This window comes from Gorilla gorilla, chromosome 6 (assembly GCF_029281585.2).
Source record: "Gorilla gorilla gorilla isolate KB3781 chromosome 6, NHGRI_mGorGor1-v2.1_pri, whole genome shotgun sequence".
NCBI classification, from domain to species: domain Eukaryota; kingdom Metazoa; phylum Chordata; class Mammalia; order Primates; family Hominidae; genus Gorilla; species Gorilla gorilla.
The window spans coordinates 127,125,332-127,269,510 of NC_073230.2; the positions used below are offsets into that span (position 1 = coordinate 127,125,332).

The 144,179-nt window shown below is 36.4% G+C and overlaps 2 protein-coding genes and 1 long non-coding RNA gene across 5 annotated transcripts; 2 read left to right on the forward strand and 1 right to left on the reverse strand.

Moving 5' to 3' along the window:
* Positions 1–2,069: 2,069 nt before the first annotated feature.
* LOC129523809 (uncharacterized) lies at positions 2,070–27,594 on the reverse strand. The gene is made up of 3 exons (XR_010134749.1): positions 27,497–27,594; positions 17,960–18,495; positions 2,070–3,500 (listed from the first exon to the last, which is right to left on the reverse strand). It is a non-coding gene; the product is annotated as an uncharacterized lncRNA (long non-coding RNA).
* LSM8 (LSM8 homolog, U6 small nuclear RNA associated) lies at positions 18,014–29,681 on the forward strand. Of its 2 annotated transcripts, none has more exons than XM_004046108.5 (4): positions 18,014–18,292; positions 19,688–19,728; positions 22,313–22,440; positions 25,959–29,681. In XM_004046108.5, exons 1-4 carry the CDS (start codon positions 18,262–18,264, stop codon positions 26,047–26,049), a joined length of 291 nt encoding a protein of 96 aa, XP_004046156.1. In that variant the 5' UTR covers positions 18,014–18,261; the 3' UTR covers positions 26,050–29,681. The 2 variants fall into 2 exon arrangements, with proteins under 2 accessions (XP_004046156.1, XP_018886992.1); XM_019031447.4 differs by having other exon boundaries at positions 18,191–18,318; positions 19,681–19,728.
* Positions 29,682–57,366: 27,685 nt separating this feature from the next.
* ANKRD7 (ankyrin repeat domain 7) lies at positions 57,367–111,641 on the forward strand. 2 transcript variants are annotated; one of them, XR_010134750.1, is made up of 8 exons: positions 58,650–58,976; positions 68,995–69,109; positions 69,265–69,438; positions 70,604–70,710; positions 71,353–71,489; positions 74,491–74,580; positions 92,954–93,006; positions 111,449–111,641. XR_010134750.1 is itself a non-coding variant. In XM_004046106.5 (7 exons), exons 1-6 carry the CDS (start codon positions 58,576–58,578, stop codon positions 74,541–74,543), a joined length of 987 nt encoding a protein of 328 aa, XP_004046154.1. In that variant the 5' UTR covers positions 57,367–58,575; the 3' UTR covers positions 74,544–74,580; positions 76,226–76,457. The 2 variants fall into 2 exon arrangements, 1 of the variants encoding a protein (XP_004046154.1); XM_004046106.5 differs by lacking the exons at positions 92,954–93,006; positions 111,449–111,641 and adding an exon at positions 76,226–76,457 and having other exon boundaries at positions 57,367–58,976.
* The last annotated feature ends 32,538 nt before the right edge of the window (positions 111,642–144,179 follow it).

Below are 144,179 nucleotides of genomic sequence, written 5' to 3' on the forward strand. Positions count from 1 at the left end.
GACTCTTTGTATAGCATTAATATATATAGTAACCAACTCTGGATGCTATCATGGTTTAAATTGCCAATTTTATAAGCAAAGATGTATCATTTTAATTTATATTCATTTATTCATTAATGAAGTTAAACTTTTTTGCAAATACTTCTTGGGCATTTCTCTTTTTTTAGTGTAAAATGCTTATTCATACCCTTTGTCTATTTTGCCAATTAGAGTGTTAAATTTTCTCTTAATGATTTGTAAAAAAAGGTTATATTTATCTTAAGCTTTTGTATCAACTACATGATATGATAATAATAGAGTTATTAGGAACAAGTTAGAATACAGATTAGAATCTCAGAGATTAAGGCACTGACCTTAAGTGGTAAATTAAGGATGATGCCAGATTTTAAAGGATGGTGAACACTGTCTTCTGTAGAAAATAGAAAGGCTTTAATAGGGAGATACATGATCTAATTTACACTGTAGAGCAGAGGTCAGCAAACTATGGCCTTTGGGCCACATCTGGTGCATTGACATTTTTGTAAATAAACTTCTACTGGAATATATCTACAACCATTCATTTACGTATTGCCTATGAAAACTAACATGTGAAGGGGGCACTAGCTTGATCTGCCACATTATATTTCTTTTTTAAAAAGCTGCCAGTAGAAGGCACTGAGAGAAAGGTGTAAATTGTCAGGAGAAAAATTAAGAAAAGACAGGTCCTGGACATCAGGAAAGGGAGAAGGTATGTTCTCAAAAGAAGAGCATAGAACACACTATCCAACTTTGCAGACAAGTCAAGTAAAATAATGATTAAGAAGCTGTCTATTATCAGTCAGAAACCTTTAAGACAGTTTCAGCAGAATAATGGGGGTGGGAGCCAGACGGTGGGGGGTGGAGAGGAGATACTTGGCACTGAAGGAGTGGAGGCAGCAAATGGCTCATTCAAAAAGGGTGGCAATGAAGAAGGAAAGAGAAGAGAAAGATATATAGTAGTTTAAATGAGAAATATTTAATTTATGTGATGCTTCAATTTCAGGCCAGGTAGGTACTCAAATAACTCATTTTTTTTTCCTTTGCAAAACTTCAAGTTCTTATAGCAGCAAAATAAATATATTTTTTCATTAAGGGATTATCTCCCTATCTCATGTTAATATGACACAAAAATAACATTAAGAGCTTGGTTCATATCACATAACATAAACAGTAGTCTTGCAAAAGTTGAGAAAACCCAAGTCATGAGACATAGGGATTTTCTAAGTGTACTGCTCACCCAGATGTAGCCCCACAAAGGGGTATGTATCTTGATGCAGCCAACCAGTCCAGGATCTGTCCTTTTAGCCTTTCAGACTTAGAAACTTAATTTCATCAATGTGAACATATTTAGCATATTCGGGAAGGTGATTCATACTAACAAAGCTCATCAGGGTCTGATATTTAAGCCATTTTATTTATTTACAATAAGGAGTTTGATTGCCAAGCAGTCTAGCCATAGTGAGCCCTGACCAGTGAGCCCAATTATACCTAGGGTATTTGGGAAGCAAGGAAGCAGGATAAGGAGTTATTTATTGGAATGTGTAATGACATCTGGCTTTGATGTGACAGTCTTTGAAATAGTTATATTCCTGTCGAGTGGATTCTTGAATCGGCCTAACAGAGCATTCTCTCTTCAGGTGAAGGCATGCTCTTACAAATTTGCTTCTTCTGTACCTTTATTTCTAAATTTCCTTTTGAAGTACATATCCATTCCTTACCACTGTTAATACCTTTCTGCCTAGGAACAGACACACCTCTTTAAAATGTTCTGCTTTTCTCTGCACTGAATGCATTACGGATGTTATTGCTTAGCTTTCAAGGTTCTTTGAGGACATCTACGATCACTCCATATAGATGACAACATTTCATTTGTAATGATGACTTTTACCATTTCTGAGGACAACTATAATTTCATTGTTTATTCTACTTTTCTTCAGGTAAACTTATTTCTTTACCTATATTTTTTAAAAGACATCTTATATTACTACCATCAATTACCAACCCAGTTTAATTGACAAAAGTAAAAAAACCAAAAAGATAGGCACAATAAGGATGTTATATTCTTTATATTCTTTAATATATTTAAAAATAATATTCTTTAATAATTCATTTGTTTCACTACTACCTCTACACTGATATGCCATCATTTATTATCACAACTGCTCAAACATGATATTATTTTGTATTTTTTCATGCAAAGTCTGTTACAGTTCTGCAGTCCTATCCTGTTGCTGATGATTGCAAAAGTATTACCTTGTAATAATGTCAGCACTGCTCTGACTTATCAAATCCTGATGTGACTGTCAGCTCAACCTTTAAAAGAAACTTAAAGAAAATATGAGTTGTTTATATGAAATGTTCCTTAGGATAGTATCATTTAAATGAGACCAACTTCCATGGAAATTATCTAGTATGTCTTTCACAAAATTCTATAAAAGAGCTCTGATGGTGCACTTAAAAGGCTATCATTAAACCATTTATTGCTGTGTAGGTGCTGATTTTAAAACTTTTTCTCAGACATAAAAGATATAGTTCTTTTGGACCTACAACATATTGTTATTTTGCACAATTCATTCTATTCAATTTGTATAATACTCTTAAGACATCGTAAATGTCTGAAAGTAACTATGAGGAAGAAAAAATAAAGAATTATGGGATTTATTGAAAAAGGGACAAAGGGTATATTTTCAGAGGCTATTTGAGAATATATAGGGGAGCTGATTAAGTACAGACAATCCTGGAGGAAAGCCTAAGAAAAGTTTCTCTATCCTTTTAGTTAGCAGTGATTGTGGATAATGCTCTTTGTCCAGAAAGTTTGTGAGCAGAGCTTCCAGAAAGTAAATATTGTATTCTCAACCATAAGATTTTTAGGACTTTTCACTAAAAGATAGCAATTGTACCTGTCATATAGCATTAAATCTTTATTTCCAAACTTAGGTTTAGGATGATATAGAAAACCTCAACCAAATTTTAAATAAAATAATAAACATTTTAGTAATAGTTTAGGTACCATAAATATTATATATAGGAAATACAACTAAACTGATGAGCTACATACACATCTTAATCTCAGAGCTTTTTTGCATTAGTTTCAAACACATCTTAGAAAATAGTAAATATTTGTTGGCTGTTACCTCAGCATCCATTTCCATTTTTTTTTTTTTCCAACCAAAACAAACCTGATTTCCTTAGGAGTACTTACCCAACCTCAGTATAAAGTGACCATATGGATGGAGTGGACAGACCTCATCCCCAGGTTGAGTCCTGCAGAGCGTCTTGCACTTGACCACAGTGATTGATCCAGAAATGGAGATGTATCACATTTTGGCCAATAAAACTTTACAGATGTGCTAAGGACTCCTACAAGCGAAGTTTCCTTGCTGCTGTGGGAGTTCCAGGAACTTTCCATGAATAGTGTGAGAAGAATGTGAAGTTCCTTAATGCTGCCACGAGGGGATCTAGTATGAAAACTAGTCCAGCATCTGCAGGAAGACAGAGCTACAAGAATCAGAATGGACTCAGTGTCCAGATGGCAACACGAACTGATGAATTAAGTCTCCCTTTTATAATGCCTAAAATTAGAGCAGTGTGTACACAATTCAATTACATGAACTCATACTCTCCAAGTTTTTTCTTTCATAATCCACTTTGGTTCAGGTTTTTTGTCACTTCCAAAAGCCTCCCAGCTAAGGTAGGAAGGTAATTTGGAACACTGGAGGAAGTATTGTGGTCAGGAGGTCTGAGTTCTGGTTTAGTTTTGCCATTATTTGTGTGGTCTTAAGCAAGTTCTTTATAACAAAACCCTTTAACCACTGTATCCTTTTTATAAGAGCATTCATTCTAGATGATTTCTATTAATACAACATAGAACAAATCAGCTAGATGTCTACCAATTCCACACATCTTTCTGAGCGTACAGGTGGACTGTATTTATTGGCCTCTCATTAGTTCAGTTGGGGAATTGTGATTCAGTACTAAAAGATGGGATGTAGACCAAAGTGATGAAAACCATACCAAGGCCTTTTACTTCATATGATTCCAAAATCCTCTCTTCCTTCTCTTCAATGACTATGGAGGCCAAATACTGAGGATCGCAGAATCAGGGATCTCTGATTTTTACTAGGATTCAATACCCTCTTCCTCCAAGTTTTCAACCTAACTTTCACAAAATATTTATAAAACATTCTGAAAACTTTCCAATGTATTTCTGTTCTTCCAGGAAAACTTCTCCTGGATAAAATATTTGTTAATTGCCCTCATGAAACTGCCTCAGAATTACTTCACTAATAAACTTAAACAGAAATTATGTATGATTTACAACCTTCACCCAAATTTAAACCTCATTTACAAAATGAAAAAAAAAATCTTAGTGTAGAGTTAACTGCTGTTTTTTAAAACTCCCAAATTTGTTGTTATACAACATTTATTTCATATTCACCTGAAGCCCAAAGTGGGTAGAGTAGCTCTCCTAGAATTCTGAACAAATGGGGTAGACTATGGAGTTATGATTCAGGATGAAATAATCAAGGCATCCTGTGCATGGACTTGAACCTGCCCCTCAGCAGATGAGAATCCACTGCAGAGCCTTGAGTGGAGGGTATGGCATATTAGGGGAGCCAGTCAAGAAGTGAAATGACCAAGAGACATCAATAAACTCTCTAAATCAATGTTGGCAAGTTATTCCACTATCTCAGGCAGGAGGAGACATTCACTGATTCAACTGATTCTTAAACCAATCTAGAAATTTTGTATCAGCCTTCTAAATTGGATTTGTCTCTCCTAATTAGTCCCAGACAGACCTTTGTCCATCACTCTACTTATTGGATACAAGGAATAATTCACTAATGCTAAAACAGGATCCTTCCAATTCTCATTTTCATCTAAGATTTTGCACCCATTGAACGTTGAGCCAATTGTGCATAACTCCATTTCCTTGCCTGCCAACCCAAACTCAATACAGGGAGAACCACCTCAGCTAATTCTATTTATTTTAGAAAAGATATCATTACAACCTAAACTCCTCAAAAGCAGGAACAGTATCTTATTTAGCTTCAGAGAGCCAATGACTGTCTCAGTATCTGGCCCTTTGCTCCACGGTTTGTAGAACTGACAATGGTCAGGAAATAAGGCTGTCTGTCTAGTAGTGACCTCTGGATACCCAATTATCTTGGGAACTGAAAGGGGCAAGAGACACCACCCACAGAGAAACTGAAAAGTTTCTGTGCAAAGAGAGATACTGTTCCCAGCAGTATCTGTGTGGCAATACACACCACTGCATATTTTCTTTCTGCTTTCCTATGGTGGTTAATGTTATATACATACAAACAGACATGTATACACACACACACACATTCCATGAAAAAGGTAAAAGTCTTAAGAAACTGTGTCTTACTCATTTCTAATATTCTCTATGAAAATAATTGTTCTTTTTTTTAACATGTCAAACTTTCATTAAAGATTTCTGAATGAGTGAGTAGAAAAGGTTAAAGCCCAGTGCAACATCTAACGTTAGTGAGGTTTTCTGTGTAAGTTTCTTTGGAGAGGCATGCTGGGGGAGGAAAATTTAAGGTAAAGTTGTGTCGATTGCTGCAAATAGACTGGTAATGTCTAATGTGTTTATAGTCATCTATTTGTATGGAATGAAAAGAGACTACAAAGAAGATCTTTTTCTTCACTCAGGGTCTTCTGGTCTTCCGTCTAAACTCTGGGGAAGGCAAAGAAGGGCCAGCTACGACAGAAGCAAGAAGAGCTATTTTCACAAAGATTCTCTGAGATAAGAAATGAAAACACACTTTTAATTAATTTATTTACTTTGGAGACAGGGATTCACTCTCGCCCAGGCTAGAGTGCAATAGTGTGATCACAGCTCACTATAGTCTCAAATTTCTGCACTCAAGTGATCTCTCCTCTCAGTCTCCCAAGTAGCTGAGATCACAGGCTCACAGCACGATGCTCTGTGGAAACATACTTTTTAATTTTTTTTTTTTTTACCAAATTGGTGAGAGTGAAATTCCATAAACACCAGGCCCTTGCAAGTTCACCAGCCCATGCCCAATTACTCCGGGGAAAAGGCCTGGGTAGCTTATACCTCCATCTCCATGACTAACTAACATCACCACACTGCGAGTTTGGCTCAGGCTTCTTGAAAGCCACAACTAGGTCACTGTGGTGTTGGGAAGGAAGGTGAGATCAAATTTGTCAAATGTTTGCTTGAAGAGCCCAATATGCTTGCAGGATGTTCAGGTTTATTTGGTGGTGACCACCTATGCCAGTCCACAGAGAGAGGTTGTTATTGCTGGAGGACGGGTGAGAATGGCATCTCACATTCACCTAACAGTGCTCTCACCTTGGCTTGCTTTGAACCAGTAAGCAAGCAAGGCAAATGATATACATGAGATTAGAATATAGATTCGTGGCTGCAACAAGCGGGAGGTTCTCTCAGATTCTGGGGATCTCACCCTCCCAGAGGAATGAATCAGTAGGTCAGAGCAGCTCTGAAATGTGGGCTCGCTCTACTTTTTACATTTCCAGCTTGATGAGGTTAAGTGGCAACCCACAGTCAACAGTCCATCCTAACACCATGAAATAAATGTTAGCTGTGCCACAATCAGATAACTAAGTTACTTCTTTGTATCATTTCTTGCTACATAAGTGGCCCAAGTTGAAGTCTGGTGCAGCAGACAGTCTATGGTCTACTAAAGACAGGAATTTTGCTTTTGAGTAAACAATCCACTTTAGACCAACTTTGATGGTAGCAAAGACTACCCACTCAGGAATATTTAGGGAGGCTTGTGCAGATGTGTGAAGATGGGGAGAAACCCTACCCTGTCCTTTGCTTCACATAAAAGACAATCAGGTGAAGTCAAATGATGACAAGGACTGGGGCTAGACTCCTGCTCCTAACTCAAGATACAGACCTTTTTAAAGGAAGAGTACTTTTGATCTCTATCTTAGTTTGAGTTCTCCCAAAAGCAGATCCTGGGGCAAGAATTTAAGTGCAAGTAGATTATTTAGGGAAAACCAGTAAGGGAGTGGAGAAGGGTTATAAGGAAAGGCAGTGAGTCAATAAAATGTTAAGCCAGCTACTGTTGAATGAGCAGAGATACAGCACCTGGATTATCCCACCTTGTTGATGAAGAGGCTGTTATTTATAAACTCAGTCACTGACTGAAGACTGCTCCCTGAGGGAGTGTTAATTCCCCAGAATTCCTAGCCTGCCACACATGGACAGGGGTGCAGAAAATGCCTTCAAACGCGGAGATGCACATATCAAAAACTGAAAGTACACTGGAGCACAGTGAAGTCATTTTGAGAGAAATGGGAAATGGATATTATTATATACTAATATACCTATAAGAGACATAAAACTTGCCTAGGTAAGGAGTAGTCAGGGCTTTGCACCAGCAGCATCCCCGGAAAGAATGTGCAGTGATTTTTCAGGGCTCATGGTAGACTGACTCTCCAACAGCACTCACAGGATGCAGGGTAACATATTTATTTAAATAGAAAAATAAAGTCAGCTAATAGGTTTGATAAGGATATGGGCTCTACCATAAATATGACTTAAATTTGCAGCTACAACATTTTAATGAAAATATATTTAAAGCACATAAACAAAATACTATGTGCTAGAAGTTCCATTCTTTGCAATTAATAAACTTAGTATATAAAAATTTAGCATTTTAAAGTAAACATGCATAAAAGGGTCTTGGTTTAAATTTTTTTAGTTAAAATTTAGAAGCCATATGAGCAAAAATAGCTCATAATTGTCTTACAATTATGTGAGCTACTCAATATCCTTTTAAAAAGGAGAATAATATTCAGAGGTTAGGTAGCTGGGTGGCAGGTCCCAAATGCACAGCAAAGCTGGGTCAGCCAGGACCCTTTGAACACCACTGTCAAACAATCAAACTGAAGCTTCTGACCCAATACACAGTGGCACTGCTCACTGTGCCCTGGATGTCACCACAGGCATCAATGTCATGCTCCTTTATGAATTTGTTCTTGCTACAACTGGTATGACCATCAGAGTCGTTTCTCTACAGGATTTGCTGCTTTGCAGCACCCGCCCTCAATTCAATATCTGTGGTAGTCATAAGCAGAGCCTAGGCCTCTTTCACTGCAAGAAACATCAGAAAAAAGGTGGCTGATATATTGAGCTCTATCACCAAAACTTGTAAAATAGGGAACTCTCAAGAAATAAAAAGACAGTACTGAGGTTAAGCAGCCAAAAAGCAATGACTAATGTCCCCAACAAACAGCTGTCTTTAATAAGAATTATCTTTTTGTTTTCAAAAAATCTCTCTGCTGAGATTTTGTTTCAATTCAGTGCATTATTTTGACATGTTGGTGATTTTCAATTTAGTTTCTGGTGCATATGTTAAAATGCAGACCATTATTTTTGATCATGCCACATGCATGAAAAATTCCATTATGTGAGTTATTATCACATGGGGTAAAGACTTGGAACAAGTTCCTGCATATTCTTTTTGTTGTTATTTTTCATTTCTTTTCCTGCATATTCTTGACAGAAATTCTAAAAACAATAGGTAGTAGGGTAGGTAGGGAGGAAACAATACAGACTTTCTCTGAAGTCCTCTGAGGTTTTGTTATGTCTGTTTATTCTCAGTGCAAGAGGTCAAGTTCAGAAAAATGGAAGAATCATATCTCAAACCTAGTCAAAAATGGGCATTATGAGAATATATGAGGCCGGTCAGAATGATGAATTGGTAATACAAAAGCTCTGGAAATCTCATTTGTTGACATTAGAAAACAGCGGTCTGCAAACTTTCTGTAAAGAGCCCGATAATAAATATTTTAGGTCTTGTGGGCGTCTGTTGCAATTACTCTACTCTGCTATTGTAGCCTCAAAGCAGCCATAGATGATATACAAATTAATGATTGTGGTTGTGTGCCAATAACATTTACTAACAGAATGATTTCCCCAAGGTTTGTAGTTTGCCAACCCCTGTTAGAGAAAATAGTAATGATACAGATACTTAATATTGAAGAAATGGAAAAAATGCCACAGAGGCAGAAAAGTGTTGAATCTGTCTCTTCCTCTTTGTAAAGAGTTAGGCCCAGGAATCTGAGGAAACAGTCACAACTACTCAAATCTGAATAACCTTAAGTGATCCTTTGTCTATATATGTTGGTTATTTCTTGACACTACTGTGAATTTTTCCTGGGCAACAATCTCAATGGCAGTGCAGCACATTGGAGCTTGGCTGTCTAGGTTTAAAGACTGGCTCTGTTAATTACCAACAAAACGAGTTCGGGCAAGAGACAAAACCTAGAGAAAAAAACAGCAGAAACCACTGGAGTAACAGAGGTGTGGAACACAGTAGGTGCTTGACGAAGATGACTTAAGATTTATGTAAAGACTGAACATGTACCACTACTTGTCATGACAGTGGAGCATCCACTTTATAAGAATGACAGTATAATGAGAAAAACACACAAATATATTAAATAATACTTTGAAGAAACTCACCTTTTACTTAATGTCACCACAGAGGAAATTTTGGGTAGAAGTTTAGAATTTAGAAAGACTTTGTGCCACAGAAAAAGATGGCCATAAGCAATAGTACTTAAGTTGCTTAGAATGAATAAAAAATGTTCAAAACCTCCTATGTACAGTATAGACACTTTACTTTTATCCAGGAAGACAATAAATTAAGAGGTTGCATATCTGTATCACTTTGTATTCCTTCCATAACAAATCGCCACAAACTTAGTGGCTTAAAACAACAAAACTTTATCAACTTACAGTTCTGTAAGTCTGATATGGGTCTGACTGGACTTAAATCAAGGTGTTAGTAGAATGTATGCCTCCAGAAGGAGGCTGTAGGGAAGAATCCATTTTCTGCTCACTTAGATTTTGGCAGAATTCAGTTTCTTGCTGTTGTAGGACCAAGGTCCCTGTTTTCTTGCTGGCTATAAACTAAGAGCTGTTCTCAGCTTCTAAAGATAACCACATTTCTTGGCTCATGGCCCTCTTCCTCCAACTTCAAAGCCCATCAACAGCAGGACAAGTCTTTTCATGTCACATCTCTCAGACCCACTCTTCTGATTCCCTCTTCCGCATTTAATGACTCATGATTAGAGGGGGCCAGCTGAGTAATCCAGAATAACCTCACCATCTCGAGGTCCTTACCTTCCATCACATTTGAAAAGTGCTGTTTGACATGTAAAGTAACAATCACAGTTCCCAGGGATTAGGATGTGGACATCTTGGGGGTTGGGGGGGTAGGAGAGATTATTCTACCTTCCACAATATCTTAGTTGCCTTTCCTATTCTTCCCATTGGTAGTGACATCTGAAAAATGTCAACCTGCCTTTGAGTATTTGGACTCAAAGGTATATATATTCCTTCTGATTTCTGAAAAAGTCTACATACAGTAGCAATGACGTATCCATGGATATGCGCTGATCATATGTACATATAAACTCAAAATTTTGTCCTTCAAGTAGAACAGTTACTTTTATTATTAACTATTATAAGAAGCACTGAACTAGAATCCAGGAGGCCTTGATTGTAGGTTCTACTATGTAACCCTAAAAGAGTCACTGAACTTATTTGGGATTCAGTTTCCTAATCCACATGACACAGAATGTAAATTTGAAAATTCTTAGGTTCCCTTTTAGCTCTAAATATCTGTGATCCATAGTCTGAAAGAAAAAGGGTGTAAGTGGGAGAGTCATTCTGATTTGTTACAAAAATGAAACAAAACTTATATAACAAGAATTTATCAAAAATAAGGGAAAGCCTTGATATTTTTTCTGCCCCATAGGTTTTTAATTTAAAATTTTTTTTTAATATTTAGGGGGTACAAGTGCAGCTTTCTTACATGCATATATGAAATCTGGGCTTTTAGTGCACCCATCAGCTGAGTAGTGAGCGTTGTACCCAATAAGTAATTTTCAACCCTTATTTGCTCCCCATGTGTTTTAATGTAATTTCAGGCATTTGCTTTCTATTGGTCACTCAAGGTTATTTATGTTTAGCTTTTGTCAATGTAATTCTTATACTTCACTCTCACTATTCCATTTACATTTCTATATACCTTCTTACATTATGCATCTCTCATTGCCTAACCTCAGTATTTTCCTCCAAAAAAAAAAAAAATCAATAAATTAGCATTGCTCTATCTTGCCATACAATGTCTGCAACAAGTCCAAATCAATCTATTCCTTCTGTGTGGATTATAACATTAAGGAATGAATTCAGACTGAAGATCCTAGTGACCTAAGTAATTTCTGATAACAATATTATTTTCCAATTTTGGCATGCAAAAATTCAATGGAAATGACAGTATAATTTTACCTGTATTGCAATCCAAGCTGCTAAAGACAATTTTTAAAAGCCAAGCAAAACAATAAAAAAGAAAGCAAATGTACTCAGCTTAAAATAAAGTTCCCTAATCTGGTTCACTATAGTGATAACACATACATGGTACTTTATTTTTTAAAAAAAGATATTGAAAAATGATCAGCTGTGGGCGCTCCATTTGGATTAGTCATATGCTGTATGTGCTATTTAAATAAAGCTGCCCAAGTTATACGAATTCAAGTACCCTTCTAGGGCAAAGTCAGAGGTGGAAGAACTGCCTACCTAAAGAATTACTTGGTGCTAAAGGACAGTATGAACCACAGAAGGAGATAAGTAAAACAGGGGCAGGATGACATTATTTAAACTCCAGATTCTCAGTGGAATACTAACATAGTCTGTTATGTTACAGTATTGTCTTTTTTATTTTTTATTTTTGAGACAGGGTCTAGCTCTATCACCCAGGCTGGAGTGCAGCGAGAAGATCTTGGCTTACTGCAATCTTTGCCTCCTGGTCTCAAGGAATCCTCCCACTTCAGCCTCCTGAGTAGCTGGGACTACAGGTGCGCATCATCATGCCTGGCTAATTTTTTGTAGTGACAGGATTTCACCACATTGCCCAGGCTGGTCTGGAACTCCTGAGCTCAAGTAATCCTCCTGCCTTGGCCTTCCAAAGTGCTGGGGTTAAAGGCATGAGCCACTACACCCAGCCGAGTACTGTTTTTTATAGTACACATGAGGTCACATGAGATTGTTAAACAGGAGAGTAATGTTAGAATAATAGGGAAAGTGGGTTGGTTCATACATAATTTTTCATAGCACTTTAATGCTTGGTAGTACAAAGACACAATAGCTGAAGTACAATTATTGCACTTAGTTTTGTGATTGAACCAGGCCTGGGGGAATATAGCACTCAAATGATGACCTTTCACGGTGTGGGACCCCATTCTTCCCTGGGCTTGGTTCAGCCATATGCTCCATTTTGATAGCGCTTATTTTGCAGCTCCCTCACATCTTTGGGCAAAAGCGACATCAGACAATGAGTCAGAGCCATCCATCTCTGGCAACTCTACATTTCCTGCAAAGTTTGCCACTGCTTCTCCATCTGCTACTTCTGATGATCTCCCGCCCTTGTTTCCATCACTCATCAGTGTCTACCCTTCTGTAAACTGTCATTCTTTAAGCAACCTTCAACTTTTTTAAAAAGGTAAAACTCTTTAAGTTAACACTGCTTTATTTGTTAGGAGTTTTACACGTCCTTCTAAATGAACTACTATTTTCATTTCGGTTGTTATTGTCTGTTAACACTACAGTTCAGTGGTTGCCAGACTTTGTTGTTTATTAGTTAACTACGGATGTTTTAGAATACTGAGGCCCAGCTGAACCTCATTCCATTTAATTCAGAATGTCTTGAGTGTGGGAGCCAGCTATCAATTTTTAAAAATCATATCAGTAAGTAGCAAAGTTTGGGAACCACCGCTCAGTTGTTCAGAGTTTGAGAGGGCTTTCCCAGACTTATTTTTTCCTTAGGCTCTTATTTTAAGTGAGCCATTTTCTTAAAATGTGAAGATTTTCAGGAATGTATTATACACAGCATATTACAGCCAGAATGTTTTGTCATTTTTTGGCTTCTGCTGTGGTCTGGATACTGGTGTCCTCCAAAATTCATATGTTGGAACCTAATATCCAATATGATAGCATTAAGAGATGGGGTCTTTTGGGAAGTAAGTCATAAGGACTCTGCCCTCATGAACAGGATTAGTGCCCTTACTGAAGAGGTTGAACGGAGCAGCCTTGCCCCCTTCTGCCATGGGAGGATGCAGCAAGAAAGTGTCATCTATAAGGAACAGGCCCTCATCAGACAGAGTCTACTGTTGCTTTGATCTTGGATTTCTCAGCCTCCAGAACTGTAAAAAATAAATTTTTGTTGTTTATAAATTACCAAGTCTAATGTATGTTGTTATAGCAGCCCAGTTTCCAAAATAAAAATAATGTAAAGGGAGAGCAGGATTTGGGGAGTAAAAAATGGCTGGTAAAAAAAAAAAAAATTTTTTTTTCTTTTTTTTTTTTTTGAGACCAGTCTCAGTCTGTCGCCCAGACTGGAGTGCAGTAGCATGATCACGGCTCACTGGGCCTAAGTGATCCTCCCACTGCAGACTTCCAAGTAGCTGTGAATACAGGTGTGGGCCACCATGCACAGCTAATTTTTGTATTTTTAGTAGAGATGGGTTTTTCCCCATGTTTCCCAGGTTGGTCTTGACCTCCTGGGCTCAAGCAATCTGCCCACCTTGGCCTCCCAAAGTGCTGGGAATACAGGTGTGAGCCACTGCACCTGGTCTAAAAATTTTAATAAAAAAAATCAATTTTAAAAATACCATAAAGAATGCATAAAAGCATACATAAGTATTTTATTAATATATATTGCCCCTTAGAGGTGAAACAGAGGGCCTCCTGAGATATACCGGTTCTCCAGATCTTTAAGGTAAAGTATATGCCCGTGTAAGTATCACCAGTATGTTCTGTGGCCTTGCCATTGGCTAGTGAGCAAAGTGTATCATGTTTACACAGTTCTACAGATTGGCCCCATCTACTTTGTTAACAAGCAGTCTTGCCTTTTCCTGTGTCTCCCTAATCTTGCTAACCTCTGATTCACCAACCACCATTACTATGCCACCTAGGATTTGCTGTCTGCCTCATTTCTTTTCTTTTTCATTTTTAGATAGGGTTTCACTATATTGCTCAAGCTGGAGGGCAGTAGCTCCAGCATGGCTCTCTGCAGCCTCAACCTCCCTGGCTCAAGCTATCCTCCTGCCTCAGCCTCCCAAGTAGCTGGCACTACATGTGCATGACACCACGCTCAGCTAATTTTTTTTTTTTTTTTTTTTTTTTTGGTGGAGATGGGGTTTTGCCATTTTGCCCAGGCTAGCCTCAAACTCCTGGACTCAAGCAATCTTCCTACCTCAGGCTCCCACAGTGCTGAAATTACACGTGAGCCACTGGGTCTGGCCTCATCACCTTTCTTAAGCTCTGTCTTCAAATCACTTTTTTTCTGCCTCTCCATTCTTTTATGACTTATTAACCTCTGTGAGCACAGAACATGCCTCTCCATTCCCACTGCTACAAATCAGAAACGCATACCTGAACTCCTGCTGGCCTTTTTATCTTCGGTTTTTACCTCCGCTAAATATTAATGTCAGGACCAAGCGTGATGATTCACGCCTGTAATCCCAGCACTTTGCGAGGCCGACGTGGGCGGATCACCTGAGGTTGGGATTTTGAGACCAGGCTGGCCAACATGGTGAAACCCCGTCTCTACTAAAAATACAAAAATTAGCCAAGCGTGGTGGTGCATGTCTGTAATCCCAGCTACTCGGGAGCCTGAGGCAGGAGAATCGCTTGAACCCGGGAGGCAGAGGTTGCAGTGAGCCTAGATCGCACCACTGCACTCCAGCCTGGGTAACAAAACGAGACTCCATCTCAAAAAAAAAAAAAAAAACTAATGTCAGGTCATTTTCCTAAAGTGTATTTGCACTTCTTCTCAAGCACTGATTTAAGTCTTACCTGTTTTGTAAAACCTCCTAAGATTTGAACTCATATCCATCTTTCCCTTCCTTAAGCACTTAAAATGTGCACAGCTGAATCTATCCAATCATAAAAGATGGCCATGAACAAAACACCGTATTGGAATAAGCTTTGGGACTTAAAAAAAAAAACAAAGGTTATTTATGGTATAGTCTATGTCCTTGAATAACAATGAGTACTCATTATATATCAGGCTCTTCAAGCATTACTTTTAGTTCCTCAACAATTAGATGTAGTTTTGTGTAGTTTTCCTCATTTTACAGATGGGGAAACAGGCACAGAAGGTTAAGTATGCTCAAAGTCAAACAAATAAAAATTCAGGCAGTTCATGAGTCAGTGTTCTTAATAATGATCCTAAACTGCTTCTCAATTAACAATCACTTATATTTGATCTTTTCCATCCCTTAAGTAATGGAGTTAAATCTACCTGTCTTTATTACCCTAAATAAAAAAAGTAAGTAAAGCACTTTGTAATTTATAGTGTTAAATGAAGACTATCAATTACCTTTATTTGTAATTTGGAATATTCATTTTTTTCATGCAATAATTATTTCATTTTTATAAGTAAAGGTCTGTAACTATTCAGGAATTTCCTTGTAAGTAGAGACGCATGATTTACTTATGTCCTTTTCTGCCTAGGAGAACTCTAGTTAGATCTATTCAATATATATTACTGATTGGTTAACACCTTTGCAACTTGTAGGGAAGTAAAGGATAAACGCGTAAAAGGAAATAAAAGTTCTCATCACATAAGGTTAAAAATATTATTTTATTTTAAAAAACTGCTATTGTGATAGTTTTCCATAAACTATTCAGAGAAGCGCAAATTCAGTTTCCTAGGATTCTACTAGAAATCTGATCCTTTAGGTTAAGGTTTTCTGCTCAAGATTTAGATTCAGAAGTAATGGAATAAAATACAAGCATACTTTGGTTGATACTTTATCAGTCATTTAAATGAGGATTACTTTGAGAGGTTTCGACTTAAGGGGCAAGTTTCACTGTTAACTCTTAATTTTTTAGTAGTCAGATGTTTATGTGTATCAGTTTTCCCTTATTGGAGCTTTAACGTAATTCTTTATGAGACGCTAAGGTTTCTACATTCATGTACTCCCAAGGGTACATGGCTAATATAGATAAATCACATACGTAATGTTTGCATCCAGATGTAATTCATTTTGTCTTAATAAACCGACTTTTATTTATCCATAGGTTTTCTCGCTACATCTGTGATCCTTACAGACTACAAAAAATATAGCGATTTTAAGACACATGTAAAAGTTTCCAGCCAAAGAGATTTTGTGATGCTCCATAAACACTGTTCATCTGTTATTTATCTGGCGTATTAATTTAATGACAACTACACAGGGCAGCAGACTTACAAAAGCACACTCTAAGGGATGAAAAGCCGTAGGGAGTATTCATTTTTTTTTTTTTTTTGAGATGGAGTATCGCTCTGTCGCCCAGGCTGGAGCGCAGTGGCACAATCTTCGCTCACCGCAAACTTCACCTCCCAGGTTCTAGTGGTTCTCCTGCCTCAGCCTCCCTGGTATATGGGACTACAGGCGCCCGCCACCATGCTGGCTAATTTTTGTATTTTAGTAGAGAGGGGGTTTCACCATGTTGGCCAGGATGGTGTTGATCTCTTGACCTCGTGATCCGCCCGCTTTGGCCTCCCAAAGTGCTGGGATTACAGGTGTTAGCAACTGCACCCGGCCTCATTTTTATAAGATCACACAGAGGTTTTTTTGTTTGTTTTTGAAATGGAGTTTCGCTCTTGTCGCCCAGGCCGGAGTGGAATGGCGTGATCTCAGCTCACTGTAACCTCCGCCTCCCGGGTTGAAGCAATTCTCCTGCCTCAGCCTCCAGAGTAGCTGGGGTTACAGGAACCCACCAACACGCCCAGCAATTTCTTTTTTTTAACAAAACTCCTAACACCTCGTTAATCATTAATTAGTCTTTGGGTTTTGGTTCAACACCTAACATTTGCAAATCACACAATTATCTTTGTTCTTTCATTAGCGGAAGACACTTTCATTTGTTACCCTGAGAATACGAGACATTCACAATCTAATTCCTGACTACATTTGATTTCAAACAGATAGGAATAAGTTCCAGAATATAAAATATTAACTATTTGGGAGTATCTTGTGGGTATGCTCTAATTAAGAAATGCTTCCTTTTCCGAGGAAAACTGCTGACATTGCAAGAGTTATTCCAAGCCACAATTCTTAGGAAAATACATGTTTAACTGAAATTATAAAGATATTTTGCAAAAAAGGGAAATCGCTCCTGCTGGTGTTTTGTGTATAAATCTCTTTCTAACTTCAAGCTCTCTCAAGTTAGGGCAACAGTAAATAAAGTGGGAACAGTATCACACTGGGAAATATCTGAAATGATACCTATGGCACTATCTAAGGAAACTGAGGCCCAGAAGAATTGAAGTGACCTGTGCAATGACACCAATTTCTTAGCAGAGCCAAGATTAGAACCAAGTTTGGTGCCTTCCTGCATCGGTCCTTTCTCGGTGCTGCAGCAGCCTTTTACTTACTAATTTCACCTTGGAGAAAGGTAGAACATCCTGGCGTGGCAGAAGCGTGGACATTCGTTTTCTAAGGGATGGTCACACACCTTTGCCTATTTGCATTTAGTTTCTTTAAAAAGTAAAAACACCTCCATTTTGGAACACTTTTAGAGACAAAAGCAGAACATACGAAAGTGTATTTCACTGCTGAGTTCTTAAGAGGCGTACACCGTGTGGTTATAACGTGCGCAACTCTGTCCCGGGCAATTGAACTTATTTTTAGTGTTATTTTCGGCTTCTGCTGCAGAAAACTAGGGATTCAACTACCCGCACCTACATTTCACACAACAGCACTCGTCTCTCTCCTTCACTCCTAATAAAAACACCTTATTTCGTTTCTTCCTGCCTGCTCTACCTGGTCTCAACACTTTCGCTTGTTAACTTCCACCACACTGCCTTTTACTCGGATTGGAAACCCACTCTCCCCCAACTTCTGTCTCATACCCCACCTTCAGGAAGCGTCTTCCTTTTTTCCGCCTCTCGTTCGCTTTTGTCTTACGCGGCTTCCGGAACACGGCCCAGAATTACAGAGAAAACACACTGCGCACGCGCACTCTCTCGTCACCGCTGTGCGGCTTCTGTTTGGTTGGCCAGTTCGTCCCAATTACGACTCACAGGGCTGCGGAACAGCAACTCTCACGATATTTGCTGCGAGCCAGAGGCGCTAGCCGCTGCCGGGTTCTGGCGCGCCCTTTCAGTTCTGCTTGTTGTCCGCACTGCTGCGTTACCCGGAACTGCCGGGCCGAACAGCATGACGTCCGCTTTGGAGAACTACATCAACCGTATCCTCAAGCTGGCCGCCGCGGGCGTGAGCCGGGGTCGCGGAGAGGCCGCTGGTCGGGGATCGGTGGGAGGTTGGGAGGCCTGGCCTCGGCGGGATCCTGGGGGCGGGCGAGGAGATGAGGGCCCCGGAACGACCCAGAGTTCGCCGGCGGCGCCTCGAGCCTTCCCGCTGCTGCGGGCCCAGGGGTCCTTTCCATTTTGCCTGCAAAAGCCAAATAAAAACCCAGTGTGATTATTCCGAACTTTTCTGTCTTAAAAAAATATACGCTCTTGATTCTTCCTTACTATTTCCCTATGGCATAAGTGTTAAAGTTTGTGAATAAGATGAACAGTCGTCTTGGCGGCGACAACAGTTTTGCAAATCTTTGTACTTGTTTTATTCACATAATTTGCTTGTTCGAGGATAGCAAAAAGTTTAACGATGGTTCACAGACTGTTTCTGTCCCTTTACCACTTGAAGTCCCAACTTGTTGGTAGAATGAAAAAAATGCTTGCTGTTGTAATGGATTATAGTGAGGAGCAAGTAACAACCCCATGGGAAGTGTTAAAATAGACTTTACAAGTGTTACCGTTTTAAAGTCTCAGGACAAAAACACTACGTTAAGCTCAGGTACAAACTGGGTGACAAAAATTAAATACCGAATGCTTTTAATGATGCGTTATTGGTACCCTGTGACACTGCTTATATAGTTTCTTTACTTTTGAATTACAGAAGCCTGTCCTGGAAGACAGTTTTTTAACATGCTGAAAAATCGTCCAACATCGATTAATTTAGTACTTATCCAATTTTCATTTTAGAAATAAACAGGCCTAAGAAACGAGATATCCTGCCTGAAATAATAGATTGGTAACATTCCTAGTAGAAAAGTGTCAAAAATCCAGGATATTTTGAGATAAGATACACCGATCACATACAGAAAGAGGTTTTCTTTTTCTATTTTTTCCCTTTTTTAATCATGTAATTATCACAAAGACAAAAACAGAAGCTTTTTTTAAGTTTTTTTTTCTTTTTCTTTTTTTGAGTCGAGGGTCTCACTCTGTTGCCCAGGCTGGAGTGCAGTGGCTTGATCATGGCTCAATGCAACCTTGAACTCCTGAGCCCAAGCAATCCTCCTGCCTCTGCCTCTGCCTCCTGAGTAGCTGGGACTGTAGGTCACCAGGCCAGCGTAATAGAGATGGGGGTATCGCTGTGTTGCCCAAGCTAGTCTCACCTCAAGTGATCCTGCCTTGGCGTCGAAGAAACTTTTAACGTTTTTATGTAGTGAACTTAGTGGCTGTGTTGAATACTTTTACCTAGTTGTCATATTTCTTCTAAAAATTCAAATCATTACCTTGCCAGAGTCTGTTTTCAATTTGCATTCCCTAAGAAACACTTTCTTTGATTCAGTTATCAGGAACTGTTGCCGTTATTACATCAGATGGGAGAATGATTGTGGTAAGTCTTCGGAATTTTCATTCTCTGCTTTCCTGTAGGTTTATTGGTTGCAAGTTTTATGTGAAACCTCTAATCTCTAATGCCTAGACAGCACATTACACCCGTAGTGCAATTTTATTATAATTCAGCTCTTTATCATTTGCTGTCAATCCACGTTTTCCTCACTAATAAACATTGTGTGTTACCTACAAGGTTTCTCGGAGCTAGAATAATAGATTCTGCCCTCAGAGAGCTCCTAGTCTGTACACCTTTATTAAACTTACTTTTCTTCTTCCATTTTTATTTCCTTCCCCATTCAGCACCACATGAATCAGAATTTTTTTGAAATTTTGCATATGCTTAGTAACTTTTTAATGATTTAGATACTATTAATATCTAGATATCAACATTTAAGGCTTGTATACAATCTTAATATTCTTTGTTTTTAGGTTGTGTGACATGTCTTCTATAGGACACATTACGATGATTGACTCTCTGTATATACACATATATATGTAAAATTGGCTTGTTCCTTGAAGTTGTTTCTCCCTTGCTAATTTATATCATATAACTAAGATAAAACGTTCCTGTGGTGATACCTGTATTTGGAATTTGATCTGAGGAATTCATCTCAAGATTTTTGGGTACTTGGTTATTTCTTCACTTACAGTTCATACTCTGAATGCTTTCAAAAGAATTTTAAGGCTACTAAACTTTCTCTATTTTCTAACCTTACCTAGTTTCTTTAAATAATTTGATCCCTTATTTTTCCATTCTTCAGTTTTGCTTTTGTTCATTTTCTTTTTAAGCCTTGTGATTTTTTTTTCACTGGGTCCTTAGTGACTATTATTAGTCAAAGTTCTAGCTTTGTCCTTTACTAAATTTATATCATGTGCCAGGTGCATATGTGTTACATTATTTAATGTACAGTACAAACTTGTGAAGAATAAGTACCCCTGTATTCTAGATTAGGAAACAAGTTCAGAGAAGGTGACTCACTTTCTCAGAGTCACAAGGGTAGCAAGTGACAGAACCAAACTGGGATTTACATTTGGTTTGACATCAAAGCCAAGGCCAGTTGCCTGGCTTCTTTCTTAAGGAAGCAATGATGTTTGCTTAGGCACCTCACATTGTATTTTTTCAAATATGGACAGTTTGACATATTTTAATTTCAACACTTCAGGAAGCCTATTGCTATTAATAGATATTTGCTTTTTTTTTTTTAATTTGGTGAAAACCTTAAGTTTAAATTTTCTTATTTTTGTTAACAGGGTAGATAATAAACTGAGAAATTATTTTTAATTTTAAAGAAGAAGGAAAGTGATATAAAAAGAGCATCTTAAGTTCTAAAGTTCAGTAGTTCTGTATTTCTTTGACACATAATTTATTTGATGGGATAATGTGTAAAATGAAGTCAAGAAGTTATGAATGGCTGTTTATGATAACAACCATTTGCTAACTAGTTCAATAAATACTCCATATTTTGTTTCTCTTCCAAGTTACAGATTTCATTCTCATTTCATTCTCTTTTTATTTCATTCTCATTTTATATATTTTGACTTTCAGAAGATAAAACAGTTTAAGAACTTGAGAGGTTTAACCATCAAAACCAATGTTAGTTGATATTTCTTCAGAAACTTGAATACCATGTGAGTTACTCTGTTATGCTAGACCTATGTCTTCTTTTATTCAATACTAAGCTTTCATAAAACTCTCCCTGATTATTTCCTTCAAGTTCTGGTTTTAATTAGTATAGTCACATTGGTATCTACCTTACTGGGAGAATTAAACAATAAATCCATATGATACACATTAAACAATACATGTGAGATACACAGAACACTGGTAACTAGTATGTACTCATTAGGTGTTACATGTAACTACTAGTTAAATTTTTAGTATATTTATGGGACTGATTTGAATCTGAAAAATGGCAAATTATATTTACTTGTGTATAATAGTATAGAATGTTATGGTTTAGTGGTCTGGCTCAGGAGCTAGCCTTTTGTGGTTCATCTCCTGGCTCTGCCACTTACTACCCATGTGATCATAAGACACACCATTCTGTGCCTCAGTTTCTTCTTTGAAATGGGGCTAATTATAGTATTAAATCAAAGGGTAGAGGTGAGTTGAGATAATGTGTACAGTGTGTTTAGCACAGTGCCTAGTGCTGGCGTATAGCATATAGTGATACTATTACATTGCTGTAGTTGGTATGTATGGTTCTTCCTTATTTATGTATATTTGGCTATCATTTTCCCTTAAATCTCCTTTGTTTTAGTTTGTACCTTTAGCTGCTGGTCTACATAAGCTTTTATGCTACTTACTTGGAGATAGTCACATTAGTACATAGGTGTCCTTTGCAACTGCTGTCAACTCTGCATATGAGTGAGATGTGTGGTGCAGGTCCCCCCACCCCAGCCAAATAACCAAGAGGTAAATTATGTACCCTCGAATACTGTTGGTTATAAAAAAGGCATTTTATTTGCCATCGTATAGGTACTTGTATTGGAATACCTGGCAACTAAAATGACTGTGAGGTTAAATTTACACTTTCAGGTAAACCAGAATATTTCTCTTTTTCTCCTGAATATTTTCTTTACAGGGAACACTGAAAGGTTTTGACCAGACCATTAATTTGATTTTGGATGAAAGCCATGAACGAGTATTCAGCTCTTCACAGGGGGTAGAACAAGTGGTGCTAGGATTATACATTGTAAGAGGTGACAACGTGTAAGTAAAATGTATCTGTTAAAATTATAAATGATACTGCCTTACTTTATGGAGAAGAGGTTTTCCCCAAAATACCCTACTGTATTGTCCATACGTAGTTAATAGAATCTTGCATTCATTTCTTTCGTAAATATACCTTTTCTTATGTTTGTGTAAAATAAGGCATATGTATACATTTTATGTCAACACTTCTTTAGGTTTCAACCAAAGCTGTCTCTCTACAAATTAAACTTTTACCTGAGATTTGCACATTTTTCTACTAGTTAAGTAGCCTGGGTAGAGTCCAGAAAGGGCTCTGCCTTATATTAAATACTTCATTAGAGAGGCTTCTTAAAACGTTCTTTCAAATACCCAGAATTTTAGAGGAACATATTTCTAGAGTCCAAGGCCAAAGTTTGAAAAATGTTTTGAAATCTCTGATTTGAACAATATTAATTCATGCTCAATAACATAGGTGTATTTATAAATAAGTACTTACTCGTTATTCATTTTCTTTTAATTTTTTAGTATCATCGACACACTTAACATGTCCCTGTGGCCTCAGTTTACTTGGGACAGACAGATATAAAAGTTTAAGAGTAATTGGCCAGGCATGGTGCCTGTAATCCCAGCACTCTGGGAGTCCGGGGCAAGTGGATCAGGTCAGGAGTTTAAGACCGGCCTCGCCAACATGGCAAAACACTGTCTCTACTAAAAATACAAAAATTAGCCAGGCTTGGTGGCGTGCACCTGTAGTTCCAGCTACTTGGGAGGCTGAGGTGGGAGAATCACTTGAACCCAGGAGGTGGAGGTTGCAGTGAGCCGAGATCACGCCACTGCACTCCAGCCTGGGTGACAGATTGAGACACCATCTCAAAAAAAAAAAAGGCCGGGCACAGTGGTTCAAGCATGTAATCCCAACACTTTGGGAGGTGGAGGCGGGTGGATCACTTGAGGTCAGGAGTTCGAGACCAGCTTGGCCAACATAGTGAAACCGCATCTTTACTAAAAATATAAAAATTAGCCAGGCGTGGTGGCGCAAGCCTGTAATCCCAGCTACTTGGGAGGCTGAGTCAGGAGAATTCGCCTGGGAGGCGGAAGTTGCAGTGAGCCGAGATCGCAGCACTGCACTTCAGCCTGGGCAACAAGAGCAAAACTCCGTGTCAAAAAATAAAAAAGAAAAGAAAAGTGGCTGATGTGGTTCACATGCCGTGGCTCATGCCTATAATCTCAGCACTTTGAGAGGCCAAGGTGGGTGGATCACCTGAGCCCAGGAGTTCAAGACCAGCCTGGCCAGCATAGTGAAACCCCGTCTCTCCTAAAAATACAAAAATTAGCCTGGTGTGGTGGTGCATGCCTGTAATCCCAGCTACTTGGGAGGCTGAGGCAGAAGAATGTCTTGAACCTGGTAGATGGAGGTTGCAGTGAGCCAAGGTCGCGCCTTTGCACTCCAGCCTGGGCAAAAAGAGTGAAACTCCATCTTGAAAAAAAAAGAAAACTGGCTAATGTGACAGAGGAACTGAATTTTAAATTTTATTTAATTGTAATTAATTTTAATGGTTACATGTGGCCAGTATTAGTATAGTTATAGAGGCTAGAATAATGCCAAATCAGTTTTCTAGTGAGTACTACACTGAATCAAAATATAGTTGGAAAGAAGTAAAAGATACATTAGCGATTTTAAGCTAGATACATTTAACAAATTCTAGGGGACTAACTGTCCCCTGGAATAACTTAAAAAGTGCAGGAATAATTTACTCATTTAAGTTGTTTATGTTAGCATCACCTTTAGATGAATAAATAATTTGATCTGTAATCAAAAATCAAGAGTTTATAAAATATTTTAGAGATGACTTTTAGGTGGAGTTACAAGGTGAGCTGTAAGTAATGAGAGAGAGACAGAGCAGATAGGGCCCAGGTCTCTGGATCAGAACAACACTTTATATTGGAGCTGTGCATAGTAATTGATTTTAAGGTTTCTCCTACTTAAAACAATTTTTTTTTCTTGAACTTCAGGGAAAAAAGTCGTGTGCTAGAGCCAGCTTCTACTGGCTCATGAAAGCAGATTGTTATATTTTAAGGAATTTTACAAGCTGGTTAATTGATGTCTTGTTAGTAGCTTGAAATTGGCCATGGTGGGAGTGTTTGCACAATGGATATTAGTAAATGCAGCAAATCAGTCTCCTGCTTTTTTTCCAGAGAGCTGGTTTTTAAAAATGTATCAGCATTTCCCTGCTTACCATAGGGATTTTAAATGATACTGAATATTATCATTTAAAATTTAAGAATATTTAAGAGTGGAATTGAGGCCTTTAGTTTGAGAAAACTTAATTCATTCTGCCAGAGTTTTATATTTTTCATTTATTAGATGATTTAAGACTTTATATACTTTAAAGCAAAATTTGGCAAATCCCTTGTTACTAGTATTCGTCTTTAGAATTTGGCCGGGCACAGTGGCTCACACCTGTAGTCCCAGCACTTTGGGAGGCTGAAGCCGGTGAATTACCAGAGGTCAGAGGTTTGAGACCTGCCTAGCCAACGTGGTGAAACCCTGTCTCTACTAAAAATACAAAAATTAGCCGGGTGTGGTGGCATGCGCCTGTAATCCCAGCTACTCGGGAGGCTGAAGCATGAGAATCGCTTGAACCTGGTAAGTGGAGGTTGGAGTGAGTCAAGATCGTGCCACTGCACTCCAGCCTGTGCAACAAGAGCGAAACTCTATCTCAAAAAAAAAAAGAATTTACTCTCATTAAAACCAAACAAATGTAAACCCAACCAATACTTTTTAAAAATAATATTTCATAGACATCTTGTGGTCTGAGTGATAACATTGAATATTTCCAGTTAGAGGGCTATGGATTGGTTATCTAGCGTGGTATTAATAAATTTAAAGTTATAGATACTATGTTAGTGTTGAACAAGAAAAAATTTTCTAGCTTTTAACCTGAGCCAATCACATCAAAAATGATTTGTTAGATACCAAAGTACTTGTTCCTACTATTATTTTTGTATATGAAGAACTGGCTTTGGATTTAACTGAAAACTTAGGAAAACAATCTAATCGCTGTTGTCTATATCATTGATTTAATTCATCAAAGTTACTCAAATGATTGATATTTTTACTTGCTAATTATTTTAGGAGTGATTTTGTGAAATTTATTTTTAATACAGTCGTAGAATTGAATTGAATTATGGTTTGGAAGTTTGAGGGTTTTTTACTGTGTAAAAGGGTTTATCCTTGTGTGTCTGTTTCCTTTAAAGATTCATGATACAATCACTATGTACAATGTGTCCTTTAATATTGGTTCCTGTAATAATGTGCCTTCAAATTATTTCTTGAGTTTTGTGACTTAAATGTGCAGTTCACTGATTCACACCAATGTTGTTTGCTTTTTAACTTAATTAGTTCTTTTTACTGTGCTCTCTCAGTTTTATTTTTTGGAAGAATGGTACTCAGTGCTTTGATTTGATTAGTAAGATTTTTGAAACACATGTAATTTATTTCAGAAATGTGATTGTTTTAACTCTGACTTTTTTAGTGCAGTCATTGGAGAAATCGATGAAGAAACAGATTCTGCGCTTGATTTGGGGAATATTCGAGCAGAACCTTTAAATTCTGTAGCACACTGAGGAAAAACTACATACTTGGACATCTGTAAATCTTTGTACAGAAACTGATTATTCTGAGGATCATATATGGAATATGGAATTTTTATGAATGTGTCACTGGATTTTGACTCCTTATTGATTCATTGTAATATGTAAATTAAAATATTTCTACATTTTATTGAAAAAAAAAAACCTTTTTTTTTTGCCTAAATATAAGTTTGGTAGCTTGGTTTCTTTTTTTTATTAAATAGTGTGAAAATATAATGGGCATTTTTAAAACTTTTAGAAAAAAGTAGTACTTTTTGATACTTTAGTATTTATGGAAACTAGTGGAAAAGAGAAATTAGTGTGCTATATAAATCAGGCATTCAAGTAACAGTAATACAGGATATATGTGTTTTCTTTCCCTGATGTTTAGGAAAATCACAGGAAGGTAAATCTTTGCTGGAGTTATCTGAATCATTGGCATTTATCTGATTCCACTGGTGGTAGTTTGCTAGTGCTTCTAAAAGTTGCTCCCTAGCACTGAGATGTGTGGGTAGGTAAAAATGTGTTTGCTTGAGAAAAGCAAAAATGCTAACAAGGTTTTGATAGATTGGCCCAAAATTCCAACTTGAATATTAAGAATGACTAGGAACGGTAGAATTGACAGAGATGATTGGTAAAGTCTCTTGATGCCCAATTGGTTAGGTATGAAAGTAATATGAACACATTAATGTTGAATTTTACAGACAGTATATTTGAAAAAAATTGATTCCATGTAGTCTTCAATTTTTAATTTTTAAGAATTGGAGAATTTCTAATGTTAAAGTTAGTTTATAAATGTGAGTAAATAAACTCTAAGTTTATATTGAAGTAGTGCTAGCTATTATTGTCAGCAATTTTCCATGATTCATTATCCATAAACCTGATTTCAGAAGACGTCAACTCAGTTTTTTAAATAATTGAAAGAAACAATGTAAGTAGTGTTTAGATATTCAGGCTAGTCCATAAAATTTCTGATCAACTCATGTATAGGCCCAAGTGTGTGTCTTTGTGATGAGAAGAACATAGAAAAATATTTACATCCTTGTAATTGAAACAAATTTAAATAGTTTCTTTGTTTTGTTTTTATGAAAGTGCTTAAAAATAGTAGTTGGCAAACTTTTTCTATGAAGATCCAGATAGTAAGTCTTTTAGGCTTTGAAGTCCATATGGTCTGTCACAGCTACTCACCTCTGCTATTGTGGCATACAAATGACCATAGATAATACATAAATGAATAGTGGCTGTCTTCCAGTAAAACTTCATTTATAAAAATGGAGGTGGGGGTTGGATTGGGCTTGAAGGCATAGTTGCTGACACTTGTCTTAATACAAGTTCAATAAGAAAAAATGAACAATTTGTATAAATTCTGGAATAGATCCTTATAGAGAGTTTAGAGGTGGGTTTCATTCATATTTTAAAATATTTTAAACTTCATACTTACTAAACATAATAGCTTTTGGGGGGAGGAAAATATCTTCACTCAAATCAGCCTTGTAAGGGGAGAAGCACTATTCTCTAGAATTATTTGGTTGATGTTAAGGGCTGTCTGTGGGAGAATTAGAGAAGTTAGCTAGTATTGGCTATTCATAAGTACTTGACTTGTAGTATAATGTTTTATAATCAATTTATTAATAAAATGATGGAAAGTGGGTAAGGCAAACAGGCAAATTTAGGGACTGTGAATGAAATATTTTAGTATATGGCATTTTGAATTGGTAAAGTAATTCCAAAAATTAAATAGGAATACACATCGTTCAGTTGCTAAGAAAAATGCATTCTAAAAGTACAAATGAAGTCCAGAGTCAGATCTTTTCTCAAAATACTTGGCATATCAACACATTACACATAAACAAGTAAATAAAAACCAGTCCTGTCCCTCATGATAATGGGTTTCTAATGTGATGTATTCTTGCAATCTGAAACACCTTATAAAGCTGTATTTTCCTGATTGATGTTGGAAAAAGCATTCCCAAAATGTGAATTATTGTTTTTATGAATAGTTACGGATGATGTGATGATAATATGCCAGATAATCTATGTAATTCTTTATTCCTGGATACAAGCACATGGTGGACTTTTTTCTCACAACCGCTTAAAATTGGATTTATTTCTGCATGAGAATTGTAAGGGAGCCACAACCATGAGTAGTAACATAATTAATATACAGTGTCAATATTTTATATTTAATGAGACATTTATTCTATAATCAGTTCTTATTTATAAAGAGGCGCAAATCAATTTCAACCTGTAATTACCTCTGTGCTTTGTGACTCAGGCACAATCTAAACCCAGCTTAATGAATCAAAGAGATGTTTCTTGGCAAGATATTTTCATTAAAGTTATTTGGAAAGGGCAATTAACTGCAAAAGAGACTTTTTTTTTTTTTTAACTGACAAGATACTATCTAAACTAATAGTTTAAAATAACATTGCTTTTAAGTCAAAGCACTTTGGTAACTTGGCCTCACATGCTGACAGTTTTGGCTTAAATATTACAAATCTTGATCCCAGAAGAGCAAGAGAGAAAGTTTTACTAATATTTGCTTAAACATCCTGTTTAACAACTTTATAACATCCTTCTGAATTTTTAAGGTAATAATGTGAGATATAAGTATGATAAAAACAACTTTTAAATGGTATTTAATGCAAATACAGAATAACGATGTCAACATTTTCCTCAGCCGTGTAACCTGAGATTCATCATGGGAATGAGAAAGTAAAGTCCCTTTATAATGGCATGTGAACCAGACAATTTAGTAGCCAGGGTTGTAAGGCAACTCTTAACTGACAATATAGTTAGTATATGCTGGGCCTTCATCTTCAAAATTAGTAGGTAGTATTTATTGAGTGCATATCATGTGCCAGGCCTGGTGCTGAGTGCTTACAATGATCATTTTATATACGGGAAAATTGAGGCTCAGCAGCGTCAAGTGCCTTGTAAGAGGTAGCACTAGTAAGTAACAGTGCTCAAATTCAACTAGGTCTTTCAGCTCTTTATACAATACTGCCTGTTATCAGAAAGTATAGTCTCAAAATCTGCTATCAAGCATCTGTCAGAAGCCTGATGAGAAATATTCAGATGATCTAACGCAGTTCCCAAACCTGCATTGTGGGCCATTTTCATTACAATTACCTAAGGTGCTTTAAAAATTTTCTTGGGCCCTACTCATTGTTGTGGTTCAGCAGCTGTGTAATGGAGCAAAAAGGAATAGTCACTAAACAGTGAAGGAAAGTGTGGTGGAATTATTAAAAGACCTAGCACTTACGTGCTGGGATGAGTCTCTAACCCCACAGAATTGACTTCAAACACAGGATCTTATTCAAGATGAGGATAATAACAGCTATCTTCTTGGGTTGTAAAAAGTAGCATTAGACTGCATTTTAAACATTTGGTATGATTTTGAGGACATAACTGTAAACAGCTATTTAATACTATTCCAGGTAGTCAAAGGCCAATGTATAAAAGTTACAAATATAGGTCTTGTCAGCTTAGCTTTTTAAGGGTCTGTCCCACTGACTACCGTATCTCTATAAGAGAATAGATGAGTAATTGAGGTTATGTGGGAAGTACGTGTAAGTTTACACTATTAAGAAATGTACAATAAAATTTGTTTCTATGTCAGCGTATACTCTTGACTCGAGTTTGAAAGTGTAAACTCAAAGGTCTTTCACATGTAAAGAGGAACCTCTCCATTCTGTACTTGTATAGTCATTACCTCATATAGATTTAATTTTATTAAATTAAATTTTACTTATTTTGGGTTTAAAAAAACTTGGGCTATGAATCTCAGTTTTAAGTCATGGGCAAATTTGATAAAAATTCCTTTCTGTCTACATGTAATACTGAAAAAAATGTTGATAAGGTAAAGCTATCTCCATTTAGATTGATACCCATTAAATAGCATAGTGCTCCCATTAAACTAGCGAAAAATTCATTTAATTGTGCTTATGCTTATCTAGTACTTATGCTCCATCCTGTTTATAGGGATTATTGATGTGAGATTTGGTCAGATGCTTTGATGTGATCTTCATTCCTTTGTATAGTGGGAAACTATGAGACGTGCTTAGTCTTCATAAATCGATGCTGCCTCCTAGTGGCCATTGCTTTCTTTTCTACCTGTCCACAAACTTCAAAAAAATAGATTTTGGAATTTTGTCAGGGACACTTATCAAGCCATTAATACATGCCAGGCAGTGTGCTCAAAGCTGTAGATAAGCCAGGGAACAGTATTCTTGTGCTTGTGAAGCTTCTATCTGTCTGTATCTACCTCAACCAAATCATCTTGACTCAGATTTACTGTCGAAGGTCGTGTTATTTCATCAGATTCTTTCAGTATTCTGGGATATAATTTATGGGTTCTGGATTCATTCAAAACAACTAGAAGCAGTCTTTTTAAAATAAATATAATTCAAGTCAATGATTTTCCCCATCTATTTTTTTTTCTTTTAAGATTGCTAAGTCTGTAGGTTGCATAATTCTAAGGATAAAGGCGAAATAGGACTTCACCAGAATTTCTTTCATTAGTTAACAGTATGCCATCTCCTACTTACTGGCATCATTTGGGGAATGAAGGAGCTGAGAATTGTTCTTCCAGATACCTTTCCGACCTCTTCTTGGTTTTGGCATTAAGTTTTTTTTAAACTCAATTTTTGTGTTAGTTTTTTGTTATGCCTTTTCATTTCCTTCTTTTTTTAATGTTTCTTTTTTTTTAAAGTCCTTTAATTTTTATTTATTTATTTATTTATTTATTTATTTATTTATTTTTGAGACAAGTCTTGCTCTTTCGCCAGGCTGGAGTGCAGTGGTGCAACCTTGGCTCACTACAACCTCCACATCCTGGGTTCAAGCGATTCCCCTGCCTTAGCCTCCCGAGTAGCTGGGACTACAGGCATGCGCCACCACACCTGGCTAATTTTTTTTAGTAGAGACGGGGTTTCACCATGTTGGCCAGGATGGTCTTGATCTCCTGACCTCGTGATCTGCCCACCTCGGCCTCCCAAAGTGCTGGAATTACAGGCATGAACCACCACGCCCAGCCGAAGTCCTTTTATTTTACAGAGTATTACTTGTCAGAAATGGCACAGATCAAGCATTGCTACAACTGGTATCAAATTCCCATCAATGTCCCTACAAGGATATGATAGGCTTTCTCTCTTCTCTTTAGGGGAATGTTCAATTACACTGCATATATTTTGCTATTATGTAGGTTTTGTTTTTTTTTCACATATACTGGCTTTACAAATGCCATATAATTAGTATGGTACCAAATTGTTATTACATTTGAAATATGTTAAAAAGAATCCAGGAGTCAGGGTGGGTGGGGAGACAAGTCCAGGGACACAATACATTGTGTCTTGTATTAAAAACTAGTGTGTGTTGGGGTGGGGAACAGGCAGGAAACTAATGTGTTTCTGTTTGATATATGAAAATATGCACAAGCTATCTTATGTTTCATCTCATATCAACAAAATGATTATAATAAATCATACTCTAGAAAACTCATTAACTGATACAAGTTGCCAGAAAATGCTGCACTATGGCTTATTTCACATTTTAAAATAAATGCCCTGAAAGTGATCACAGTGATAGTTAAAAGTTAAATTTTTTATTTTAAAATTTAAATTTTTATTTTAAAAAATAGCTCTCTGAATCTGACTTGGATAAGCTTTATTTTAATTGTGATTCTGCTCATTACAGAGACACTTCAATTCACACTTATAGGAGGTATGATTTTTAAAAGGAAATTGTTAATTAGGGTCTTGGGCTAGTCCAGTGTAGCATGGCAGTGAAAGGCACAGACTCTGGAGTCAGACTTAGTTTGCAGAGTTTAGCATATTAATCTTCCCATGTCTTAGTTGCTATGAAAATGAGTACCTGCCTCCTTGTACTGTCAAGATTAAGATAAGCAGTTAGCACTCCCTAGAACGTACTAATTTGTCAATATTAATGATAGCTAACAATTATCCTGATATTGAATGATGGACTCCAAATTATTTATTGTGGCCTAGGAAAAGTACTAAGAAGTAATTGATAGCATTCCCTGATAATTTTGATGAAAAAAAAACTATGAAAATTCTGGACAGGACTGGAAATTTATTGTAAATGAAAGTATGTTTCTCTCATGCAAAGGTAATGTGATGTTTTTAATCACACATTTGAAAATTAAAAATTTGATCAAATTTTTAAAAGTAACACGAGGCAGAGAAAGTACAGAAAGGAGCAACCAAAGTCAAAGTGATTAAGTTATAAAAAGGTTAGATTTCTTTGGTCTGAAAAGATAAATGAGAAATGAGAATATGCCAGAGATCTGAAATGAAGAATGGATAAGAGCTTGCATATTTAATTTTGTATATTAAAACCAAATATTCTATGAAGATTGGAAGGATAATTTTAGGTCAAATGAAATTCTACATTAAAGAAAGAAGAATAAACCTTAACAACTCATTAGTAATCCCTCATTTCCTGAGTATTTACTGCATGACAACAATAACAGAGATGACATGCCCGGTAAAGTGGTGTTTGAAGGCAATATATAAAAGCTTCCCATGCATGGCAAAGATGCATTTTCCTCTACGCATAGCAATATGGGAGAGGTTGGAGGAGAATCTTCATGGAAATGGATGACTTGTGCTGGACCCTAAGGATAGTAAGGATTTCCATAGATGGTTAGGAAAACTTAAAATTGGCAGACAGGAAGGCAGGAAGGAGTAAGATGTGGTTGAGTAATAAGGAGTAGACTGACCTCTCTGTACAGTAAAGGCTCAAATCCTTTTTATTGCAAAGAAAGGACCTGTCCTTCACCAGTTCCTGGAAGAAAATCTCTTGAGTCCTTGGGATGTCTTACCTGTTAAGAGTGCTTTTGTGTGCCTGAGACCATAGGCCTTGCTGTTACAGTTTAAGCTCTGGGAAATGAGATTCAGGAGCTAAGGTCAGTTATGAGGAAACTGAATATTTATGTGACTGAACCCTCATAAAAACCCTGAACACCAAGGCTCAAGAGAGCTCATTAGCAATACTTTGCATGTGTTGGTAAACACCGTTGCTGAACTAGATGCTGTCTGTGCAGCTCCACTGGGAGAAGACATCTTGAAGTTTGTGCCTGGTTTCTCCTGATTTTCACATTGGACACCTTTTCCATTTACTGATTTTAATCTATATCCTTTCACTATAATCTGCAGCTGGGAGCATAGCAGCTTTTCTGAGTCCTATGATTCCAAGTGTATCAATGAACTTCAGTATGATCTTGGGGACCCCCAACTCACTATCTAAATAAATTTTTCATTGAAAATTAGTGAGAAGGGAAGAGATGGCCTTCAATACTAGTGCAAAGTTAATACTTTATTCTTAGAGCAGCAAGTTGATTTTAGGGGATTAAAAATCTAAGACGTTTAAGGGAACATGAATTTGGATGCATTGAACAGAATTGGTAACCTGAAGGAGAAACTGGAGGCAAATTGTTTCAAGTTAGGAAGCTATTGCAGTAATTAAACTGAGCTGACACATTTTCAAGTCAGATTTTCAGATATGATAAAGGCTGGAAGTACAGAGTTTCAAAAGATGTACATAAATTTATGGAAAGGAAATTTTGGAATGGTGATTCTAACCTTTAAGGTTGGTGCCATGGAAGGAAAACAACTAACTTTGCAACAATCTGTTCAACAATGAGAGTTACCAAATGCCAGACACTGCTAAGTGCTGGGAACTTAGATGTAACCAAAGACTTAAAAGATACTAGTCTTTAAGACAGGCTTTGAGAAATTCAAGTGTAGGGTAAGACCACCTCCCCAGCAAGTAAATACTGACATGGTGAAGATATGTATTGGGTGATATGAGAGCCCATAGGAGAGACATCTAAAGTTTAATAGCAACACTAGGCTGGACTGAGTGGTGAATATGTTGATATAGCAATTTAATAAATGTGTTATTGTCAATGTAGGCATTTTGCTTATAGCTTAGGGCAAGTGATAAAAAACAGAGCTTAACAAAGGGCTGGATGTTTTAGTTTGACAGCAGTGTCTAAATTACAGATTAGAGAACTAATGACTAGCCATACCGAAGACATTTATCTGGAAATGCCTTCCCTAAGTGCCAACAGATAATGAAAATATAGTCAATAGCTTTAAGTGACCCCATGCATCTTAATGCCTTTCAAGCAACATGTTTTTCTGACTTCCAAATATAAACAACCTAAGCATTGTGCAGTAGCCATGAGGGACTAGGTATCCAAGTGCACATTATATTGGCTTTGTAGAGCCATTGGAGGGAGTAATAGTTTCAGAGTCATGAAACGAATCATAAGTAGCTGCTCTGGTGCTCTCTAGAGGCAGAACTTGCTGAATTTGAAGACTATTAATGATGCAGCTCTCACTGGTACAAGTGAAAAACCTCTCAGCCCTACACAGCATCTTTAAGAAAGCTTTAATTTTGGTTTTTCAGAGCAATATTCACATGACATCTTTAGGATTTGGAATCTTAATTACCATTAGGTTGGAACTCTACCTGAACTAAAAATAAGTGGTCTCTATCACGTTGAAATTACTTTAATATTTTCATTTATGTTTATACTCTTTATTTAAATGCAGAGAACATGGCTAACCATTCAGGACCATTTAATTATCAAATTATTAATGATTCTTCCATAATAAGCAAACTGTCATACTTGTTGACTTATATTTCATTCCATGGAATTCAAATTTAATTAATTGATAAATCACATTGTACTTTATAAGAGTTTATTCCTTAAGTGTTTGAATTTACACTTTTTTCTCCTGTGACAGCATCTGTTCCCAAGGCAATCAACATTTTGATGGAACGAACTGAGGTTTGCAATTGCTAATGTTATTCTCCCATCCCAGTTTCTACTTGTTTCTTGTAAAAAAGGAGGTTTCTAAATCTTGACTGTTGATTGACAATTAATGGGCTAAATTTCCCATTAGCAAACACTTTTCACATATACACTAATATTAGTATCTAAATTATATTAACATCTAATTTGGTAGCAATTGACTTGAAATTTGTGATACTTTAACTTGTGCTAGGTTGTAGTTTTGCTTGTATCACTCATAGTTACTAAAAATGCAAAACGCAAATTTGAAATAACTATAAGAATAAACCTTTAATGAACTTTTTAATATGCAATACTCAATTGTAAATAACCATTATCTTTACTGAATCAGATGTTTCATTAACTGTTAGCAGTTATTTCGAGTTATTTATATATCACACAATTTTGAACTAAAGGTAAAGATCATCTAGCTGAATTTCCTTTATATTAAAGAAGAGGAGAAAATCTTAATAGTAAGTATGTGTGAGCCTGGAGCTGCCATGGAGCATGTAGAGAGAGTCTCCTAAGTGATACCGACTCAGGAAAGCAGAATCAAGCAATAAAGAGACATTTTGGGTCTGATGACATCATTTCAGCACCTGGATCCAGCGATGCCTAAAGATGTGACTCCTAGACTTTTCACTTACATGAGCCAAAACGGTTCCTTTGCATCAATAAATCGCTCTGTGATGCATTTTATAATGTACAACCAAGAATCTCAATATTTATTATTTTGCATTAAATATCAGTAAGTTTGATATAAAAAGCTCAGTAAAATTCATTAATTTGAGAATGTGTCTATATCATAGTAAAGTTTTAAACCTACATAATTTTCAATATTTATACCTTTTACTGCAAAAATAAAAATGAGTTTATCCTTGCCCTAAAGCTGTAAAATTAAACTCTGTACAATTCTAGTTATTTGAAATATAAAATAAAATTATTGGTCATTTCATGTATACATTTGTGGTAACACTTTAACTTTTTCCCTGTAAGGCCATCTTTTGTATGTTTCTGTTTCCATCAAGCAGGCTTTTAATGCAACTTTATCTTCTGGGTTTCCCTAGTCATAATTAAGGGTTTGGCCCTAGTTCACAAGTAATCTTCCAGCACAAATTTTATAAACAAATGCCCTGTGAATCTGCATGGCATAAATCAAGTCTCTAGATCCTGATCACTTCTATGTGAATTTGTAATATTCTGCTTTTGGACTTGTAAGACCAAGAGCAGACTCCCTAAACACAGAGGAGGCAGTAATTTAGGACAGCTTAAACATTCTGGCTGACTGCCTCATCAATGCTATTTAATAACAGAATTCTGGGGATGTCTTGAAATAGATACATTGGCAGTTTTTTTGTTTTTGTTTTTGCTTGTCTCACACATAATGCTGATGAAGAAACCATGAAGTGTCATATGAAAGGAAGTTACGATTATTATTGGTGAGTACATCAGTTAGAATGGTATTTGGCTATAATCACTGGAAACTCTGACTGCCAGTGGCTTTAACAGGCAGGAGGAGTTCATTTATCTCGAGAGAAAAGAACAGAAAAGTGAAAAGGAAGGCAGTTCAGACTGGGGCACCTACTCAAAGAAGTGACCCAGTACCAGGCAACTATTTTCTGTTTTCCATCCTTTTGTTCTAATAATTTGCCTGTGGCGTCTCGTGACTCATATTTTCCATCTAATTAGAATAAAGAAAGACGAAATAGGAAAGTGAGATTATCATATGGGAAAAATAAATGCTTTCCCAACTATAACCAGCAGACTATACTGGCAAAATATACTGCTTGAATGCCATTGGCCAGATCTTTGTCATATGGTTACCCTAACTACAAGGGAGGCTAGGAAGGTGAGGGATTTTTTTCCTTTTATAGTGACATTTTGCCACTCCAAATAAAAAAAGGGTTGCTGTTAGGAAAAAGAGAAGAATGGGGATGGGGTGAACAACCAACAATGCCTGCCATTGTGCTAGTATAGAAGCAAGTATCTCAGAGGCAGGTGAAAACAACTTCTATGCCCAAACAATTCTTTTTTATCTCTGATATAAAATGCAGAATATGAACTTTAATAAATTCCCCAGGTGAGTCATATGCACATTAAAGTTTGAGAAGCACTGATCTATACTGTCTTTCTACACACTTTTTTACCTTACTTTATCCTTCAGGATTCTGGTGTCAAGTCCCTCCCTATCAGTCTTTAAAAACTGTAGCCTTAAATCAGTAGGGATATAGAAGACATGAACAATACTTTCATCCATCTTGACCTAACTGCCATTTATAGAACGTTCTATCCCAAGACATCAGAATATATATTCTTTTTAAACATTTAATGAAAGGATTTAACTCCCAAACTCCAAAGCAAGATGTTCTAAGAAGACTCATTTAAAAAATTAATCTCAAAAAACAGATTTTAAATTGTACAGGAGAAATGCTTATATGAGAACAGAATTATGGGGCACTCTGAATACTAATTTAAGAAAGAAATATAAACCCCTTTTAAAACTCACATAATTTTCCCATTTCCCTTGAAGAAGATACTAATATTTCTGATATCATATAGGAGTAAAAATTGAGGGGAGGTCCTAATATCCAATATTAGTAGAGCTGTGATTATTCAAGCTGTAGACTTAAATTTTTTAAGTAGAGTAATGGTTGTTTAGTAGAGATTAATATCTAAATAAGGAAAATGAAGAAAGGGACTAAAAATCAAGTAAATAGGATAATTGAGTTTCAGTGGGCAAGAATTTTTATACCATGATTTTACCACCCTGAATATCAAAGTCAGTGATGTCTCCAAAAGGCAAAGGGAAGTGTACCAATTTTTGGAGCACTATAAAAAGTGAAAAGTCATCTGCCAGATCTAACATGGTATACTCTAATGGAAAAATCATCAAGATTCTCTTCCTTCTTATGATTCTATGGTAACAGTTTAGTCGAGAAAATAAATCATAATTTGTGATTTCAAACATTTAATATGTGCACATGTATATTATAATATACTCATCCTTTATATTTATCATGCTTTTTTGAATAAATTTGCCACCTTATTGCATATGAAGAATCTCTCCATATTCTTATAGCTGTTTTTCTTGGTTGCTTTCTAATTCCTTTCCTCCCTTATTGGTTACCTATGAATTGTTCAGTTCTAACAACGATTTGTAAATTTTAATACTATAGATATATTGCTGTTAATTATTACACCTAAAAATAAATTATTTTACAGAGGCTACTAAGAATGTCCATGTTTTTTTCTGAGATTCTTGCCATATTTTAAGGGTGATATGTAATTATGGGGATAAGGGATGGTATGTAAAAATAGCAAGGACACACTTTTTTAAAAAAGAAAAGTTTACATTTGAAGGAAGCCCTGGACTTTGATGATTTAAGAAGAATTTTAATTATTGTCCTCAAGCAAGATTCAATTTTCTGGTTTGATGGGGCTATATTTTTCATTTACTACAGTAAAAAATAAAGCATATGAAACTATAAACAAGACACCTGCATGTGTATGCTTATCATTGCACGATTCACAGTAGCAAAGTCTTAGAACCAACCTAAGTGTCCATGAGTGGTTGATTTGACAAAGGAAATATTTCATATATACATACATATATACACACACACATACATATGTAACATTTTTGTATATATACACAATAACATTTACTGTTTACACATTGTATATATAGTGTGTATATATAGAGTGTATATATATTATGTGTGTGTATATATATACACACATTCCATGATATATAATATATAAAATATATAAATATATATAATATAATATATATTATATATATAATGGAATACTATGAAGCCATAAAAAAGAATTAAATCATGTCCTTTGCAGCAACATGGATGGAGCTACAGCCCATTATCCTAAGTGAACTACCTTGGAAAGAGAAAATCAACTATCACATTTTCTCACTTATCAGTGGGAGCTAAACAATGTGTACACATGGACACAAAAATGGAAATAATAGACACCTGGGACTACAATGGGGGGAGTATAAGAGGAGGCTCAGGGTTGAAAAATTACCTATTGGGTAATGTTCACTCTATGAGTGATGGGTACACTAGAAACCCCATCTCCACCTTTACACAATATACCCATGTAATAAACATGCACATGTATCCCCTGAATCTAAAATTTAAAAAAAAGGATACAAAATTTAAATTTCAAATTATTACAGAACTCAACTGACAGATTTAAAATACTTTATTTTCCTATACAGCTGAACAGTAGTTATTCATTTGTTAAACTTGGTCTTGGTATGTTCTGGAAAAATATTAAGAATAATGAGTATCAAATTGGGCCAAATAACAATAATATTCATCTTTGGTATGTGATCTAATTCAAAGAGTACAGGTTTGGGGTCAGACATATTTGAGATCAATTCCACATTCTGTATATTACTAACTCCTTTTTATAAGGCTAGGGTGTGGATTAAATGAGATTAAATGTACATAATCTACAAAAGATTATATTCCTTCCCCCTATTTTATGACTATACATAGAATAGGGTATTCATTAGGTTACCATCTAGAGTAGTATTGACAAATATTAGTTTTTGGAAATGAATCTAATTCATTATATATTGAAATGCCAGTTTCATGCCATCCAAATGATCTTTTGTGGAAAGAATTAGTTAAATGTAATTATTAGTAGCAGGTCATTTAGATAAGTGAAATTATAAACGGTACAGGTTGCTTTGGTTTGTTTAAAAAACTAAAGAAAAATGATTGTGTAAGTTCAGGTCCTTCCGAGAAAAAGAAAAAAAAAATAGCACACACACACACTGTGGGGGCAATGGGAGAGTGTCTGCACTTACACATAGCTACTAAGTAGAAAGCTGTAAATAAATACAGTGACAATGGACATGAAAAAAAGGAGATGAACTGAAAGAGTTAGACATTGAATAAATGGATTCTGTAAGGTGGACATTTTGCTTGTAATAATTATCAAAGAAAAAGAAGAGAGAGAGAAAGAGAAGCAAGAGAAGTGAGTGTGAAAGAGGAAGGAAGGAGTGGTAGAGACAGAGGTGTGACAGGACAAACCAATTAGGTATGAGCTTAAGCCAAGGAAGTAAGAGAAAAAGATAAGAATAGTAAAGTCTATGAAAAGACATATCAGAAACTTTTTTCATAGACATTTATAATTAAATTCGTGTATATTATTTTACAATTATTTATAAACACTTATTGTAATATTAATAGCTTAATTTTATGACTATAAATTGTCATGCAGTTTAATATGCTTATTACTACTACCTGACAGCTGTAGATTACTGGACAGAGGAAGAGAGAGAGGTGCAAAGATAGATAAATTAATAAAATCTGATACTTCTCTCTATATATGGTTTGAAATATATATTTAATGATACATGGGCATGGGTTAAAAAATGAGAAATTATGGTCTAAAATTCCCTGTATAAGCTTACAATTAGAAGATATCAGAGAACACACTGTGTTCTTCTTTTTTATTTATAGTTCTTTAACATAACTCAATTGAACTTACACATCATAAACATCAATAAGGGACTATAAATGTACGCCATACATTTAGAAATTCAAAAATACTAATTGCTAGGCATATTATGCAGATTGCATTATTGTAACATTGCATTTTAATGCCTTTTATGTGCTAGACATTATTCTAGGTGCTCCAGGAAATCTACAAATATGACTCCTGATCTCAAACAGCTTATAATACTGCAGGAGATATAAAATGGGTATAAGAATAAAAATAAAACAAAAATTCCTGAGGTTGGGAAGCTCTAGATTGTGGTTATCAAGAGCTACTGCTTCTGGAATTATTTTAGGAGAGCATGCATTCTGGGATTTGGATGAAAAATTTTTACCACACTCTTAATGAATATATTTAGGAAGTATAGCGAAATCCCTTTGTAATATTGGTCTGGGGTAGATAATTTAAATTCGTCTTACAAGATAACCAATATTTCTAAGATTTTGTTCATTCAAAGTATAGAACCAGTAATGAAGATAGAGAAAAAGTTATCTCTCTTTAGATACACAGAGTTCTTTCTGTATATATGTATAATTACTAATATATATATTAGCTTTATATATATTACACATATGTTTATATATATTACATATATTATATATAATTTTTAGGTTATATATTATTACATAATATATATATATATATATATATATATATATATATATAAAAGCTTTGGAACTGAGAGGTACCAGGGAGAATTCATGATTACTGCTGTAATTAATTAATTCAAGAAAATAACATTTTATTAGGCATAACTGATATAAAAGGCTACAATTAATTTGATTTAAATTCACAGAAGACTCCTTACCCTCGACTTATTTTCCCAAGTAGAGAAACCAATTAGAAACACTCTCTAAATAGATGCTGAATCTAATTAGTATAACATAGTCCATATGCATAGCATATTTGCATTGTACATTGTGTTGCAAAATATGTATTGTAAAGTAATTTCTAGAAGAACAGACCTGCCAGAGTAGGTACTGCTTATGTCAATTTCATGAAGATAAAGAAGCCAATCAACTCATCTATGGTCCTGAGGCCATGGTTAACTGAGATCTGCCTTCAAACACTTGATGAGGAAAACAAGTATTATTACTTCAACTAGAAGAAACTCTAGGCCTAATGAGTCTTCTCAAAAATAAATTTCAACTGGAGTGAAAACACAACTAAATCTGACTTCTTCAAGTGGATCTTATTGGATCCCACATTTTGATACTATTGCTGTGAAAACACTATGGGGAGAGGAAAGAGAATGCGTTTGGGAGCCTGGCAGGCTTGGAGTTAAATTATGGTTTAACCACTTTTTTTAACTGTAGGATCCTGGGCCAATTAATCGCTGTGAACCATAGTTTTGTGATTAGTAAAAACAAGAAAATGACAGCATGGCAACCTTGCAGAGTCATTATAATTATGCAGAGAAGATATGCTCAGCACATAATATGGTGTCTAACCCAGAGTAAAACACTGAATAAATATTAGTTCCATCTCTCCCAACTCCCTTATTTAAAAGATAATAAAAGAATCATAAAATTCTACCAGCGTAAAGACTATTCTTCAGAATTCTCATCCATTACTAAAAAGTATAAGGAATTCAATTAAACAATAGACAAATATATAATAACATTGAGAATATAATGTTCTGAGGCTTTGCTACAAAGTACACCTTTGGAACATAATTGAACAATATTCAGAATGAATATTCATTATACTCTTGGTAGGCAATTAATGCATTAAAATATCTCACGTGGCACATCATCATATGCAAGGGAGAATGTGATTTATGAAAATTTGATACCTAAAAGTGAATTACAGTTATCATAATCCTAACTTGACCCTATCAAACTAACAGAAAATATCATCATGAACAGAATTGGTGTCACAATTGGAGAATGACAAATTTAAATAGCATGATGTTTCTGAGTTTATTCCAGTAGGGTCAGAGAGCATACTTATTTTGCTCTTTAATCCTTTAGTCCAAGGAGGGAATATTGGTAGACACCATTGAGTATAGCACAAAGCATCCACTGTGAGGCCTAGAGGCACTGTATTTTGCAAGATAGCAGATGATAGAAAACAGGTAAGAGATAATGACCCTTGCAAAAATTTTCAAGCTGCCAGGGGAGATATGTGCAAGAGAGACCAATGTACTTACTTATTCTCCCTATTCTTCTTCTCAGGAAGATGCTAATAAATTCGTTTAGCCCTAGCCATTTTATCTATCCTTTGACTGAATCCTGCAAACGTGGCCATTTCTGTTCTCTTGGAAAGAACAAATGAAAAAGTTCCATGTTAAGAATTCATCTATTCTGAACGACTTGGAGGTTATACTCAATGAATTAAGTTGAAAAGGAACCACTGAGAAAGTGGAGGCATGTGCCAGAGTGGTACCATCTGGAGATGCAACTCATATCAACATGTTCAAGCTTCCAGAGTGTGTCATCAGTTGTCCCTTTCTCCAGTGGGATAAAAGTTTGTTCACCTCATGTAAGCAAAACTGTCTCTTTTTTTTTTGAGATGGAATCCTGCTCTTGTCGCCCAGGCTGGAGTGCAATGGCGAGATCTCAGCTCACTGAAACCTCTGCCTCCAGGGTTCAAGCGATTCTCCTGCCTCAGCCTCCCGAGTAGCTGGGATTACAGACATGCACCACCATGCCCAGCTAATTTTTGTATTTTTAGTAGAGATGGGGCTTTGTCATGTTGGCCAGACTGGTCTCAAACTCCTGACCTCAGGTCATCTGCCTGCCTTGGCATCCCAAACTGCTGGGATTACAGGTGTGAGCCACCACACCCAGCCCTGAACTCTATTTCTAATAAAGGGTTTGTGATTCTTGTTTTAAGTGGTGATCTCCTGGGATTCTCTCTTTTAGGTGGCAGAGAAGCTGTCTGGACTACTTCTTATAGCATGATGGTTCAAAGAGTTAGCATCATAGGATGTCACTTTTCTAACCCTTTCCATAATCATGCTTTATCAAGCATTATGACAAGACCTATGCCAAAAAAACAAACAAACAAACTCGAATGGCTACAATCCATTAAATTGGCATTTAATTTTTTAAACTATTTAAAAAGCTATTTGCTGATTAGTCTATTATGGTATATTGTAACAAAACTTAGCTGCCTTGAAAATTGAATATAATTAAAGATTTAAGTAAGGGACCATAGATACCACCCTCAAAGTAGAAGCGTATGTAACATATAAAGTAATTTTAAAAGTATATTTAGGTAAGAAAATATGTTTTATTTCCCAATATTAGGGCATACCCTAGTACCCCTGAAAGATACTCAATAATTACTTGTTGAATGAATAAGTGAATGAAATTAATATTTTCCTTAGAAAAGATTTTTGAAAAACCATTAAAACTAACTGTTCTGTATGGGTACCTTGAAGATCAGAACTACACCTATTTCTTGTTTGCATTTCTGGCATCTAGCAAAATGCCTGACTCATAGAAGTTTCACTAAATGTAGACTAAACTCATGGTGGCCTCATGCAGTTGTTCAGGTCATGCACTACAAAAGTCACCACATCTAAAGGGAAACAATTTTCACTGTACTATTATATTTTTGCTTTCGTGACGCATTTTTGTACGTATAATAAAACTTTGAGTAGAGTCCAGCGATGGTCTCTTCGTATGTTTATTACACAAATGCAAATCTTCTGGCTAATGCCAATAAAGTATCTTTGTTGTAACAAAATTAGTAAATCATGACAATTAGCCAACAGATGAAATAAAAGTATTTTGTTCTAATGGGAGTCAACATATATCATTCCTTTCAACTTATGAAAGGGAAAGGATATTGGTAGACTGTTAATACAACCATGTGTAAAATAACTTGTGATTTTCAGTAAAAAAATGCTTTTAATTTCTATAAGAATCCACAAGAGTAAACTGAAAATATAATTTGGTATTAGTGTACACTGTCTAAACCTGACATGTCTTTTTTTTTAAATCTGACATTTCTTATTGTAGTTCATATTGTCTTCTGTTTGTTTACAGTCCTAGTTTAAATAGACAAGCATTTTTATTATGAATAAATCATTATATCATATTTAATGGTTATTAGTAATAATTCACTTGTAAAAGCAGTAGATCCATTTTGTAACAAATCCAATGTTATAAGTATAGAGAAACAAATAATATACTTAATTATTTTAAAGTATATATGTACTTAAAATAATTTACTTAATTTAAGTAAAAACAAATATTATACTTAATTTGCTTTTTACTTATATAACGGTACTATATGGGCTTCTTGAACATAGTGAACTTTAGAACTTAAAACTTTCTCCTAAATGTGGTATATATACACAACGGAATACTATCCAGGCTTCAAAAAGCAAGAAACAACACTGGAAATTAATTTTTAAAACTATTTAGACATATAAATATAATTTATAAATATAAATATAATTTTAAACTATAAATATAACAGTTTAAAAAATTAAATGTCATTTGCAACAACCTAGAGGGCATTTGCTAAGTGAGATAAGCTAGGCACAAAGGGACAAATATTGTATGATCTCACATATAAGTGGCAAGTAAAAAATTGGAACTCACAGAAGTAGAGGGTGAATAGTGCTTACCAAATGCTCATGGTGGTTGGGAGGTAGAGAGAAAATGGGGAGATGTTGGTCAGTGTATAAAGTTCCAGTTGGACAGGAGGAATAAATTCTGGTAATCTTTTACACAGTATGATGACCATAGTTAATAATAATGTATTTTATACTTCAAAATGGCTAAAAGAAGATTTTAAATGTTCTCACCAGAAATAAATGATAATATTTGTGGTGGCAGATATGTTAATTACCCTGATTTGAGCATTCCACATAAATACATGCATCAAAACATCACATTGTACCCCATAAATATATGTAATTATAATTTGTTAATTGAAAACTAAAAAAAAACCCTCAAAAAGCACAAAAGTTGTACCATCTTCCAAGCATACTCACTTCAACCATTACAAAAGAAAGTCTGGCTTCAGATATTATTTCATAATTCGACAAATCACTTCTTAAATAATCCAAAATTCTTGAATTTTCAGAGAAACTAATAAATTTACATAATGATTTTTAAAATGCTCTTTCATTGTCAAAACTTTCATAATCTTACTTTCCTCTTTAGCAGGACTACCAAAAGAAAATCTATCAGAAGTTTTAACCAGATTGCTGTATCTGAGAAAAAGAACATTTGGGTCTCTTATTTTTCCTGAGAAATTACTTGGTGATTGCTAAGTAAACAAAAAGTGTGATAAGTAACATTACTATTTTAATACTGATATTAATATAAAGTAGCAACCATATTACATAATACTCATTTCTGACAGTAGAAGAGATAGCAGCTCATAACTATATTATTATATAAAATTAGTATATATCTATCTACTTCAAATTTCTGAGCTGTATGAGTTTTATATTAGTATGTAATTGAAAAATTATGGCTGAGTAATCCTAAATTGAGGTTGGTACAACTCTTTAACTGGAGGTGGCATGATGTGACGGAAAGTCCTGAAGTCAAAAGAGTTTAGTAGTTCTTGCCCTGGCTGTTACACGTAGCTGTATTTTCTTGGTTAAGTACTTTCTCTTAGGCTCAATGTCTTCCATCAGGTGTGGATCTTATCTGTCCTTCTTAACTTACAACAGTTGTTGCAAGGATTTAACGAGGTAACATTTACTACTATTTTGTGAGATAGTGAATTAACGGAAGAATTTGCTCTTGAGCTTTATTACTGAAACTATTCTAGAATCCCAAATAAAACCCATTGTCTATTTTAACATAGGTTTTATCATTTCAAAGTTCTGCAGTTTCACAAAATGTTGTAAATCCTAACATTGCTTATTAGGTAGTCTATTGTTTGTGGTTTATAATTTCATGCACACAGGTTTCTATAGCAGCCTTATTCACAATTGCCAAAACTTGGAAGCAACCAAAATGTGCATTGACACATGAGTGTATACTTAAGCTGTGGCACATCCAGATAATGGAATATTATTGACTACTAAAAAGAAATGAGCTCTCAAGCCATGAAAACATGGCTAGTGATACAGTTTGGATATTTGTCCCTGCCCAAATCTCATGTCGAATTGTAATCCCCAGTACTGGAGGGGGGTCCTGGTGGGAGGTTATTAGATCATGAGGGTGGATTTCTCGTGAAAGGTTTAGCACCACCTTCTTGGTGCTATCCTGGTGACAGTGAGTGAGTTCTCATGAGACCTGGTTATTTAAAAGTGGGTGGCACCTCCCTTCTCTCTCTCTCTTGCTCTTGCTTTTACCATGTGATATGCCTACTCCCCCTTTGCCTTCTGCCGTGACTGGAAGCTTCCTGAGGCCTCCCCAGAAGCAGATGCTGGTATGCTCCCTGTAAATCCTGTAGAACTGTGAGCCAATTAAACCCCTTTTCTTAAAAGGGACTTCAGGTATTTCTTTATAGCAGTGCAAGAACGGCCTAATACAGACATGAAGAAAACTTCAATGCATATTACTAAGTGAAAGAAGCCAGTTTGAAAGGTTACATAACGTATGATTCCAACTACAGTATATGACATTCGGGAAAGGGCAAAGGCCTGGAGACAGTAAGATCAGTGGTTGCCAGTGGTTGGAGAGGGAGAGATTAAAGGGCAAAGTAGAGAGAATTTTTAGGGCAGTGAAACTATTCTATATGACACTATAATAATGGGGGACTCATCATTAGACATTTGTCCAAACCCATAGAATGTACAAGACCAAGAGGAACCCTAATGTAAACTATGGGCTTTCGGGCGATAGTGATGTCTCAATGTAGGTTAATCAACTAACAAATGTACAACTCTGGTGGGGTGATAATAGGGTAGGCTATGCATGTGTGAGACCAAGCAGGATATGCAAAATCCTTGTATCTTCTTTTCAATTTTGCTGTGAATTTAAAACTGCTTTAAAAATTGTCTATTGGCTGGGCACGGTGGCTCACGCCTGCAATCCCAGCACTTTGGGAGGCAGAGGCGGGCGGATCACGAGGTCAGGTGATCGAGACCATCCTGGCCAACATGGTGAAACCCCATCTCTATTTAAAATACAAAAATTAATTGGGTGTGATGGGGCGTACATGTAATCCCAGCTACTCGGGAGGCTGAGGCACTAGAACCTCAGCCTTGAACCCAGGAGTTGGAGGTTGCAGTGAGACGAGATCGCACCACTGCACCCCAGCCTGGCGACAGAGTGAGGCTCAGTCTCAAAACAAAAAAAACAAAAAAGGTATGTTGACTTCATCAAAAATATTTTTAATTCATAAGTGAATATGTTATGGGAGTTTTTTCTCTTATTACATACTTTTCTACAATATGCTAACATTTGATCATCAGAAATGTGTCTACTAAAATGGAAATGATGGTGTATATACTTTATTTCTATTGCTATTTATATTTAATGAAACCACTTTAAAGTTGTCAATCAAGTGGCCTATAATGGTGAGTTGTGAAAAGACAAGGATCCAGATAAAGGTGTTGTCCCCCGAACCCCCTGTTCCCCACCCGCCCCCAATCCCTTGTGCTGTTTTAAAAGATCTGATTCATGAAAGACTGACAGGCACACTTGGCCTGGACTCTGTGTGCAGTTACTGTTTTAGGTGCTTCGGTGTCCCTGACTGAAGGAGCCTTAGAAAGACAGAACAGGCCTCTCAGAATTTGAGGACTTGACCAGCTCCGCAGCGATGGAGTCGAGGTCGGAGTGCGCCTCTCCTAGAATCCGTCCTGGGCTCAGCTCCACGGGCCTGTCTGCGCCGTCTTGTTACCTGTCCTTTTTGACTCCTAGGTTGAGCCCACAGATCCCCAGCAAAACACTGTGCTGCACTTTCGCCACGTTTCCCACGCGGCACCCCGGTGGATTTTCCCGAGCTCTGTCATGGGGCACGGTTCCCATCCTTCGTCTCTAGCCAGCGCCCTGAGGCCTCTCCTCTAGCCCCAGAGGAGCCGGGGGCCACTGTCCCTTTATTCTACGGGAGAACAAACCGTTTCATCTCTCTGGGGAGAGGGTTCAGGTTACCGCGGACAAGTCCAGACGCACAACTCTCCTCTCTGCTTTTCGCAGGAACCCTTACACTAGCGCTGGGTCAAAGAAGCAGGTCTCGCCGTGGCCCCGCCGCAGCAAAGCCCTGCCGCTTACAAATCATGACTTCTGAGGCGGGCAAGGACGCCACGGCCAACTCCGTAAATGGCAGGTTTGCCCATGCGCGCGTCCTTTTGGCGGGCGCAGACCCAGCGCGCATGCGCAGACCAAGCACGCCGGCTCTAGCGGTGGTGGTCTTTGCCAGGTCTGGAGCTAGAGCAGATGCTGAGGCGTTCAAAGGAAGGCGGTCCCTGCGGACAAGCAGGCTTGCACAGGATCTGGCCCGTGCCGACCAGGGCGCCAGGACCCTGAAAGTCTCGTCCCAGTAAGCTTCCCCTGGCATCTTGCACTTAACAATTGTTTTTTTAAGAGTCTCCTTATCCCACTTTAATAGCAGCTACCTCGGTTCCGGAGCATATTCTCTTCCCACTTCCCTCTGGGCTCTTCCGCATATGTTTCTTGAAGGTAAAGGGGATGATTAATGATTGAGAGCCCATTCAGCAACCCATGTCCCAGCTGTGTTTTCAGAGAGTGTGGCAGCACATCTCCAAGGGAAACTTATAAGAAAGAAGAAAAGTACGCAGTCTAGATGTAAAGAAAAAAAGGTATTCAGCAGAATCACTCCTCCTGTCCTCTTCTGGCTCTGTCTCATTCTATAAAACCTTACCTTTAAATTTTAACCCTAATGTCAAATGAGTGTCATGAATTCAATCATAGAGATACACTTAAAAGATTTGAAGAAATCAAATTTGTAGCCAATGAGTGCAATTTATATCAAAGATACATGGTTCCAAGGATGCTGAAGTAGTATACACATAGGGTAAAGGAGAAAAGGTTCTCCTTTATGAGGTCAGTCCTGGGAAGTGACCAGTACATCATCTTTATATTACATCGAACGAAATGGAGCTATGGTTAATGTCTTAGTCTGTTTGTGCTGCTATGACAAAATTCCTTGAGACTGGATAATTTATAAACAATAGAAATTTATTTCTTACAGTTCTGGAGGCTGGGAATTCCAAGATCAAGGTGCCAGCTGTTTTGGTGTCTGCTGAGAGCCCAGTGTCTGCTTTCAAGATGATGTCTTAAACACTGTATCCTCTAGAGGGGACAAATACTGTATCCTCACATGACAGACAGAAGGAAAGAGTTAAAAGGGCCAAGATAGTTATCTCCAGACCTTCTATAAGGCAGTAATCTCATCCATGAGGGCAGAGCCTTCATAGCCTAATCACCTCCAAAAGGCCCCTCTTAATACTGCTGGGTTGGGAAGTGAGTTTCAACATAAACTTTGGAGGAGATGCATTCAAACCCTAGCAGTTAAGAAGCTTGAAAATTATTATGCTTCTAAGTGGCTAAGTAGGAATTTGAATCTACTACATCATTTTCATTCTGTTACTAAGATTATCAATGGAAATAGTAAATATATTAAGGAGGCATACAATATGGAGAATTTTTCTCTTATAATGTTTGTACACGACAAAAAAATAATTTAACAGCTTTAATAATAACTCATTAAATAGACACATTTTCTGAAGATTTAAAACTTAAAAATCAGGAGGCAAAGATATAATATTAGAATATGTGTCAGAGAGTGAATGTACAAATAGACAATGACCAGACCATGTATGAAAGTAGAACTCTGACCCACAGCCTCTGCAGCCATCAGCCCAGAATGGTCAGTGACTGCCAGTATTTTGCCTCACGCCAACCAGAACCAACCAGAGAAAACCAAATAGATCCTCAAACCAATCACATAAGTTGCCCCATTTCTAGTCAGCCAACAACCCCCAATCAGAGCACACCAGAAGCCTTTTCTTTTTTTCACAATTAAAGTTTTTTCATTTTCCTTTTTGCCTTTGAGTCTCTGTCAGATGCAAGTAATGATGGCTGACTCCCTTGCTATGCAAACTCTGAAAAAATAGGTTCTGGTTATTCTCATTTGGGTTATCTTTATGTGAACAGTTTCCCTAGACCAACAGCAAGATTTGGTCTATACCGCCTATTACCGCAGACCCCATCTTTCAACCAGTGGTTCCCGTGGAGACTCCTTGCACCTTGCTTTTCATGGCTTGTTGGGTCTTTGCTGATGTGACTAAGTCAGCACAAGTCTGCATTATGCTTTATGTGTGTGTGTTCAGTTCCTCTACTATTTTTTCTTCGATTTTCTTGGTTTCTTAATTTGGTATCTGGATTTTGCTACTGAGTCTCATTTGTTTGGCATCTTTGGTGAAATCAGGCCATTCTCTTTTGTCCCTTCTTGCTCTATTTTTGGGCTTTCATTTTGCATTGTGCTATCTAAAGTGTTGTTTGTCATGAGAAGGAGAATCACAAGATAAAACATATCCAGTGTTTTATAAGCCTGGTATTTAAGCTGGTCTCACAGACCAGTGAATGTACCAGGCTGGCATCCTGTTTGGACAGACTTTGTTTTTGGTCACCAAAAAAACTGGATGAGGTGTCAATTTTTTTGTCCTGAGATCTTGAATTTGAGTTCTGTTTCTGATTTTCCACCTGGCAGGGGATTGGGAGTGGGGCACATTGTAGAATCTGTGTTTGGAGCAGGTCAACCATCAGATCGGGTACCTGAGGTACAAAGTGTCCAAGCATCACTTTTGTCAACATGAGAATCACAAATGTATAAATTAAGAAAGGAGACTTTATTTTTTATAAAAGGTTGCAGCCTATAAGGTGGCCGGCCATTCTGACAGGCTGGGAAGCCTAGCCTTTAGCAAAGACTGTTAGCAGGCACTTTGAAGGAGGAAGTGTTGGGGCAGGAACTTTATGTTGCATGGGTTGGCTAAGGATTACATATTTAACAGGTTATAGGAAGAGCTGTGAATAATCATAAAAGGGGTCACATGAATGATGAGCATACATGCATGCTACATGAATTCCATATTCACTTTGCATTTAAATGAATTACAGTTAGGCCTATAAGTCAAAAGGTGAAGCAGGGATATAAAGGCACTCAAGCACAGAGCCTCTGTAAACTGGCCAGAGCCAGTCTATGGTCAGTGATCTCTTATCAGAAGAAAGTTACTGAAATCAGTCTCTTGTCCAATCAAAGCAGAGGTTATGGCTTGTGGAACAGAGGGGTCAGTTATTCAGTGTCTGTTGGCTGGTGAAATGCAATTGTTTGAATATTGCTTGTCTTGAGGTCAGTGCTTGTTTAGCTGCTAGAGGAAAAAAAAACCTCATGACAGAACAGAGTTATTCTTTAGGTGTAGGGGTGTGTCACTTAACCCTTGCCTGGCATGACTCTGTAGCAATAAGATACCCAATTAAAAACAGGACATAGATATCTTATTGCTTAGGTATCTTATCCAATTTGATATCTTATTGCTACAAAGAACCCATTATGTCATTCTTATGATCTCTATTTTGACATTAATGCTGATCAGTTATTGTGTCTGCACCACAAAAGGGAGGCGGTATAATGAGGCATGTTGAGCCTCCTGTACTGTCATGGCTGGGAGCCCAGTTTTTAAGGTTTTTCTGGGGTCTCCTTGGGTCCATTCAGTCAGTTGTGGGGATTAGGATTTCATTTTTAGTCCTCACTTTAGACTGACTGCTGCCAGCTGTTATGGATGGAATAATCTAAATCAAAATTCTCTACTCCTCCAGGAAAAGCTGCTGCTTCTTACATGTACGCTTTTAAACCACGGAGGAGAAAACATTCATAGTACAAAACTGAAGCTAAAATGTGTCCCAGGCAGAGAGAATAACATGTGTGAGACCCCTGAGACCACAAATGGTTTGTGGCATGAGCACAAATGAGCAAGGGAGAATGGTTTAAAGATATACTCAGAACATAGATCATGTAGAAGGTTAAATATACTTGCTAAGAATTTTTCATTTTTCTCCATGAAGAAACAATGTAGAGTTTTAAGCAAGGAGAGTGACACAATTTGATTCATGTTTTGAAAGAAGTATCTATTTAATAATTATCTAGAAGATTTCTTCTCTCAGTTAGGCACAGCCTGGTCCTATAAGATAAGCAGACATCAAGAGCTCAATAAATTATCTGAAAAATATTCCAAACCAGCTCTATCTCTTCTGTGTTATTTCAAGGCCGTGTGTTACAGGGCTTGGCGCAATTGCTCTATGTTACATCAGGCTAATGTTTATATTTTGATTTGTAGGAAGTGAAGATCTATTGGAAAGTTTTCACCAAAGTTAATGCTGGCAGCAGTGTGGAGGATGGGCAAGAGTAGTCATAAAAGTTGCGGCTCAGTGATCATTTAGATGTCTCTTGCAATAGTTTAAAGAACAAAGAAGAGCCTAGACTAAGGCAACAGGAATGGGAGACAAGGGGAAAAGGGAAAAGATAAAAAACAGCTCATTAGTGATAGAAGGCAATAACCCTTCTATATGTCTGTGTACCTCTCACATAAATGTAGATCTCCTGGGCTCTAGGTTCTGATGGGCGGTCCTATAGGATAGAGGTGTTATCTTCCCAAAGAGAAGGAACAGACATCTGGTGGAAGCAGGTTTGAGAAAGAATGTGAGGAGAAAAACTAGAAAAATCATTCCACACAACTCCATTAAGGAATTTTTGTGCTAAGAGAAAATGAGATCTAGGCAGCAGCTGTGCGTCTGTGTGTGTGTGTGTGTGTGTGCGTGTGTGCATAAGCACACTATAAAGCATTGAGAAATTATAGTATCTATTGAATAAAGGAAAAAGAAAACATCATATTGAAATCAGAAAAGGGAGAATTAGTGGAGCAATATCCTTCAGAACTTAAGAGGTGATGACCTGTTTCCCAAGGGTTGGCCTACTTAGGAGCAGGAGCATTTCATCCACAGTAAGAGGAAAAAAGGAACAATGGGCAAGGTGCAGGCAAGAGGGTCAGTGTGGTCCAGGAAGCCTGTGTAAGTTGCCTTCTGCTGGCTTTTTGCGTCAGTGAAATACAAAGTCATCAGAGTAGGAGATAGGTAGATAGAGAAGATAAGAAATAGTGATCCGCAAGGATGGAAGTGTCAGTGGATCAGGGAACTATCATTATAGCCAAGTGACATTTAAACTCAGTAGAGGAAAAATTTCACAAAATATACACACATCAGATATTTTCAACGACTCACCTAGAATTTAATTATATTGTAAATGGAGCTTTGAAAGATCGACTAGTACAATAGCCTTTATTCAGAAATGCTCTACTTTGAAGAGAAACAGAGAAACCTTCAATTGGCATTTAGTACTAATATTTTCATATTTTTCAATCACACTGACCAGAAGTAGATAAAAATTGTTTATAGCTGGATGGGTCCTGAGAAATGGGAGTAAATGTCACAATAGGGCTCAATTCACCTCTGAGGTATGTATGAATGAAAGAATTAATGGATAAAGGCCCTTGGAGGACTATTTTTAAGGAAAATTCAGAAAGAAAGGTAATAATTTCGGTGTAGAAATATCTCACAATTTTGCTATTTTTAATTTTCAATTTTCTTAAGTAGGACTCAATTTTAATCTTTGCAAAATCTACAGGGTATACTAAAAATACATTCTTTAATTTTAAAAAGGAATTATACATTTTCAAGTAATTCAAAAAAGCTACTAATATTATAACAAAAGAGATATAATCTTTAGGTGTATGAGATTTCTGTTCCTGTACTTCCCAAGAACAGTTTCTTTATACTAAACTTTCAGGAAAATTTTGTATATGAGTATTAATGTTAATTAGAGAAGTAGGAAAATTGATGGAAAAAAGACAAAAATAGTAACCATAAACAAATGTGAAAAACAGCCATTTATGACTGTAAACACACATACCTGATTGCCACTTTTATTCAGTATCTATTTTTTTCATAAATCTTGCTTGGATACTCTAACAGTTGATGTTGAAATTAAGCCCTGATTTGTAGTTCTTACCAATTTTCTTTTCTTTTTTTTTTTGAGACTGAGTCTTGTTCTGTCGCCCAGGCTGGAGTGCAGTGGCATGATCTCGGCTCACTGCAAGCTCCGCCTCCCAGGTTCACGCCATTCTCCTGCCTCAGCCTCCCAAGTAGCTGGGATTACAGGCACCCGCCACCACGCCTGGCTAATTTTTTTCTATTTTTAGTAGAGATGGGGTTTCACCATGTTAGCCAGGATAGTCTCCATCTCCTGACCTCGTGATCTGCCCACCTCGGCCTCCCAAAGTGCTGGGATGACAGGTGTGAGCCACTGTGCCTGGCTGCCAGTTTTCATTATGTAAATACTCCCATTTCTGAGTGTAAGCTTCCAAAAGTTCTTGTATATTTAGCAATCTGACCCTGGGTGTGATATGAGTCACCTCCAGCCCACCACTGTTTGAATGGTATTTAAAGTGAAGGTACAGAAGCTATTTAAAAGGTCACAGAAGTAACCTAGGCAAGCGATAAAGAGACTAAATTAAGGTAGCAGAAATAGGAGAGACTATTTCCAAATAGAATAGATGGAAGGGAGCTCCTGAGGGAAATAATCCTTCCATATGTCTTTATATACCTCATATGGATGTTGGACTGCTGTGTTCTGATGACTTGTTCTGTCAGGCAGAGGGTATATTGCCCTAAACATAGTGGATTTTTAAAAAGCAATTATCCAAATAAAAGACTTATCCTGGAAGAGGAAATGAAGGATTGAATTATAAGCACTGTGCACTTAGGTCACACTAAATTTATAGAAAAACATTTTTCTTTCTTCAGTAATAAATTGACCTTAGCATACTGTCATTTTTTTTTACTTTATAAACTTAAGTTTTTTGACATTTTGACTGTTTTGTAATAACACTTAGCTTAAAATATACATTGTACAGCCGTACAAAAATATTTTCTTTTTTTACATCCTCATTCTACAAGCTTTTTTCTATTTTTATTTTTTTTAAACTTTCTTGTTAATGTGCACATTAGCCCAGGCCTACAGAGGGTCAGGATCATCAAGACATCCAAGACATCAGCAGGCCACAGAAATTTTTCAGCTCCATTACAATCATATGGGCCTGTAATTGTATACGCAGTCCTTTGTTGACTGAAATGCCATGAGGCACGTGATTGTATTTTTTTGATTTACATACTAAATATATGAGTTCATGTGTCGGTACACTAACATATCATGTCTATTCTAGAGCATATAAAATTATTTTCAAAGGAAGATGTAAAAATAGGTATGAAGAAGTTCTGGTACTTTTTTCCCCACCCAGCAGATCACCGTTTTTTTTTATCACTTGAGTGTTATGCACTGCTCTTTAAAGATTCCTGCTTTCAGGAGCACCTAAGGGTAGAATAGGAACTGGCACGCTCCCATGGCCAGGACGCTGCCTTCTGGAGGCGCTTATGGAGATGGACTGGAGTCTGGGGTCTTGGAAAGTAGGCATGTTTGATGGGCCAGTTTTACATTAAGTTCTGTAGTCTTGTTGCATCTGGCACCCTCAAGTTTCTTATTAAATACTACAGCCTGGTTTTTAGCTTTGTTCCATAGTAGGAAAAGTTTGAGCATAGGAAATGTTCTGTGCCCAAAATTGCATCCAAGAATTCAGAAGGCATATAGAAACAGAGGTTATTTTTCATATACTTATCCGTTCATTTGACATACATTTACTGAGCACTTAATGTGCCAAGCCCTGTTCTGAGAGTTGAGAAGTAGCCTGGAGTAAAGCATACGAAAATGGCTGCCTTCTCAGAGCTTATATTATTGTGTCAGGACCAGCATTCCAGGCAAGGGGAGCAATAAGGTCAGGGTCCCTGAGACAGGAACATCCCTAGTGTGCTGGGAAATAAATAAATCACTGTGGTTGAAGCAATTTGAGTTTGGGTAAGAAGAACTTGAGGTCAGAAAAGTAGAAGTGGAGGCAGGGCATATGGGATTGGGGTCGCAGATTGCATAGTGCCATGTGGATCAGTATAAGAAATTTAGCTCTTACTGTTAGGAATTTGAGAAATGATTGGAGAGTTTTTTGCAAATAAGTAACTTCATCAGACAGTATGTTAACTGGATAATTCAGGTGGCTAGGTTGAGAATAGACCAGGGCAAGGGCAGTGTATGAGGGCAGAAGCATGAAGATCAGTCAGGATTCTAGTGTAAAATATTAAAGAAAGGTAATGCAAACGAGACAGATGATGTTGGTCTGGGATACATTGACAGGAGTGGTCAAATTCTGTTTATATTTTGGAAATAGTGCAGTCAGGGTTTGCTAACTGATTAGATGTGGCCTTTGAGAAAGAGAAAAGTCAAGGATGACATCAAAGCTTTTGCCTTGATCAACTGGAAGAATAGGGTTACTCGATCTCAAGTAGGAAAGACAGTAAGAGAGTGGAATGTGAGGAGACCAGTTTAGACATGTTAAGGGTGAGATGTTTATTGAGTCTATAATATAAACAACCCAAATTCAGGTATTGAATAGGCAAGTGGCCATACCAGTTGGGAGTTCAGGAGAGGAACCAGACTAGAACTCTCAATTTGAGTGTCAGTAGCATATAGATGCCATTTAAAGTCATAAGACTGTGATAACCCAGCAGGGAATACAGATACAATAAAAAAATTCTGAATATATTTTGTATTTACAATTGACAGGATTTGCTGGCTGTCAAAATGTAGGTATAAAAGATAAAATTTGAGAATGCCTCCAAGGATTTATAAAGAATAAAAAAAGCTGTTGGTGGATTGATTCTGGGGCTCTCCAATAATTGAAGATAAAGAGGAACCAACAAATTGGATTGAAAAAAATGTTTAAAGAGGTAGGAATCAAACGAGACAAGTGTGGTATCTTGGAAGCCAAACCAAAAAAGTAAAAACTGTTTCAAGGAGTTAGCAATGGTCAGCTGTGTCAAATGCTGCTGTATTTACATGAAAACTCAGAAATGACCATTAGCTTTCATGTGATAGACATCATCATCAATCTGGCTTAAAAGTAGTGTCATTTGAGTGATGGGAGCAAAAAGGTGATGATGGGAACTGCTTTAAGTGAGAACAGAGGGAGAAAAATTGTAGCAGAGATTATAACATTTTAGACAATCCTACTGAGGAATTTTGCCACAAAAGAGAGCAATTGCGGTGATGGTTTCAGGGGGAGATGTGGTCAATCTTCCTGTTTGTTTTCTTAGTAGGAGGCAAATACTAGTATGTATTTAAGCTAATAAGAATTGGTTAACAGAGAGGGAAACTTCAAAGATACATATGAAAGCAGAGAAGAAGGGTTTACTGAATAATGTTTTTGGATAGGCTAGAGAGGATGGGGTCTAGTGCATGCAAGAATGGTGCTGGCCTTTGCTAGGAACATGAACATATCATCTACATGAAGAAGAGAAAGGTAAAGTTTTTTTTTTTTTTTTCAAGGTGCAGGTAAGTGGGTAGATATCGTGGGAACTGGTACAGTTTCTCTTTTGATTGGATCTTTTTCTCAATGGATCAGGAAAAAGGGCCATGAGCCAAGGAGGTGTGAAGAGAGAGGAAGAATAACAGACCTTTTGAGGTGGATTTTCCTGAACTGGAAATGAAAGATGATGGCAGGACTGTGTTTTTTCCTTTGGTCACATTTCGTGGCTTAGGGCAGAGCAAAGAGTTTAGATTTAATGAGGGTTTTGGTTTAGGCACAGATAGGTAAGAAAAGGAATGGGGAAAAACTTAGTGAAGGTATCTGCATGGGAGTGATTATGACGATTGACTGTGGAATTTAGTTAAGTAGTGAAGTGAGGACACAGGGTGTGGGGGTCCAGGCCAGGGAAAGGATATGACACTAATGGACTGTAGGTGCAGTGAGTTAGATTTTCAAAGGACTTTTGGAGTTTTGTGACCAGACAAAGTGAGCTGGAATATGAGAAGTGGTGTTAAAAAGTGTGTATGAAATTGAGATTATTGAGGAATTGCAGTTATTATAAAGACAATTTGTAGCATGTGGCCAGGGAGGTGAGAGGCTGGGAGTAGGTTGGAGGGAAGATCACTGGAAGAGATCCACCCCTCCCCATCCCCATCACAAGGAAGGTAGGTATTAGTTTGCAAGAGTTCAAGCCCTTAGATCTGCTTTTGAAGGAGAAGAGGCTATTTGTAAGAAAGCTGGTAAGTTTCTATTCCAAGGTTCATGATCTAATAGGAAGACTGCAGGTGTGGCCGTCAGGCCCAAGTCCTAGGTGAGAATGCAGGTCTGCGAGCCTCTAGGACCGGACCATAACGACCTTAACAGCCATAACGGCCGTAACTGCCATAACGGCCGGCTGCGCGAGGCCCTTCCAGCATTTCCACTTTCGTCAGGTACTGGAGAGGGCTGCCGGCCGGATGCCAGGGCAGAGGGGCAGGGCGGACGGCTAGAAGTTCAAGAAACATCCTGGTCTGAGGGAAAGACTGCAGCCTGCACCGCCATGAATAAGCTTTTCAGCTTCTGGAAGAGGAAGAATGAGACCCGCAGCCAGGGCCACAACCTTCGAGAAAAGGATTTAAAGAAACTTCACAGAGCTGCTTCAGTCGGGGATTTGAAGAAGCTGAAGGAATACCTTCAGATCAAGAAATATGATGTAAATATGCAGGACAAAAAATACAGGTGACCAGACTGAAGAGCCAGCGCGGGAGGACGGGTTGGGGCCTGGGTCGTTCAACCAGAAATAAGACAAGTGGGGGCTGTTTGACACTGATTGTCACTCCGGGTTTCCCAAAGAAGAGAGATTGTCTGGTAACCATTGGCAGAGGGTCCCACTCCAACTTTCGGCTTTTTATTTAATTTTTAAAAAAATGCTGGGCCGGGCGCGGTTGCTCACGCCTGTAATCCTAGCACTCTGGGAGACCGAGGCGGGTGGGTCTCCTGAGGTCAGGAGTTTGAGACCAGCCTGGCCAACATGGCGAAACCCCGTCTCTAACCAAAAATGCAAAAATTAGTGGGGTCTGGTGGCGGACGCCTGTAATCCCAGCTACTCAGGAGGCTGAGGTAGGAGAATCACTTGAACCCGGAAGGCGGAGGTTGCAGTGAGCCGAGATCGGGCCACTGCATTCCAGCCTGAGTAACAGAGCAAGACTCATCTCAAAAAAAAAAAAAAAAAAATTGCTTGCTTGAATATTTTCTACCCTTCTTGAATCCATCCTCTCCTCTGACTGGCTTAGTCTCCACTGGCAGTCCATCTTTTCCCCACCTTACTGTTTTGCTTCTTGGTAATAGATTGTCCCCAGGCACTAAGATGTACAATTTTGCTAATGGGAGAATAGGAAAAGAGTAGAGACGACCCCCTGGAACATTGGTTAGTTAGATTTTAACACTTGGAAACATCAAAACAAGTAACTTCTAAATTTTTTGAAAAAGACGCTTGCTGAGTTTATTGATACTTAACAAACTTATTTGGACAGAGGATGATTTTTTTTCTCCCTTCATTGCTACCCATTACTTATCGCCAATTTTCTTAAATCTGATTTCATTTTCTCACCAAATATATGCTGCAAATATGTGTAACAACTGTATAACGTGTCAGATTCTGGGATAATATGATGAATAAGCCGTACTATTCATTAACCACACTCATTACCATTGAACTTGTCAAGTCACAAAGGTCCCTTGTAGCCCCCTTGGGCCTTGATGCAGCACAATCAGCTATATGAACTCTGTTAAACCACGGTCCTTACTTTGGTTACAATTTAAAAGAGACTTTGAGAATCTCCAAACTCAGAGTTGCTGTCAAGCTGGGGTTGACAAGCAGAGGGACTCCCCAGATAGCTTCATACCCAGTTTAGCTTTATAACAAGTGTAGTTTTAGGCTCTATCTTGGCATACTTGAGAGCACAATGGCTGCTTCAAAACAGGCATTTGAACTCGCTGTTTAATCAAATTCTTCTTTAAAGTGAGTTTCTCATAGAGAGCATATACACTTAACTCTTGAACAATGTAGGGGTTGGGGTGGGGAGTCAGCCCCCTGTGAAGTAAAAATTTGCTAATAACTTTTGACTCCCCCAGAACTTAACTATATAAATAGCCTACTATTGATTGGAAGTGTTACCAACAGCATAAACAGTTAACATATATTTTGTATGTAATATGTATTATCCACTGTATTCTTACAATAAAGTTAGCAAAAGAAAAAAATGTTATTAGGAAAATTATAAGGAAGAGAAAATATATTTACTATTAAGTTGAAGTGGATCATCATAAAGTTCTTCATCCTGTTTTCTTCACATTGAGTAGATGGAGGAGGAAGAAGAGGGGTTGATCACAGTGTCTCTGGTATTTTTTGGTAGTAAATGATAAAATAGACTGATATCTACGTATATTTTATGAATTCATGGCATACGTAACCTTTTCTTAATTTTTCAATATTTTTAGGCTACATGTTTCATCTGCTAGTTTTTTCAAATTGTTGCAAATTTCCAAAATTTTTCTAATATAGCTATTGAAAAAAATCTGTGTATAAGTGAACCTACACAGTTCAAACACCTGCTGTTCAAGAGTCAACTGTAGTTGCATCTTGTGTTTTATCTATTCAGCCACTGTTTGATTACAGAGCTTAATCTATTTACATTTAAAGTATTTATAGATAGGGAAAGTTTTACTATTGCTATTTTGTTAGCTTTCATGTTACTCTTATAGTTCCTTTGTCTTTTTCTTTCTTACTGTCTTCCTTTGTATTTTCTTGATTTTGTGCTTTGATACTGATGTGCTTTGGTTCCTTTCTTCTTTTTTGTGTAACTTCTACAGATTTTTTTTTTTTTGTGGTTACTTTGGGACTTACATAAAATCGCTCATAGCAGTGTATTTTAAGTTGCTAACAATTGAAGTTCAATAGCATATAAAAATTCTAAATTTTATCTCCCCCCAAACTTTGTTGTTGTCATAATTAACATGTATTCATATTGTTTACGGGGAAGCTGGGGTGCTGGCAAGCCACCTCCTTTGCTCTCTTGGGTAAAGCTGGGAGGTAGTGGGTCTCTTTCCTATCATATGGCACTGTGTTGGAGGCAGAATCTTCAGCAAGAGGGTGTTCTGAATCTCTCTATTAGTTCTAGTGCCTCTGGTTTTGTATTCTCTCAGGGTGCAGGAGACTTTCAATTAGTTTCTGAGTTTTCACAAAGGGAGTTTGTCCTTACGCTGTTGCTGAATTGGTGTGTTTGTTGTGAGGAAGGGTACTTCAGGGTTTCCTACTCTGTCATATTGCTGACATCACTCTGGTTAATCTTTTTAATGTGGATCACTTATGAAAAATTTCCTCAATTACATAATATCTTCAAACAAACCCATTAACAACCACTTGCTGCAAAAATTAATACATATTAAGAAACAAAGTTAGGTGTTTGGCATTGGTAACAGTAAATATGTACTATCTGTGGCTGCCTTAAAATATTTTTGGGAGTTTTCAAGTCATAGGGTATGAAAAGCATCATCTTTCATCACAGGTGGGTAAGTGAAAACTATACAGTTAGGAAAAGGATTTGTATTTAGCTTACTGGTAGTATTATGTCTTTTTTTTTTTTTTTAAACAAAAACAGTGTTGTCCAATCTTCTAGATGGCTTTTATCCTACACCACTCCGCTGCATGACTTTATAAGGTAATCGATAACTTCAATGTGACTTCATTCAGGGGTCAGTTTTTAGTCTTACCTTGCTGGCATGTCAGCAAAGTATTTTATTTTCCATATCAGTGGTATTTGAAATATTGTCTTTCAGAACACTGGGGCCATCTGGCATTTCTCCTAATTCTGTGGACACTTCTTTTGAGACTCCTTTGCTGGTTTCTCTTCATCTTCCTGACTTGTAAACACGTAAGGAATTCCACCAGAAATGATTCTCTCTCTACTTTTATCTTCACTCTCCTGGTGAAGAGAGATTAGCTTTAAATATATATATTCCAGTGCCTTCCAACTTTTAATCTCCAGCCAACCAGACCTCTTGCTGCCTATATTTATACTTAGATATATAATATTCACTGGTGTGCTAATACATGTTTAATAACAGGCCCTTAATGGGTAGGGGAGGGAAAGAGGGAAAACCCTGATTCATACGCTTTATAAATTGTGGCCAGTTTTAAGCTACCAATGTGATATCAACTGGCTTGCAAAATTTCCTGAAAATTTAACAGTTAGCTTGTAAGAACCACTAGCTCCATCACATCACTACTTAGCTTTCTCAAACTGAGGTCTCAAACATTCCCAAACTAAGATCCTGTTATTCTACTTCTGACCTGCCTTTTCTTTTTCGATAAATGCCAAATGTTGTCTTTCAATTGCTTAAGGCTGAAATTCTAGAATATTTTTGATTCCTCTAATTCCTTCACGTCCATTTGATTAAGCAGCAAATCTTGTTGGCTCCTCCTTCAAAATAAATCTAACATCCAAGCATTTCTTGCCACCTTTATAAGTACTACCATAGTCAAAGCCACCATTATGTCTTACCTAGAATTACTACAGTGGTCACTTAACTACACTTTTCCCTTTTCAGCTTATTCTCAACACAGCAGTCAGAATGATCGTGTGTAATGTATGTCAAATGGTATTATTCCTTGTTTTCATAACTTCCAATCACTTCCCATCTTACTAGGGGTAAAAGCCGGATCCATCCAGTGTCTCATACCACCCTATATGATCTTCATCTTCACCCTGTTACTTGTCTGATCTTACCTCCTACAACTCTTCCTTTCATTCATTTACCTCCAGCTACACTGGCCTTCTTACTGTTCCACAGAAATGCAAGACATGCATTTAGGGTTTTTGGACTTGCTGGTCCCTCTGCCTGGGATGCTTTTCCCTCAGATAGTCATATGACTTGCTCTTTCACTTCCTTTAGGTGTTATTCAACTGTTACCTTACTAGTGAGGCCTTCCCTGGCTACTCTTTACCTACAGTTGTACCCTTTCTCCTCACTGACATTTCCTACCCTTCTTCCCTGCTTTTCTCTTTAGAACTTAATATTGTCTTATGTACTTTTTATCTTTTAAATTGTTTGTTGTTTACCTCTTCTACTAACATGTATGATTTATAAAAGCAGGTATTCACATATGTTTTGTTTGCTGATATATCCTCATCACCTAGAACCCTGCCTAGCCATAGTGAGGGCTTAATATTTTTAAAATAAATGAATGAAAGGATGAATACATACATATATACATGTATAAATGGGAGAACTTAAAGATACTATTCAGCAATAAATGCAATGAATTATGGATATATGCAAAAATATGGGTGAATCTTGAAAGTGTCATACTAACTGAAAGAAACCAGACACAAATGACTCCATTTACATGAAATTCTAGAAAAGATAAAAGCACTGTAGCATACAGGAAACAACAAAAAAAGAAAACTACAGTCCAATATTCCTATGAACATAGACACAGAAATCATCAACAAAATACTAGCAAACCAAATCCAGTAGTACATCAAAAAGATAATTCAACACAATCAAGTGGGTTTTACTCCAGGTATACAAGGATGGTTCAACATATGCAAATCAATAAATGTGATTCACCACATAAACAGAATTAAAAGCAAAAACCAGATGATCATCTCAATAGTTGCAGGAAAAACATTGATAAAATCCAACATCCCTTCATGATAAAAACCCTCAGCAAACTAGGCATCGAAGGAACATACCTCAAAATAATAAGGGACATCTATGACAAACACACAGCCAACATCATACTGAATGTGGAAAAGTTGAAAGCATTCCTCCTAAGAACTGAATTAAGACAAAGATGTCTGCTCTCACCACTCCTATCCAACATAGTACTGGAAGTCCTAGCCAGAAAAATCAGGCAAAAGAAATAAAAGGCATCCAAATTGACAAAGAGGATATGAAATTATCTCTATCACATGGACATAAAGGTGGAAATAATAGACACTAGGGACTCCAAATGGGGGAATGGTGGGATGGGCATGAGAGTTGAAAAACTACCTATTAGATGCTATGTTCACTATTTGGGTAATGAGTTCAGCAGAAGCACAGCATTATGCAAGATACCCATGTAACAAACCTGCATATGTACACCCCGAATCTAAAAAAAAAGGATAGTGATATAATGTAAATTAATAGTTACCAGTGGTTTTAGATATGGGGGGAGGGGAAAGAATTGACTGCAAAGAATTGACTGTAAATTGACTAGTCAAAATTCATAAAGTTGTACACTTTAATTTTATTATGAATTACAACTTGATAAAGCTGAATGAAAAAAATCTCAAACTGTATATTTCTGTTTGAACGTGTGTGTGTGTGTGTGTGTGTGTGTGTAGGGAGAGAGAGAGAGATACTGAAAATGAGAAAGATAAAATATTAAAGGACATATACTTAAATTGCTATTTCCGAGAGAGATGAAATGTGGGCAGAGGAAAGTAGATAGAGTGAGATGGTCATTGGGAACTATTTGTTTTGTTTGAATTTTTAATAAGGTAAATTACAATGTTTTATCAAATGTTTCACAGACTCATTTTGGAAGCATTGTGCTTAAGGTCTCTGAAACCTCATGTAAGCATATGTGCATATTAATGGCCTAATGGAAGTGACATTTTTAGATATGTTTTCTAGTAAAAAAAATGATACTGAAAATTGGAATTTCTGGTAAAAAAGAAAAAAAGGGACAGAGGAAATAGCATAAGCAGATTGTTCAGGAAGCCACAGTGGCCTAGTAGGAAAAACATTGTTCTGAGAGTCAAGATCTGAGTTTGAGGCCTTCTCTACATCTGTATGATGCAGAGATACCTTCAGTCTCATCTTTCAAACTAGAGCTACTACTCGATTAGTGTTTTTTAAACAAAGATCTGCAAAGCTCTGTTGCAGGCATCTTATTAAATCGGAATAGCTCCCTGTTAATGTGCTCTGCGTAGTTAGCTTCTATTTTTGTTTTTATTTCAAGAGCACTGTGCCTAATAAGTTTGAAAATGAATTGGAGATGTTTAATGTCTCTCCTGCTGTAAAATCACTTTTATGGTTTTTAATAAAAAAGCCCTTAAGATCTATACATAACTTGGTGAGTGGAGGCCCAATTCTAAATTAATACCTTCAACCATACTACTCAAACCTAGATTACATCGAAAGTGCCCAGCCTAGAGATGAAAATAAATGACCTAGTGTGAGTTAGCTTCCTTGGTTACTTCTCCTTCACTCATCCTGAACTCTAAGTTATCAGGAGCCCAAGAATGTCACTTAAAAAGGGCATTCTCATGATGAGACTCAATTGAAGGCTACAGCTATGCCCTGGCCCTGTACTCTGTCTAGCAGATAACACTTTTCACTTCAGCTTTCAAAGTAATCTTTCAGCCTTGACACTCATCTGAGTCATCCCTTTTGCTAAAGTTCAATTTGAGATTTCTGGTATCTGATCATTCATCACCTGTCCACAGTCTATACTGACAATTTTTCCATCGATATATGAGAGAGTGAGAGTCTGGGAGAAAATAGAACTTGAATGAAACAAAATGACATCGGTTAGCCTGAAAACCTAGAAACCAGTACTAAGCTTCACAGGAATTTAGATTTCTGGTTAGATTAAGTACCATGAGTTAAGAAGTAACAATATAAACTAAAGTCTTAAATTGGGTGTATAATGTATTCATGAAAGTTAAGGATTTTTGACAAATGGAATAATATTGATTTTAAAATGTTTCTCTAAGATATCTGTAAATATACTTTTTGCATTCAACTCTTTCAAAAAATAGAATGGCCTCTGTTTTTGACATTAAGTGGAAAAGCATTCCTATTGGCCTCGAAGCATTTACATTATATGTGTAAACATAGATAAGTGGCCACAACAAATTTTTTTTTTTTTTTTTTGCTGCTTGCTCCAATTGTGAGCTCTAAAATTTAAGGACGCTTAAATCTAAAATTTAAAATAAAATGAATTTAAATGTTAAATCTGTATGTTTTTTAAAACATTTTGGTTTTTTTTAAACTAAGATGACTGCTTTAAAAGGATGACAAATATTCTAAGTGAAAATCTTCTTTGCAAGATTGACGGTTTGAGTGAATATTGTGAACTTTTCAGTGTTTTGTGCATGCTCAAAGCTAGATTAGTTCTTGTTTTCAGATTTTGTATAAATGACCCCAGGCTGTATTGCTCAATACCTCCTTTGAAAGTGGAATCTTTCATGGCTATTTTATTTTATTGAATTTGTGGCTGATTTCCTAAGTTCTTGGAGCTTAATATGAGCCATGAAATTTTTTTATGAGATTTGTTACTGAAGGTTTTAGATTCAGTTGGTGGAAGAGCGAGGTATACAGCAGGGTGCAGCAGCCATTTGTGGAGGACCTATTGGGAATCCATTTACTTTCTCTTAGTAAGAGCAGTGTGTGTGTGTGTGTGTGTGTGTATGTGTAATTTTATGCATTTATTTTAAATTAGGTAAAAAATTGGAGTTGGAGGGAGAGGCAGATCTAAAAATTGGGTGGAAACCACCAAAGTTCCTTGGAACTAAATTCTCAAGATATGTGTAATAGCAGATGAGGGAGACACATCAAAATGTTTGCCAGGATTTGCTATCTACTGCAAAGGATTATCTTTGGTGGGCTTAAAGCTATTTAGCCCTGTGTTATGTTTGGATTGAGGGCTCTGAAAACTCCTATTACATAAGGAATTTCATCCTTAAGCCAAACTGTAAATGTGAACAGAAAGCTTAATTAGTGCTTCATTGTGTCAGGATTACTGAGAAATTAGTCATCAGAAATTTGCTTGGTAAGGATGGAATCACAGTAAAGTAAAGGTGGATAGTTTTGAGGGAAACATAATTTAGACCATGTTGTTTGATGAATCATTTTTGTCCTACAACAAAGTACTTCTTTGTTCATTCCTTAAATTCAGATTGTCTTTTCCATGTAGTATGTTAATTAATTATGGATAACTTCTGGTTTTATTCTGTTATGTTAGCTGACTGTTTTCTTCCTGACTGTGCTCTCTCTTTAGCTAAATAATAATATAATTGGTTAAAATTTGGCTTTTTATATTGTAGTTGTAATACAGTCTTGCCTTCCAGAGATTACATTCAGGTAAACTTAATTAGAATTTTAGCTTTCTCCAATTTTTTTGAACTGTTTTATTTATTTATTTATTTATTTATTTATTATACTTTAAGTTTTAGGGTACATGTGCTCATTGTGCAGGTTAGTTACATATGTATACATGTGCCATGCTGGTGCGCTGCACCCACTAACTCGTCATCTAGCATTAGGTATATCTCCCAATGCTATCCCTCCCCCCTCCCCCCACCCCACAACAGTCCCCAGAGTGTGATATTCCCCTTCCTGTGTCCATGTGATCTCATTGTTCAATTCCCACCTATGAGTGAGAATATGCGGTGTTTGGTTTTTTGTTCTTGCGATAGTTTACTGAGAATGATGGTTTCCAATTTCATCCATGTCCCTACAAAGGACATGAACTCATCATTTTTTATGGCTGCATAGTATTCCATGGTGTATATGTGCCACATTTTCTTAATCCAGTCTATCATTGTTGGACATTTGGGTTGGTTCCAAGTCTTTGCTATTGTGAATAATGCCGCAATAAACATACGTGTGCATGTGTCTTTATAGCAGCATGATTTATAGTCCTTTGGGTATATACCCAGTAGTGGGATGGCTGGGTCAAATGGTATTTCTAGTTCTAGATCCCTGAGGAATCGCCACACTGACTGTTTTTATATTTTCTTGGCTTATTGCCATAGATGATAAGTTATTGTGTATAGGTTTTGTTTGTTATCTTTTTGAAAATTGCCTTATTTTTAAGTAGTTATCTTATTTTTGAGGTTCACCTTTTTGCTACTCCTGTGTGTCAATAGCAGGTCTATTTAGGTACCCATAGAGTACTTCTGAGGAGCTAAAGTGAAACAAGGAAAATATATTTAAGTTTCTTGTTTGGAACATGGATTATTTATATGTGGCCTTGGTATTATAAAATTATCTAAAAACAAGGCTATAATGATATCACCTTAGAAGTAGATAAATGTTTATTGAGGGCCAGTCCAGGCTAAAAACTGCAAAATTTAAATGGATCTAATTAGTCTTCTGTCATAATTCATGAATGTGTGTCTGGTTTCTGGTAGGCTACCTAGAATAGGGTTCTTTAGAAGTAGAAATTAGTGTAATAACTTAAAATAGGGTTAAGATCTACAACTTAGAGAGTACTTAGGCATTCACCTTTTACTTCTCAGAAACAAATGCCAACTTTAATCACTGAATAAATAAAGAAAAACACACAATTAGGTATGGCATGTCATTGATTAAGTAATATCCCTTCCTCCTGTTACCTATTAGATGTATTTCAGGTTTTAAATATAATTTCTAAATTTTATTGTGATACCTAACTTTATTATCTTTTCCAAGGCCCAGACATCATTTTGGTACTTTTAAAAAAATCTATTTTCATCTCATTATAGTTAAGTTTTCCTTGAAGTGAAATCAGTTAAATATTTAATCTTCAACACACTTGCGCAGCCCTGAAACTTCAATAAAATGTAATTGTAATTAATGTACATTTGTTTAAATAGAAATATGTGCATGAAGCAAGTACCTTACCAATGTACAATCTGGCCTGTTTTTGGGTAAAGCAAGTAACTTCTCAAACGAAGACTTATATACTCTAACTTTGTGTTTTGTTTTATTGACATAGAACACCTTTGCACCTAGCCTGTGCTAATGGACATACAGATGTTGTACTTTTCCTAATTGAGCAACAATGCAAAATAAATGTCCGGGATAGTGAAAACAAATCCCCATTGATTAAGGTATGCCATAATTTTTCTTTTTCAATTGGAATGTGTTTGAGTTCTCCTAGTTAAGTTTTGTTGATTTTTCATGTTTTAAAACATAGTATCAAACATTAATTTATCATATCCCAAGTAGTAAATTGGTTACTCATCTACTCTTGTTGCATTAACAGGCAGTACAGTGTCAAAATGAGGATTGTGCTACTATTCTTCTAAACTTTGGTGCAGACCCAGATCTGAGGGATATTCGTTATAATACTGTTCTTCACTATGCTGTTTGTGGTCAAAGTTTGTCATTAGTTGAAAAACTGCTTGAATACGAAGCTGATCTTGAAGCGAAAAATAAGGTAGTTTTCTATTAAAGAAAAAAATCCTATATTTTAGAAAGCAACTGAAGAGCATATTTCAGATAATTCATCTATGTTGAAATATATGTTATATAAAGCATGAATTTTCCAAACTAAAATTGGGGAGAAAGAGAAGAGATTATCAAAAACTGATAAAATATTTCTTCTCTTGAACTCTTTCTATATTTTATTGCAGACTGTAATCCTGACGTCCAAAGAAACACTATATTTAACAACTATAATTGTTTAACAGGCCATAACAAATGAGGAATATTTAATTCTCTTATAACTGGGTATTGATAAAAATCATAAAACCCATGTTTTTTCTATTTTATTGATATACTCATGAATAATAATAACAGGGTTGAAATAGCAAATGACACAATATTAAAATTAATCTAACTCTTCTACTGAGGCATTATGAATAGCCAATGAATTTTTTTAAAAAGCGTATTGAGCCGGGCGTGGTGGCTCACTCCTCTAATCCCAGCACTTTGGGAGGCTGAGGCGGGTGGATCACGAGGTCAGGAGATCGAGACCATCCTGGCTAACGTGGTGTAACCCCGTCTCTACTAAAAATACAAAAAATTAGCTGGGCGTTGCGGCAGGCGCCTGTAGTCCCAGCTGCTCGGGAGGCTGAGGCAGGAGAATGGCGTGAACCCGGGAGGCGGGGCTTGCAGTGAGCCGAGGTTGCGCCACTGCACTCCAGCCTGGGCAACAGAGCAAGACTCTGTCTCAAAAAAAAAAAAAAAAGCGTATTGATACTTTACTGATATTTTGTCCACATGACAGCCAAAATAAGTGCCAGCCTTGGAAGTTTAAATGAAACCCAGTGGAAATCTGAATGTGACAATATTATGAAATGTGAATTGATGGTATGCAATGCTTACATTAAATGCTAGGTGCTCATCACTTACTTATTCTAGGCTGCTCTTACCTACAATTTGAATTAAGCCTAAAACAGAAACTTTAATTTTTTTGTCTGGCTCAACCCTGATTTGTTTTCTTGGTCTTTGAAATCACATTTTTTTATGTATTAAAATCTTTTAAGAGTTAAAGTGTATATTCAGAAGTTCTTATGCACACATATTTTAAGTTGAACTTAAATCTAAAGAGCATGAAAATTTGCTACAATATTTTAATCATTTTTAAATAATTTTTTCAGGATGGGTATACTCCACTATTAGTTGCCGTTATTAACAATAATCCAAAAATGGTAAAATTTCTTCTGGAGAAAGGGGCTGATGTGAATGCTTCAGATAATTATCAAAGGTATAATTAATAAATAAGATAGCACATAACTAGAGCTACCTAATAGGATTATGTGTGTGTGTATGTGTATGTGTGTGTGTGTGTGTGTCCACAAAACACAATATATATGATATTGGGAAAATATAGAAGCATAAGACCCATAGGATGTATGCTCACATGCTTTTGGACAGATTACCTAAACTTTCAGGATTTATTTTTCCCTTTGTAAAATCAAACAGTTGGGCCAGGTATTAATTGGTTATTATTATTATTTATTTATCATTTATTATTAGAATTTAACATTAGACTCTTACATAGATCACCAACTGTTGTAGTTAAATGGGGTCAGGGGACCCAAAGTCCCAAGACACATTCCTTCATGGAATTTTGAGACATATTTTTGAAAACACTAGGCTTCCAGGAAGAAGAGATTGAAAATGATTGAGCTAGCTGCTTCCTAGGTACTGTTCATGTTTAGACTCCATGATATGATCTGTGACTGGCACACTTTTTTGAGCAGATCTGCTGTATTTTTTACATTGTTGCCTTGACTCTTTCTGATAGAGGTCCTACATTTGAGTAGTAAATTGAGAAGACTGAATTTTTAAAATTAGGCGTGTTTAAGATCTTTACATGGGCATTCATTTCTATCTCTTGCTGCAGAACAGCCCTTATTCTTGCTGTCAGTGGTGAACCAGCATGTTTAGTGAAGCTTCTTCTTCAGCAAGGTGTGGAATTATGTTACAAAGGTATTGTGGATTCACAGCTGAGGAATATGTTTACTTCCATGGTTTTACTGCGTAAGTGATACTGCATGTCTTTTAACAACTGTATGGGGTTTGATTATAAGGATCAAAGCCTAAGCCCCAAAGTACAAGGCTGGAATAGGATCAACAGTAGGGGTAACCAACATACAAATCTGTGCAGGGATTCTTGATTTTCTCTGTTTGTGGGTTCAATCAATACAAGGGCTACAGATGGGCTGAATATGCAAATAAACTACCAGAGGCAGGAGCATTGGAAGTGTGCCAGGGCAGGGATTTAGACACTTGTAACATAGCCATTAATAAAACATATAGGTGATAGAGTTGGACAAAAGATGATTCATTCACACAAAGCCTTTCATTGCCTTTAGATATTATTAATATATGGATTGTATTCATGTTTTGAATATTATTGTTAACATTTCGTTAGCTAACCTTAGTTTGGTAAGTGTTCAGAATTCTAAAGTACACTCTATTTACACCCAAAAGAAAAACTATTTTCGTGTATGAATACAAAGTTCTGATTTTTAATAGTTAATGAGAAAATTAGATACGACGTAGAAAAATTTAATTTATAGCTTATGAATTTAACTTATAGATAATTTGTAAATAACTTAATTTACAGCTTAGTGAAGTTAAATAACATACAAGGTATTTTCTCTATAATTTTATTTTAAGAGCAATTTAAAATTATAAATAGGTATTTTTTCAGTTTTTATTCTTCTTCTTCCACTGCTTTATTCACATTTTAGGAATACTTTTTAATCATTAATTCCATATGAAAAGCATAGGTGGGAGGGAAGAAAAATAATCACATATACATACAGATGTTTGGTCTTAATTTAACTTTAGACACAAAAGAATTTTTATTCTATTAAATGCATGAACCATAATTGAATAAATATAATATTTTCATCTTCGTAATACAGAACATGTGTACTTTGTTTTACTTTGGTTTAAGCAGACCATATGCATAAAATCTTAATGAAATAAACATGTAAATTATTGGTGAATATCCAAACTATAAAAGGATTCTTCACTCTACAAAAGGGATCCCTAATGTTTCTTTTATGTATGATTTTTTTCCATCACTTAAAAAGCTTAGGTATATGAAACTAGAAGACACATGTATCTGTTTAGTAATGTATCTATTGGTCAAAAACAGAACTTGTATATTTAAAATACTTATTTACATATATGTAAGCAAGTCTCATGAAGGCATTATTGGATAGTTTTATGAGAAGGAAATCTTACAATCTTCCTTTATCTCCCCCAAATGGCTTTTAGAACAGAAAATTCTTTTTGTAGATTGCTCCATCAGTAATTTTAAAATACAAACATATTGACCATGAAGTTTTTGTCCTCTTAATAGATTCATATTTTCAATGTCGAAAATTGTAAGAGAATTACATTTTTTTTCTTTTTTTTCAAAGAGGTGAGAGGGAAGAAAAGCAACTTCCTAATGATTAAGCAATTACCTCTAGTCTGTGGAAATGATCAACATTTAATAAAAATTGCAAGTGACTCTTCAAAACTACAATCTAATTCCCCTTGTCCTTTCACAGTATTTGCCCCTCTTTTGCAGTGGGAACTAAGCTTTCTGTAATTGTGACTTTTATTGCTCAAGCAGCTGTTGCCTATGTAACGTACTTAAGAATGTGCTGCTTCATAACATCATTTGTTGGCTCTCTATGTAGAATCTATGTAGATTCTAAGGCTTAGTAAAGTGGAAGCATAGACAATATTCCTCATAGTTTTAAAAAATTAGTGAAACACTTCCAAATGAAGGAATTATATTTAAGACTTTATTTTATGGTTAGCCATAACCCATGCATTTCTTCATTTCTCTCATTAAAATTCAGAAGCCATATGGCTCTTCTCTGTCATGGAGCAAAAGTATATTCATCACTGGATGTGTTTCAGTCCCTGACTGAGTTAATTGTCTTCACTTTGTTAATTTACTATTAAACCTGAGAGCTGTGGGCTCAATTTCCCCCTAAAATTCACACGTGAAAGCCGTGGCCTAGTACCTGTGAATGTGACCATTTTTGGAGATAGAGCCTTTAAAGGGGTGATTAAGTTAAAGTGAGGCCAATAGGGTTGGCCCTAATTTAATTTCTAACCTGGGTCCTTATAAAAAGGGGAGGTTAGAACATGCAGAGAGACACAGGGGTGCTCATGCTCAGAGGGATGACTTATATGAAAAGGCCAGTCATCTAAAGGGCAGTCACCTAAAGCAGGTGTCCTTAACCCCTGGGCCATGGCCCAGACCTGGTCCGTGGCCTGTTAGGAACCGGGCAGCACAGCAGGAGGTGAGCCGCAGGCCAGCAAGCAATGCCGCCTGAGCTCCGCCTCCTGTCAGATAAGCAGAGGCATTGGGTTCTCATAGGAGCACGAACCCTCTTGTGAACCGCTTTGCAAAGGATCTAGTTTGTGGTCTCCTTATGAGAATCTAACTAGTGCTTGATGATATCAGGTGGAACAGTTTCATCCTGAAACACCCGTCCCCCGACTTCTGTGGAAAAATTGCCTTCCACACCGTCAGTCCCTGGTGCCAAAAAGGTTGGGGATCACTAATCTAAAGAACAGTTATCTAAAAGGCAAATAAATGCCTGGGACAGATTTTCCCTTAAGGACCTCAGAGAAAGCCTACCCCACTGGCACCTCAATAAATGTGCAGCCGACAGAACCATGAGAAAATTAGTTTCTGTTTAAGCTGCCCCGTTTGTGGTGTTTTGTTATGGCACCTCTAGCAAATGAATACACCAACTACAAATTAAAGCCATTTTTACTATCTTGATAGTGGCTTTTAAAAAATCATATTTGCGATAGCAGGAAGAAAAGAGGTCCAGAGAATGGGGGTACATGAAATAAAAGTGGTGTCTATTGACAGAGTTGGCTCAAGAGGAAGCTTGTCCTCAAGTGTGTTACATTCTTGGGGCAGCATTGGCTGGTACCTAAGGTTTTGATTTGATACTTGTATGTTAGGAATTAAATTTCTATGCATGCTGGCATTCACATGTAATTTCCTTTATAGATAGATACCCACAATTTACTGTGAGCCATGGAAAGAAGAAACATGCTAAATAGACACCTTATTCTTGGCACTACATGTGACTAAAGGAAGGTAAGATTGCTAACTGGATTAGTGTTTTTTTCTTGTTGCTTTTTATTTGTTAATTTTTTAGGAAAGGAAACAACTTTCTTAAGTAACATTTAATTTTAAAATGGAAATTTTGTATTATTTTGAAATGTCAAATATTTTTAAGAACTATTCTTAAGAATATTTGTGATTGAAATATTCTGACACTGTGTTGGCTGAAAATGTAAAGATGTAATGTAAAAATATGCTTAATGATTAAGATCATTTTTTAACCCATTGTCTCATGTCTAGCTATAAAAAACAAAATTTTTGCACATATATATTTTAATAGATGAAAAACTATCATAAAAATTTTAATTTTATTGTAAAAATACATTAAATAAGCACTGTTGATAGTAGTTAATATAAGATATACCAATTAATTATATAAAATTTTAAAGAAAGTAACAATATGTGTAAAGAATTGAATTTACTGTGCATCAACTAAAATAAAATTTTGTTATTCATTTTCAAGAATATATAGTTATTTAGGTCTGTAAAAATTAGCTTTTATTGGCAAGTATGTTTTACACTGACTTGTTTTGTTGGATGAGAGAAAAACTTTTAGAGCTCTCCTCTGTATTCACTAGCAAGCAGACTCCTGCACTACAATTCACCCCCAGGGTAAAATGGAAGAAAATAAAAAGGACATAGAAGGAGTGTGGAGGCAATAGAAGATCATATAAATTCGCAACTATTCAAGCCCTCTCCATCCCCCATCCCCACAAATCTATAGTGATAATGCTTACAACAATGTTTGGTCCTATCAATTCCGGGTGAATAAACTTAGGGGAGAATTTCTCTGAACTACCTTTTTTTTCTGTTTTTCTGTTTTTGAGGTGGAGTCTCACTCTGTCACCCAGGCCAGAGTGCAGTGATGCAATCAATCTCAGCTCACTCCAATTTCTGCCTCCCGGGTTCAAGCGATTTTCCTGCCTCAGCCTCCCAAGTAGTTGGGATTACAGGCTCCACCACCATGCCCAACTAATTTTTGTATTTTTAGTAGAGATGGGGTTTCACCATGTTTGCCAGGCTGGTCTCGAACTCCTGACCTCAGGTGATCCGCCAGCCTCGGCCTCCCAAAGTGCTATAATTACATGCGTGAGCCACTGTGCCTGGCCCTCTGAATTACTCTTAATGTATACTCTTATTTCCTCTTCTCCTGCACCTCTCTCTCTCTTTTAAATGTCTGTGCAGCTCTAAGAAGTGAAGAATTTCTGTGATTTACACTTCGTTTCTTAAGGGAACTAAAGCAGTAGAAACTACAGAAAAATCATTGCTACATTTTGAGTGCCTCCTGAGGGTAGATGTTTAAAACCAGGCTCACTCATTTTATTTTGGCAAGTTTGTTCACAGTTCATAGTGAAATGTTAATCTTAATTAATGTTTTAAAGCGTAGATTTATTGTGTCAAGAAATTACCAAAAGATGTTGCAAAAATGGTGAAAGTAAAAAGTTATATTTCTGTCAAATTCAAAAGAGACTACTTAATTATTTAAAAATTACTGTTAGGTATAGAAATGCTAAATTATAATTGTGTTGTAGCTGAGGCATATAATTTAAGAAATACCTGTAGAAATGGAAATATTTAGACGTAAGTGAAGACATTATAAATATCATTTGTTTCCTAGATATGGAACCCATTTCTACAATTTCTTTGCCGCTTCCTTGAATTGGAAAAATGTATTTTGAAAGAACCGTTAAGTGAAGTATTATAATATTTTTGCTGACTACCCAGTTGAAGAAAAATTTGTTAATTGGATGGGATTTTTTTTTTCACGTTAGAAGACATGAATAAATTTTAAAAGATAAACATCTATATTGTGAACCATCAGCTGAAAAAATAAATTTGTGTTCAATATATAGGCAGAAAAAAATTTGTGTCAAAATATTGAATGGAATAATAATGAGGAAACTGTGTTAGGCATGTATTAAAACATTTAAATGAAATAAAAATACATTTCAGCTACAAAATGAAGGAAAACATTATAAATAATCCTGTATAAATCAAAATTATCTTTTATTTACAAGTATTTTCACTGGTAAAACCTTTTTGATTTTTTAGAAACACTACAGTACTATAATATATATTCAGAAAACTTGGGTGTTATAGAAAAGAAAAAAGAAAATGCATCACTCAAAGTCTCATTACCGAAACAAAACATTTGTTAAATTTTTGGCATGTTTTGTAGTATTTTAAAATTTGCTTAGTTTTTTTTTCCTCAAAGAGAATTTCCAATTTTACATTTTTCTTCTTGAAAACACAATACATTGTCCACAGTTTTCACTGTGCTCTTTGCTATAGCTTAAACACATCAAGTGTGGTCTGGCTTCAGAACAGTTCCCTATAATACCCTTTTTCCTTTAGTTATTGCCTAGGACAACTCCTCATGGGACCTCAGTCACTGCTCTGTCATTCTGTCACTTACAATGCACTACTCTCTTCTTGCATTTTGGAATTAAAACTCCATGAGGGCTTGAACTTTTTGTTCCCTACTACTTGTAAAATGCCTGATGTATAGTAGATATTCAATTTGCTGAATAATAAGTGATACTTGTCAGGCCCTGTTCCAGTAACTTTACCTGTCTTACCTCATGATCTTTGCACAGTTTTGTTGAGGTAGGAAGTATTTATATCCTCATTTTAAGATGAGAACATTGAGGTGCAACATGGTTCAATGACTTGCTTGAGGTTACTGAGCTAGAACACTGGGAGCTGGTGTATAAACCCATGCTCTCTGGATTTGAACCTAGCCAGTCCCATGCCAGAATTTGTACCATAAACCAATATGCCATGTCATTTCTCTCATGAATGAATGTATATCATCCTTGTAAGCTCTACTTTTAATGGCTCAGAAGGAAGATTTTCTTTGAATTTGAAACTTGTTTAAACCACTCTTTTATTTAAGTATGTTTGTTTCACTTATTTCTAGCACTAGGTGATATTGAAGAGCTAAAATGGAGGGGGAAAAAACCAGACAATTCCTGACTTCAAGTCAACAAACATTTAATTTCTGCTATGGTTTCAATCAGTGATTCTTAACTGGGAGCAATTTTGACCCCAGGGGATATTTGGCAATGTCTGCTGAGATTTTTGATTGTCAAGACTGAGAATCAATACTGCTAAATATCCTATCATGCATGGGACAGTCCCCACAACAAGTAATTGTCTGGCCCCAAATGTCAACAGTTTCATGGCTGAGAACTCTGATCTAGATTCTATATTACATGCTGGGGACCAAAGATGAAAAAGATGTTTTTATATACTCTGCCTTAAATGAGCTCACAAATGTTTAGTTTCCCCACTCCCAGTCTTTATGTAAGCAGAGTTAGAACATGTGTAGTGTACCTTTGCCATTAGCAGAAAAGGAGGGTCCCTAATCTAGCGTAGATTAGGGAGGGTCAGGGGTGATTTCAGTTAAAAAGGAACTTTTTGGCTGGGCTTGTAGAATAAGTAGGGTTTCTGTAGGTCTCCCAATCAAAACCTAGTCAACCATAATAAAAAGTTCATAATAGAGGCAGAAGCAAAACACCCAAGAATCAGAGGAGAGAGGAAGTTACCACAAGGTTAACATTGGTGGGGTAGATGAGATTTTAACCAGGTTCTGAAGGGTAGGTGGAATTTTGACTTAGTACTTCTAATAAGAAATTAGGCTTGGCACGTTGGCTCACACCTGTAATCCCAACACTTTGAGTGGCTGAGGTGGGAGGATCACTGGAGCCCAGGAGTTTGAGACCAGCTTGGGCAGCATAATGACATCCCATCTCTACAAAAAATTTAAAAATTAGCCAAGCATGGTGGCACATGCTGGTAGTCTCACGTACTTAGGAGACTCCTGCTGAAGTGGGACAATTGCTTGAGCCTAGGAGGTTGAGGCCTCAATCAGTTGTGATTTTGCCACTGTACTCCAGCCTGACCTTGTCACAAAAAAGAAAAAAAATAAATTAGGTGGAATGAAGAACTTTGTGTATTTTATAATAGAATTTGTGTTGACTACTCTTTGGGGAAAATGTGTACTCTAAAATGGTATGCTGTAGTGCAGATGTAGTGCACAGATATTTGATCTGATTTTGCCAGCTCTGCTTCTCCATTACTGTTACATCTCTAGGAACAATTTTGTGAATTCTCTCAAGTATTTCAATTCTTAGAATATTGTCAGATTGTGAATTACTTTTTAGTGTTCCTGGTAATATCTAAAACAGAACAAATTTACTTTTCCTTTAAGAAGTTTAACAACAGAAAACAACTATTTAATACATACCCAACTTTAGGTAAACATGTACACTTCCTTTAAGCAACCATATAAGTAGAATACTTTTCTCACTCATGCGGACAGCTAGGAGGAATACATTTCTTCATGAATGATCTCTTCCTCTAACCAACTTAGAGTTACGGCATAAAGTTGTGCAGATTTAGAGCACCCTCGTGGAGGGAGTGATGCTGACTAAACCATGTACTTTGACACAAGTCTGTCAAAGAAAGGGCACTTTTTCTAATTTTTCAAAGGTAAGTGGAAGTGACACGTTGCCTTTTTTTTTTCTTATCAGAAGCCCATCACCCTCTTGCACTCTTGCCATCCTCCCCAAGGAGAGCATGTTAGATAGCAGCTACTTCTGCAGCCTTGGTCTCCCAATGAGACACACATGGGGCATGTCTGAATTAAGCCCAGCTGATAAGAGGAACCCTGCCGGGCTCAGCAGAGCCACAGCCAGTACTCAAAAGAAAGAAATAAATGTTTGGCGTTTAAAGCACTGATACTGTGAGACTGTTTATTGTCCCCAGCAAAAAGATGACTGATAACAGAAATCATGGGGTCAGCTTGTCAGATCAACAGTGTGTATCTCACTTGTGATGTGCTTACCCACTTTCATTCTCTAGAAATAAAGCCTCTCCCCACAAAAGATTCTTTTACTAGCTGCAAGGAAAACCATTTCATGTGTTACATAGATGATGCTTTTATTCTGCAGTCTTTACTGAGATTTAATGAATCATACGTTTACATAATCACTTTTTTGCTTTGAAAGAAATACCTGACATTTCTTTCCTAAGGAGTTCTATTAGTTTGCTATTGTTGCTGTAACAAACTACCACAAATGCAGTGACTTGAAACAACACAAATGGATTATCTTACACTTTTGGAGGTCAGAAGTAAAAAGTGGATCTAGGGGGGAACCACAAGATGTTGGCAGGATGTGTTCCTTTCTGGAGGCTCTGGGGGAGAGTTTGTTTCCTTGCCTTTTGTAGCATCTAAATGCTGCCTACAATCCTTGGCTCCTGATCCCCAGCAATTATATCACTCTGACCTCTGCTTCTGTCCTCAAATCATCTCTGACTTTCCTGCCTCCTCCTTTCACTTATAAAGATGCTTGTGATTACATTCAGTCCACTTGGAAAATCCGTGATAGCCTGCCTCCCATCTTGAAACTCTTAATCTAGTCACATCTTTACATCATTTTTGCCTTTTAAAATAACATATTCCCAGGCTCTGGGCATTGGGATATGGATATCTTTGACAGGCCATTATTCTGCTACCCACAGGTGCAGTGGAGTGGATTGGAGATTACTTACTGATTTTATTTTAAATTTTGAAACAATCTCAAACTTAGAGAAAAATTGTCTTCTCAGTACAATTTTTTTTTCTGAACCATTGTGTGAGTTGCTGACCTTATGTTGTATCAACCCTAAGACTTTTGTGTGTATTTTCCTGGAACAAGAACATTCTTCTGCATAATCACAATATAACCATCTGAATTGGGGAATGGTTAATATTGATACAATACTAACATATACTTCTCAGATTTCATTCATATTTTCCCAAATTATACAATAATGTTCTTTATAGCAAAATAATCAAATATTGCCTCTATCATGTCTCTTGATTCTCCTTAATTTTTCAATAAATATTTGGTATTTCATTCATTTTTATGACCTTGACACTTTAGGAATTATAAGCCAGTTGTTTGATAGGATGTTCTGATTTTGAGTTTGTTAATTCTTTATGATTGGATCCATGTTATGGGTGTTTGGTAAAATTATCTCAGAAGTGTTGTCACATCCTCTCTTGTGCCACACCATTTCAATTTGCAGTTTACTTTGATCACTGGATTAAGGTGGTATTGTCAGCCAGGCTTCTGCAATGTAAAGTTGCTCTTTTTTTTTCTATTTGTAATAATATGTATCTTGTGGAGAGGTATTTTGAAACAATGTAAAGATCGTGACCCTCATTACATTTTCCATTCGTTTATATGAACTTGAATTCGTAGTTTCATATTTCAGTGGATTGTGTAACTTAATTTGATGCTCAAATTTTCTCAGAGTTGCATGTCTAATTTTTTTTTGGTGAAAGACTGGACATTCTAGAGAATATATTTAGCAATTCTGGCTTCTGTTTTATTTTTCTGAGGGATTTTTTTTTCTGAGAGATTTCTTAAAGCCTAGTTCACATTAGTTATTTTTCCTGATCCTCTCCCTCCCATTATCCGCCATCTGATAGGCCCCAGTGTGTGTTGTTTCCCTCTATGTGTCCATGCGTTCTCATAATTTAGCTCTTGCTTATAAGTGAGGGCATGCAGTATTTGGTCTTCTGTTCCTGGGTTAGTTTGCTAAAGATTATGGCCTCCAGCTCCATCCATGTCACTGCAAAGGACATGATCTTGTTCTTTTTTATGGCTACGTAGTATTCCATGGTGTATATATACCACATTTTCTTTATCCAGTCTGTCATTGATGGGCATTTGGATTGATTCCATGTCTGCTATTGTGAATAGCACTGCAATGAACATATGCATGCATGTGTCTTTATAGTAGAATGATTTATATTCCTTTGGGTATATACCCAGCAATGGGATTGTGGGGTTGAATAGTATTTCTGTCTTTAGGTCTTTGAGGAGTCACCACACTGTCTCCCACAATGGTTGAACTAATTTATACTCTTAACAGCAATGTAAAAGAATTCCTTTTTCTCCACAACCTTGTCAGCATCTGTTATTTTTTGACTTTTTAATAATAATCACTCTGACTGGTGTGAGATGGTATCTCACTGTGGTTTTCATTGAGCTTTTTTCATGTGATTGCTGGCTGCATGTATATCTTCTTTTGAGAAGTATCTATTCATGTCCTTTGCCTACTTTTTAATGTGGTTGTTTTTTTTTCTCTTATAAAATTGTTTTAAGTTTTTTATAAATGCTAGATATTGGGTTTTTGTCAGATACATGGTTTGCAAAAATTTTCTCCTGTTCTGTAAATTGTCTGTTTACTCTTTTGATAGGTTTTTTTTGTGGGGGCGGGGGAGGTGCTGTTCAGAAACTCTTTAGTTTAATTAGATCCCATTTGTCAGTTTTTGCTTTTGTTGCAATTACTTTTGGCATCTTCGTCATGAAACTTTTGTCCATGCCTATGTCCTAAATGGTATTGCTAGGTTTTCTTCTATGGTTTTTATAGTTATGGGTTTTGCATTGAAGTCTTTAATCGATCTTGAGTTGATTTTTGTATATGATGTAAGGAAGGGGTCCAGTTTCAGTTTTCTGCATATGGCTAGCCAGTTATCCCAGCACCATTTATTAAATAGGGAATCTTTTCCTCATTGCTTTTTGTCAGGTTTGTCAAAGATCAGATAGTTGTAGGTGTGTGGTATTATTTCTGGGTTCTCCATTCTGTTCCATTGGTCAATGTGTCTGTTTTTGTACCAGTACCATGCTTTTTCAGTTATTAGTATAAAGTCACGTAGTGTGATGCCTCCAGCTTCATTCTTTTTGCCTGGGATTGCCTTGGCTATTTGGGCTGTTTTTTGATTCCATATACATTTTAAAATAGTTGTTTCCAATTCTGTGAAGAATGCCAATGGTAGTGTAATGGGAGTAGCATTGAATTTATAAATTACTTTGGACAGTATGGCCATGTTCATGATGTTGATTCTTCCTATCCATGAGCATGGAATGTTTTTCCATTTGTTTATGTCATCCTTGATTTCTTCAAGCAGTGGTTTGTAGTTCTCTTTGTAGAGGTCGTTCACTTCCCTTGTTAGCTATATTCCCAGGTATTTTATTCTTTTGGGGGCAATTGTGAATGGGAGTTCATTCACGATTTGGCTCTCAGCTTGTTGAATTGTTTAAACTTTAGACCATGCCAATGTATTTTTAATGTGGACTTAAATAAAACTTACACTAAAAAAGAGACTATATCTTCTAAAAATGCCTAAAATTCTAAAATGTTATTGAGAAGAGACTTAGGGGCTCAAAAATCTGTCTGAGATTTTACTCCCCCATCCTCACATACATGAAATATTTTGAAACATAGACATTTTACAGGATGAAAACAATGTTCACTCTAACTTGGTACCTTAATTAGCAGTATTATAGGGCTATGCTGCTATAAAAATAAAGAGATTAAATGGAAACGACTGGATCCATATGATATAAGATGCACAATAATCCGTTTTTTGTAATGAGACTATAACCATTGTTAACAAAAAACAACTGTCAGTTCTATTCATTTGAAAGTCACATATGGATCGTTCATTGTGGCAGGCAGTATATGGGAGCAGTGGACACAGAGGTCAGAGGATCTCTTATAACCTGAGTCAAATATTTTCCCCACATTAGTGTATCTAATCAGTAAACACATAAACTCTTGCTGTAAAGCTTGCCTAAGAAGCTAGCAACAGTTTGCCTCAGAACTCACTATATTTTTGAACATGATAACTTTTAATATTTTGATATAATATTTCAAAAATAATTCTAAGGACATTTTTGTGGAAGAATCTATTTTTGGAAAGATGAACTCTTTTGTATTGGATAACTCAAGACTATTGTAAATCAGCAACTGTACTGTTAAAAGGATATCATTGTCAGTGGACCTGGCCATTCCACATCTTGGAATATATTCTAAGAAAATGACTAGAAAATAAGGCAAATATTTATATACACTGATGTACATCACAGATTTATTTAAATATTAGCAAAAGTTTAGATTAACACATTTGTGTTCAATCATAGAGGATGCCTTGGACTTCTAGGGTGAGATGATCTCCTAATGCTAAATATGATAAATAAGTTTCTTGCCCTCTTGCTTGCTGGCCAGTATCCTATCTTGATTCTGCTGATTCTTTGCTGTTCTTTACTGCATTTATTTTGTCATTTTCTTTTGATGCATTAGAAAATACAAACTTGGGATCAGTTTATATACTTATTAAGACAATAAATTTGACTTACCCATCAACCTTGCTTGTGCCTCTCTTCTCATCTGGCAGTACTGGGTATTAGCAATCTTCAGAGTCTACCAGTTGGATACTAGTGGTGGGGGAACATCTTCATGTTTATTAGCCATTTGATTTCCTTTTGGGACAATAGTATAAAATGCCTGGCCTATCCTTTCCTGTTTCCTGTTTTTTCTTAATTACCTTCATTAATACTTAAAATATGAAGACTACAAATACACATTCATATGCATTTATTGTATATGATGTACTTTGTAGTTGATTTAACTTTGATTCAACAGATTTTTTCAGTGATTTCTTATAGCAATCAGCTCCACCCCCAATAATATATTTATCCTTCACTGAACTACCACATATTTGAATAGGTCCTCTTCATATGATTATTTCTCCTCTAGACATAGTTATTATTAATAAGTGATTACAGTCTTTCACAATCTAGACTGTTTTACTTACAGAGTTGTTTATGGCACATTTTTGTCTTATTTACACCTATTTGACTGAAAAATAATTGTGCACCTTTTATTTAATCCCTATAGTTAAGAAAGATTTCCTTTATATAACATTTCATTTCTTGTCTTTTTTCTCTTTTTGGCCGTGTTTTTGATTCATAAGCAATGATAAGGTAATAGGAATATCGAAGGATTTTATTCTGGATAAGATTAAGATTTAAGGTGCTTTTAGAATATTTTATTTGGCATTTGCTTCATTTGTTAAAAAACCCTGCCTTTTCTTTATCACAAAATCTATAATTCTATGAAGTATTTGTTCTATTGGGTATTTCCCTGTGTAACTATTTGCCATCTAGTGGACAATCTAAATGCTGCTCAGTTTTACAAAATAAAGTTTCCAATTTGATCTTTTCACAATATCTTGTAGGGAGAAAACCTTTTTTCCAAGTTTTCAAGTTTTAAGCTATTTTAGTACACAGGGATTTATAAATCAGTTCTGATTTATATATAAAAGAATTGTTATTTTGAATGAACTTGTATCCTCTCCCCTATCTACTACATTTCTTAGCACCTAGTAGGCACCTATTAAAATTAAATATTTGTTGAATGGAATATTTGTTGAATGAATGAATAAAATGTTTAGTGAACTATACATGTCTTTCAGTGGTTGGAGCATTTACAATTTTTGTACTTCATTATTTTTACTTAGTAGAGTTAGCAAAAAGAGTGGCTAGAAGTCAGAGGACTTGTTCACATATTACCAGAGAATGTCTATGTTACATGACCAATTTATGCATCTAGAATACATGTGAATGTGTGTTGACTGATTTGCTACTTTTGCATTTTTTCATATTCAGGGTTTTCATAATTCATGGACATAGTGAGTGAAGCTATGCTGCTTTTACTAGGAACTATTTCCTTTGGGATTTTGCTGGTGTATTCAACTAGCAGGGAACTTCAAGTGGAATCTAGGACACCTGATTGCCTTGAACAATTAAGGCAATTGAAGGTGCTGGAGAGTAAGGTTAATCAATGCATGCTTTAGAAGTCTGTATTCACAAAGGGAAGTCAAGTGTTCCATTCAACAAATACTGAGTTTCTGTTACATGTCAGGCATGTATTATGCATGGCAGTACTAAGATAAACAATATCTTATGGTCTATAAGATTTTTTAGCTAACTGGAGAGATAACACATTGAAAATCTCTTACCTTACCTTCTTCTTTGAGAAATTATGCTTTAGCTTTTATGGTTCCCCATGCCCTGTGTGATATAGGCAGAATTGTAAAATGACCCCCTGTGACCTATGCCATTATGTATTCTTCTTTTGAGTGTGTTTGGAAATTGTGAATATGATGAAGTGTCACTCCTGTAATTATGTTACTTAAATAGCAAAAGGGAGATAAACCTGTTTGGGCCTGATCTAATCACATGGGCCCTTTAAATCTAGGTCCAGAGTTCAGACACAAAAGTCAGAGATCCAAGTATAAGAAAGATCTGAGGTGAGGGAAACTCTCTTGCTGGCTTTGAGTATGAAGGGGCCATGTGGCGAGATCTGAGAGTAGTTTCTAGGAACTGAGAGCATCCCATGAGCAATAGCTAGCAAGAAAATGGGAACCTCAAACCTGCAGATACGAATTATTGAATTTTTTTCTGCACCTATATGAGCTTGGAAGAGAACTCTGAGCAATAGCTGAGAAAGCAGCTTGTGGACACCTTGATTTGAGACCCTGAGCAGACAGCCCATCACCCTGTGCCAGGACTCTGACATATAAAACTTTGAGTTTATCAATGTTTTATAGCTTTTAGTAAGCCTTTCACCTCCCTAGCTTAGTTTGTTCTTTTTGGTGTTATAAAAGGAATTGTTTTCCTAATTTATTTTTCAGGTAGCTGGTTGTTGGTATATAGAAGTGTAGTTGCTTTTCGTATATTGATTTCACATCCTGCACCTTCACTGAATTTATTAATTCAAAGTTTCTTTGCAGTCTTTAGAGTTTTCTATTTAGAAGATTATGTCATCTGCAAACAAACAATTTTACTTTCTCCTTTCTGATTTGGATGACTTTTCTTTCTTATTGTGTAATTCCTCTGTCAAGGACTTCAGTACTTGATTGAATAGAAGTGCTGAAAGTGGGAATCCTTTCCTTGATCCTGATCTTACAGGAATAGCTTTCAGTTTTTCACCAGTGAGAATGATGTAAGCTACAGGCTTTTCAAATATGGCCTTTATTATATTTAGGCAATTTCCTTATATTTCTAGTTTGTTGAGAGTTTTCATCATGAAATGGTGTTGAATTTTGTCAAAAGCTTTTTTCTGTATCTATTACGAGGGTCATGGGAGTTTTACTCTTAGTTCTATTAATGGGCATGGTTATACTGACTGATTTTTGGATATGGAACCACCCTTGCATCCTAGAAATAAATCCCACTTGATATGATATATGATCTTTTAATGTGCTGCTGAATTAAATTTACTAGTATTTTGTGGAGAATTTTTGCCTCTATGTTAATCAGACTTGTTGACCTGTAGTTTTCTTTTCTTGTGTTGTTTGTCTTTGATATCAGGGAATGCTGGCTTAATGAGTTTGCAAGTGCTCCTTTGTCTTCACTTTGGGGAAGAATTTGAGAAAGGCTGACACTAACTCTTGTTTAAATGTTTAGCAGAATTCACTAGTGAAGCCATCTGGCTCTGGGCTTTTCTTTGTTGAGACGCTTTTTGATTACTGATCCAATCTCCACATTAAAATAGGTCTGCCTTTATCCTTGAAATAACCTGCTCAATTGTCAACAAGAAGTGTATCTGGAGACAGTTTGCATTCCTTTTTGTTTGTTTAATGTTGATTATGTCCCTGATAATTCAGGCATAAATAAAAAATAAGATAAAAATTATATGTATAAAAATCTATGTAGTCGATGTAACTAAAATATTTGAGGAATTAATGCTGGATTTTGAGAAGAATGTATACATAATGGAGATTCTGGAGAAAATGCAACTGAGCCATCCACATCAAGTGTAATTTTTCTTCTTATTAGAAGCACATGAGATTAATAGACTACAGTGATTATCTATTATTTACAAGTATGATACTGTAAGAATTCTTTCCTGCTTTCTGGAGATTGACCATTCAGAGACAATAAGGAAGGGGAACATGTGTTTTATGAATCATCCTTGTGTATCTTTATGTTTCTTAAAAGTTAGTAAGAAGCTTCTCCTTTCTATTTAAGTAAGATAAATTTAAGATGTGATAGAATGTCACGATGGATTTCTGATTTCTGCTTCAGGTTTAGATATCTGTACCCTACCCTTCTTTTAGTCACATACGCACACACTTGCTAGAAGGATCATCCAACTTTATTCAAAAGACTTGGCTGTACACTGAAAGCCTTGGTAGTCAAGTGAACCACACCTACTCTGGGACTCAAAACTATTGGGATTGTTGAAGAATCCAAATGCCACCAGAAGCCCTGAAGCCTTATGGGAAATGTTGGTCTTCTGATGCCCTGAATAGAATATTTCTATTATTATAATTTTTATAAATATTTATAAATATATAAAAATTATATATTTATAATTTATATATAATTTATAAAATATATATAAATTACAGATGTATTTTAATATATGTATAAATTATAAATTTATAAATTATAAAGATTATAAATATATAAATATGTGATTTATAAATACATAATTATAAGTATTACAATATTTCTATTATTATAGTTAAAGAATCAAAGTATGATCTTAAGGAAGACAAAGTATAAGAATAGGAACTTGGAAGGTGGGAGTTAAGCGGGCCACTGGAATTTTATCAGTTAATTGCTCCTATATATAATGGGATATCAAGAATTCCTGAGAAAAAAACAACAGTTTGGGTAATACAACAGAAAAGGAAAATAGCAACACTTTCCTTTGGCCTCTCTCTTAATAGTGATTCTATCTATACATTAAAGGGCCTGAACTGTTATGGTAATAGAAGGCATAGAATTATAAGGAAATTGCAGCTGGTATATAGTATAGATACACATTTACTTTTCAAATTTTGTGAACGTTTCCTCCTTTGAGTCAGGCATAGAAGCTCCCTAAGTGCTGATAGATAGAATAAGATAAAAAAATACGTTGTGATATTCAGTTAACTGAATCTGTCTCAGTCTTGTTTACATTGTTCCCAAATCTCAGACGCTGCAAGTGAAAGAGCCTTTTAACAGTAATACTGTCAATGATTACATATAAAAACATACCAAACCTCACAGAATTGACCAATCTATATTAAATACCTGTGAGAAGACCCAGACTTGAAAATTTGAGTTTTTGTCTACATGTAATATGTCTAACTGTAGTAGAATGCAGTATGCTTCAGAAATATCTTGCCATGTCCTTGATGTGAAGTTTGGTATGATCACTTGCTCTGACCAGGATCTTGGAGTGTAGATGACACAGAGCAGAGCTTCAATCAACCTGCAGTGGACATCTAGCATGGACATAAATAAATCTTTGTTGTTTTAAGCCACTGAAGTTTCTTTAGCCATAACAAAATACAATCTATCTTGACTTATATACTATCCTGAGCTTCGTATGTGTAATATCAAAAGTATGGATCAGAAGAATAAATGTATTTGTTCTTCCTTAATTTTAGAGGTATAGTCAGTGAGAAAATAAAGCTTAATTCCACCAAAGGAATCCGTTTCTATCACTTTAAAGCAACTTGTTTGACATTTAAAGAAATATCTTAGAAAACAGGCAGGAAGTACAGTGATTCTTTATGTTCTCACACAGAGAAATATAAAAAATAATGGCATATTTTCTTTAGAGGAGTAAAACGAATTCATCACCTTTGTGAACATCATATTTATGTACATTTTCTGTGGTAAATTATTTACTTCAAATGGATTTGTGTATCAGAAATGACAGGAATATCAAAACTATTTATGAATGGTTATAATTAAGAATACTTGACTTTTGTGAAAATTTAGAGATCAAAAATATTTTTTCAACTTGGTTTATATGTGTAGCAGAAGGCAGCCTAAGAAAACAGAAAGTTAACTTAGAGAGTAACCAAGGAAGAAATTACAACAGAGTTCTTTTTAGAAACTATGCAATCCAGAAGACAATAGAGGGCATCATCTTAATAATACAGCTTGAAAGAAAAAAAGTAAACCCTAGAATTATATACCCAGTAAAAATATCCCTAAAAAAGGAAGGTGAAAGTCTTTTTTTACACAGCAAAAAGCAGAAATAACTCCTTTCCAGCAGACATGAAATGTTAAAAGAAGTTCTTTAGACAGGAGTATAACAAGAGATGGAAAGTTAGATATGAACAAAGAAAGGATTGTAGAGGCCAGGTGCGGTGGCTCATGTCTGTAATCCCAGCACTTTGGGAGGCAGAGGTGGGCGAATCACCTGAGGTCGGGAGTTCCAGACCAGCCTGACCAACATGGAGAAACTCCGTCTCTACTATAAATACAAAATTAGCTGGGCGATGTGGTCCATGCCTGTAATCCCAGAGACTTGGGAGGCTGAGGCAGGAGAATCACTTGAATCTGGAAGGTGGAAGGTGGAGGTTGCGGTGAGCCAAGATCACGCCATTGCACTCCGGCCTGGGCAACAAGAGTGAAACTCTGTCTCAAAAAAAAAAAAAAAAAAAAAAAAAAAAATTAAAATAAATAAATAAATAAATAGAAAGGATTGTAGAAATGGGAAATGTGAGAGTAAATAAGAAGTTTACCTTTTAAAAATTTATAACATATGTAAATATAGAGATGTAACATGCATAAAAATAAAGGACAATGCAGGAAAGAAAACATATGGAAGTATATTGTTTGAAGATTCTTATGCTACATGTGAAGAAACATATAAACTAAATAGACTTCTACATACTAAAGAAATGTAGATAAATATTTTTCACAAAGAGAACTCCAGATTCAGATGGCTTCACTTAGTCAACATGGTCATATAATTTCTAGACAGCATAATAAAGGCATGAAAAGAAAATAAAAGGCATAAAGATTGTGAAGAAAAAAATAAAATTGTTCTGATTTGTAGATGACATAATTGTCTACATATGAAATCCGAAGGAACCTAAACCAACAAACAAAAGCCAGCTACTAGAATTAATAAGTGAGTTCATCAAAGTCGCAAGATACAAACTAAACATACAAAATTAATTGTATTTCTGTATACTAGCAATGAACCTGTGGGCATCAAAATTAAAAATACTTTTTCATAAAGAAAACACTTCTATGAAATAGTTGTAAATGAAAACATGTACAGGACTTATATGCTGAAAACTACAAAATGCTGATGAGAGGAATACAGCATCTCAATAAATGGAGAGACATAATGTGTTTGTAGATTGGAAGACTCAGCATGGTGAAGATGACAATTCTTTTCAAGTAGGTATGTAGGTTTAATGCAATCTCATCAATATCCCAGCAAGATATTTTGTAGATATAGACAAGATTATTCTAAAATTTATATGGAAAGGCAAAAGAACTAGAATAGCTAAAACAATTTTGAAAAAAGAATAAAGTGGAAGGAATCATTCTGCCTGATTCAAAGACATTATATGGCTCTAGTAAGCAAGTCTGCGTAGTAGTATTCGTGGAGGGATAGATACATAAGTTAATGAAACAGAAGAGAGAACCCAGAAATAGACCTATGCAAATATGCTTGAATTTTGACGAAGACAGAAAAGCAATTCAATAGAGGACAGATTACAAACAGAGAGCTGGAGCTATCATACATCCATAGACCAAAAAATGAACTTTGACCTAAGTCTCACTTTGTATGCAAATAAACTAGAAATGGATCATGGAATTAAATATAAAGCATAAAAATGTAAAACTTTTAGAAAAAAAATCATAGAGAAAATCTTTAGGTTTGGGCTAAGCAAGAGGTCTTAGACCTGACACCAGAGGCCTGGTCCATTAAAGGAAAATTCAGTGAATTAGACTGCATTAAAATTGGAAATTTTTGCTATGTGAAAGACGTCGTTATAGGGAATAAAAATTCAAGCTACAATCTATTATAGGAGAAAATATTTGCAAATTACATATCTGATAAAAGACTAGTATGTAAATTATATTGAGGACACTCAAAACTTAACAGTAAACAACAGTCAATTAGTAAAAGGACAAAATCAATGAAAAGACACATCACCAAGGAGGATATATATATGGCAAATAAGCAGATGAAAAGATGTTCAACATCATTAGCCATTAGGGAAATGGAAATTAAAACTGTACACCAATGTTCATAGCAGCTTTATTTGTAATATCCACAATCTAGAAACAACCTAAATGTCCTTAAAGGGGAGGAGCAGTATTGTATGATATGGATGTGCCACAGTTTGTTTAACTGTGATCCTTTCCTAAGTTTGTTTAACTGTGGTACATCCATATCATACAATACTACTCCACCCCTTTATGGACATCTAGGTTGTCAGATGTCCTAGATGGATGTGGTACATCCATATCATACAATACTACTTAGCAATAAAGCAGAACAAACTATTGGTGCATACCATGACCTGTGTAAATTTCCAGAGACTTACACTTAATGAAAAAAGCAAGACCCAAAGGTTCTTATATTGTATGATTCCATCTGTAGAACATTCTTGAAATGACAAAATTATAGAAATGGAGAATAGATTAGTGGTTGCAAAGGGTTAAGGAAGTAGTGCAGGGCAGGAAGGATGTAGGGATGGCTACAAAAAGGCAACATATGGGATCCTTGTGATTACAAAAATGTTCTATATCTTGACTATGTCAATGATGATATTTTAGTCATTTTGCATGGGTGAAACCAGGGTAAAGAGTAAATGGGATTTCTCTGTATTTTTTTATAACTGAATGCAAATTAACAATAATTTAATGTAAAAAAATTTAATTAAAAATTATATACATATGAAAAAAGTTACTAGGCTAAAACATGCTCCTCTGAAGATATAGGTACTTAAGGATAGTTTATTTCTTCCAACCTAAGATAAATTTAGGGGCACTTTACTTTATATGCGTATGGCCTTGAAAATTAACTATTCTATATGGTTGGAGAGCCCAAACTTTTTATGGGTACAATATTCATATTTTTCCAGAGACATGTAAGTTAGCAAAAATAGAACTCAAAAAAGTTGTATTTATTTTTCCAAACAATAGGTGGCATCTGAGTTTCACAAACTGATAATTCATGCTCATATCAGGAAATACAGTTGTATTTTTCAAATTAATTTAAAATTTAGTTTACATAGTACTCATCATGGTTTATATTTATAAGTATTGATTAATTAAAAGAATACACAATTTTTTCTAAAATTAACACTGGGAATTTTGCTATTTTTGAGGGAAAATATGAAAATATGCCATAGATTTCATAATGTAATGTTACATCTTTTTGAATATGTTATAATTTATACATTGTATAAGAATACACTTTTACTCTCAAATCTGTACTGGAAGTTTTAACTAAAATTTAGTGAATTCTAATGCATGTAAAATGTTAATTTTTCTAATTTTCTTTCACATTATTCAGCTGTGTAGAAAAATCTAATGTAAGTATTCAGTATATGAATGATACATAACTTCATTTTCTAATAAAACTTACATTATTTGGAAATACCAACCTTCTTGACTCTGTCAACTTTGACTACTGTTTTATACCTCAGGCACCAAATGTTTTCTTGTTTCCCTCCCTTTCACAGTTTGGAGCTTATTCTTGGGGACTATTCTAAGCCTGAGGAACCAACAACCCAAGGTGAGACTAATCATTTCCTATTGTTTTCGGGTATTGAATACCTCTATATCAGTTTTAAAAAAAGAAAAGTCTGGAGCCTTTTGTGTTATTTTTCCTAGCTATAAGACTATAAACTCTCATACATATTCAAAGCTGTTGAGTTTATTCTTTCCTAAGAACCGCTAGGTTATACTGGCTCTGAATATCTTTATATTTTGTTGTCATCCTTTTATGGGGCCTGCCAGCACACAACCCGATGGCGAAAGCCACCTGCCTGCTTTGCCGTAACTACCTGGGTCTGGCTCTCAGGCTTCATCTCCCTAGCTCAATAGGATAAAAGCCCGAACTCTGAACAAATAGTGGTGGAAATAATGCCAGGTTTTCTCTTTAAAAAATGGATTTGGATTCATCCCCTGCCATTTTTGAACTCTAAAGCTATGGTTAAGTTTTCAAACCTATCTGAGGCTCACTTTTATCGACGACATAATCTGTTGTGAGAATTAATTTAGGTTAAATATTACATTTGTAATCCATTCTGTAATGGGACATTATTTATTGTTTGTTGTTCATTAGAAAATAAAAATTTAAAAATGAAATCAATATATAAATTCAAGCTATTGTCAAAAGAGTAATAAATATAAATTTTGAGTAATACCTAGCTGGCATAGCTGGCAGTTGTATGTAAGCTACAGGAAATTTTTAAAAACAGAAAAAAACATTTTTTTTTTTTTTACTTCAAAAGTTAGTGTTCAGAGTAGACAGAGTAGAAATGCCCTTCCTTCCTTCCTCCCTCTTCCTCCTCTTCCTCCCCTCCGTCCCCTCCCTCCCTCCCTCCCTCTCTCCCTCCCTTCCTCCCTTCTTCACTTCCTTCCTTGTTTCCTTCCTTTCTCTCTTTCTTTCTTTCTTTCTCTCTTTCTCTCTCTCTCTCTCTCCTCTGTCTCTCTCTCTCTCTCCTGTTTCTTTCTTTCTCAGAGTCTCACTCTGTTGCGTAGGTTGGAGTGCAGTGGCACAATCTTGGCTCACTGCAACCTCCACCTCCCAGGTTCAAGCGATTCTCCTGCCTCAGCCTCCTGAATAGATGGGATTACAGGCATGTGCCACCACTCCTGGCTAATTTTTGTATTTTTAGTAGAGACGGCGTTTCACCATGTTTATCAGGCTGGTCTCAAACTCCTGACCTCAGGTGATCTGCCTGTCTTGGCCTCCCCAAAGTGCTGAGATTACAGACGTGAGCCACCGTGCCTGGCCGAAATGTTCTTTATGTAAACGTATTACCTGTTTGATCAAAATATTACTATAAAATCTTCAAGGTGGGAGTTTGGAAAAATAGAAGCAGTCACAAAGAGGGTGTATTTTCACTAGACAGAAAGTAAAGACAGACTTCAGGAGAGATGAACAATGTTGGAAGGGCTTTGGTACTCTGGGAAGTGTGTGTGTTTGTGTATTGTGTTGTTGCTATTAATACTAAGTCCCTACCTGAGCCATACGGATAAACAATAGAGGAGATGTGGTTCCACAAAAGAAAACAGAGGGACTGCTCCACATTTGTATAATGAGGATAGTATCTCTTAAATCATAGTACTGAGGTGAGGATTAAATGGAATAAAGTATATATTGCCTGATGGACGCAATGAGTGGCCCAAAATAAGTGCTCAACAAATGGTGGTACTAGGAGTAATAATAATTTTTATTTTTGTTTGTAAATAGGATGATTTTTGTTGTTGTTAAAGTAGTAATTTTCTAAAACAGTTTTAGGGTCATATTTGTTATCTTAATTATTTTATCAGCCTACAAATGAAGGATAATTATTTGAATATAATCTTTGCAGAGTAGAGCCATTATGTAAAGGTGGCACTTCCTCCAATTATATCCTTAATTTGTTTATTATCTCCATGCCTAATCAAGGTCCTCTGAATTATCACAATAAAATTTTCTGTATCTTAAAAAAAAATACTGAGTCAAGAATTTGAATGCATGGTTGAAAACCTAAACTAAGACAACATCATCTTACATCAATGTACTATCATATCATAGTCATATACTATCAAGTATTTAATAACTTTATGAGAGTGTATCTTATCTCTGTAAGGACAGCTTTTTGAATGGTAATGCTTTATATTTTTGTGTCCCTAAGAGTGTCTAGCACTATTAATCAGATTAATATGTAATCTGACTACATAGTAGATGCTCAATGAGTAATGACTTAAGTTAGGCTTTCCAGCTCTAAAAATAAATTCTTAAAGTCTACATCTACATTACCAAATTTTTTTTTTTTTTTTTTTTTTTTTGAGACAGAGTCTCGCTCTGTCGCCCAGGCTGGAGTGCACTGACGCAATCTCAGCTTACTGCAAGCTCTGCCTCCTGGGTTCACGCCATTCTCCTGCCTCAGCCTCCCGAGTAGCTGAGACTACAGGTGCCTGCCACCATGCTTGGCTAATTTTTTATATTTTTAGTAGAGTCGCGGTTTCACCGTGTTAGCCAGGATGATCTCGATCTCCTGACCTTATGATCTGCCTGCCTCAGCCTCCCAAAGTTCTGGGATTACAGGTGTGAGCCACCATGCCCAGCCACAAAATGGTTTTTATTAATCTGAAGTACACATCAATGCATATATTTTATTTTAGCTTTTCCTTTTAGTCTCTTCAAGGATTTACTGTAGCCAAATCCATTTAATAAAGAGTTATTTATTTTACATAAATGCAGTGCATTGTAATAGAGAGTAGGGAGGACACCAGCTGTATTTCCACTTGATGACTGGTATCTTTTAAATATATTTGTGTATGCCAAGTCTAGGTAGTGAGGAAAATGTTTTGCCTAAGATTTGCATCTAATTAGCACATAAGGGAAAAAATTCCTATATCAATGGAAGTAACATAATCACTTATTCAAACAGTCTTTCAGAATTTACTATGAATTTGACTTATGTAGGGAATACGGGTAAATGTTAGGTGCCTTAATCATGCCTCAACTTTTTTTCCTTTTACCTCTAAGTTTATACTGTCTGTGAATTATTGAAGCATTTACAAGTGATTTAATAATGTATCCAGATATTTTTTATATAAGCAAGCTATACTAAATTATTTTAAATTTGAATTCCATACCAAAGGTGTTTGGCAACTCTTCTGGTGCACTAAGATTTTAACTAAACTCTTCGCTGGGGAGAACATGGTTGGAAATTACGTAGTACATAAGTTCCTTGTACTGTGGTATTTTTCTTAGTTGATTTACTTTTGCAATCATTATGTTTATTATTAACTAGCCAAATCAAATTAAACCTGCTGTATTTAGAGGAAACATGGCCTTTGTGTTCTGTGCTGAAACATTTTATCCAAAAACTGACCATCAGCAAATTTCATCAATATTGAGTTCCATTGTCCAGTGTGAAGCAGAACCTTCCCCCACTGCACATACACTCATGGGACTCAAAGAGGAGGGCAATAACATGGTCTGTTGCTTTTTATTTATGAAAACATGGTTCTCATTTTGTCTGCTCTGGATAGGAATAAAGTAGCACATTGCGAACACTTTTAGTGTTCAGTTATCTGTAGAAAATGGTTTCCATGAACAAATTTAAATAAGGGAGAAATATGCTTAGATTTTTTGTGTGTGTGTAGAACAAATGCTGCCGTCATATAATATTTCTTTTTGCTTGGCAACACTGCTGAGATCAGCATAACTTGTCGGCACTGTAAACTGTCTAATAAATTTCCTGTCCTACTATATATTAAAAATAACGCAGTGATCTGACAGACACATCATCAGTAGAAATGATTGTTCATGCAAAATGATCTAGTGCTGAGATTAGTTTAATTTTATTGGTGTTAGTGAATGTTTTATATTGTAGAAAGTCATAAGAGATCTTGTTATTCATGTCCCCTATTAATCTTGATAATATGGAAGTTAATCTTTTAACTACTGAATTGAAGCTACTGTAATATATTTGGTGGTGGCTGGTGGTAAGTTGCCTCCCTGACTGGTCCTCTTCTGATAGGTGCTTTTTGTGGAGAATTTCACCTACTATTGCAGCTTGAAGAAACTAAGTTATTACATGAATAGAGTGGTAAAACACATGTAAATATGTGTAACATATAGAGTATTCATTATAACAATCAAAGTCCCAGAAAGAAACTATCAAACTTAGATAACACGAGACATAAAGGAAGATAGAATTTAGAGACTTATGTCAGGATTAAGGAAACCAGCAAGGAAGTTGGATAATGTAGAGACTAGCAATATTGAGATGCCATTAGTAGTCCAATGACAGCTGGAGTCCTTGGACAATGGGTGCAGGACAGGAACCGCTGTAACAGAGGGATAAAAGCACTGTCAGAAAACACATCTTAGATAGAGAGTGAGGAATACACAGACATCGTTCTCTCCTTACCCTCTGATCACTGCCACCTCCCACTGGCTGAATACAAATGGGAGCCAGTTGGCAAGATGGAGTCTGTAGCGTTCAGACTCTTGAAGAATAGAGAAAGGGTACAGAGAAAGCCTGAAAATGTATCTGGGGCATGGTAGGTGGACAATATGTGAATAACCAGCAAACTCTAGCAACAATAAGCTTATTAAGATAGCCTGTGTGATGGTTATTTCTACTACGAATTTTTCTACTTTAGGCACCAGTTTGAGCCTTACTTGTAAGGCATGGACATTTAACAATACTTGGAGAGGTTTTTTAAATCAGAACTTACCATGATGTGGCTCAGTGGCTTCTGGTGTGAAGGTTTATAGTGGGGGCTAGATGCTTCTAGTAAGTGGGCTTGGGTGATGCCTCAAACTCAAATATCCATTTGCATCTCCTCATGTACATAGAGGTCATGAAGCCCAGGAAAAAAGTCTTTGATGTCTGTTCACCAACGGAGTTCAATATAATGGTTAAAGAGACGGCTGCAACAAATGGTAGTCTGCAAAAATAAAGGGAAAATGGTCTGTCAATCCAGCAATGGAGCCTAGGTTAGCAGAGAAGTGTAGGTTACAACTATATGACTGATTCTCAGCAGTTCTACTACTTCTCACCTTATTGCCTGGGAAATTTTTGCTGGAACAGTGTTGTACTGCTGCTGGTGGTGATGGAACCAGAGGAAGCAGTCTGCCACACAGATGACTTTCTGTCTTCCTTACAAGGAAGGTACACTAACGTCTTCTATGTACATGACTCAACCCCCTGTTGTGTCAGCCTGGGAAGCCTAAAAATTAAAGTGAAGCAGGGAAGGTTTATTGCTGTCTCTGTCACCACAGTTTTAATGTGTAGGTTGTTATGTATATTACCACTCTTATCAATTGTTTTATTGTTGATATTTTATGCATTAAATAGGCTTTGTGATTTGACTTATTTTCTGCCTCTAGAACAGAGTTTCTCAATTGCAACATTATTGGCACTTCAGGATGGATAATTCTTTGTTTTGGGAAACTGTCCTGTGCATTGTAGGATGTCTAGCAGCATTCTTATTCTCTACCCACTGTACGCCTGTAAGCGTCCCTTTCTCCTGGTCGTGACAACCAAAAATGTCTCTAGATTGTGCCAAATGTTTGCTTGGGGCACAACATCACCTCTGGTTGAGAACCACCTTTCTGGAAGAACTTGATGTGATAACTCTTAGTAAAATTTCTTTTTTCATATATTCTTAATATGTACAACACATATTAAAAGTTTCATATTCTGAATTTTCTTTTTCTTGTTTCTGTGAGGAGCCATTCAGCATTGTAAAAATGCATTGGTGATGTTTTGTGTTATAGCAATTTCTCTTAGCTCTACAGATACAAATGTTGGGGGAGGCTCTTTTAAGAGGGCAACCTTCACATTAAGCAGAAATGCTACAAATGTAGCTTATTTGTAGATATATTCTATTTGAATATGTTCATCTATAAATGTTCTATTACATATGAGAATAGAAATTCAAATGAATTAGAGGAGCTTAGCTTAAAGAATAAGGCTGGAGAAATGGAAAAATTGCATTAGTTTTTCAGCACACATACACCCAAATATAACATTGTAGTAAAATTCAAAATGTCAGCATTTTGAAGTAGTTTGTTTTAGATACAGGGAAAACAGATTTCCTCAAAATGTAATATTTTAAAAGATGTGTCCAAACAGAATTTTCCTGTGTTCAAAGATAATAAACTTTATATCCAATACATTTAATTTGCTAATAAAAACTCTTCATTCTTAAGAAATTTCTAAAAGGGATGCAATAAACGAGTACTTCGTTATTTCCCAAAAGGCTTAATTCCAAAAACAAGCAAACTCAAATTTAAACCTGTTTTACAACTGTGTTAAGTATATCGATTACATTACTTTTTGCTATAAAACCTCTTCTGATAGAAAGCAGCAAAAATTACGTCTGTGTTCTGCATGCCAAATCTTCACAGTGTTACCCAGCTGCATTGGTGTTCCAAGCCAGGCTCTTTCTCTTTAGAGTCAGTGTAATGAGCTATAATTGATGGTAGCCATGATGATGATGAAGACTGAAGTGAGTATTTCTCATGTAAGCTCATTCAAAGGAGTTTTGAGCAATCATTTCTGTGTCAGAGTCAAGTTTTTATGGTGAATGAAAAAAACTATACATACATACATATATATATATATATGTATATGTAAACAATCATTTTGGACCTGATAGCATTTTTTTCCTCTTACCAGCCAATAAATCTTAGAGTTTTTTTCTTGTTGTGGAGATTTATAGGTGGATTCATTTTCCAGAGCTTAAGCTTCCTCCATTCTATCAGTGATATTTTCCTCAAAGTGCCTTTGATAGCTTAAATAGCCTTGAGAAGAAAGTTTATAAATTAAGTATAAGATTAATAAGTATATTTACTTCGTTCTTTTGGGGCTGCTGCAATTTCACTGCAGATTTTTAAAGCAGTGTGCAGCGTTTCATATCATTAGGAAGTGGAATGGGTATATAACATTAAATTCAATAATGTCCTGGTAAGTAGTGCTTATATTCGAATACTTAAAGCATGCATATTGTTAACTAGAGTTTCATATTTATTTTAAGGTAATATTTGTATACAATGAAATGCCCATATCTTAAGAAAAATAAATGTAGAGACCCTATATAAAAATGTAAGAAATTCATTTAGGACTCACTGATATGTCCAAACATGAAATCCTAGAGTTGAAAGAGATTATTAGAAGTCCACAAGGTCAAATATTCTAACTCACAACAAAAATCTTTCCCATGGGCATGGCGTTCCCCGGAATGGCATTTTATAAGAAACACTGAGGAATGATGAGGAATCTGTAGTTATCAAAGGGCTAGTATTCTCTCCTAGGTAAATATCTTTACAACTCTGTTGCTCAAGTGTTAGTATCTTCATTTTATAGAATAGAAAACCACAGCTGAGGAAGGCAAAGTAACTTGCATATAAAATTACAGATGGAAGTTAGTTGAGTTGGCACTTAAACCTAAGTTCTTCTAAATTTGTGACCAAATCCCCTTCACCTTTAAAATGTCATACTGAAACATTTTAAAATCACGTAAAAATCACATTTTCTGTAAGTGCCTTTTTTATCTCATTATTTTTGAAAAAAATTTTCAAACATTAAGAAAATTTGAATGAATTTATATTTACCCTCTACATAGGCTTTTCTATTCTATATATTGCATTATCACATACTTACCCATCTATACAGCCCTATATCCACCCATCAGTCCTTTCTATTAATGCATTTCAAAGTAAGTTACAAACATCAGTATTTCCTCTCAAATAATTTCTCTCAAATATTTAAGAGCACATATTAACTAGACTTTTATATTTACGTTTATATATTTTAAGGTGAGATTTATATAAAATGAAATGTCCAAATCTTAAGTATACTATGAGATGAGTACGCACAAATACATGTAACTGTGTAACTCAAAACCCTATCAAGATACAGAACTTTGCTCAGAAGGATTCCTTCATTTGCTTTCCCATTCAATCCCCCTTCTCCACCAAAATTTTTTTTTTTTTTTCTGGCTGGGGTAGTTTTGCCTTTTCTAGGATTTTACATAAATTGAATTGTGGTATTTACTCTTTTGGGTAAAGCTACTTTCACTCCGCATACTGCTTTGAGATTCATCAATGTTGTATGTGTTAATACTTATTTTCTTTGTCTTGTTGAATAGTATCGCACTATACAATTTACCACATTTTATCTGTTCTCCGATTAAGATCTGAGAAGTTTCTAGTTTTCAGGTTTGATGAATAAACTGCTATGATCATATCTGTTCAAGCCTGTTTTGATTTTTAAATAAGAAACTGTGTGTTTTTACCTTTTTATACTCCTACCAACCATGTATGAAAATTTCAGTTGCTCCACATCCTCACCATCAGTTAGTATTGTCTATATTTTTAATTTTAGCCGTTCTTGTGTTTTTTTTCATGTAGAGGTTTGTTCTTGTAGAGGCTTCCAGTAGTGGTTCTACTTGTATTTCCCTGATGACTAATGGTAGTGATCACTTTTTCATCCACTCATTGGCCATTTATATGTTTTCTTTTGTGAGCTATTTATATATTTTATGTTTTTATGTATTTACTTTCATTATTGTGCTATGAGAATTCTTTATATATCCTATATATTAGCCCTTTGTCATATTTTCATTTTGCAAATAAATTCTTCTAATCTGGAGTTTAACTATGTATTTATTTATTTACTTTGATTCAACTTTTATTTTAATTTCCAGGGTACAGGTGCAGGATGTGCAGGTTTGTTACCTAGGTAAACGTGTGCCATGGTGGTTTGCTGCACAGATCAACCCATCACCTAGATATTAAGCCCAGCCTCCATTAGATATTCTTCCTGATGTTCTCCCTTTCCCTGCAGCCCCCAACAGGCCCCAGTGTGTGTTGTTTCCTACCATGTGTCCATGTATTCTCATTGTTCAGCTCCCACTTATAAGTGAGAACATTTAGTGTTCGGTTTTCCATTCCTGTGCTAGTTTGCTGAGGATAATGGCCTCCAGCTCCACCCATGTCCCTGCAAAGGACATGATCTCATTCCTTTTTATGAATGCATAATATTGATGGTGTATACTTACCACATTTTCTTTATCTGGTCTGTCACTGATGGACATTTGGGTTGATTTCATGTCCTTGCTATTGTGAAGAGTGCTGCAATGAACATACATATACATGTATCTTTATAATAGAATGATTTATGTTCCTTTGGGTATATACCCAGTAATGGGATTGCTGGGTCAAATATATTTCTGCTTCTAGATCTTTGATGAATCGCCACTCCATCTTCCACGATGATTGAACTAATTTATATTCCCACCAACAGTGCAAAAGTGTACCTTTTTCTATACATCCTTGCCAGCATTTGTTGTTTCTTGATTTTTTACTAATCACCATTCTGACTGGTATGAGATGGTATCTCATTGTGGTTTTGATTTACATTTCTCCGATGATCAGTGATGTTGAGCTGTTTTCCATATGATTATTGGCCGTGTGAATGTCTTCTCTTGAGAAGTGTCTGTTCATGTCCTTTGCCCACTTTTTAATGATTTTTTTTCTTGTAAATTTATTTAAGTTCCTTGTAGACTCTGGATATTAGACCTTTTTTAGATGGATAGGTTGCAAAAGTTTTCTTCCATTTTGTAAGTTGTCTGTTCACTCTGATGATAATTTCTTTTGAGATGCAGAAACTCTTTAGTTTAATTAGATTCCATTTGTCAATTTTAGCTTTTGTTGCCATTGCTTTTGGCGTTTTTGTTGTGAAGTCTTTGTCCATGCCTACTTCCTGAATGGTATTGCCTAGGTTTTCTTTTAGGGTTTTTATAATTTTGGGTTTTACATATAAGTCTTTAATCAATCTTGAGTTAATTTTTGTATAAGGTGTAAGGAAGGGGTCCAGTTTCAACTTTTTGCATATGGCTAGCCAGTTTTCCCAACACCATTTATTAAATAGGAAATCCTTTTCCCATTGCTTGTTTTTGTCAGGTTTGTCAAAGATCAGATGGTTGCAGCTGTGTGCTCTTATTTTTGGGTTCTCTATTCTGTTCCATTGGTCAATGTGTTTTTGTACTGATACCATGCTGCTTTGGTTACTGTAGCCTTGTAGTATAATGTGAAGTCAGGTAGTGTGATGCCTGCAGCTTTGTTCTTTTTGCTTTGGATTCTCTTGGCTATATGAGCTCTTTTTTGGTTCTATATGAATTTTAAAATACTTTTTTTCCAGTTCAGAAGAATGTCAATGGTAGTTTAATGGTAATAGCATTGAATCTATAAATTACTTTGGGCAGTGTGGCCATTTTCACGATATTGATTCTTCCTATCCATGAGCATGGAATGCTTTTCCATTTGATTGTGTCTGTCTTCTTTGAATTTTTTCAGCAGTGGTTTCTAGTTCTTCTTGAAGAGGTCTTTCACTTTTTTGTTAGCTCTATTACTAGGTATTTTATTCTCTTTGTAGCAGTTGTGAATGGGAGTTTGTTCATGATTTGCTTCTCTGCTTATCTGTTGCTGGTGTATAGGAATACTAACAAATTTTCCACATTGATCTTGTATCCTAAAACTTTGCTGAAGTTGCTTATCAGCTTAAGTAGCTTTTGGGCGGAGGCATAGTAGCCTTGAATAATCTTTTATATTTCTGTAATGTCAGTTGTAATATCTCCCGTTTCATTTGTAATTGAGCTTATTTGGATTTTCTCTTCTTTTCTTGGTTAATCTTGCTATTGGGCCATCAATTTTATTTATCCTTTCAAAGAACAAAAAGCTTTTTGTTTCATTTATCTTTTGTATTTTCTTTTTGGTTTCAATTTTATTTAGTTCTGCTCCAATCTTGGTTAGTTCCTTTCTTCTGCTAGGTTTGGGTTTGGTTTGTTCTTGTTTCTCTCGTTCCTTGAGTTATGATGTTAGATTGTCTATATGTGCTCCCTCAGACTTTTTGGTGTAGGTATTTACCGCTATAAACTTTCCTCTTAGCATCGCCTTTGCTGTATTCCAGAGGTTTAGATAGGTTGTTCACTATTGTCATTCAGTTCAAAGAATTTTTAAATTTCCATCTTGATTTCATTGTTGACCAAATGGTCATTCAGGAGCAGGTTATTTAATTTCCATATATTTGCATGGTTTTGAAGATTCCTTTTGGAATTGATTTCCAGTTTTATTTCAATGTGGTCTGAGAGAGTACTTGATATAATTTCAATTTTCTTAAATTTATTGAGACTTGTCTTGTGGCCTATCATTGGTCTATCTTGGAGAACATTCCATGTGCTAATGAATACAATGTATATCCTGCAGTTGTTGGGTAGAATGTTTTGTAAACATCTGTTAAGTTCATTTGTTCTGGGATGTAGTTTAAACCCATTGTTTCTTTGTTGAATTTCTGTCTTGATGACCTGCCTAGTGCTATCAGTGGAGTATTGAAGTTCCCTGCTATTACTCTGTTGCTATCTCATTTCTTAGGTTTGAGTAATTGTTTTATAAATTTGGGAGCTCCAGTGTTAGGTGCATATATACTAAAAATTGGAATATTTTCCTGTTGGACAGGCCCTTTGTCATTATATAATGTCCCTCTTTGTCTTTTTTAACTGCTGTTGCTTTAAAATTTGTTTTGTCTGATATAAGAATAGCTGTTCCTCCTGGCCTTTGGTGTCCATTTACATGGAATATCTTTTTCTGCCCCTTTACCTGAAGTTTATGTGAGTCCTTATGTGTTAGGTGAGTCTCTTGAAGTCAGCAGATAGTTTTTTGGTGAATTCTTATCCATTCTGCAATTCTATATCTTTTAAGCGCAGCATTTAGATCATTTACTTTCAATGTTAGTATTAAGATGTGAGGTACTACTCCATTCATGGTGATTATTTTTTGCCTGTATATCTTGTTTTTTTTTTTTGATTGTATTTTTGTTTTATAGGTCCTGTGAGATTTATGCTTTAAAGAGGTTCTGTTTTGATGTGTTTCCAGGATTTGTTTCAAGATTTAAAGCTCCTTTTAGCAGTTCTTGTAGTGGTGGCTTGGTAGTGGCAAATTCTTTCAACATTTGTTTGTCTGAAAAAAGACTGTATCTTTCCTTCACATATGATGCTTAGTTTCACAGGATACAACATTCTTGGCTGATAATTGTTTTGTTTGAGGAGGCTGATGATAGGGCCCTAATCCCTTCTAGTTGTAGGATTTCTGTTGAGAAATCTGCTGTTAATTGGATAGATTTTCCTTTGTAGGTTACCTGGTGCTTTTGTCTCACAGCTCTTAAGATTCTTTTCTTTGTCTTAACTTTAGATAACCTGATGACAATGTGCCTAGGCAATGATCTTTTTGCAATTAATTTCCCAGGTGTTCTTTGTGCTTATTGTATTTGGATGTCTAGGTCTCTAGCAAGGTTGGGGAAGTTTTCCTTGATTATTCTCCCAAGTATGTTTTCCAAACTTAGATTTCTCTTCTTCCTCAGGAACACCAATTATTCTTAGGTTTGGTCGTTTAGCATAATCCCAGACTTCTTGGAAGTTTTGTTCGTATTTTCTTATTCTTTTTTCTTTGTCTTTGTTGGATTGGGTTAATTCAAAGACCTAGTCTTCAAGCTCTGAATTTCTTTCTTCTACTTGTTCAGTTCTATTGCTGAGACTTTCCAGAGTATTTTGCATTTCTGTAAGTGTGTCCAATGTTTCCTGAAGTTTTGATGGTTTTTTGTTTATCCTATGTATTTCATTTAATATTTTTCCCTTCACTTCTTGTATCTTTTTTTAATTTCCTTGCATTGGCTTTGCCTTTCTCTGGTGCCTCCCTGATTAGCTTAATATCTAACTTCCTGAATTGTTTTTCAGACGAATCAGGGATTTCTTCTTTGTCTGGATCAATTGATGGTGAGCTAGTGTGATTTTTGGTGGGTGTTAAAGAGCCTTGTTTTGTCATATTACCAGAGTTGGTTTTCTGGTTCCTTCTCATTTGGGTAGGCTCTGTCAGAGGGAAAGTCTAGGGGTGAAGGCTGTTGTTCAGATTCTTTTGTCCCACTGGGTGTTCCCTTGATATAGTACTATCCCCTTTTTCCTAAAGGACGTGGCTTCCTGAGAGCTGAGCTGTAGTGATTGTTGTCTCTCTTCTGGGTCTAGCTACTCAGCAAGTCTACCAGGCTCCAGGCTGGTACTGAGGGTTGTCTGCACAGAGTCTTGTGATGTGAACCATCTATGGGTCTCTCAGCCGTGGATACCACACAGTATTTGGGGTGTGTCCTGGGTCCTGCAGGAGCAATCTGCTTCCTTCAGAGTGTTTCTAGGTCCTCTTGGGTTTGCTGATTTATTCCTGAAGTTGTTCTGGAGCTAAAATTCACTATGTGAGCCTCCAAACACTGCTCTGTCTGTCCAAGTTGTAGCTGCAACCTAGTCCTTCCCCTTAAAATTTTTTACAGCGTTTGATTTATAGTATGTTTTATTTGATGTAGGTATAGCTATTCTTGCTTTTTTTTTTTTTTTTTTTTTTTTTGGTTTCCAGTTGCATGGAATGTCTTTTTTCATCCCTGAATTTTTAGTCTATGTGTCTTTACAGGTGAAGTGAGTTTTCTGAAAGCAGCATATGGTTGGGTTTATTTATTCATTCAGCCACTCTATGCCTTTTAATTGGAGAATTGAGACCATTTACATTTAGTGTTATTATTGATAAGAAAGAGCTTATTATTGCCATTTTTATGGTTTGTTTTCTCATTGTTTTGAAGCTCCTCTCTTCTTTTTTTTTCTTTCTTACTGTCTTCCTTTGTGATTAAGTGATTATCTCTGGTAGTATGTTGCTTTTTATTTTTAGGGGATCTGCTATAGGTTTTTATACTTTGGTTACCATGAGGCTTACAAAATACATATCATAGATATAATAAGTTATTTTGCAGAGGGGACGACTTATCTTAGATCACAAATAAAAGAATAGAAATAAATATAGGAAAAACACACATAAAAATTCTACACTTTAACTCCATCCCCCAGCATTTTGACTTTTAGTTGTCTCAATTTAATATTTTATATTACCTATTTCTTAATGGGTTGCTGTGGCTATTATAGTTTTTGATAGATTTGTCTTTGGGACTTCGTATTAGAGTTATGCATGTATTGCAAACCACAAATTTAATAATAAGTTATTCTGGATTTGTCCATACACTTAATTTTACTAGTAGGTTTTATACCTCGAAAAGTTTTCTTTTGCACTTTTATGTTATTTTTTTTTTCAGATTGAAGAACTCCCTTTAGTATTTTTTGCAAGGTGGGTCTGGTGTTGAATTTTTTCAGCTTTTATTTGTCTGAGGAAGACTTTATCTTTCATTCAAATCTGAATGACAATTATGCTAGATACACTATTCTTGGGTTACAATTTTGTTCTTTGAGCACTTTGAAAATGTTGTATCACTCCCTCCTGGCCTGTATGATTTCTGTTGAGAAGTGTGTTGCCAGTTGAATTCGAACTCCTTTATATGTTATTTGCTTATCTCTCACTGCTTTTAGTATCTTCTCTTTGTCCTTGACCTTTGAGAGTTTGATTATTATATTCCTTGTGGTAGTTTTATTTGGGTTAAATCTGTTTTGTTTTCTTAGACTTTCCTGTACTTGGATGTTTATATCTTTCTCAACTTTTGGAAACCATGTTTTGGAAGACTCAGTTATTTATCTGAATAAGATTTCCATCTCTTGCTTTTGCTTGGTCCCCTTTGAACACCGGTAATTCAAGAGGGAACCCTGCTGGCTAGCTGCATACAGTGCTCTATGATCCTCAATTCTCTCTCTCAACTCTTACCACTATGAAGTGTGGTAATAGAGATTCCTTGTCTATGTTTAATAAAATTTCTTTATAATTTCTAAGATTTTGATTCATCTCTATCCTGATTATACCCTTGCATTTTTCTAAATTTCACAAGGTCTTCTTTATGTAAACAAGTTTTGGTCAGGCATGGCAGCTCATACCTGTAATCCCAGCGCTTTGGGAGGCTGAGGCAGGTGGATTCCTTGAGCTCAGGAATTCAGGATCAGCCTGGACAACATGGAGAAACCTCATCTCTACAAAAAATACGTAAATTAGCTGGACATAGTGGCATATGCCTGTAATCCCAGCTGCTCGGGAGACAGAGGTGGGAGGATTGCTTGAGCCCAGGAGATTGAGACTGCAGTGAGCCATGATTGCACCACTGCACCCCAGCCTGGATGACAGAGTGAGACCTGTTCTCCCAGCCCCCACAAAAATACAAACATATTATTTTGTTGAATATTTCTGATTTTAGAAAGCCCTTTTTGGGGGAGTGAGTACTAGGAAATGTTATACTATTTACTGCTCTAATTCTACCTTATATTCCTGGTAGTCTGGTCTGGGAAAAAAAAAAGTCCCCTACTTCCTATTCTTAATACCTTCAAAAATATTGATTAAGAACATGTTATTTGGAGTAGAGCACAGTTTATGCTATTCCTAGCAATTTAATTAATCAATTAAAGTTTACACATGTGGATACTTTTCTATTTATTTTTAGGTTAGAAATACCAATATGTTTCCTTCAAACTTCCTTATAGAAATAATGAACTTCATCATTAAGAGATTAGTTACTTCAGTATGGGAATATAATTTCATAACCAGAATAATTAAACATGTTTGTACCTAAAAAGGCATTAGTAATCTTTTCATCAGTGAGACAACCAGAGTTGTAACTTAACACGCATTTCTTTGGCACATGAGAGAAATTTAAACAGCATTGATCTCTTTAGTACAAGTTGTCTGTACCAGTAGAAATGAAAAAGAGCCTAATAATTATTTTGCTTATAATCTTCTATTGCTTACAACCTATTTTTCTTAATTTAAAATGTGTTAGTAACTCACAGAAATATATGGTGAAATATTTCCCATTTAGAAAGTGTCTGAAACTATTTCTGCACATATTGACTGTCCATTAGACTGTAGCTTCTGCCTAATCTTTTCTCGCCTTGGAGGGCTAAGAGTGACTGCCCCATATTTTGTCATATTAAGTACTGTCCAGTTAAATCATGCTTCTTCCCAAATTACCAAGCTATGTGTTAGCATCCCTAAGACATGATAACCATTCTCCAGTATTGCACACAAGAAGTAAATATATGGTATTCCATCATTAGACTATTGGGTTCATATTGCTAAGTGTAAATAATTATCACTTATCTTCTGTGCTACTTTTCAATTAACACCCTCTACCTTTTTCTAAATAAAAAGTTTGGCCATATGGAACTTTACTTCCTGATTCAAAAGAAGGACAGGTAGGAAGAGCCCTTATTTATTCTCTGAATTAGTTGATAATTTAGTGGAAAGAAATAACATAAATAAAAATCATTGAATTTGGGAATATGCACAAGGGAAATAACAATGAAGTCAGATGAAACAAGCTGAATAAGGGAAGTTAGTATAAGATACAAAGCTATAAATCTGTTGATGGAAGGCCAAAGACTTAAAAAATAATGATTTATGTGGATACCATCCTAAATTGGCCAAATAGTAATATTGTTTCTAATGTGAATTTTATATAATCATGATAATTATGAGCATTTGTTTTTCGATTGGAATGACTTTTGGTAATGAAGCATAATTGCAATTGCAAGGATATTTTATTTAATTAAAAATGCACAAATTGTTTAGTTCAGGGGTCTCCAACCCCCAGGCCTGGTCTTTTACTGGTCTGTGGCCTGTTAGGAACCTGGCCACACAGCAGGAAATGAGTGACAGACAAGCCAACATTAAGGCCTGAGCTCTGCCTCCTGTCAGATTAGCAGTGGCATTAGATTCTCATAGGAGCACGAACCCTATTGTGAACTGCACATGCATGTGAGTGATTTAGGTTGCGAGCTCCTTATAAGAATCTAATGATATGAGGTGAAACAGTTTCATCCATTTCCCCCGCAACCCCCACCTCCTCTGTGGAAAAATTGCCTTCCCCTGAACCTGGTGCCAAAAAGGTTGGGTACTGCTGATTTAGCTGGTAAAGAGAGCATTGCATCCTCTCTTGGAATTTATTACCATGCAGACACAATGAAGATTGCCTAATGCCTGTGAGTAATATCAAAGTTAATTTCATTTTAACTTTTATTATTTTACTCTTTTAAAAAATGTATATACAGTAGTATTCGCTGCTTTTGGCACAGAGTTCTTTAAGTTTTAATGTATGCATAGATTTTTGTTACCATTATCTCACCTGGATACAGAACAATTGCAACATGCCAAAGAACTCCCTCATATTGACGCTTTTAAGCAGACCCTTTCCCCTACTCTTAACTACTGGCAACAACTGATTTATTCTCTTTTCCAGTCTTTTTGTTTGTTTGTTTGTGTTCTTCTGGAATATCATAGTATGGAATCATATGGTATGTAACCTTTTGGGACTTACTTCTTTTATGCAGGAAAATGCCTTTGAGGTTCAGGCTGTGTTCTAGAATTCATTCATTTTTATTGTTGAGTAGAATGCCTTTACATAGATGTACCCATTTACTCATTAACCAACTAAAGCATATTTGGGGTATTTCCAGTTGGGGGCAATTATAAATAGTGCTGATTTAAACATTCATCTACAAGTAGAAATTAAAAACATGTTCTGAATTTCTAAACAGAAATTAACTGTTCTGGAAAGAACAGTTAAAAGAATGCAAAGATAAGTTGCAGACTAGGAAAAATACTTGCAAATCATCATGTATCCAGAATATAGAAAGTTGATTCTTGAATTATAGTAGAAAGTGTTTGCCTGAAACAAAAAAGAGAATGTTAGGGAAACCGAATGGTAATTTTCTGAAGCCAGACAGGATTACATTTTGTTTTGAAATGAAACAATAATTAGAACACTATAACATGGCTAGAACAATAATGTAAAATAATATGAAAGCTGAAAAGATGCCTAAATATGGGCCAGCTAGATTATATTCATGAAAAAAATAGGAGTAAGATATTTGATGTAAAATTTTAGCAGGGGAAGAAAGAGGTCATTGCCTTTATAGGGCTACTGCACACATTTAAAATATAAGAGCATCTGAGCATGAGCCCTGGCATTTGGAGAGCTTTAGATGTGGAAAACCAGGTCACAGAAGTGATCAACCAAAATGCCATTATTCATAAAATATATGGAAAAGAGGGAGACGTGATTTCCTGGTTGTCTAAAGGCTGAACGTATTAATAGAGACCAGAGAAGGGAATGGGAATTTGAAAAAGAATTAAATCATAAATCACTTTGAACTCATATGGGCAGTTGATGTTAAAGAATCTGGGAAACAAGCATAAAATAATCTGTAGAGAGGGCAGTGAATGAGAAGACATTTATGAAGGTGGTGGAAAAAAAGGACAACCAGGTGGTAAAAAAGAAATATGCACAAGTGGCAGATTGTGGCTATGAGTGTTTCGAGAGATGGCAATACCATTTCTGAGTGCTGTCCCAAGGACAAAGATATATACCATACGTAAAGGATAGCAGCAGCTGCACACATAGAAATAAAGAAACTTACATGGCTTTCAGAAGGAACTGTCTTTGAGAAATTTAATGCTGGTTATCACATTTATTTTCCAGATGTTTTCTGAAATTAAACTGTGTTCAGCCCCTGCACTTTTTACTCCGATATTCTTTGGGAAACCATAATGTGAAGCAGACATTTCTAAAGAGAAGAGCATTTCTCCTTGTGGAATTGTGTTATAATTAGTGATATCAAATAACTTGTGTATGAAAAACAATATGTTAGAAAATAAAAAATAATGAGAGGTGATAGACAATGAAATGTGATAAACAACTATTATATTCTATTATGTGACTTAGTGCTTTGTAAACTCCAGAGATCATTTCAACAGTAAAATATGTCCTATATGCTAGGGCTTGAAGGAAACAATTATCTGCAATATTCTGTTGCAGATAATCAACTGAAGTTACAGGTCACTTAACTTAAAAAAATATGAGTAACAAGCTAATTTTTATCTTCTTACCTGTATGTCCATATCCCTATAATTTTATGTGTGTGTGTGTGTATATATATATATATATATATATATATATATATATATATATTTAAAACAGCAAATAAAAAAGAAAAAGACCTTGAATTAAAAGCTGTTAGGGTAAAAAGGAGGCTGGTGGAATAAAACATTTGTAGTTTGGAAAACATCAGGTAGACTTGTGTTTGAATCTACACTTTATCACTTGGGCAAGTAACATTACCTGACAGAGACTATTTTTCATCTGTAAAATCGGGGTAAAATATCTATTTCCTAACTTGTTTGGGGAAGTTCAATAAAATATAGCGTACAGATTCTAGCAGAATGCCTTACACATAGAAGTTTCTTGAAAAATTACAGATGATATTCTCCCTCTTTGATTGGTGTAGTATCATTCTTGCTAAACAATTGAAGCCCCACTTCTTGATCTTATAAATGAAATATTCTAACATTATAGTTTAAGTCATTGAACCATCTTATAATTTATATGATCTCGTAGTTTTAAACTTAAATTGGAGTCTTTGGAAGATGTGTTTCCTCAAACTATTCATCCTCCACAAATTATGCGACACTCTCTTGCAGGGGAAGTACCCACTAAAGACCTCACACACCCATCCCACTGAAAAGAGACACAAAAGATTTGGAACCAGCAAAGGGCATTAGTGTCCAGCAAACATGTCATGGTCACACATACCTCTGAGGCTTTAGTATTTGTGTTGAGTTCACTGAGAAAGTCTCCCCTTTCTTCTTTTATTGAGTGCCTCATAAAAATTTAGAGGTACTTAATCACAGGATCCTGCAAGTGCAGGGTCACATTTCTTTTTTGTTCTTCAGATTCAATAGTCTTTATCAATCTGTCTTCAGGGTTCACTAATTCTTGCCTCTGTCATCAATATTCTGCTCTTAATCCCATCCAATGAATTGCTTATTTCATATGTGTGTTATCAATTCTAAAAGATCCATTTGGTTCTTTTTTACATTTTCTATGTTTCTCCTGAAATTTTCTACCTTTTCAAAAATTATGATTTTAGTTTCCTTTGGGATACTAAGCCTACTTGTAATAACTGCTTTAAAATCCTTGTCTGCTAATTACAACATGGTTTATCACTGAACGCTATCTGTTGATTAGGGCTGGAACTTGCATGAGGCAAACAAGACACCTGGAACACAAATTTTAAGGATATCCTTACTCTCAGGTGCTGACCCACACTTGCAGGGTCCTGTAAGTAAGTGCCTCTAAATTTTATGTTCTAGCTTGCCCAAGCCTAGTCCAGGCACCTGCTGTAAAGAGTCTCATTTTCTTGTTTCTCCATATATTGAGAAATTTTGGGATATATTCAAGGTATTTTGAATGTGGTATCACAGATTCTCTAGTTCTATTATGTTCTTCTAAAGTCTGTTGATTTTTTTCAAAGCAAGCAATTAACTTGGATGTACTCAAACTGTAAACTTTGTATTTTTGGCATCAGTTCAAAGTTCAAATCTCAGATTAGTTCTCTTTATCTAGCCTACTCTGAATTTGTCCTACTCATGTATGGTTAAGATTCAGCAAGAGATTTCAGTAGTCAAACAGTTTACTCAGACTTTCAGCTCACTCTCTTGCTTTCTCTTTTCTTGGGCTCACTTTATACCAGCTTTTTTGTTTTGTCTTTTTCTCCAAACTCTGCCTTCTGGTTCTTTGAGTCAGAAAGAATATGCATTTATCGCCAGCTGCCAATGGTTGCTTGTCTTTAGTCTGGCAGTTACAGCAATAGAAAATTCACCCTGTGAACTTCCTTCTTCTATGTGCTGACTGACTCTCTCTGAATGTTCTCTGTGCAGTGCCTTCAAGTATTCCCATCTCTGATGTTTATAGCTATCTGCAGGAAGGCTGATCAAATAGAAGCTTATTAAGAAATATAAATGCTACACCAGCCGTTCCTGAAAGGGATATTTTCTCTAAATTGATGAAGGAAACAAGTAGGAGATTTGGCAAAATTAGTGTCTTCCCTTTATCTCATTGCTTTAGAGTTAATAAAACTTCATTACTTGAGATATGCTACAACTTGGCAAGAGGAGAAAAGGTAGGTAGGAAAAGGGCGTAGTTAAGGTTGGAGAAGGTTTTTAATCTTATATTATAGCTCCCTATAGAATAGTCAGAAATCTAAATCATTGCATCCAAGCATGAGTTGCAATCTGTGTTCAGGATTGGCTGATGGTCTCATAGTGGGACTGATTCAAGGCTGTATGGTGGTAAAAAGCATCTTAGGAAAAGATGGTGGCTATAGTTAGCTATATGACGATGTTTCAAACCTGGAATTTATGTGAGTTATAATAAGATTATAGCGAGCGGAGGTTGGAATCTAAGCCTGTGGAGCTGACAGGAAGGAAGTAAGTATTAGTCAAATGGACTGGGGTTCAGACAGTCTCACCAGAGTTTGTTGTTTGCTTTGTTTTACAGGGGAAATTGGAGTATAGTCAAATTTGTTAAGACAAAATTATCATAAGAAAAACGGTGAAAAAATCACACTGGTATGAAGGAGAAAACTAAGGCTGCTGAGATACATACCATGTGTTGGATAATTTTTATATAGTAGCTTATTTTAACTTTTTGAATAAAATTGTTTTGGGGTTGTCCTTAAGCACACCAGGCTTGGAGCAAGAAAATAAGTTTTAAACTTCATTAAGAGAATGAGTCTTTCTTAGATTTTGTGGCACCTTGTGAAGGAGCATCAGTTTAAGGCCCTGGGTAGACCTACATTTATTGGTTGTTGGTCTTAAATCCCCACAGCTGGATGGAGCTTGAATGGCAGATTGCACATTTCCTAAGCTCAATGTTCCCTAGTTGTGTCACAGATTCTTTATGTGTGCATTTGTCAGTCACCTGGGTCTGCCTCTTCGTTGCCCTGTGAAGCTGGTGGGGGCACAGCAAGCAGCATGAGCAAATATAAAGCTCATGCTGCTTGCTGTGCCATAAGTAATAAACTATTTACATCCACTTGGATTCAGGGCTGTTTTGGGGCTTGCTGCGGGACTGATGTTGGCAAGCCTGCCATGGGAACGGAGATAGGCAAGTCTCCTAGCATGATCCTTGCTGGGCAGAACTATTCTTCAATCATAGATGAGAGGGGCTGGGGCTGAGATTCAGGGCTATTTTGAGATCTGCTGTGGGTCTAAGTTTGTATACTTGGTGTATACAATTTTTATGTATTGATTGAAAAAAAATCCTTTTGGAGTGGTGATCTCCTTACTGGCCAAATTTATGGAAGTATTGCAAGCCAGCCTAGCAGAAGCCCTTGTGCTGCTGCTTAGGAATTGCTTGACTGCTTGACAGGCCAAAGGAGAACTGCAAAATATCACTGTTGTGCCCTGTTCTGTCTCCCCTAAGTCTATTGTTGTATTAAGAGTTCTTTGACAAATCATGGGAAATTGCATAGTATAAATGTTCCAAGAAGTATTCAAATATAAAGAAATTATTAATTGTCACTTATTATCCATATTTAGACAACTAGGTTGATTCATTAGCCTTAAATTTGGCATACGTATAAATGAATGTTTTTCTGTTCTTGGCCATCTCCTACCCCATTGCCAAACAAAATTGGTTTTTGTTATTTAAAGCATATTCTTAAAGTAGATATAGATTTCCCAGATCTGAGCTTCACATATTTAGAGAGGAAAATGTATTGTCATACATTTGACAACTTTTCTAATTTCATATGATTTGTTATGATGTGATACATTTTATTAGATGAGGTAGCACATAAGAAATGAAACTGCCATATTGACATATCCCCAAAGAAGACTATTTAGGAAACTGAAAAAAAATTCTCATGCCTCTAGAAATCATGCTCTCTGGTTGAAATAACTCAATTTCTGATGAAGGATTTTAAATGAGTTGGATTTGTCTTTGAAAGGTTAGAAAAGATATGGAACACACATTGATTTTCCTAACAGAGCTTTAATAGGGACAGAAATAGTTTCAAATCAATTCCCTTGCTAAAGATTTTAATACAGATAAAATATAGTATAAAAATTACTATGTCGACAGAAATAGCAAAATTAATATTCAAATTCAAACAACAGTTCATGTAAAGTAAATCATACCAAGTAACTCAGTTTCTTTGAATATATGAGAACTATGATGGCATGCTTTATTGTGAGTATTTTGCCAGTGTTCAATGGAAAAAGCTATATAGATTTGATATGGTTTGGCTGTGTTGCCACCCAAATCTCATCTTGAATTGTAGCTCCCATAATTCCCACATGTCGTGGGAGGTACCTGGTGGGAGCTAATTGAAAGATGGGGGAAGATCTTTCCCATGCTATTCTTGTGATAAAGAATACGTCTCATAAGAGTTGATGGTTTTGTAAGGGGGTTTTCCCCTGGACATGCTCTCTTGCCTGCTGCCGTGTAAGATGTGATTTTGCTCCTCATTCACCTTCCACCATGATTGTGAGGCCTCCCCAGCCATATAGAACTGTGAGTCAGTTAAACCTTTTTCCTTTATAAATTACCCAGTCTTGGGTATGTCTTTATTAGCAGTGTGAGAACAGACTAAAACAGTATTAAAATTTAAAATAAAAATAGCACATGAGGTAAATATAGACAACTAATAACTGAATATAATTATATGTGCATTGGATAAGAAGGAAGACTAAATGGAGATTCATTATAAAATAACATACATTAGGAAAAATAGAAATAAGGAAAATCATTATTCATGGTGAATAGCTGCCAAAATAACATGAACATAGAGAGTATCTGTCAAAGTCAAGTGTTACCAGCTTGTAGAGCCTTCTCTATATTATTTGATAGGTAAGTGATATAACTCTACCAATTGGAGTAAATATAAGTTGTACTAAATTTCTTTAGGGAAGAGAGTGAGCAATTTTCTTCACATTTGAAGAAAAACTTCAGTTCAATTGGATTAATGGTAATTTTGTTTATCGCTGCATGTTTAATATACTGGGGACCTCACGAGACAGCGAGGTGGCTGAAAAGACTAGGATAATAATACAACAAAATCTGTATTGGATACATACCTCACAGATACTTCTATTCCACATTACCTTAGTGTTTTAGTCTCTTGATCCTTCTTGTCAATATAAAAAAGTGTTTCTTTTTGAAAACTTTAGCTGCTCTCTTTTTAGTTTGAACCCAAGTAAGCATTCAACTCACTGTATGCCTGTTTAGAGATCTCAAAATCTTCAGTAGCTTTATTACTTATTCCTTGGGAACAAGATAGTTTATATTATTAATGAGAACATTTTCCCTTCTGCAGCCAATATATTTATTTTATAAATACAGGCATGCCCTAAAATATTTCTGAGTAAATATTCCATTATTTAAATTTTACTCATGAGGTCTTTAATGCCCTTCTTAGCCCCATTAAGCAGGCCACTCTTAAGGGCCATGATTTCTCTGAGGATTGACACAACCAGACTTAAGAATTGCCCAATCTAGGATTTTCCATGGAAAATAGACTTTCTTTCTTAACAATGTTATGGAGATTCTAAAGTAAATATTTTTATATATTTAATAAAAACAAGCTCATGGCTACATTCCTTATAAGTAGTGACCAACATGTTGTAACAGAAGCTTTCTTAATTTAGTGAATAAATTAGAGTCATCCAAATCTTTCTCCACCAATTTTCCTAGGGGCATAATTGCAGGAACCCTTGCTTCTCTTTAAAAAAGATAAAAATACCATTTGACCCAGCCATCCCATTACTGGGTATATACCCAAAGGATTATAAATCATGCTGCTATAAAGACACATGCACACGTATGTTTATTGTGGCACTACTCACAATAGCAAAGACTTGGAACCAACCCAAATGTCCAACAATGATAGACTGGATTAAGAAAATGTGGCACATATACACCATGGAATACTATGCAGCCATAAAAAATGATGAGTTCATATCCTTTGTAGGGACATGGATGAAGCTGGAAACCATCATTCTCAGCAAACTAACACAGGAACAGAAAACCAAACACCTCATGTTCTCACTCATAGGTGGGAATTGAACAATGAGAACACTTGGACACAGGAAGGGGAACATCACACACTGGGGCCTGTTGTGGGGTGGGAGGAGGGGGGAGGGATAGCATTAGGAGATACACCTAATGTAAATGATGAGTTAATGGGTGCAGCACACCATCATGGCACACGTATACATATGTAACAAGCCTGCACGTTGTGCATATGTACCCTAAAACTTAAAGTATAATTTAAAAAAAAAGATAAAGCAGACATCTCTTATATCAGGAACATTTTATATCTATATTTAAAATATACAGGCTGGGCACAGTGGTGCATACCTGTAATCTCTGCAGTTTGGGAATCCATAGCAGGAGGATTACTTCAAACCAAGAGTTCAAGACTATCCTGGGAAACATGTAGAGACCCTGTGTCTACAAAAATAAAAATAAAAATTAGCTGGTGTGGTGGCATATGCCTGTAGTCCCAGCTACTCAGGAGATGGAGGTGGGAGGATTGCTTGAGCTCAGAAGTTTGTGGTTACAGTGAGCTATTATCATGACACTGCATTCCAGCCTGGGTGACTGAGTGAGACCCTGTCTCTAAATATAAATAAATAAGTAAATAAAATATATAGCCAATTCATCACCAAAAATTTGATTCATACCATCATATATCCATCAGGAAGTAATTCTGATGAGATTTAAAAGTAAAAAAACAAATGAGGCAGAGGGAAGGAAGCAAGAAGTTTAAAAGTATTTTTTTCAACTAAATTTCATGGTATTACAATAGGAAGAGAGAGTTGGAGGTAGACATTCAGTCTTCACACCATTCTGGGACCTTTCGCAGGAGGTACTCTGTGCCCCCCTGGAAACACTGAGGATACTGGCAGGCTAGACAAGCTGTTATTGGTTAGAAACAAGAAACACGGGTGGGGCTGTCAGTTGCCAGTGAAAGGATCTTGGTGTCGGCTCTGCACTTCAGCCAACAGAGGTTCCCCACCAGAGAAGCCAGCCAACAGCATTGCTCTGCAGGAAGCACAATCAACAGGTCTTCCAGGCTTGAGTTCCCCATCAGCTTCTCCACCCAGCCTCAGTGCCCTCCTTGAGCCTTACCCAGACCAGGAAGCAGGAGCATGCCAGTGATTATCCACAGAAGCAGCATCTGGCTCTCCGCAGGCTTAGCAGCCAAGCAGTGAGCTAGCCACATCCCAGTGGTCTCCTTAAACCTTCCCCAGGTCAGAAGTCAAGGGCAGGTTGATGATTATCTGCAGAGGGAGCATCTGGCCCCATCTAGGCCTTGCAGCTGAGCAGTGACTCAGTCAAGCTCCAGTTCTCTCTTTCAGCCCTCCCCAGGCTGGGAGGCAAGAGTAGGTCAGCAAATATCTGTGGAAGGGAACGTTTGATTTTGCCCAATTCAAGTGGCCAAGCAGTGACCCCACTCAGCCTCAGTACTCTGCTTGTCCTCACTAGGCTGGGAGGCAAGCCCATTTTCATAAATAACTGTGGAGCATAGCCTCTGTCCCTGTTCACCCTGAGTGGTTGAGTCACTACTCCAGAGACCTCACCCAGCCTCTGAGCCCATCAAATGGCTATGCCTGACTATCTAGCCAGGGAAGACATTCTGCACACTACATGATCAGAGGCAATTGCAGAACCTATCCAGCCCCTCTGCCTGACTCCAGAGTCTAATTAGTGGTCTCACTGGACTTCACGGCACAGCCAACAGTTCCACTTGATCCCAGAGCACAGGTAGCAGCCCAGCACAACCAGACAGCCTGATAGCAAGGTCTGCCTAGCCAAGGTTACTACCAGCTGGCACACCCAGAGTCCAAGGCTAGACTAGATAGTGAAGGTTTATCACTGCCATGAAACTACCTGCAAAGGCCAGAATGTGTGGGTGTTTCCTCAAATGCACAGGCAACAACACAAAGACAAAAAGATTATTTAGAAATGAGGAAAATATGACATAACCCAAAGCAACTAATTAAGTTCTAATAATGGACCCTGAAGAAAAGACCTATTTAAGGACTGATGAGAATTTAGAATAATCCTCTAAATGAGATTTAGGAGAGAAAAAGAAAATATGAATAGAAAATTAAATAGAATTTGGAAAACAGTTCCTAAACAATATGAGAAATTTGACAAGTAGATAGAAATAATTAAAAAAATAGAAATCCTAGAGACAAAGTATACAATACCTGACTAAAAATCTCAACAGAGATCTTCAACAGCAGATTTGAATAAGCAGAAGAAACAATCAGTGAACTCATGGATAGAACATTTGGAATTATCCATTCAGAGAAGAAGAAGAAAAAAGAATGAGAGAGTAAAGAAAGCCTATAGGAATTATGGGATACCATCAAGAGACCTAGTTCCATAAAATAAGAGTTCTGAAAGAGAAGAAAGAGAGGGAAAAACACCTAGAAAGCATAATTAAGGAAATAATGGTTGAAAATTTCCTAAATTTTGGGAAAGATGACAATATCCAGAAATAGGAAGTGCAGAGATTTCCAGCTGAATGCACTCAAAAGAGGAGTGCACATCATAATCAGATTAACAAAAATCAAAGGAAAAGAAAAAAATACAGAAAGCAGCAAGAGATAAGAAACATTACATTCAAGGGGATCCCATTATGGCTACCAGCAGATTTCTCAGTAGGACCTACAAAGCAAGAGAGAGTGAGATAATATATTCAAAACGTAGAAGGAAGTATACCTGCCAAGCAAAAATACTTTCCCCAACCAAGATGTTCTTTAGAAATGAGGGAGAAATAATCATTTTCTTAGACAAACAAAAACCATGAGAGTTCATCCTCACTAGGCTTGCTGTACAGGTATTGCTAAACAGAGTTCTGTAAGCAGAAACAAGAGGCTCCTAATTAATAACATAAAACATATGAAAGTAAAAACATCAATAGTATAATAATAAGTAGTCATATTTAGAATACTCTAGTACCATAAGGGTAGTGTGTACAGCATTTTTATCTAAACTATGAGGGTTAAAGGACAAAACAATTGTATCTGAAATTAATTGCTCAGGGATACAAATTACACAAAAAGGTAAAAAGGTAGGGGGATGGAATGAAAGTGTAGTGTTTTTGTTTGTGAGTTAAGTTGTTATTAGCTTAAAGTAGCCTGTTTTTAAGCATAAAATGTTTATGTAAGCCTCATGGTAATCACAAAGCAAAAACTTATAGTAGCTGCACAAATTATAAAAAAACCCCACAGGATTCAAATCATACCACAACAGGAAGCCATTAAACCACAAAGGAAGACCACAAAGGAAGACAGAAGAGAGGAAGAAAGAAACCAAGGCTCTAAAAAACAACCAGAACACCAATTACTAAATGACAGTTGCAAGTCCTTACTTATTAATACTTTCATTAAATGTTCGTGGATAAATTCTCCAATCAAAAACCATAGAGTGGCTTAATGGATAAAAATACACTATCCAACCATGTGCTGCCTAATAGAGACTCATCTTATCAGTAAGGACACATATAGACTGGAAGTGAAGGGACAAAAAAAGGAATTCCACACCAATGGAAACTAAAAGAGAGTAGGGGTAGCCATATCTATGTCAGACAAAATTAACTTAAAGTTAAATAATATTAAAAAAGACAAAGTAGGTTATTATATAATGAAAAATTGATCAATTTATTAAGGGGATATAGTAATTGTATATGTATTTACCATTAGAACACCTAAATTCATATATCAGTTATTAAGTAATTTAAAGGGTGAGTAAAGTGCAATACAATAACAGTAAGGGACCTCACTACCCCATTTTCAACAATGGACAATTCATTTAGACAGAAAATCCATAAGAAAACATTGAACTTGAATTAAACTTTAAATCAAATGGACATAACAGACATATACAAAACATTCCATTCATCAGCCACAACTGGTATATTGCTCTCAAGTGTACATAGGACATTCTCCAAGATAGAGCATATGTTAGGCCACAAAAAGTCTTTAAAAATTTAAGAAGATTGGAATCATATCATGTATCTTTTCTTATCACAGTGGCCTGAAATTAGAGATCAATAATCAGAGAAATCTTTGAACATTTTGAAACATATGAAAATAAAACAACATGTTCTTGAACAACCAACGGATAAGAGAAGAAATAAAAAGGGAAATTAAAAAAATGCCTTGAGATAAATGAAAATGAAAATCCAACATAACAAAACCTAAGAGATGGAGCAAAAGCAGTCCAAAGAGAAAATTTTCAACTTTATGCTTATATCAAAAAAGCTTATCTCAAAAAATGCCTACCTCAAAAAGAAGAGATATTTCTAATATAGAATCTAATATTATACCTCAAGGAACTAAAAAAAGAACAAAATAAGCCCATAGTTATTAGAGGAAAGGAAATAACAAAGATTACACCATAAATAAATAAAATTGATATGATTTGCCTGTGTCCCCAACTGAATCTCATCTTGAATTGCAATCCCCATAATCCCCATATGTTGTGGGAGGGACCCATTGAGAGGTAATTGAATCATGGGGGCAGTTTCCCCCATGCTGTTCTTGTGATAGTGAGTGAGTTCTCACAAGACCTGGTAGTTTTATAAGTGTCTGGCATTTCCCCTGCTTGTACTCATTCTCTCTCCTGTTGCCCTGTGATGCCTTCTGCCATGATTATAAGTTTCTTGAGGCCTCACCAGCCATGTGAAACTGTGAGTCAATTAAACCTCTTTTGCTTATGAATTACCCTGTCTTGGGTATTTTTTCATAGCAATGTGAGTACAGACTAATACAGTAAATTGGTAGTGATGGAGTGGGGAACTGCTATGAAGATACCTGAAAATGTCTGCGCATGGTGGCTCATGCCTGTAATCCCAGCACTTCGGGAGGCCGAGGTGGGAAGATCATGAGGTCAGGAATTCAAGACCAGCCTGGCTAACATGGTGAAACTCCATCTCTACCAAAAATACAAAAAAATTAGCTGAGCGCAGTGGCATGTGCCTGTAATCCCAGCTACTCGGGAGGCTGAGGCAGGAGAATCATTGAACCCGGGAGGCAGAGGTTGAAATGAGCCAAGATCCAGCCACTGCACTCCAGCCTGGGTGAAAAAGCAAGACTCTGTCTTGAGAAAAAAAAGATTCCCCAAAATATGGAGGCAACTTTGGAACTGGGTAACAGGCAGAGGTTGGAACTTCTTAGGTACTTAGAGGGCTCAGAAGACAGGAAGATGTGGGAAAGTTTGGAACTTCCTGGAGACTTCTCGAATGGCTTTGACTAAAATGCTAATAGTGATATGGATAATGAAGTCCAGGTTGAAGTGGTTTCAGATGGAGATGAGGAACTTGTTGGGAACTGGAGTAAAGGTCACTCTTGCTATGCTTTGACAAAGAGACTGGTGGCATTTTTGCCCCTGCACTAGAGATCCGTGGAACACTGAACTTGAGAGAGATGATTTGAAGTACCTGGCAGGAGAAATTTCTAAGCAGCAAAGCATTCAAGAGAAATTAGAGCATAAAAGAGTGGAAAATTCGCAGACTGCTGATGAGATAGAAAAGGAAAACCCATTTTCTGGGGAAAAATTCAAGCCTGCTGCAGAAATCTGCATAAGTAATGAGGATCCAAATGTTAATTACCAAGAAAATAGGGAACAAGTCTCCAGGGCATGTCAGAGACTTGACAGCGTCCCCTCCTGTCACAGGCCTGGAGGCCTAGGAGGGGAAAAGTGGTTTTGTGGACCAGGCCTAGGGCCCCCCTGCTCTATGCAGCCTCGGAACATGGTGACCTGCTTCCCAGCTGCTTCAGCTCTAACAGTAGCTAAAAGGGCCCAAGGTACAGCTCAAGCTGTTGCTTCAGAGGGTGCAAGCCCTAAGCCTTGGCAACTTCCACGTGTTGTTGTTCCTGTGGTTGCTCAGAAGACAAGAATTGAGGTTTGGGAACCTCTGCCTAGATTTCAGAGGATGTATGGAAATACCTGGATATCCAGGCAGAAGTCTGCTGCAGGGGTGGAGCTCTCAGAGAGAACCTCTGCTGGTGCAGTTAGGATGGGAAATGTGGGGTTGGAGCCCTCAAACAGAGTTCCCCACTGGAGGACTGCCTAGTGGAGCTGTGAGAAGAGGGCTGCTTGTCCTCCAGACTCCAGAATGGTAGATCCACCAACAGCTTGTACCATGCATCTGGAAAAGCTGCAGACATTCAACACCAGCTCATGAAAGCAGCTGGGAGGGGGCCTCTTCCCTGAAAATCCACAGGGGTGGAGCTGCCCAAAACCATGGGAACCTACCTCTTGCATCAGCATGACCTGGATATGAGACATGGTGTCAAAGGAGATCATTTCAGAGCTTTACGATTTGACTGCCCTGCTGGATTTCAGAGCTTTAAGATTTGACTGCCTTGCTGCCTGTAGCCCCTTTGTTTTGGCCAATTTCTCCCATTTGGTATGGGTGTATTTACCGAATGCCTGTACCCCCATTGTATCTAGGAAGCAACTAACTTGCTTTTGATTTTACAGGATCATAGGCAGAAGGGACTTGCCTCATCTCAGATAAGACTTTGGACTTGGACTTCTGGGTTGATGCTGGAATGAGTTAAGACTTTAGAGGACTGTTGGGAAGACATGATTGTGTTTTGAAATGTGAGAACATGAGATTTGGGAGGGGCTGGGACAAAATGTCATTGTTTGGCTGTGTCCCCACCCAAATCTCATCTTGAATTGTAATCTCCATAATCCCCGTGTGGGAGGGACTCAGTGGGAGGTAACTGAATCATGGGGGTTGTTCCTCCATGCTATTCTCATGATAGTGAGTGAGTTCTCATGAGTTGTGATTTTATAAGCGTCTCACATTTCCCCTGCTTGCACTCATTCCCTCTCCTGCTGCCCTATGAAGAGGTGCCTTGTGCCATGATTGTAAGTTTCCTGAGGCCTCTCCAGCCATGTGGAACTGTGAGTCAATTAAACTTCTTTTCTTTATAAATTACCCAATCTTGGGTATTTCTTTATAACAGCATGAGAATGTAGTAATATGTAAATAAAAACTACAGAAAGAATAAGAGAATCAACAACACTAATATTTGATTTTTTAAAAGATAAAATTGTCAAACCTTTAGCTAGACTAAGAAAACAATGATTCACAAATGAAATGAAAAAGAAGTGAGAAAAAGAGACATGAAAATGTTAAAACAGAAATACAAGTGGTCATAAAAGAATATTTTGAACAACTAAATGCCCCCAAATTTCATAACCCAGAGGAAATGGCTAAATTTCTAGACACATACAACCCTGCCAAGACTGAATAATGAAGGCATGGAAAATCTGAACAGATCAATAAGAAGTGAGGAGATTAAATCAGTAGTCAAAAATTTCCCAACAAAGACAAGCCCTGGACCTAAAGGCCTCACTGCTAAATTCTACCAACATTAAAAAAACTAATACCAATCCTTCCCAAACTCTTTCAAAAAACTAAAGTTGAAGGAATACTTCAAAACTCATTTTGCAAGGCCAGCATTGGTCTGATACCAAAACCAGACCATGACACTACAAGAAAATAAAATTATAGTCCAATATACCTGATGAACCTAGATGCAAAAATATTCAACAAAATGAATAGTTGAGTGGTTGCTGGTCAAGAGGTACAATGTTTTGTTTTTTTAGGCACGGGCATTAAGCTTTGAGATCTATTGGAGAGCAAGGTGACTATAGTGAATAATCATATATTGTGTATTTCAAAATGGCTGAGTAGATTTTAAATATCTCCCCACAAAATATGATAAGTGAGGTGAAGGATATATTAATTAGCTTGATTTAGTCATGTCGCATTGCATACATATATCAAAACATAACATTGTACACCTTAAACGTACACAATTATGATCAGCCAAATAAATAATACTAATAAAAACAATATACTCAATAGAGATTTTATCACTATCTGTTACTATATTGGCTTTTACTTCCCTGGATAATAATTTTTCTTGGATGAACACATACAGTATGTTTGGAATTCTGAGGATTTACAAAGTCAATAGCCTTATTCACAAAAATTATATCTCTAGGTAGAAAATTCACACATTATGAATGCCTCCTTGTTTTAATGTAATTTGTCTAATTTTATCGTCACAATAGCTCTAAAATGGGTATTGTTTTCATACCCAAAAGAGAACAAAACCCAGACTCAGAGTAGAGAAGTGAAGGTACTTTTAGCAAGCTAGTGGCAGAGACTGGATTCAAGGTCACACATTCTAATTTTAAATACAATGCTCTTTTTATGATTTCAAAGTATTCCAAAATAAATTGGGGGAAATAAATTGCTGTGGTTGTTGCAAGCTACCCATCTTTAGAGGAACAGTGATTAAATACTTCAGGAACAAGAGTGCATCTTCTTTGATTGTGTTTCAGAGAATAAAACTATAAGGAAAAATTTTCTTCCACAGCCAAATAAATATTTTATATGAGAAATTGTTTTCAGGTTGTGCACTGTGAATCAAGGCCAAATAGGGCCAAATGAGGCTCCTGAGAACAGAATGAAAGAGAATGCAGTAAAATATGACAAGGTAAAATGCCAGACCTTCAGATGACCATGGATTGTGTCATCAGCCGGGAAGGTGAGATGTTGAGCTATTCTAGCTAATTGTATTATAAAATAAGCATCTTTTCCTAACCACGATAGTCACCCTGACATACCCGACTAGAGTCCCCCATCTTGGGGGATACTTACTATGTGGAAATGACAGATTTGCACTTTTTTTCCTCTATAAATTTGCAACAGAACCAGATCCAGATATCTCAGTGAATTCAGAGGGAATATGGTTTTCTATCAAGTGAACTTTGTGACATAATCCCACAACATATCTCAGAAATGAATAAAAATCATGGCAGATGCACCTACATGTCTCTGAGCTTATGAGAAAATAGGACTTTTGGGGCCATCGGGTGGTGTATAAATTACACACATGAAGTTCCTTGAGTTCTGTAGTTCAGGGACCTTCCTCTTACTTTCTAGGCAACAGGCACAATCTGTGTCAAGCAGGATCCCACTTGAATCCTCTCTACTTACATAGGTTTATGGCTCTAAGGGATCTGTTAATTCCCTTCCGGAAAGGAACTGAAAACCTGGTGAAAGCTGGTATCACTTTCAATCTTTTAAATGGCTTTTAGGTCAATGCTAATAAATTTTGAATCTGTAGTTCATAATTTTTAGTTCAACCACATAATTATTCTTATTTTGCTTGTCATGTTAAAGCCTTAGCATAAAATGCTACTCTCATCATTCTAGACCCTTAAGAAAAATCACCTGTCAGCTTGAATTAATTATAATTTCCTTTTTAAATATTATAAGAAGAATCTTGTTCTTGGGAAGTACTAAACAAGCCCCAAATCTTTTCTTCAAATATTTTTAAGATGTATGCAGAAGGGTAAAAAGCAAGCAATAGAGTTATATGTGTAAACCTATTTCTTGGCTGGGCATGGTGCCTGTAAACCCGTTGCTTTGAGCCCAGGAGTTAGAGACCAACATGGCAAAAACTTATCGCTACAAAGTGAAACAAACAAACAAAAAACTTAATTGAATGTTGTGGCGCTCTGCCTGTGATCCCAGCTACTTAGGAGGCTGAGGTGGGAAGATCACTTGAGTCCAGGAAGTCAACGTTGCAGTGAGTTGTGTTGTGCCACTGCCCTACAGCCTGGATGATAACAGTGAGACCCTGTCTCAAAAAATAAATAAATACATAAAAAGTAGACTTATTTTTTACTCTAATTCTATACTACTCTATGGATAATTTTATTTGTTACAAATTATGCTATAGATAGAGGTCATGAAAAACATACAGGAAGCATGGTGAAGTGAAAAATGTGGCACAGTAGATTTAGATAATTCTAGACTCATTTCTGTTTCTTCTTGACTATGTAACCTTGAGTAAGCCCTTCAATCTGTGTCTCATCTGCAAATGGGGATAATATTATTTGCCTCCAACACATTATTGACTGACTCAGTTATACTTCCCATGTTTTCAAAAACAATATGTTGGGGACCTTTTGCACTAATATAACTCCTTGTGTTGATCACTACCAGGTAATATGATGATTTATATTATTAGTGAGAGGTATTTTAGTTAGAGTTGAAAATATACTCAATATGTCAGGGTTTTTTTGTGATCTCCACAATAGAAGTTGAATATCGTTGGTGAAGACTGGAACAGAGCTTCTCAACTTCATCCTGGAAAGAACTCTCCAGGGTATTGTGTTCTGTTCTGGAAAACTCACCTCAGGAGGTTCTTTAATCAAATTGAAGAGTGCATATGGCTAGGCATTGAGTGTGTTTTTGGGCCACTGTCTGGGGACAGCCATGATAGAATTGAAGATATTTTACTTGGAGAATGAATGAATTAGGGACTTGCTATCTGTGATTATTTGCAAGAAGGTAATGTGTGGCAAGGTTTGGACTAGTTTTGTGAAGCTCTGGAGGACAGGAGTAGGATGAATAGGTGGATGATAACAAAAAATAATTTCAAACAATTATAACTGATTTCAAAATGAATTGAGGTTATAAATATCTCAACACTGTAGGTGTTTAGTCAGAGTCTAGACAGACACTTTGCAGAATTTTAATAACAAATTAGCTTAGGCTGGGCATGGTGGCTCGCACTTGTAATTCCAGCAATTTGGGAGGCTGAGGCAGGTGGATCAAGGCCAGCCTAGGCAACATGGCAAAACCCTGTCTCTACAAAAAATACAAAAATTACCAGGGCATGGTGGCACATGCCTGTAGTCCCAGCTACTTAGGAGGCTGAGGTGGGTGGACTGATTGAGCCCAGGAGGTCTAGGCTGCATTGAGCTGTGATCATGCCATTGCACTCCAGCCGGGGTGACAATAAGACCCTGTCTCAAAAACAAAAAACAAAAAACAAAAACAAAAACAAAAACAAATTGGGTTAAATTATGTCTTAACAGCCAAGGTCACTTTTTACATAAATATTTTATAAATTTATCATTTTCATTACCATTTTTATTGGTAGATTAATAAATCATTACAATAAAGTATGTTAAATGTTTGTCTATTTCTTTATAAGTATATTTAGAGAAAACTTCAGCTGAACATCAAGTACATTCATATCACTATATTGTTCTAATTCATCACATTTCTTCAGGCCCATATTCTTGAGATACGTATGACTTACTGATACATGAACTTGTATTTTTTGCTTTACTTTTCCATGGTTTCTGTGAGTTAGAAGAACATTATTTCATCTTTGATATTATGTTATTTTGAAATCATTTAAAGAACAAGGAATTGGAGGTATTTTAAATATTTCCTAGGCTGATAATTCATGATGTTCTTATTCCCCCTTCTAACATTTTTGACTAGTGGCTGTATATTACCACTTCCAAATGTAGGAACTCCCTAGTTCTTAAGACATCTCCAGCATCTTTAAATAGGTCTTAGTTTTAGAAAATCTTTTCTTTATGTTGTTCTGAATTCTTTCTTCCTATCACTTGTGTCAGTTCTCCCCATTGGCACCACCAATGTGAAGCTAACCCTTCCTCCCCATAAATGGATCTTTGTACATTTAAAGACGGTCACCCTGTGCCTCACCTGGAGTCATTTTTTTGGGATTCCTGCTGCAAAATGAGTGTCATTGTCACTTTGGCAACTTTCCTCTGGGTAATCTGCCTTTTTACATCCACTCTATGCTGTTTAGAACTGGAGATAAACCTAATATAGCTGTGGTCTGGCTATAGAGAGCAGAACAGGACTATCTCCTCCCTTGTTCTATTGTTTGTATTTCTATTAATGCAGCCTAAGCTTTTAATGGCTTTTTGTAGTAGCTGGAACTTGTACCTGACTCCTTCATTCAAGCAATATTTATTGAATGCCTGCTATGTACTGGAGTCTCTTCTATGCAAATGAAATCATGAGCCAAACAAAAGTATTTACATATTAGGGAATTGTATATAATGAAAGCGCTTTACTCTTTTCATAAGGTCTGTCATTAAATCATAGTCTCCAACTTGTAATAATGCATTAACATTTATCCAAGTGTAGGATTTTACATTTTTCTAATTAAATTTTATCTTGAAAATATATGGTATATTATTTTAACATTCTGAGATTTTATGGAATCATGATCCCATTCTCTAATGCATTTACAATGACTTGGCTATGTGAACAAAAGTAATAAAGTTTGTAATGTTATTCTCAGTAGGAATTACAACATTGAATGGGGAAAGACTGAAGACTGAGCTATGTGACGTGTGACTAGAAAACTGCAGATTGACACATAGCACATTGTTCAGTACCTTTGGGTATGAATACTTAACTATATATTTGTCCACTTGATTATTCCTGCATATAACTTATATCTCTGCCTTTTTTGTATGTGTGGTAATGCCAGAAAAGGCTTTGTCAAATGCCTCGCTGAGACTTGTTTGCCAAATTTTGAGATAACTTCGTGTGAAGCATGATCGATCCTCTGTGCTTTTTGCAGCTCAGAGTTGGTGGATAGAAAGAAAAAAGGAGAGGAAATGGCTTTGTTTCTTGTCTTTAGAGCTGAACATAAGCAGTCCTGACTATAATGGTTGACTTCTCCACAGAACAAGGCCAGACATCCCTATTGTTCAAGGTACTAACAGGCTCAGTTTTAATGCAGCTACAACTGGTATCTCATATTAAATTTGGTGGGGAGACCACAGTGAGTGAGCTGAAAGTCAAGCAGTGGTCAGTTCTTGGGAGCCAGGGGAATGGGCAGTGGGCTCTCTGATTCTCTCTGTGGCTCTCTAAGCTGGGAGGAGGGATAGTGTGAATGAAAAATATAAGTGGGGCTTGTGTTCTCTAGGTTGATATTTAAGTCAGGATTATGATCTTATAGGGGAGCCACAGAAGCTAACTAGTCAAAACTAAGGAGTTATGCCACCTGGAGAAGCACAATCTTATAGTGTAGCCCAAATCAGGGAGAAAATAAGAAATTTAAATTGGAAAGTTTCCCTTCAGTGAGGTCGAGAGGGCTGATATAAGGAGACTCAGGAAACAATGTGACTTGGATCTTTGAATCCAAAGCTTCAAGGTGTAGGGCTAAGGATTTCAGTTTGATTCAACAATCCTTACAGCCAAGAAAAATGAATGATGACAACCACCCTAGGTCCACTGGGGAAGACTTGAATGTAAACAAAATGTTAAAATATGATATATATGCTGTAAATATTATGTAGAGAATACCTTTTACTATTTATATAAGATTAGGAATCAAGAGGAGAGATGACACTGATGTCAAAAGGTGATGATTGGATAATAGCTTTTTGGTACATGGAGACAGGAAAAACATTTGGAGGAAGCAAGATGGACCATTTTTGGCTGAGCAGAAAAATTTATTTAGCATCAACCGTATGCCAGGCACTATACTGGGCCATGGAAAAACAATAATGAATGAGACTATGTCCCTTTGCTTAGAGAGCTTATTATCAAGCAAAACGGGAATCTGGAAACGTCATGGCCAGGAGGAATGATGCATGGGAAAAATGTGGAGTTAGGCCATGCAGGAATATAGTGTGTGCTTCTGAAAATCTGGGTTTTCAACTGTAGATAATAGAGAGCTATCAGAGGATTTTAAGTAGGAATGCAATGGGGGCAAAATTTGTATTGTAAAAAAAAAAAAAACTGCTGACAGCGTGGAAGATAAAGTGGAGGAAAAAGAGACTTGAAGCATTTTAAAATTTATGTCCCTAAATATTTTTGTTCTCAACAACTTGAGATTTACAAGTGATTTGGGAGAAAGAGTAGACATACAACAGAGCTAGTCTTGGATTTATTTGTAGGGTTCATAAACATGATTCATAAGAAATAAAAACTTAATAGCTTAAACAAAAAAATCTTCTCTCACACAGTTTCTGAGGGGCAGGAACCTGGGAGGGGTTTAGTTGGGGTAGTCTGGCTCAGGGTATTTCATGAGGTTTCAAGCCAAATGTTGGCTAGGCGTTCAGTCAGCTGAATGCTTGTCTGGGGCTTGAGAATCTGGTTGGAGGCCTCAGTTCCTCATTGGTTGAGAAAGAATGAATTAGTTGGCTTGGGCTATGGCAACAAGGTACCACAGACTGACTGGCTTACAAAACAGAAATGTATTTCCTGACAGTTTTGGAGTCTCAGATTGAGGTGCCAGTCTGTTAGACTCCTGGTGAGGCCTCTTCCTGGCTTGTAGACCTGCTTGCTATGTCCTCATGGCCTTTCTTGGTTTGTGAGTGTGAGGGAACATAGCGAGCAAGCTCTCTGGTGTCTCTTCTTTTAAGGACACTAATCCTATTGGATCAGAGCACCACGCATATGACTTCATTTAACTTTAATTTCTTCCTTAAGAGGCCCCATTTCCAAATATAGCCACATTAATGGTTAGGGCTTGAACATATGCATTTGGGGGAGACACGAACATTCAGTCCATAACCAAAAGAGGAGAGAGAGAGAAAGAGAGAGAACAGAACCACACTGTCTTAAATTAGTGTAAACAAATAAGTATGGCTTTATTCTGATAACACTTGATTTAAACAGAAATCAGCAGCCAGCTGAATTTTGCCTGTGGAGTGTAGTTTATCAGACTCGTCGGCATGTATCCCAGTTTTTTGACTTGCTAGTCTAGTGCTCTATCAAAGAATGAATTAAAGTAAAATCTACACAATCTACAATTTATTCTAAGTGACCACAGGCTGGGGCTTGATGATTTTGTATTCCTTTTGAAAACATTTACACACCTTGCTTTCAATGATCTAGGCTAGCATTTTGCATGTCATCAATTTTGAGCTCACGGCTCGGCAGAATCCATCTTTGACTCTGGACAATTGAAAGAACATTTTCCCAGATTTCCTCTTTGGGTATTTGTATGTTTTTAAGAATTGGTGTCAACAATATGGCATTTTGATGATAAATTCTTTTAGCACTCTGAATTATGGTGTTCCTCTCCCTGGGAATTTGAAGTCATTTAGATCAGCTGGATTCTCTCTTCTAATCACCTTGCTCATCATGGACCTCAAACCTTTCTTTTCAGTATTCTATTCTTCTGTCTTTCAAGTTGCATGCAAAGATGGGGTAGAAAAACCTTGTTTTCTTTCTCTCATGCATTAGTATAATACTACCGCTAGCACAAACAGAGCTCAGGCCACACATCTTCCACCATTTACTATCCATTCCTCTGCTCTTTATCATAGTCCAACTTGTTTTAAGAGGCATTTTTATACCCTGGCTGCACTTTCCCATCTTCTTCTCAAGCCTGGGGAGGGAAATAGAAATACAAATTCAGGAAGCCCAGAGAACAAATAGGATGACTCCAAAGAGATTCATACTGTCACACATTATAATTAAATTGTCAAAAGTTAAAGACTAACAGACATACATAGAACATTCCATCCAGCAGCAACGGAACACAAGTTCTTCTCAAGCACAATGTTCTCCACTATGGCTCGTATGTTAGGCCAAAAAACAAGTCTTAACAAATTTAAGAAGATTGAAATCATATCAAATATCTTTTTCTTTATTTTTTAACATACTTCTACTTGGATTTCTTTCACACCTATCAACTAGAGTAGTACTCAATTAACTAAAACTGCTCCGATGAATAAAAATCAAGTACATTTTTAAAGAATATTTATTTGGATGATTGCCTGTCCAAAAGTCTTACTACTCTAGGCATAGACCTGTCTTCAATAAACACCTCACTTAAACCATAATCCTGATCTAATTTCTCTCCTTGCTTCTCCCTTTCTGTTATTGTGGACAGAGGAATGTCAGCATCTTATATTCATAAGTACAATATTTTTATGGGATAGATTATAAAAACATGACTCAGAAATAGTTCCACAGTTGGAACCAAGTCTTTTCTACTCCAGACCCAAGAATAGCTCTTTGTACTGGCCTTTCCCCTTTCGATTCTGGTATTAGATGAAAGTTGAGTATTAAAAAAATTCAATGTTTTGTTTTATATATAGAAGTTATAAATATATATAACTAAGAACAACATATCATTTTATTTGAGCATTAAATTTAAAAACATATTAAAATTTAAAATACTGCCACTTTTGTCTGTTAAAAAAGAGGCAAAAAATGCTAGTTCAGTTTGCAAAATTCTGAGAAAGAGGTGGTAGAACATTTTGAAATGCATTTTTATAAACAGCTGCTCTGCCTGTTGTGATTAGATAAAGAAACTATTCTGCTTTGGTGATATTTCAAATCTTACAAGCACCTCACAATAAAAACTGTGGGAGCCAATTTACCAAATGGCCAGTTTGCCAGATGACCTTGCTTCTTTTAGGTATATTAATTTTGGTTAACCAGTTTTTATTTTGTCTTTATGATTGCAAATGTTAAAACTTCTACACATCAAATGGTACATTGAAATTATATTTACTAGAATAATAGAAATATTTAATAGAAAATCTTTTATTTACATATTTTATTGATGTCATTTATTTATTTTAGGTGCAAACGCAGAATTCATTTTTAAAATAGATATTGCTGCTTTTTTCTGCTACTGTGAAATTACATTTTACAATTTATCATCTTGATTTGAAAATTGAGATGTGTTATAAAACATTTTAATGCATATGTTTTTAAAAGATGGTGTATAGGCTGGTCATAGTGGCTCACACTTCTAATCTCAGCCTTTTGGGAGGCCAAGACAGGAGTTTGAGACCAGCCTGGCAAACATAATGGAACCCCATCTCTAAAAAACAACCAAAAATCTGGGCATGGTTTTGTGTGTCTGTATTCCCAGCTACTTAGGAGGCTGAGGTGGGAGGACCACTTTAGCCTGGGAGGTTGATGCTGCAGTGAGCTATGATCACCCCACCGCACTCCAGCCTGGGTCACAGCGTTAGACTCTTTCTCAAAAAAAAAAAAAGAGAAAAGAAAAGATAGTAAATACTTTATATAAATTTAAAATTTGCTTTTGAAATATGAGTCCCGGAATGTTAGAGAAATACAACTGATTATTATAAAATTCGAGGACTCGGAAAACATGTTATCATTGATGTAACTTAAGCATATAAGGATCAGCTTTGGGGAAGGATTCTTCTGCACCACAAAGATTCTCATTAGGGCAATTATATTTATCAGATTGTCAGAGATGAGAGAATGAAGGTGGATATGTCCACTCCAAAAACTATAATAGGATGTTATAATGAAGAATCAGCAGGATTTTTGCTTAAAAACCAAATGAGACATTAAGGCTGGGTGTGATGACTCATGCCTGTAATCCCAGCATTTTGGGAGCCTGAGGTGACAGGATCACTTGAGCCCAGGAGTTTGAGACCAGCATTTCTACTTAAAAAAAAATAAGAAAATAAATGGGCCATTAAAAAGCAAAATTTCAGCAAACAGAATAGAAAATTGATTATGAGGAACTTTTTTTATAATTTTTATCAATAAGCTTATTAAAAATAGTAAAATGACCCACATATACAAACATAGGCCAAAAGCTGAGAAATAAAAATTAAATAACAATTTATTTCTATGAGTAAAATAGTTTTGAGGCCTAAATAAAAGTGTGGAATTTGCTATAGTGCATTTGTTTTTGGTTAAATATTTTGATAAGAAATAAAAGTGGACAAATTTTATTTATTTATTTTTTATTTTTTATTTCTTTTTTTATTATACTTTAAGTTCTAGGGTACATGTGCACAATGTGCAGGTTTGTTACATATGTATACATGTGCCATGTTGGTGTGCTGCTATAGTGGAATTTGCTATAGTGCATTTGTTTTTGGTTAAATATTTTGATAAGAAATAAAAGTGGACAAATTTTATTTATTTATTTTTTATTTTTTCTTTCTTTTTTTATTATACTTTAAGTTCTAGGGTACATGTGCACAATGTGCAGGTTTGTTACATATGTATACATGTGCCATGTTGGTGTGCTGCACCCGTTAACTCAACATTTACATTAGGTATATCTCCTAATGCTATCCCTCCCCCCTCCCCCACACCCCACCACAGGCCCTGTTGTGTGATGTTCCCCACTCTGTGTCTAAGTGTTCTCATTGTTCAATTCCCACCTATGAGTGAGAACATGCAGTGTTTGGTTTTCTGTCCTTGCGATAGTTTGCTGAGAATGATGGTTTCCAGCTTCATCCGTGTCCCTACAAAGGACGTGAACTCATCCTTTCTTATGGCTGCATAGTATTCCACAGTGTATATGTGCCACTTTTTCTTAATCCAGTCTAACATTGATGGACATTTGGATTGGTTCTAAGTCTTTGCTATTGCGAATAGTGCCGCAATAACCATATGTGTGCATGTGTCTTTATAGCAGCATGATTTATAATCCTTTGGGTATATACCCAGTAATGGGATGGCTGGGTCAAATGGTATTTCTAGTTCTAGATCCTTGAGGAATCGCCACACTGTCTTCCATAGTGGTTGAACTAGTTTACAGTCCCACCAACAGTGTAAAAGTGTTCCTATTTCTCCACATCCTCTCCAGCACCTGTTGTTTCCTGACTTTTTAATGATCGCCATTCTAACTGGTGTGAGATGGTATCTCATTGTGGTTTTGATTTGCATTTCTCTGATGGCTAATGATGATGAGCATTTTTTCATGTATCTGTTGGCTGCATAAATGTCTTCTTTTGAGAAGTGTCTGTTCATATCCTTCGCCCACTTTTTGATGGGGTTGTTTGATTTTTTTCTTGTAAATTTGTTTAAGTTCTTTGTAGATTCTGGATATTAGCCCTTTGTCAGATGGGTAGATTGTAAAAATTTTCTCCCATTCTGTAGGTTGCCTGTTCACTCTGATGATAGCTTCTTTTGCTGTGCAGAAGCTCTTTAGTTTAATTAGATCCCATTTGTCAATTTTGGCTTTTGTTGCCATTGCTTTTGGTGTTTTAGTCATGAAGTCCTTGCCCATGCCTATGTCCTGAATGGTATTGCCTAGGTTTTCTTCTAGGGTTTTTATGGTTTTAGGTCTAACATTTAAGTCTTTAATCCATCTTGAATTAATTTTTGTATAAGGTGTAAGGAAAGGATCCAGTTTCAGCTTTCTACATATGACTAGCCAGTTTTCCCAGCACCATTTATTAAATAGGGGAATCCTTTCCCCATTTCTTGTTTTTGTCAGGTTTGTCAAAGATCAGATGAATGCCAAAAGCAAACAAATGTTAGTTCTGTTAACAAAGATCTACATGCCAAATGGTTGGATCCTGTCACCCTCAAAGAAAATAGGTTAAGTGTAATATAATTTCTCTGGGGACTTTGGAGGTATTAGGCTATTTGTGATGCAAAACTTTGCTTCTCCATTCAGCTAAAACTGGGTTCTTGTCACACAATCAGGAAAGATTAGGCATGCGGACACCTTGAAGATTGAGTAGAGAAGAATTTGTTGGGTGAAAAGGAAAAAAGGAACAAAAAACTGTCAGCAAAATGAGAGGGGATCCTGCAAGCAGGCTGCCATGTCACATACTGAATTCCAAGCCACCACTCTTGAGCTGAAGAGGCCAGGCTCCTCCCCACTGCACAAGGCATGAACTTCCCTTAGCTCCACCCCATTCTCCCAGTGTGCTGGTGGGTTGAGGATCCTCCACGGACCCTCCTTTTTATCTGCTTCTTGCATCTATCATTTGGATAGAAGGTTATTTATTGTGATTCTCTCTGTAAATCTGTTCTCAATGAACAGAAAAAAAAACTAGATGATAAGATAATAACTGGGTGGAGAGAGAAAGATGTCAAGAATAAACGGATCTCAAATGAGGATTATATCAAAACATGCTCTAATAGGGGCCAGATGAGATGACCATTATCTACATAAACAAAGTATAACCTGGCTCCCACCAATTTCTATTAAAAGTTTGGCTAATGTCACTTTAGAAGAGCCAGGCTTATGTAGAAATGAGCTCTAGGTCAAAAAGCCAAAAGTCAATTCATCAAGTGGCCAATTGGCCAAATGACCTTGTTTCTTTTAACTGTATTAATTTTAGTTAGCTGGTTTTCATTTTGTCTTCATGATAGCTTTTAAAATAATGATCAATTTGCTTCTCCCCCAGTTTACTAAATAATGTTCTCTTTGTTTCTACTGCAGCTGAAGACCAAGAGCCAGAGGGAGGGAAAGACTGACAGGCATAAAGACATGTTTTTGATTATAAAAAATTCTTAACAATATATTATTCATGAATATATTCTATATATGGGTATATTCTTCATGAATGTATTCATTTAAATTTATATATATATATATATATAAACAGAATTTATCTTTAGGAGACTAGATTATTATGAATATATTTTTCTTAAGAATAGGAATATATAACTCAAATATTTTAGAATATTAGGAATTTCAAGTTTAATTTTGATTTTATTCTTGAATCTAATCTGTCTCTCCTTTCTCTCTTCATACCTCAAATCCTCCTCTTTTTTCTCCCCCATTGCTAGCTCTTGAGCATGGTGTCATGAAGACAAAATAAGAACCAGTCAATATAGTCAGAAAAAATAAATAAATCAGGTAAATTAGTGAGTTATCTGACCTCTGTGGGGATGCAAACTTGGTGTGGTTGAGGGAAAGTTAATTTGTAATATTTTCTAAAGGAAATATAAGGATGATACTTTGCTTATAAGAAGAGCAGGATAAATTATATCACATAGCTATTAGCACAAGTGCTTGGAATGAACATTTTACAACTGTTTTGGATCATTCCTATAATGGCTGCACCTTTGTAAAGATTTATGATTTTAATGCAAGATTGGTTTAGAGTCTACGTTACTATTATGCAAGATTTGTAGTCCTGCATTGGATTTGTCACTTCACCCTTCATCAAATGCAGGGTAAAAAAGGCCTTACATGCGCTGAGTTAAAAGAGAAGAAAAGGTAAATAAATTATATGAAGATATTTATATTTGATGTATGTCATAAGTATGCAGATAATGCTATTAAATAAGCAAATCCTGCTGAATTTAAGGAATAGGGGAATTGTCTTTTAGTTATCTTATTTGAGAGATTTAAATAAGCCCACAGTAAAAAGCATACACAGAAAGCAATGTGTTTCCCAATACTTTAATAGAAAGCCTGGTCAGAGCTTCCTGCCTATCTGGTGGTTCACTGTACAACACTGTGCTGTGAACGGGTCAGTTACATCCTTTTCCAGTTACCCTGTTGTGCTGTATGAATGCAATTCTTTTCTATGTGTGCTGCATTGTAAGCAAGGTGGAAAGTACTGGCTAGACAATGCTAATATTAAAAACAATTTTTATTTTAGCCTTTAAGAATTGTGTGATTGCCACTTTACACTAATGCCCTCTGGGAAAAAGACTAACAACAGCAAAAAAAGTCAATGAACCTTTTTTTTTTTTCTTTGCCTTCTTAAAGAATTGACTAAAAAATTACTCCTGACCAACAGTTTTAAAATTCAGTCAACTTCACAGGGAAAGCAAGTGACTGAACACTATTAGGGAATGACTCCTCCAGTCCAATGCCATCAAATTAGATGTAATGAGTAGGTGACCTGAATACCATGTACAAAATCTGTTATTCTGAGAAACTCATTTGATTACTGAATCAGAGATTTAAAGGGTGACTTCCATAATAATTAAACCAGAAATAAAATAGTCCTAGAAAGATAAGTAAGTGACAGTCTCTTGCTTTGATTTCTAGATCTCCATTATCTGAAAATTCATCTGAAAGGCAGTAGGCAAGAGTTGAAAGTTGAAACAACAGGGTGCCATTTCTTTAGAAAAAAAAGATATCTGAAAACTGAAAATATTAATAGAACCTTACTTACTGACGTGGATAATTGATAGAACATTGATCTGAATGAATGAAAACACTGAATTGCAAAATTTATTCAAAGAAAGTTCATTCTAAATTTATAGTTATACAAATAAGCTTAATAAAATATTTTGTTATTAAATGTCCTTTATATCAAGTGGAAATAATTCATGATTGGTTAGCTTCCTAGGACTTCTGTAACGAAGTACCACAAACTGTGTGGCTTAAAACAACAGAAATGTATTCTCTCATGGTTCTAGAGACTAGAAGTCTGAAATCAAGAGCTGGCAGGTTGGTTCCTTCTGAAGACCTTGAGAGAGAGTCTGTTTCATGACTCTCAGCTGCTGGTATTTGCCAGCAATCTTCGGTGTTCTGTCGTCTAGATGTATCACTCTAATCTCTGCTTCTGTTTTCACATGACATTCTCTCCATGTATCTCCCTGTGTTCAAATTTCTCTCTTCTGTATAAGGACATGACTCATTGGCTTAGGGCCCACCCTAGTCCAGTATGACCTCATCTTAACTAATTACATCTGTGAAGACCCTATTTACAAATAAGGTCACATTCTGAGGTTCTGGATGGATCTGAATTTTGGGGAACACTATTCAACCCAGTATAATTAATACAGTAAACCACCAGCCCAGACAATTAGCTACACCTGGCACACACACTAATGAGTTGTTTGCAATACATCTGCAAGGCTTGGAATTGTTTTTTAAGAAACAAAATTTGGCCTGTAATTCCAGCACTTTGGGAGACCAAGGTGGGTGGGTCACTTGAGCCCAGGAGTTCGAGACTAACCTGGGCAACATGGTTGAAACCTTGTCTCTACAAAAAATACAAAAGTTAGCTGGACATGGTGGTGTGTGCCTATAGTTCCAGGTACTCAGGAGGCAAAGATGAGAGGATTGATTAAGCCTGAGAGGTTGAGGCTGCAGTGAGCTATGGTTTTGCCACTGCACTCCAGCATCGGTGACAGAGGGAGACCCAGTCTCAAAACAAACAAATAAAAGAAATAAAATTTGCTATATCTATATTTTTATTACCAATTTCTTGGTGACTCTTTAATATTGGTATGATAAACTTAGCTCATTTCTTCTTTTAATTACCACGTATTCTAAATGTATTAAATTAGAACAAATGATTTTATCATAATTATACTTGGAATTCATTAGTATAACCATCATCTACAGAATAACACCCATTTTTTGGAGGACAATTAATGTGATGAAGGGAATGCAGTGAAAGTATATTATCTAAAGTGATTTTTTTTTTCAATTAAATGGCTCATGAATCTAATTTGTTCATACCAATATGTAACGGCTGCTGGAGAAATAAACTGTAAACTATGTTTGAATGGTTTCAGGCTGGATTACCCTGCTACCTCCCTGTCCTCTAGTTTTCTTGGGCTGACTTTATTTTAAAATCCAAAAAGAGTATAGTGACATCCATACTACCTACCTGGAGGAGCCCACTGGTGCTCTCCTTAATATGTTTGCTAATTCCTGGGTAATGGGGAGAAGAGGTTACCTTCTGTATTAGTCCATTCCCACACTGCTAATGAAGACATACCCAAGACTGGATAATTTATAAAGGAAAGAGGTTTAATTGACTCACAGTTCAGCATGGCTGGGAGGCCTCAGGAAACTTACAATCACGATGGAAGGTGAAGGGGAAGCAAGGCACCTTCTTCATAAGGTGGCAGAAAGGAGAAGTGCCAAGTGAAGGGGGAAGAGCCCTTTATAAAACCATCAGATCTTGTGAGAACTCACTCACTATCATGAGAAAAGCACGGGGGACACCACCCGCATGATTCAATTACCTCCACTTCGTTTCTCTCTTGACACATGGGAATTATGGGGATTCCAATTCAAGATGAGATTTGGGTAGGGACACAAAGCCTAACCATATCATTCTGCTCTGGCCCCTTCAAAATCTCATGTCCCTTTCATATTTTAAAATCAGCCATGCCTCCCAACAGTCCCCCAAAGTCTTAACTCATTCCAGCATTAACCCAAAAGTCCAAGTCCAAAGTCTTATGTGAGACAAGGCAAGTCCCTTCTGCCTATGATCCTGTAAAATCGAAAGTAAGTTAGTTACTTCCTAGATACAATGGTGGTACAGGCGTTTGGTAAATACACGCATTCCAAATGGGTGAAATTGGCCAAAACAAAGGGGCTACAGGACCCATGCAAGTCTGAAATCCAGCAGGACAGTCAAATCTTAAAGCTCTGAAATGATCTCCTTTGACTCCATGTCTCACATCCAGGTCATGCTGATGCAAAATGTGGGCTCCCGTGGCCTTGGGCAGTTGCACCTCTATGGCTTTTCAGGATACAACCCCTTTCCTGGCTGCTTTCATGAGCTGGCATTGAGTATCTGTATCTTTTCCAGGCACACAGTGCAAGCTGTTGGTGGATCTACCATTCTGGGGTCTAGAGGATGGTGGCCATCTTCTCACAGCTCCACTAGGCAGTGCACCAGTGTGGATTCTGTGTGGGTGCTTTGATCTCACGTTTCCTTCTGTACTGCCCTAGCAGAGGTTCTCCATGAGGGCTCCACCCCTGCAGAAAACTTCTGCCTCAATATTCAGGCATTTCCTTATATCCTCTGAAATCTAGGTGAAGTTCCCAAATCTTATTTCTTGACTTCTGTGTACCTGCAGGCTCAACACCATGTGGAAATGTCAAGGGTTAGGGTTTGCACCCTCTGAAACCTGACCTGTATCTTGGCCCCTTTTAGCCACAGCTGGGATGCGTGACGCCAAGTCTCAAAACTGCACAAAGCAGCAAGGCCCTGGCCACAGCCCAAGAAACTATTTTTCCTCCTGAACCTCTGGTCCTGCGATGGGAGGACCTGCTATGAAGTTTTCTGACATGCCTTGGAGGCATTTTTCCCATTGTCTTGGAAATTAACATTTGACTCCTCATTACTTATGCAAATTTCTGCAGCTGGCTTGAATTTCTCCTCAGAAAATGGGTTTGTCTTTTCTATTGCATTGTCTGGATGCAAATTTTCTAAACTTTTATGTTCTGCTTCCCCCTTAAACATAAGTTCCAATTCGAAATCATATTTTTGTTAATACGTAAAACTGAATGCTTTTAAGAGCACCTAAGTCACATCTTGAATGCTTTGTTGCTTAGAAATTTCTTCTGCCATATACCCTAAATCATCTCCCTTGAGTTCAAAGCTCCACAGATCTCTAGGGCAGTGGCAAAATGACCCTTTGCTAATTCCTGGGTAATGGGGAGAAGAGGTTACCTTTGCTAAAGCATAGCAAGAATCACCTTTATTCCAGTTCCCAACAAGTTCTTTATCTCCATTGAGATCGCTTCAGCCTGAACTTTATTGTCCATATCACTATCAGCATTTTGGTCAAAGCCATTCAACAAGTCTCTAGGAAGTTCCAAACTTTCCCACATGTTCCTGTCTTCTGAGCTCTCCAAGTCTCTAGGAAGTACAAACCTCTGCCTGTTACCCATTTCAAAGTCACTTCCACATTTTCTGCATCTTTACAGCAGGACAAAGCCTAATCATATCACCTCCTGTCTATTTCAGTCAATGCCAATTCTCTTGTCTTAGCTGTTACTCTGAGAATTTGCTGCTGCTGTCTTTTTTTCTTGCTTGGCTTCATCTCATGCTGGACTACATCTCTCTTCCTTCACTTTTCTATAGTTCCACTACGTGATTGTTGCATCTGGCAATCTTTCATTGAAGTTTTGGTGACTGCAGAGAGCGTAGAAAAAAACTAAAATATTAATCACTGTTCAACTTAAATATTGTCACTGTTCTTAGAACCTTCCTACCATCAGTTAATGCATGGCTTTCTCACTTGCCATGTCCCTTTGGATGCCCACATCCTCCCATGATATTGTGGGGCCTTGTTTTGTTTTCCTATGATCCTGTTTCTCTTGTACTATTCTTAAAAATGTCACATTTTTCTTTCTTAGTTATATAGAACATTTTAGGTTTTTCTTTGTTTTATCCTCTCTTTCCAAACCACAATCTGGGAAGTATTAGAGTTATAAATAAAGTAGTTATCTTTCAAGCTCAAAGAGGTCCATCAAAGTAGATAAGAGAAAGCATCACCTCACATTAGTATTGACATTTTCCTAAAATCTCTTAAAACCACTGTAGTAACTGAACCTTGAACTTATCTTCAGACTCTACTGTACATTTTGCTGACAACAATGCCTTTTTGACAACCTAGGAACTGGTAAGTGTTCTCCTGAGCACTTACCCTAAGGGAATGTTCTGAGCTGTCTCCCTGTGCTTTATGATCTGCATGGGTGAAGGAAGAAAATTTACATTAAAGAATCAGAATAAAATGGAACTCTAATATTAACACAAGGCATTTGGGAAGTAGAGATAAGCTACGTACAGGACCACACGAGACTTACAAAGAGTTGGTTTTGAATGTTTTGAAGTTTATGGCTTATGAGCAACTCTCTTTAATTGTCCTGCCTTCTTACTTGAGGAACAATTTATGCAGAATCTGTATGCAGTAGAAAATCGATGTCTGGTTAAAAAAAATTAGAATTTTTTGCCCATTGTGAATATGAGGTGTCATTGTTCACATTTTACAATTAAATAAACAAGAATGCTAAGTAGTGAAATGACTCTCATCCATGTATCTTATGAGTTGAAAAATAAGGTC

Coding starts and splice junctions, on each gene's coding strand:
- LSM8 (XM_019031447.4), top strand. CDS start 18,262: ATGACGTCCGCTTTGGAGAACTACATCAACCGTATCCTCAAGCTGGCC. Junction 18,319..19,680: donor TCAAGCTGGCCGCCGCGGGC/GTGAGCCGGGGT, acceptor TCTTTGATTCAG/TTATCAGGAACTGTTGCCGT. Junction 22,441..25,958: donor ATTGTAAGAGGTGACAACGT/GTAAGTAAAATG, acceptor TGACTTTTTTAG/TGCAGTCATTGGAGAAATCG.
- ANKRD7 (XM_004046106.5), top strand. CDS start 58,576: ATGCAGGTCTGCGAGCCTCTAGGACCGGACCATAACGACCTTAACAGC. Junction 69,110..69,264: donor ACAAATCCCCATTGATTAAG/GTATGCCATAAT, acceptor TTGCATTAACAG/GCAGTACAGTGTCAAAATGA. Junction 70,711..71,352: donor GCTTCAGATAATTATCAAAG/GTATAATTAATA, acceptor CTCTTGCTGCAG/AACAGCCCTTATTCTTGCTG.